Source organism: Schistocerca serialis, chromosome 4 (assembly GCF_023864345.2).
Source record: "Schistocerca serialis cubense isolate TAMUIC-IGC-003099 chromosome 4, iqSchSeri2.2, whole genome shotgun sequence".
In the NCBI taxonomy this organism is placed as follows: Eukaryota; Metazoa; Arthropoda; class Insecta; order Orthoptera; family Acrididae; genus Schistocerca; species Schistocerca serialis.
Genome location: NC_064641.1, coordinates 405417792 through 405561970, shown reverse-complemented (window position 1 = coordinate 405561970; position 144179 = coordinate 405417792).

Below are 144179 nucleotides of genomic sequence, written 5' to 3'. Positions count from 1 at the left end.
TAGAAAAGATGAGTTGTTTTGTTTATTTATTTGTAAAGTGCTCCATTACAGTATTTGCAGTGATGCACATATATACTGGATGTGTGTGTGTGTGTGTGTGTGTGTGTGTGTGTGTGTGTGTGTGTGTGTGTGTGTGTGTGTGTGTATGTGTGTGTGTGTGTGTGTGTGTGGATGGATGGGTGGGTGGGTGGGTGGTGTGGAGTACAATGTTTCTGTTATATGATGATGATGAGACAAGGGAGAGGAGGAAACCCAATGTCAGCACATAGCCTACCCTATAGCTTACTCCTCACAGATAGCACTAAAGGGGCTGCCAAACTTAACGTACCCATCCAACGGACTGATCATCATCAACAGTGTCACATGTCCACACTTCATGAGACACTGCAGAGAGGTTTGGTACTTAAACCAGGACAAAGGCGCAAAACCTGATGATCAAGAACTTTACAGCACCACATCTCCTCCCCTTGCCAGCCAAATGCTGGCAGGGGAATCTTTTTCCACTACCAGGATTTGGACCAGATTACCTCCAGATTGATTGCCACCACACAAGTGTGCATTATCGACCTCAACCACGGAGACGGGTAGAAAAAAATGAGTAAATATTTGTTTAATTTAAATTAAAAGATCAAACAACAGGAAAAGAACGTGTAATGAAAAGGACATTAGTAGTTTAAAGTAAAAAATAGGCAAATATAGTCAGAACTTATAGTCGAAATTGGTGACTAAGAAACTAATTTGATTGGCAATACTAAGAACTTTAATGATGAAATGGTCTCTGTGAAAACTTGTTTAAAAAATAAATTGGAGAAAGTGAGTAAAGAGTTGACTGTAAAAATAAATAATGTAAGGAAAGGTTGTGAATCTCAGAAGGGCAAAATTGCAGAACATTGTGAAAAAGAGGGTGGAAGCTGTTGCTAGTCCCAGGCAGAAAATCACGGCAGTGTTAAAGAAAATGTGTACCAAAAATATGTATGAGATAGAATCACATTTTGAAAAAACAAAGCTGGTTTTAAATAAAAAACAGTAACATTAGGAAAGGAAGTAGAGAATAAATGTTTATTTACAAATGACAAGAGAATTGAAGAGCTTAATGAGAATGCAGAATCTTAATTGAAATTGAAGACAAGGTTAGTAGAGTAAGAAACAAAAATCATATTCTGTACCAAATGAAGTTAACTGTGTCATGTAAGCAATTTGACAGTTTTAAACCACATGGTAATGATTATCAAAGTGACTGTAGTAGAAAACTTATTGTTTGCATGACTGACAAGAAAAGCATGTACTTTGTTGGGGATTATTTAAAAGAAGATACTAGTGGATAGGTGGTTGAAGTTGCAGGTTCTTGTAATTCTTGGGAAGAATTAAAAAATTATTTTTTGGAAAAAAATTGGTGTAACCATGAAAAGTAAAAAAGCCATAAGTGAATTTTGTGGTGGAGAGAGTGAGTCTAGAAGAAGGTCTCTGAAATAATTCTGTCAGTATTGGATAAATAAACTTATGTAGATAAAGAATTAATGGTTGGAGCCATGATAATGGGATTGGGAAACAAATTACCTCAAAGAAACAGGAAATTACTCTTGCCAGTCCCGTGAAATAATATCAATCACATTTTGAATTATCTGGGAAAGTGGAAATGGTTAATGGTGATAAAGCCGGGTGTAAGGTATCCACCCAGAAGGGATTACCAAGTTAATAGGATGAGTAGGATAGGTTGTGGAAGGAATAATTGAAATTCTAGGACAAGATGGGTGACCAATGATACTGATGAAAATATAAACAATCTGAGGGACACTAGTGACAGAGATAATGGGAGAAATACTTACAGGGAGCTATATAACTCTCTTAGAAAATAACTTTCAATGACTGTTATATGAAGTACTCCTACATGATACTGACAATGAGGAGATTGAGGTAATAACTAAATCACTAAATGCTAAGGACTCTCATGGATATGACGGAATGCCTAGCAGAATACTAAAGTAATAATATTATTGAAAGGATAGTTGCTACTGACCATACAGTGGAGAAGCTGAGTTGCAGATAGGCACAACAAAAATAGAAAATACACTCACCCAAACACAACTCACTTACACATGACCACAGTCTCTGAATGCTGAAACCAGATGGCAAGCAGCAGCACTTGATGGGAGAAGAAACAGTGTGGTGGGGATAAGGAGGAGGCTGTGGCAGCAAGGCGTTGGGATAGCAGGATAGGGATGGGCAAAGTGGAGTACTGCTTGTGGGAGCATACATGGGTGTGATGGAGAGAGTGTAGGGCAGCTAGGTACAATCAGGAGGTTAGATGGAGGGCAGGGGAGTGGGGGTAGAGGAAAGGGAAAGAAGTAAAATGTCTGTGGGTGCCTTAGAGGAGCAGAGGGCTGTGTAGTGTTGGAATGAGAACAGGGAAGAGGCTGTATGTTAAGGATAATGACTAATGGAGGTTGAGGCCAGGAGGGTTATGGGAACATAAATATATTGCATTTCAGAAAAGCTGGTGCTCATGGGAAGGATCCAGACAGCAAAGGCTGTGAAGCAGTCATTGAAATTAAGAATGTTGTGTTGGGTGGAGTGCACAGCTGTTTCTTGACCATTCATGCAGACAGATAGCTTGTTGGTTGTTATGCCCATGTAGAATGCAGCACAGTGCTTGCAGCTTAGCTTGTAGATCACATGATTGGTTTCACAGATAGCCCTGCCTTTGATGGGATAGGTGATGCTTGTGACCAGACTGGAGTAGGTGGTGGTGGGAGGATGTATAAGACAGATATTGCATCTATGTCTACTACAGGAATATGAGGCAAGGGGTTGGGAGCAGGAATTGTTTAGGGATGGATGAGGATATTGTGTATGTTCAGTGGGTGGTGGAATACCACTGTGGGAGAGGTGGGAGGCATGGTAAGAGGTAGTTGAATTTTTCCAAAGCACTCTTTTGCATATGTTAGCCCAGTACTTAGTCATATTGGTAACTTTTCGTCTTGGAATGGTCAATTTCCAACTGATTAAAGTACTCAGTAGTGGAAAGGGGGAGAATGGGATAATGTAGGCAATTTTTTACCCATTTCTACACCATTGGTGTCTGTTAAAGTTATTGAAAAGGCTGTATGTACAAGGGTAACATCATTTCAGCTCACACAATTTGCTGTCAAATGTACAGTTTGGTTTTATAAGTGGTTTAGCAACTGCAAATGCTACACTCCCTTTTCTCTGTGGGGTTCTAGCTGGATTAAATAAAAGGTTGTGAGTGCTAGGTGCCTTCTTTGATTTAACTCAGGTGTTTGACTGGGTTGTCACAAAATATAACTGCAAAAGTTGGACCATTGTGGAATAAGGGGATTAACTCACAACTTACTGTAAGAAGAAATGGTAGAAGGTCATTTGCGCGGTGCTGAAAATGGCTATGACATGCAGTCCCAGTGGTGCATAGTTAAGTAGGAGGTGCCACAGGGGGTTGGTGCTGGGGCCACTATTGTTTTTTATTTATATAAATTATATGCCTTTTAGTATTACAGGTGATTTTAAAATATTTCTATTTGCTGATGATGCCAGCTTGGTAGTGAAGGATATTATGAGCAATATTGACACAGTATCAAATAATGCAGTTCAAGACATAAGTTCATGGTCTGCAGAAAATACATTGATGCTAAATCACAGTAACAGTAAGTTTTTGCAGTTTCTAACACACAATTTAATAAAAACTGACATTCTGGCAGCCATTGGGTTGGGGTTGTTTGGGTGAAGAGACCAAACAGCTAGGTCATCGGTCTCATTGAATTGGGGAAGGATGGGGAAGGAAGTCGGCCGTGCCCTTTCAAAGGAACCATCCTGGCATTTGCCTGGAGTGATTTAGGGAAATCACAGAAAACCTAAATCAGCATGGCCAGACGCGGGATTGAACCGTCATCCTCCCAAATGCGAGTCCAGTATGCTAACCACTGCGCCACCTCACTTGGTCTTGACATTCTGACTGCACAGAATTGGCATACGGTTAGTGAGATGGAACAGTTCAAAATCCTGGTTGTTCTGATAATTAGTAAGCTGTCATGGAAAGCCCATGTTCATGATATTGTTAAAAAACTAAATACTTCTCTGCTTAGCATTAGAACAGTATCAGAAACAAGTGATAGTTCAACACAGAGTAGTCTACTTTGCTTATTTCTTGGGGTAACTCTTTTGATTCAAAAAGTATATTTTTGGTTCAGAAGTGGGTGGTTCAAGCAATATGTGGTGTAGTTTCATGAACCTTCCGTCAAACTCTTTTCGATATTCTGGGAATTCTGATACTGGCTTCTCAATAAATATTTTTTTATAATATCATTAGTTGTTAATTGGCTTCTCAATAAAATTTTACTTAACGCCATTCGTTGTCAGCAGTATCATTATCTTCCCATAATACCAGGCAGAAATCCAGTCTACATTTGCAACAGATCTCATTAACTCCTGTGCAGAAAGGCATGCAGTATTCTGCCACATTTATTTTCAGTACACTGCCACATGAATACAAAAATCTTAGTGGGAATCCACACACTTTCCAGTCCAAACTGAAGAGATTCCTCATTGCTCTCTCCTGTCGAGGCATTCCTGGAAAAACTTAAACTAATTCCTGTGTTACATTGTTGATTATGTTTATTTAAACTTATGAATTTCATCTGCATAGGAATCATACATGTTTCTTTTTATCTATTATTACTCTTCTATTATAATTTCATATACAGACTCATTCCTTGACCATGGAGATTTGCTTCTCAAATTGGTCCTATGTAACATGACAGATAATATGAAAAAAAAAGTCAAAATAAAAATATAAGCAACCAAGAACACTAGTTTTTGCTCCAGTTGGGGCTCACGCTTGGAAAAGGTCTAAAAAAAAGATCCACTAGTAAACAAAGCAAATCCAGTGTTGTCAGATGCAATTATACACACAGATTGTAAAGAATATGAATAACCTAAACCATGTCTAGTACTAAAGAAATCTGTTTCCAGTGCAGATTGAATTAGGCCATTTAGCCTTCACTGGTGAAGCACCAGGACACAAGCAAGTCACATAGCTTTTCAGTGTGTATTCCTAGTATAATTCCTCAATTCTTTGCATGTTCTTGTGTGTTTGCAAAATTTAATTTTTACATTCATTTCATATTCGTACATTGGAGAGGTGTAGTACTCATACCAAGTAATGGTAATGTGTTCACTCATGCAATCTGTTGCTCATTAGTCATTTGTTTGTTTTGGATGGCCAGAACCTAACTGTTGATCATAGCCAGTCAGTCATCAGACTAGCAAGTTACATATTTAGCTTTCTCCCTAGTGTTCATAATTTACTTCTTAAATTCTTTGTGAGTTTTTGTGTGTTTGCAAAGTTTAATTTTAAATTCATTGCATATATTTTTTTTTATTTGAGAGACACAGTATTGCATTTTACTAACAGTAACATGTACATTTGTACAGTCTGTAGTGCAGTAGTCATTTGTTTGATTGTTATCGATGACCAGTGACTGCGGGTCACAACCAGTCTGTCTTCAGCCTTTGTTGACGAAGAACCACAAGACTAGCAAGAGACATATCTAGCTTTTTCTGTTTATTTTCACAGTTCAATTAAGTTAGTAGGATTAGGATGGATAGGGTGTGTGTATGCAGTGTGTGAATGAAAGAAGAGTTGGCCACAGTCTGCAAATAGCTGAAGATACCTATGGTCATCTGCAGGTTGCTGCCTCATGGTGTGGCGGCAGCAGAGAAACTGTCATGTCACTTGGGAGACCTGAGACATCATTTGTTTCATCCATAGGTTCTGCTGTTGAGGCATCTTCCGGTCCACCCAATACAGCGGATCTGCGTTTGCTGCAGGGTGTGCAGCAGGTTTAAAATTCCTGGCTGATTGAAACTTTGTGCCGGACTGAGACTGAAAATTGGGACATTTGCTTTTGCTGGCAAGTTCTTTACCAGCTCAGCTACCCAAGTGAGATGCACAACCCATCCTCACAGCTTTATTTCTACCAGTACCTCTTCTCCTACCTTACAAACTTCACAGTTCTCCTGTGAAACTTGCAAGACTAGCTCTCCTGGAAGAAAGAATATTGTGGAGACATGGCTTAGGCACAGCTAGGGGGATGTTTCCAGAATGAAATTTCCACACTGCAGTGGATTGCACACTGATATAAAACTTCTTGATGGATTAAAAGTGTGTGCTGAATTGAGACTCGTACTTGGCACCTTTACCTTTCATGGGCAAGTGCTTAACCGATTGAGGTACCCAAGCATGACTCACAGCCCATTGTCACAGCTTCACTTCCATCAGCATTGGCACCTTTTCCTTTCATGGGCAAGTGCTTAACCGATTGAGGTACCCAAGCATGACTCACAGCCCATTGTCACAGCTTCACTTCCATCAGCATCTCATCTCCTACCTTCCAAACTACCCAGAAGTTCTCTTACAAGACTACCACACCAGGAAGAAAGGACACTGAAGAGATAGAGCGTAGTCACAGCATGGGGAATGTATCCAGAATGAAATTTTCTTTCTGCAGCAAAGTGTATGTTGGTATGAAACTTCCTGGCAGATTAAGTCTTGCAAGCTTTGCTGGAGAATTTCTTTGAAGTGTGGAAGGTAGAAGACAAGGTACTGGTGGACGAAAAGCTGTGAGGACGGGTGTAAACCAGTGAGAACAAGTAATGAGTCGTGCTTGGGTAGCTTAGTCGGCAGAGTGTTTGCCTGTCAAAAGCAAAGGTCCCAAGTTTGAGTCTCAGCCTGGCACAAAGTTTTAGGCTTCCAGAAAGTTTCATATTATTAAATACCCAGCTGCAGAAAGAAAGTTTCGTTCTGGAAACATACCCCTGGCTGTGACAAGCCATGTCTACATAATATCCTTTCTTCCATGAGTTCTAGCCTTGCAAGTTTCACTAGAGAACTTCTGTGAAGTTTAGAAGGTAGGAGAAGAGGTACTGGTGGAAGTAATGCTGTGAGGAAGGCTCATGAGTCATGCTTGGGTAACTCAGTTGGTAGAGCACTTGCCCACAAAAGGAAAGGTCCTAATTTTGAGTATCAGTCCTGCACATAGTTTAAATCCACCAGGAAGTTTCTTGTCAGTTCACACTGTTCATTCCGAGCAGCAGGTTTCCACACGGTTGAGTTCCTCAAGGTGGAGATTCAATGTGGAGGCTGACCATTAGGCCTTGCCTGTTCACTCTGCGAGTGGATAGCCGGCTGCTCCTTCAACAGGGCCCGTGCAGACACACATGGGAGGGGTTTACAAATTATTGGGATCTCCAATGTGAAGCATGTTATGGAGCCCCTTAGGGAAATAGCATCCAGGACCAGAGAGGATTTCAATGTGCACTCTGGTCTGGTAGGGGCCTTTTCCAAGATGTGGATGAGGCTCTGCCTGTGGACATTGAGGGTGCAGGGTGCAGTAGTCTTCAAGCAGTTGCTCATGTCAGCACCAATGACACTTGTTGCATGGGTTCTGGGCTGTCTTCAGTTCCTAGAGTAGTGTAGAAATACCCTGAACATGCAATATTAGTTCAAGGCAACTTTAATCTGCCAAGTATAGTGTGGAATGTCTATGGATTCAGTGCAGGTGATATAAACAGGCAGTATTGTGAAGTAATGTTGAGCAAATTTTCTGAATACTGATTTGAACAACTAGCTAGACAACCCTCATACAATGGAAACATTTTAGACTTTGTAACTACAAATGGGTTAGACCTTATTGACAGCTTCACCATATGGACAGGAATTCATGATCATGATGTCATCATAACAATGATGGTTACTAAAGTTAATAAATCTGTAAAGAAGGTTAGGAGAGTATTTATCCTAGAAAATGCAGATAAGCAGCTGTTAGCATTCCACTTAGATAGCAAATGGAGCTAATTTAGCCCTAGTATGATGGATGTAAGGAAATTATGGGCAAAGTTTAAACGGATTGTAAATTGTGCTCTGGAGACTTATATGCCAAATAGAACACTGGTAAGAAGATCAGTGAGTGAAGCATAAACAACTTCTATGATCATATCTTAGTGAAAGATATTACCAAGAGCCTGAGAAAATTCTGGTCATACATAAAATCACTAATCAGGACAAAGACTTCTATCCAGCCACTCGTCATCCAATCTGTGGTGGTAGTAGAAGGCAGCAAATGGAAAGCAGAAGTTCTAAATTTCACATTTAAGAAATTATTCATGCAAGAGGATTGCACACACTTACCATCATTTGACTGCCACAGAGACACATGTATGGAGGACATAGAAATAGGCACCTGTGGCATAGAGAAGCAACTAAAAGAGTTGAAAACAAGTAATTCACCAGAGCCAGATAGAATCCCAATTTGATTTTACCCAGAGAGTACTCTGTGGTGTTGGCCCCTTGCTTACCATGCATCTAATGAATTCCTCAGCCAGTGCAAAGTCCCAAGCCATTGGAAAAAGTACAGGTAACTCCCACATATAAGAATGGTAAAAGACCAGCCCCTCATAATTACAGACCAATATCCTTAACATTGGTTTTGCTGCAGAATTCTTGAACACATTCTGTGTTTGAATATAATAAATTTTCATGAGACAGAAAGACTTCTGTACACAAATCAGCACAGATTTAGAAAGCATCACTCGTGCGAAACTTGGCTTGCCCTTTTCTCACATGATATCCTACAAAACATTGATGGAGAGTAACAGACAGGTACCAAATTCCTTGATTGGGAAAAGCATTTGACGCAGTATCCCATTGCAGACTGATGGAAAAGTCCAAACATATGCCAGGTATGTGAGTGGCTGGAAAATTTCTTAAGAAATAGAATCCAAACTGTTGTCCTTCATGATGAGTGATCATCTGACACAAGAGTATTGTTCTCCTTCTCTAAAAGCATAAATGATTTTATGGACATGATGAGCATCAATTTACAGCTGTCTCTGCTGATATGCTGTGGTGTACAGGAAGGTGTCATTATTGAGTGACTGTGGGAGGATAGAAGGTGACAGACACGATTTCTAATTGGTGTTATGAATGACAGCTTGCTTTAACTGTAGAAAAATATAAGTTAATACAGATGAGCAGGAAAAACAACTCCGTGTCATTCAAGTAGAGCACTAGTAGGGTGCTGCTTGACATAGTCACATTGATTAAATATCTAGGTGTAACATTGCGAAGTGATACGAAATGGAATGAGCACGTCTGGTTGGTAGTAGTGAAGGAAAATGCTCCACTTTATTTTATGGGAGAATTTTGGGAGAGTGTAGCTCATCTATAAATGAGATGGCATATAGAATGCTAGTGTGAACCATTCTTGAGTGCTGCTCAAATGTTTGGGAGTCCCACCAGGTCACATTAAAGTAAGACATTGAAGCAATTCAGACGTGTGCCACTAGATTTGTTACCAGTAGGTTTGATCAGAATGCAAGTATTATGGAGGAGCTTCATGAACTCGAGTGAGAATTCCAGCATTTGAGGCCAGCTGTATAAATATTCCGTTGTACCACTTTAAACTTCGTGTAAGGACCACAAAGATGAGATGTGAGAAATTAGGGCTCATATGACTTTTAATCAGTCATTCTTCCCTCCTTCTATTTGCTAGTGGATAGGAAAAAAATTACTAGTAGGGTACCTGGTACCTTTTGCTGTGCACTGTATGGTAGTTTGCAGAGAATGTATGACTCTATGGAAGTAATACACTGGCAAACAGATGAAGTAGAGATATTAACTGCTTTTCAGTGTTAAAAGTCACACAAAAAGGGTTCTCAGGAAGCCATGAAAAAGTGTAAACAGTTGACAAAAACAAAACATTTAAAATATCTTGCCTTGTCTAGTGAAGAAAACTAAGAACAGCTGATAAGCTAGGAATTAGTTGACAGTGGAAATGTTATGAGTAGTAAACATTGTAGTGATGAGGTGTTTGAAAATGTAAGTAATAGTGAAGATGATGAGGAAGAAATGTTTGAATTTATTTATGATGATAAAAAAAGGATATAGAAGGTAAAAAAGCAGGATCATAATTACAGGGAATTAGAGAAGAGTGAAGAACTGAATAGGGAAGGAGATTGTGGTCTTTCTAACTTAACTGTGAAAGAATAAAGTAAATTTGACAATATAGATTATCATTTTTTCAGGGTAAATATTAATGACAGGGTTGTCACAAGTTCTGGAAATCTGGGAATTTGAAATATGTCATGGAAATATCAGGGAAATTCGGAAAAAAAACGCTGGAAAAATCTCCTTTTTGTCTCAGTAGATGAAATGGTTTTCTCATTGAGGTGTCATGCATCGTCACTGGCTGGGCACAGCTTTCCCTACTCCCTCGTTCCTACTGATTCTCCCTTTCTTACCACACCCTTCAGCTTGCAGTCAGTGCTGCCACCGGTTCTTGCCACTAGTCTAGCAGCTGCCAATGAGCGGCAGGGAGGCATGAGGAGTGGTTTGTATGGATCTGATTCTCAGAGACTATAGATGCAATAGCAGAGATTGCAATCATGTGTCCATGAGGTTTGTCTGAGTGATTGTGTGAATGTCTGAGTGATCTCATTTTCTGACAAAGGTCATGGCTGAAAACTTTGTTGTGAGATTGTGATTGTTTTTTCTATGAGCCTGTCTGCAGCTCAGCAATCATCTTTATGGTGAGTTGCTACCTATCCTCATTATTATTGATTCTCTGAAGTATTTGCACAAGTTATCTGTTGCTTGGATTGATCGCTGCAGTCTCATTTCATCAAGATGCTGTCTATGACTCATGAACAGCTGACCACGTGAATGGATTCCTGCAACGTGCCAAACCGCAGGCCATTTCCATGGGTACCTCTAATGGATAGGGCCTGCCAATCTGAAGCCCATCATTTTCCATTAACATGCCGGCCCTGCCCCTTGGATCTATTGTCACTGATCTGCCTGCATGCTGAGTCTGTTTGTGTGTAGTGTAATGCGACATATTTTCATGGTTTAGCCATGAACCCAGGATTGCAGTGCACCTTGACAGGCCAGAGACTAAGGGCAATTTCAGGAATTGCAACTGTCTGACTGCAAGTGAGGCATTTTGTAGAACTTTTATTAATTCTAGCACATTTGGGCACTTTGATAGTAGTTTATATATAAGAAATTATGCACAGTAGGAAGAAGAAAATTGTGGCAGTCTCTGGCAATTTGTATGCTATGTACTCATATATTTCTCGAAAGAAAAATCATATAACACCTGTAGAATAATTGACATAACACAGTGGGTAATAACCGACAATAAGGAACATACTAGAACCAACACCCTCATCCCCCACCCCTGGGTTTGTACACTTCTTTGAAGAGGCCTACCTTTTTCTGAGGTTATTTCTGAAATTAGTGAAGGTATTTTCAGTCTATCTTGTGACTCCAAGGAAATGCATAATTTTGTCACCAAATGTGTTTTGTTTTTGGGAATAAAATAACATCAGTGGTGTTAATGAAACACATACACCATTTGGCTTGGTTTCTCCATCTAAAAACAGTCCATTACAAAAGGTGTGGTTGTTAGTATTTAAGATTTTTGCTCACATCACGAAACGACATTTGCTTTCTAGTTCTTTTAGATATTTCCTCCGTTGGCACTGTTGTTTCTTGTAACTCTCCTGAAAAGACAGATTTAAAATACCTTCAGTTATTATAATGCAGCTACAGACAAAATGGTCATAAAAATGTAGAATTTTTTTCTGAAACTACTTTTCAAATTTTGTAGCTTAGTTTTGATATCAACACTGTGATCCAAGGTTGGAGTACTGCCTAAAAAGGTTTCAACCGTCTCTTTGTATGATGTATTTTTTATGTTCATTTTATTTCATAAACAAGGTGTTTCCTGGTACAATTGTATTGTTTTTCAATATAGTCATTGGTCCAGCTCCTCCACAATATTTGTAGCAACTAATACTCACTGTCTCTTGAAAACCACTTACTCAGAAATGGCGAATTTCAAGTAAAAACTACATTTCTCTTCTTTTCTTGTTAAAATTTACTTTCTCTACTAAAACAAAGGGAAGTTTATGCAATGTAACCTCACTAACTTCCTACTGCACTTTCAGTTGTGACAGAATCGTGAAACAGTGGTTTATTAAATGAGGAAATGTTGTCAGTTCAGGTCAAAAGTTTATGAAGAATCAGATTTTTTATACAAAAACAAGCATGTAATTTTTTAACTTATGTCAGGCCACACTTATTCCAATTTCAGCTGCTACTGAAGACTTAAAAAATTACATCATTCCATTATGTAAGTTTACATTTACTTGTATAATGTGGTAGATAAGAAAATTCTGCATTCTTATCACGTAGAAAAATACACAAATATTTCCATGCAATCATTAGCCAAAATCTCATTTCAATAACATGGACCATTTGTGGGGTATAAAGTGTGAAAACTTCATTCTCACTTTCTGCAGGTACAGTCTCAAGATCAGGCCTCCACAAACATGGAGGCAGGAGCTGCAGGTATTAAAGAATCTGCTGGAAATATCTGTGTCTCGTCAGGAAAATCCGTTATTTGTATGGCATTTCACCTTCAGTGGTGCACTAGCTTTTGTTTGTTACAAGAGTGATGTCAATAAACAACTTTCCATCTTCAGTCATGTGGCAATTCTCTCTTTGTTTAAGTAGTATATCATGGTGAAACCAAGCAAAGTGAAATTCAGCACTGAATGGCTGAATGATTGGAGATTTGAGGGCATCAAGATCAACAAGACGTCAAAATTTAAGGTTTATTGCACAGTATGCATCAAGTCTTTCACTCTCAACAACATGGGGAAGATGGTCCTAATCTGTCATGTGGAAAGGAGCTAAGCACTACAAGGCAGTCAAGAAGATTGTGGACATTTGTCTTTTTCATTAGTCCTTTGTAAGTGAAGTGCTATGACTGTTAAGTGGTGCACAGACTCTTAATGTCTGCATGATATCTCACTGACCTTAATCGGACATTATTTTCAATGACTGCATTGTTTTTTTAACCTGACATTTTGATTATATGTTAGGCCTTTAAAATGGTATTCCAGTAATGCTTTAAAATGCAAGTGAGAAGAACAGGAACTTTAGGTGAGCTGGGAAATCTTGCCAACAGAGTGGCACTCAAAAGTGGGTAAGAAACTTTGGTGTAAAACCTATCCTTTTCTAATGTCAAGTTTTCGCATTCATTATGGAAACTTACCACTGGTATTTTAGTGAAGAGCGAGGATTAGCAAGGTATGCCTTGCTGACCTGCTTTCCTGATATTTCTCTTCTTACTTCCTTATTTAAGGTGGAGGAGGGGTTCATTTCATTAATCCCTTCTTGATCCCTCTTGTGTTCTGAAACAAGACATACCAATCCACTGACAACCACAGTTTGCCCCAGATAGTACATACCTGCCAACTCTCCTGATGTAGGTGGGAGACTCCCGATTTTCAGCTTTTTCTCCCGGCTTTTGATGATTCTATTATTTCTCCTGATTTTAGCTAGTGATCATCAAACCTAAAATTGTTGTTTTGAAAACCTTTCATTTCAACTTTTGGCCAATTGTGGAAAGTCCTATTCTTTGTTTTTTTAATCGATGTACTCTTCAGAATAGAATATTTAGAAATAAGGAAGTCATATGTAACATGTTACAGATTGTACTTTTTCCTCTTTCCTGTGCATTTTGTAGAATGCATACTAGTATTGCTCAGTTTTTGCTCTGTTTGGACTTGCATTTGTGTGTTGTCACTGTGCCAGTGTTGCCTAGTTAGTAATTCTCCCACTAAATTCAGACAAAAATGATGTCAGAAAACTTCAAATACACAGAACAATGCATAGAGCAGCTATTAAACATGTACTAAGGCTCTATTTTGTGCAAAACTTTGGCAAGATATCAGTGACAGCATGCATAACATTATAACTGATGAATCAACAGACATTAGTGTGACAAAATTTTTAGGAATAACAACAATATATTACAGTGCTGCAACAAATGCAATGATTTCAGCATTCTTGAAATAAGCAGACCTCAAACATTTCCATTCTGCTTTCATGGGACAATACTGCAACAATTTTGATGTATCATTATGTCAAGGAAAGATCCACTGTTGGCATTTTATGATCTTCATCTACCTGACGAGCCTGCAATTCACGCTTAAGTTCATGGCAGAGGGCTCATCGTGCCATTTTCAGATTATTTCTGTACCATTCCTCCTTGAATAGTGCAGAGGAGAAATGGAAACCTAGATCTTCCTGTTCATGCTATGATTTATTTTATTTTGATGATACTTTCTCCCTGAGTAGATGGGAGTCAACAAAATATTTCTGCATTTGGAGGAGAAAGTTGATGACTGAAACTTCATAAATATCTCTCGTCTGGGCAAAAAACGCCTTTGTTTTAATGATTGCCACCCCACCTTGTCTATCATTTCCATGACACTCCCTTCCCTTTATCACAGTAATACAAAATGAGCTGCCCTTCTTTGGACTTCTTCAGTGATCTCCATCAATTCTATCTAGTATGCATCCCATATCGTGTGGCAGTACCCTAACAGAGGGTGGACAAGAGTAGTATAGGTAGTCTCCTTAATGGATTTGCTGCATTTTCTAAGTGTTCTGCCAACAAAGCACAGTCATTGTGTCACGTTTCCTACACATTGTTGTATGGCCCTCCCAATTAAAGTTGTTCGTAACTGTAATGCCTAGGTATTTAGTTGAATTGACAGTCTTGAGATCTGTGCAATTCATCTTCTAACTGGAATGAAAGGAATATCTTTTAGCACATATGTGGAGGTCCTGACACTTTTCTTTATTTAGGGTCAATTGCCACTTTTCCTACCTTACAGATATCATGTCTTAGCTGACATGACATTTATGTATCACATGGTGGAAAAAATATGTTTCAAACTACTGAGAAAGTGTTAAGTTTGTGACTAATTAAAAATATAATAATTCAATGTTAGAATTAATTACACCATTTACAATTTGCCAATTAATTGCATGACCTAGCAAGTGACCTGGCAGTAAAATGTTACCAGATAGCAATATAGCGAAAAAATACAGCCCAAACAAGAACAAAAATTGTCACAATCATTGAAGAAATGTTCAAAAACATCCCAAGAAAATACTTGAGATGAACTATGATACAGATAACAAGTATAGAGTCGACACTTTGTCTAGTTCTAGTGTTTTTATTTGTATTTAGCCATTATATATCTTTCTGGCAAACAGGAAAAGACTCAAATCAGTTGTCTCAGGACTATACCGAAAATGACCGCAATTTTTGATGATTTGTACCTCCTGATTTTTTAATTTTAAAGGTTGGCAGGTATGTTGTATCCCTAGGGTCATGCCATCATCTTCTTTGGATATTTGATTGTTTTCAGGGCGCTTGTACTTCCTGTCTTCTGGCGAGATAATTGGGGGTTATGAAGATGCTCCCTTGATGCTTCATAAGATCACAGAAACTAGTAATTTGAGAAGCTCACAGTTGACAATCAGGTCGTCAACCTCATTAGGCTATTGCAGCCTGGCATCACCTCCCCCACTGCCACTAACACTGCATCGACTAAGAGTCAAATTTCAAAGTGCCTGATACAGGATGACGTTACAATTGCGGAAATATTATGGACTTGGACGCTGTCAAAAATTGTGTGTCTTTTTCTATGACCGGTAATCAGACTGCTTTGTTTTCAGTCATGTTCACTAACAAAAATGTAAATAGTAAGATACAGCTTGGGCGGACCAAGATATCATATAGTATTGTTCATGGGTTAGCTCCACACTTTAGGAAAAATATTCTCGAAGATCTTGAAGGGGTTGTTCCTTTTGTAATCTTATTTGATGAGAGCCTTAACATGATGGCAGCAAAGGTATGTTACTCTCAGATATTAGCACAAAGTAAACAAACAATTTGAAGTTTTTAGGCCACATCACTGCTGCCGATATGTTGGATGAGTTTAAGATAGAAACTTTTTATCTGAATCTTACCGACATGTTTCAGGTATAAATAGATGGACCCAGTGTCAACTGGGCATTCTTGAAGGATCTGCGTCTTGCTCTGAAGAGTATTCATGGATACAGTGCATCAACATTTACTGATGCGTGATTTTGTGGTCTTCATACAATTCATGACAGTTTCACGAATGCAGTCTTAAAGACTAACTAGGGCATTGACCTTTTCTGAGATTGATTTATAATGTGTTAAAGAATGTACCTGCAAGAAGAGCTGATTATAAAAGATTTAATAAACCCAAAGTCCACCCTTCCCTAAAAAATTTTCCTCTGTGTGCTGGCTGGAAAATGAGGATGCGTCCAACCAGGATGTAAAAGTCATCCCCATTCTAAAGACTTGTGTTGACAGAGTAAAGTAGTACAAGATTAAAATAGATACTTTCAGCTGGAAAACAATGTTAAAGTACCTCGAAGATCCTTTGCCCCTTTCTTAAATATATTTTTTTAGCTTTGTTTCGGTGCAGGGGCATTCCAATGTGTGGCCTCCATGACACCTTTCCTGTACAATGCCTTATTATCGCTACTTCCTGATGTGATATCCTTTGTTATTGTGGCTGAAGTATTATCTGTCACATAATCAGTGTGTGATAAAAACTTGAGAATAAGGCTGGTCTTATTCCTGCAGTAGAAATGAACGTAGTTAATACTGTATGGTCCGAGGACAGAAAAGTAAAAGGGCCTGCCGAAGATACTTTAACTTTCAGGACTGAGTGCAAGGAGTTGCTACTTTAAATGTGCTCAAACCTCCTTCTAAAGTCATAGCAGACAGCCCATAACAAGCCGTGCTAATTTAGGGAAATAATGACCAGGCAGCTTATGTGGCAGTTGCAGACCGCACACAAAGAGAAGAAAATTCATAAAGGAATTAGTTACAAAATGTGTGACACAAACTGATGCCAAAAAGTATTTCAAGCCATGTATCTTAAAAATTTATCGTCCATCAGTTGTGCAGGAGCCTCACAACCATTTTGTGGATGAACCTCTTTCTTCACAGTCTTTCAAGGTATGTGCCGTTACCCACATCACTGCTTCAGTGTGTCAGGACCTATCTCAGGTTTCGAAATTCTATTGCAGTTCTATACGAGAATGTAGGTTTGTGTCCTGGCCCCACACACACTTCTAATCTGTCAGGAGGGTATGTGATAACTGACAATCATCTGTGGAAAGAAAGATGTATTCTGAAGAATAGGTTTTGATGTCATCTCTGCTGCAATATTTGTCCTCAGCCCATCATTTGACAAATGAGTTACATGGCTTGAGACCCAACGTAAAAATGAAGTTGTAGTAAATCAATATGATAAATACACAGATGAACTGCCATTTCCAGTAATGCGTTAGAAAGATGTATACTCTAGTCATGATATGAGTTATTGTTAAGAATTCTTAATTTCTTCCTTAACAACTTTCCTGATGCATTGTGTATGACAGGCACATAAACAATCAGTATTTACTGAAAGTTAACTTAAAGCACAAATATTAAACTTTTTATGCCTGCACATAATACAATATGTGATAAACCTTGTATACAAAGGATGAAGAAATGTACTGCTATTATTTTTATATGTACGTGTTGTTATATTACATGAGCAGTTGTATATAGTTGTTCTATTTGCTTAGTCCTCCAGTCCCAGATAGTAGTTATTGGGACTGCTGGTAATTATAGGGACTCCAGCTATATAAAAATACACACTCTACCATTTAAGACCGAATATAATGCCTGAACCCTTTGACTGCTCGTTTTATACATGCCTTGTGCTTTCTCATAGATTGAGATTTTTTTTTAAATGAAGAGATGAAAGTGTCACCTAATTTGCTGAAAGTTACTGAATTTTCACATATTATAATACCTAATGAAAAGACAAAACTTCTGTTTATGTTTCATTTAATCATAAGATTGGCAGTGCTTTAGATATAAAATCAGTTTTGACAAACTTCAAATTTGTTATTGATTTTAACCTGGTGAACAGTTTTCTGTTCATATTAAATTCTTGCACTGTGATTCAAAACATTTTTGTGAAGATCTGATGCTGTCACTTACGTTTGAAAGATTTGTTTCCATGGAAAATATGTTTTGACGTTAAAAGCATTGATGGTATCTGTCACATGGTCTTAATGTAAACACCCTAAAGTCAAAGTAATCAACATGGTGCAAGAGATTTTGGAGTGGTAAATTGTACACTACTGGCCATTAAAATTGCTACACCAAAAAGAAATGCAGGTGATAAATGGGTATTCATTGGACAAATATATTATACTAGAACTGACATGTGATTACATTTTCACGCAATTTGGGTGCATAGATCCTGAGAAATCAGTGCCCAGAATAACCACCTCTGGCCGTAATAATGGCCTTGATATGCCTGGGCATTGAGTCAAATAGAGCTTGGATGGCGTGTACAGGTACAGCTGCCCATGCAACTTCAACACGATACCACAGTTCATCAAGAGTAGTCACTGGCGTATTGTGACGAGCCAGTTGCTTGGCCACCGTTTACCAGATGTTTTCAATTGGTGAGATCTGGAGAATGTGCTGGCCAGGGCAGCAGTCGAACATTTTCTGTATCCAGAAAGGCCCATACAGGACCTGCAACATGATGTTGTGCATTAACCTGCTGAAATGTAGGGTTTCGCAGGGATCGAATGTAGGTTAGAGCCACGGGTCATAACACATCTGAAATGTAACGTCCACTGTTCAAAGTGCTGTCAATGCAAACAAGAAGTGACCGAGACACCATCACGCCAGGCAATCCGCAAGTATGGCGATGATGAATACTCACTTCCAATGTGCGTTCACTTCGTTGTCGTCAAACACGGATGCGACCATCATGATGCTGTAAACAGAACCTGTATTCATCCAAAAAAATGACATTTTGCCATTCGTGCACCCAGGTTCATCGGTGAGTACACCATCGCAGGCGCTCCTGTCTGTGATGGAGGGTCAAGGGTAACCGCAGCCATGGTCTCCGAGCTAATGGTCCATGCTGCTGCAAACGTCGTCGAACTGTTCGTGCAGATGGTTGTTGTCTTGCAAACGTCCCCATTGGTTGACTCAGGGATCGAGATGTGGCTGCACAATCCGTTACAGCCATGCGGATAAGATGCCCGTCATCTCGACTGCTAGTGATACGAGGCCATTGGGATCCAGCACAGTGTTCCATATTACCCTCCTGAACCCACCGATTCCATATTCTGCTAACAGTCATTGGATCTTGACCAACATGAGCAGCAATGTCGCGATACGATAAACCAATCCGACCTTTGTCAAAGTTGGAAACATGATGGTACGCATTTCTCCTCCTTACACGAGGCATCACAACAACGTTTCACCAGGCAATGCCGGTCAACTGCTGTTTGTGTATGAGAAATCAGTTGGAAACTTTTCTCATGTGAGCACGTTGTAGGTGTCGCCACCAGTGCCAGCCTTGTGTGAATGCTCTGAAAAGCTAATCACTTGCATATTACAGCATCTTCTTCCTGTCGGTTAAATTTCGCATCTGTAGCATGTCATCTTCATGGTGTAGCAATTTTAATTGGCCAGTAATGTAATTAAATATTGGGTTGTGCCATAAAATTTTCTCTTAAATTATGATTTCATAATATGTCATGGTCACAACTATTAGATGACAAATAATTTTAGTCAAGTAAAATTTTCTGTACACACTTTCTTTGCTTTGACAAATTTTTTTTATGGATACATCGTAGGCATGCAGATGTGTGTCAGTATTTGTTCTGCATTTGAAGATGATTGATATTTTTGTAGCATTTTTACCTGTGTGTTTTACAACAATATGTTCACCATCTGTGTATTTAAAAATGAATAAAACAACTAAAAAGTAAACTAACAGTAGCAGAAGAAAAGTTCTTGAATGAAACATTTTTGTTTCAATTTTTTTGATATGGTGTGAGCTGTTATGGGATTGCTGTTAACTCAAATTTGTGTTAACTCATTAATGAAAACAGAAATTCTTTATCTAAAAAGGACTTTCATTTACACAATTTACCTGTTTGCTTATTCTTCAGGAAAGGAAGCAACTTTTTGTTCATTCAAAACCAGAGTGTTTAATAACACATTTAGAAGTACAGAAGCCCTTACCTTTTTCTTTTTTTATGAGGTTACTTCTTTACTTACCCTTGAGATCTCAAAATACATCAGGGGAACTTGTCTGGAAATTAGGGAAATATCAATGAATTTCACTAGGAGAAACTTGTGGCAACCCTGAATGAGGATTTATTGCAAGGGGGAAGAGCCAATAATAAGGAAGTATAACACCCTGTGCCATCGTAACTGCTGTCTGCTTCACACCTGCTGTGCAGCGAGCTACGTTAATTTAAGTATTAACTGTATTTTTCTTACTTGTCACTTCTTCTTCCGTGTGTTTTTGCTTTTAGGAAGCTTTAATTGTCGAGTGCTAGTAATAGTGTTCCATAGATTTCATGTTTGTTTTGAATACAGTCAGAGAGAGTCCCTTTAGTCAACCATAGTGCCAGTAGTGCCAGTGTTTGTTTTCAATATAGTCCAGAGACAGGTAGTGCTATTTTCATTGTTTTCTACAAGAAGTGTCTAGCAACCACAGTTTAGTCAACAATCATCCACCTTTAGTGAATTAGCAGTCTAGTTAAAAGTTGATTAACTCTCTACAGTAAATTGATTTCTTAGGATGGAGAGGATGTGTGACTGCTGTGTATGGACGCAGGAGGAGCTGGCCACTGTTTGTGAACAGCTGAACATGTTGATGACCGCAGTCAGCCATCTTCAGGCTGCTGCCTCGGAGTGTAGCGGCAGTGGGGGGTCCAGTGCATCGCATGGTACACCCCAGGTGTTACATGCTTCACCCACTGTCCCTGCTGTCGAGACATCTTCGCGGGTACTGGGCGCGGTTGGGCCACCCTCTCCCCAAGGGGAGTGGTGGGTTCAGCAGCATTCGCGGCGCACGAGGCAGTGGGTCAATGAGGAGGCTGGCCGTGTGGCCTCGCCCGCTCTGCCTGTGAGAGGACATGTGGCCGCTCCTTCAGCAAGGTCAGAGCAGGCACACGGGGGGAGGGGTTTATTAGTTATTGGGAGCTCCAATGTTAGGCGGGTGATGGAGCCCCTTAGCGAAATAGCGGAAAGGTCGTGGAAGAAAGCCAGTGTTCACTGTGTCTGCTTGCCAGGGGGTCTCATCTGAGATGTGGAGGAGGCCCTGCTGGCGGCGATAGGGAGCACTGGTTGCAGCCGACAGCAAATTGTTGCTCATGTCGGCACCAATGATTCCTGCCATCTGGGTTCAGAGGTCCTCCTCAGTTCGTACAGTCGGTTGACGGAATTGGTGAAGGCAGAAAGCCTCGCTCGCGTGGTGGAATCTGAGCTAACTATTTGTAGTATCGTTCCCAGAACCGATCGTGGTCCTCTGGTTTGGAGCCGAGTAGAAGGCTTAAACCAGAGGCTCAGACGATTCTGCAGAGATCTGGGGTGCAAATTTCTCGACCTCCGCTATTGGATGGAGAAATGTGGGGTCCCCCTGAATAGGTCAGGCGTGCACTACACACAGGAAGCGGCTACAAGGGTAGTGGAGTACGTATGGAGTGCACATGGGGGTTTTTTAGGTTAGAGAATTCCCTCCCTAGGTCGTGGAAGATGCCTCTTGAGACGCAGCAAGGTAGGAGTACGCAAAATGCAACAGGGAATAACAATATTAATGTGCTAATAGTAAACTGCAGGAGTGTCTATAGAAAGGTCCCAGAACTGCTCTCATTAATAAACAATCACAATGCCTATATAGTACTAGGGACAAAATGTTGGCTGAAACCAGATGTAAACAGTAATGAAATCCTAAACTCAGATTGGAATGTATACCACAGAGACAGGCTGGACAGTGATGGGGGAGGCATGTTTATAGCGATAAGAAGTGCAATAGTATCCAAGGAAATTGACGGAGATCCAAAATGTGAAATAATTTGGGTGAAGGTCACTATTAAAGCAGGCTCAGACATGGTAATTGGATGTCTCTATAGGCCCCCTGGCTCAGCAGCTGTTGTGGTTGAGCACCTGAAGGGTAATTTGGAAAATGTTTCGAGTAGATTTCCCCACCATGTTATAGTTCTGGGCGGAGATTTTAATTTGTCGGATATAGACTGGGAGACTCAAACGTTCATAACAGGTGTCAGGGACAAAGAATCCAGTGAAATTTTTTTAAGTGCTTTATCTGAAAACTATCTTGAGCAGTTAAACAGAGAACTGACTCATGGCAATCACATATTAGACCTTCTGGTGACAAACAGACCCAAACTATTTGAAACAGTGAACGCAGAACAGGGAATCAGCGATCATAAAGCGGTTACTGCATCGATGATTTCAGCTGTAAATAGAAATATTAAAAAAGGTAGGAAGATTTTTCTGTTTAGCAAAAGTGACAAAAAGCAGATTTCAGAGTACCTGATGGCTCAACACAAAAGTTTTGTCTCAATTACAGATAGTGTTGAGGATCAGTGGACAAAGCTCAAAACCATCGTACAATATGTGTTAGATGAGTACGTGCCAAGCAAGATCGTAAGAGATGGAAAAGAGCCACCGCGGTACAACAACCGAGTTAGAAAACTGCTGCGGAAGCAAAGGGAACTTCACAGCAAACATAAACATAGCCAAAGCCTTGCAGACAAACAAAAATTACGTGAAGCAAAATGTAGTGTGAGGAGGGCTATGCGAGAGGCGTTCAATGAATTCGAAAGTAAAGTTCTATGTACTGACTTGGCAGAAAATCCTAAGAAATTTTGGTCTTATGTCAAAGCAGTAGGTGGATCAATACAAAATGTCCAGACACTCTGTGATCAAAATGGTACTGAAACAGAGGATGACAGACTAAAGGCCGAAATACTAAATGTCTTTTTCCAAAGCTGTTTCACAGAGGAAGAGGGCACTGCAGTTCCTTCTCTAGATTATCGCACAGATGACCAAATGGTAGATATCGAAATAGACAACAGAGGGGTAGAGAAACAATTAAAATTGCTCAAAAGAGGAAAGGCCACTGGACCTTATGGGATACCAGTTCGATTTTACACGGAGTACGGAAAGGAACTTGCCCCCTTCTTGCAGCGGTGTACCATAGGTCCCTAGAAGAGCGTAGCATTCCAAAGGATTGGAAAAGGGCACAGGTAATCCCTGTTTTCAAGAAGGGGCATCGAACAGATGTGCAGAACTATAGACCTATATCTCTAACGTCAATCAGTTGTAGAATTTTGGAACACGTATTATGTTCGAGTATGACTTTTCTGGAGACTAGAAATCTACTCTGTAGGAATCAGCATGGGTTTCAAAAAAGAGGGTCGTGTGAAACCCAGTTCATGCTATTCGTCCACGAGACTCAGAGGGCCATAGACACGGGTTCACAGGTAGATGCTGAATTTCTTGACTTCCGCAAATTGTTCGATACAGTTCCCCATTCCCCACAGCCGTTTAATGAACAAAGTAAGAGCATATGGACTATCAGACCAATTGTGTGATTGGATTGAAGAGTTCCTAGATAACAGAACGCAGCATGTCATTCTCAATGGAGAGAAGTCTTCCGAAGTAAGAGTGATTTCAGGTGTGCCGCAGGGGAGTGTCATAGGACCGTTGCTATTCACAATATACATAAATGACCTTGTGGATGACATCGGAAGTTCACTTAGGCTTTTTGCAGATGATGCTGTGGTATATCGAGAGGTTGTAACAATGGAAAATTGTACTGAAATGCAGGAGGATCTGCAGTGAATTGACGCTTGGTGCAGGGAATGGCAATTGAATCTCAATGTAGACAAGTGTAATGTGCTTCGAATACATAGAAAGATAGATCTCTTATCATTTAGCTACAAAATAGCAGGTCAGCAAATAGAAGCAGTTAATTCCATAAATTATCTGGGAGTACGCATTAGGAGTGATTTAAAATGGTATAATGGAATGATCATATAAAGTTGATCGTCGGTAAAGCAGATGCCAGACTGAGATTCATTGGAAGAATCCTCCAGAAATGCAATCTGAAAACAAAGGAAGTAGGTTACAGTACGCTTGTTCACCCACTGCTTGAATACTGCTCAGCAGTGTGGGATCCGTACCAGATAGGGTTGATAGAAGAGATAGAGAAGATCCAACGGAGAGCAGCACGCTTCGTTACAGGATCATTTAGTAATCGCGAAAGCGTTACGGAGATGATAGATAAACTCCAGTGGAAGATTCTGCAGGTGAGACGCTCCGTAGCTCGGTACTGGCTTTTGTTGAAGTTTCGAGAACATACCTTCACCGAAGAGTCAAGCAGTGTATTGCTCCCTCCTACGTACATCTTCCGAAGAGACCATGAGGATAAAATCAGAGAGATTAGAGCCCACACAGAAGCATACTGACAATCCTTCTTTCCACGAACAATACAAGACTGGAATAGAAGGGAGAACCAATAGAGGTTCTCAAGGTACCCTACGCCACACACCGTCAGGTGGCTTGCAGAGTATGCATGTGGATGTAGATTTTGGTAAAAGTACAAGGAATCCCTGTTAAATGTTTACTGAACAATAGAAGTGATTTAAATGTATGTCAAAAATATTCCCTTAATCATTTCAGCACAGAGATAGTGTTGTAGTAATGCATGTATCAAAAATCAGAATGGTAGGGGTCACTGAAATGGTATCCAAGACCATTAAGCAAGAGGTTTTGTTGACTGCTGAAAAAGTGTGTCAACAACTACAATGTAAATTTTTAATAATTCCTCACTTGAGTGTAGAAGTGATTTTAGGAACAGAATTGTTATGTCAGTGGAGTGTCAAGATAGACTTTGCTGCAGGAAATTTTAATTTTGTGTGTAATGAAAATTTAATGGAGTGACCTTTCTGGAAAAATGAGAACAGAGGAGCATGATGGATTTTTTTTACTATTGAGGCACTTAGCCATAGACAGTGAAGTAAACTAGCATGAGCAATACAAAATATAGGTAGAAATAAAAGAGAATATTAATAATATTGAAGGCATCTCATCCATGCAAAGGGAGGAACTGAAGGAAGCAGTGTTACAAAACAGTATCGTATTTTTGGATAAAAGACAATTAGTGAAGGTTTTTGAGTATAAACTACAGTTAGAAGAACACAGACCTTTTTTTCTGTTAGACTCTAAGCTATTAATTTACAAAGAAAAATGCTGTGTGAAAAGAGATAGATAAAATGCTTGAATGAGGAATGATTGAGAGGACTAACAACAGATGAAACAATCTGTTAATAGTAGTTGGAAAATAGAATGGTAGTGCCATAGTCATTTTAGATACTAGAAAATTAAATGAAGTAATTCTAAGGAAAAGTTGACAGAGCAATCAACATTAATGAAATCCTCCAAAAATTCCATAGTTCTGGATTTATTACTTCCTACGATATAACCTGCAGTTATTAGAATATTAACTTAACTAAAGAATCCAGAAGCTGTACCAGCCTTTTTGGCAGGAACATGTTATCAGTATTGTATTGCATCATTTAGATTAAATTTGTATGTTCATGTGTTTATTAGACTATTGACAAAATCTTGGACAAGGAATTGCTTAATAAAGTAACAGTGCCTGTAGATAGTATCTCAATTGCATCTCTAATTGGCATGAACATCTTCATATACAGCTACACTCTGCAAACCACCATGAGATGCGTTGTGGAGGGTACATCCCACTGTACCAGTTATTAGGGTTTCTCCCCATTCCATTCACACATGGATATGGGAAGAATGGTTTTTTCAATGCCTCTGTGCATGCAGTAATTATTCTAATCTTATCCTTGTGATTCCTATATGTGTTTTATGTGGGGGATTGTAGTATATCCTAGAATCATCATTAAATGTCAGTTCTTGAAACTTTGTTAGTAATCTTTCTGGGAATATTTTACGTCTGTCTTCAACAGTCTTCCAGTTCAATTCCTTCATTATCTCTGTGACACTCTTACCACAGATCAAACAAACCTGTGACCATTTGTACTGCTCTTTTCTGTATATGTTCAATATCCTCTGTTTGTCCATTTGGTAAGGGCACCACACACTTGAGCAATATTCTAGAACCAGTTGCATGAGTTATTTGGAAGCAGTCTCCTAAGACTGATTAAACTTCCCCAATATTCTACCAATAAATCAAAGACTGCCACCTGCTGTACCCATGATGGAACTTATGTGATGATTCAATTTCATATCCCTACAAACTGTTCCACCCAGGTATTTGTATGAGTTGGCTGATTTGAACAGTGATTCATTGACATTTTAGTCATAAGATACTACGTATTTTTGTCTAATGAAGTGCACAGTTTTACATTTCTGAACATTTAAAGCAAGTTACCAATCTTTGCACCTCTTTGAAATCTTATCAAGATTTGACTGAATACTTTTGCAGCTTCTTTCAGACAGTACTTCATTTTCTGCAAATAGTCTTGAGGTTACTATTTACATTGTTTCCAAGGTCATTAATATATAACATTATCAGCAATGGTCTGAACGCACATCCATGGGACACACCTGAAGTTGATTCTCCCTCTGACCAAGAGTCTCCATCCAGACAATTTGTTATGACCTCCCTACCAAAAAGTCCTCAAACTGGTCACAAATTACACTTGCCATGTAATCATACTTTTGACAATAAGCATAGGTATGGTTGGTACTGAGCCAAATGCTTTTCAGAAATCAAGATATTCAACATCTACCTAACTGCCTTGATCCAAAGCTTCCAGTATGTCATGTGAGAAAAGTGTAGATTGGGTCCACACGATCAGTGTTGGCACTGATGAGGTCATTTTGTTCAAGATACCTCATTGTGTTGGGGCTCAGAATATGTTCTAATATTCTACAACAAATCAGTGTCAAGGCTATTGAACACTTGTCTTGTGGATCACTTCCACATCCCTTCTTGTAACAGATGTGACCTTTGCTTTTTTTAAAGAACAGGGCATGGTTTCTGTTCAAGGTATCTACTGTATATTATAGTTAGAAGAGGGGCTAACTGAGCAGCAAATTCGTTATGGAATCTGATTAGGATTCCATCGAGGCCTTGAGCTTTGTTGAGTTTTAACTATGCCAGCTGTTTCTCAACACCACTGAGACTGAAACTTCCTGGCAGATTAAAACTGTGTGCTGGACCAAGACTTGAACTCGGGACCTTTGCCTTTCACGGGCAAGTGCTCTACCACCTGAGCTACCCAAAATGGGGAACTTAAAAAACTAACTTGTTATAATTACTCTTTCCTAACAACCTAACCTTAAGTCCTGTCACAGGAAAAGCTACACATAGAGCTAACCTGTCGTGGCACAAGCAAATGTTACCCTCTGAGAGGATTTGGAAAATTTTTCCTAGTGAATGAAGGTATTGGGCAGTAATTTTGAATATAGTACAATTAATTGAAAAACTGAACAGGCTTTAACTTTGGGGTTAATGAAAGTAGTAAAATTCATATATGAACGAAAAATTGAAAGGTCACCAGCCCAATTAGGCTTGTTAATTTGAAAATATATGTTTAAGAAAATTGAATATTACTTGTTAAAGTGACTTTCATTAAGATTCTCTTTGAATAGCACACAGGAATGGACACAGGACAATCTAAGGTGTGGGTGGTAGTAGTTACCAATAATGCATAAACCAGTAATCATAGAAAGCAAAATTGTACCCAACTCATAGTAATAACAGCTTCAATCATGATCATTACATCACTCAGTACTGCCGGAAGCACCGAACTAAAGTTGGACATGGAGGGGCTTCTATCTTAACTGACATGTAACAACCAGTAGTAAAAAGAAATAATATTACAATTACACTGTTTATACTTCCATTTAAAGAAATATATCAGATTTCCATAGTAGCAATAATATTCCAGCTATCTTTCTAATATGAGAAGAATATAGTGGGGACCCATAAACTGGTATAGTATCACTATCCAAGCTCTATGATTATTTCAGTAGCAAAATTTAATTCAACTAAAGTTAATTCTTAACTTCACTTGGAATAGTTTGTTTTTACTTTTCAAGGCAAATTGTTCAACACTGAACTCAATTAACTTCAAATAAATCATTCATGATAGTAATCAAGGCTAAATGATGTTTCAAATAAGTTTAACTTATGTGCCTTTTTCATCACCTGTGAAGGAGGTATTTTTCAGACAGTAACATTTACACAGTCTGACACTGAATTTTTGCAAAATAATACTTTTGCAATAAACTGATAGTACTTAAGCAAAATTCTAACTCACTTCAATTTTGCTGAACCTTGCACATTTGACAAACATGAATAAACCACTACTTATTTACTCGAATCTAAGCCGCACTCGAATCAAAGCCGCACCTGAAAAATGAGACTTGAAATCAAGGAAAAAAAAAAAATTCCCGAATCTAGGTCGCACCTTAAATTTGAGACTCGAAATTCAAGGGAGAGAAAAGTTTTAGGCCGCACCTCCAAATCGAAACAAAGTTGGTCCATTGTAATATGAGACACAATTTAGTCGAATGAATGATGATACAGCTACAGTAGTTTGGTTCGAGTCGTAAGCTTAGCAGTTAAGCTTTAGCAGGTAGCCATTGCTATGCGTCAGGCGTTCTGTCCGTATTTATATGGGTACCCTTCCTTTTTCACGTGCTTCGTCTGGTTTGAATCGATTGCTTATTTTTCTTTAATCTGATAAGTGCTGTTCTCTTTGTTATAGGTGTTGACGTCACTCTAAGCTGAAAATGCGTTATTGTACTGTGTCATGCATTGTTGTCGCATTCTGATAATGTGTGTTTCCGACCTGTCGCCGCTCGCGGCATGGCTTGCTTTTGTGCGCGCTACCGTCGCTTACGATAAAAAAAAAAAAAAAAAAAAAAAAAAAAAAAAAAAAAAAAAAAAGATAGGAATTGTCTCATTAGTGAACCATGGAAAGGGACTGCTATTTGTTGTTACTTACACTGCTGCTTTCTTTGATAATGATCAACAAGAACCAAATAATAGACTGCGTATAATAGAAGATGTTATGCACGAGAGTTCAGCTAAAGTTTTTCGCTGTTTGAAAATCTTTGCAGACGCCTCTTTTGTACATTTCATTCTGCACAGAAATTAGAGTCATCTTAGATTTCAAAATCTAGTCAATCGCCGTGCTTCATTTCTGACTGTATCACTATTAGGCATAAGAATAATACGAATATAAACATGGCATGATATGTATATTCTTCCATGTTTGCAGTTGTCTCACACTAGTTTCGTAGTTTATTAGGCAGACAGGATTTAAATTCATTCATTCATTCATTCATTTATTTATTGGTCCACTTGATAGTAGGAAACACGAAAGAATACATGGCAAAATGTTTATATTTGTATTATTCTTATGGTGAAGAGAATACTGCATGTGATTCACAATTCATAAAAGTTCCTATTAGCAACCATCTCTTCTCACAGGTAGGAAAAAAAATGTAGAGTTGACCGTATTGACAAACATCCCAGTCTTGCAGTCGGATTTTCATAGTACATAGAAATGCTGCTACATTCAAAGATGAACAATACGGAATTTTTATTTACTTCGTTGGATAATGTATGAAAATGCAGTGGTCGAAACTCGCAGCAGAGAAAAAAGCTTGTCTTCCACCATTTTTTTAAATTTATTTACTGACTCAGAGGTTTTGGTGCCAGTATTTACCTTTGTGCCTGCAAAGCATGCCTGTGTAGCGCTACATATATTCGACGGCAGAAGTTGGTTGTGGCGGCACCTACCGCCATTTTTCAGAACTTCCGCTTACTTTGCACTTGATTCTAAGCCGCAGGCAGTGTTTTGGATTACAAAAACTGGAAAAAAAGTGCGGCTTAGATTCGAGTAAATACGGTAGTTAATTTGAAACATGATACTTGGTTTTATAAGCACTTAGGAGAGGACCCTGTATAGGTTCAGGATCATGATGGAAGATATGGTTTTAAACACAGGTTTATAGCACTTGGATTTTTATTAAAATCACTCCCACAAATTAACTTGTCCATGCTCCATATGTATGCATGAAGTTGGTGGAGCAGTGACGAAGTTGTGGTGGCAAGCGACATGGCGGTTAACTGTACTCATGGCTCTTGATGTTTGAATGCTTTATAAAATTTCTTCTTGGCAATGGATTTTTAACGTGTTAGAGCCATTCCTTATTGCCGAGAGTACCATGCAACAGCCAAATCCACGTCTGAGGCAAAATTCCTTGCAAAGTGGTTTCCAATTGCCTCTCATGGCACTGTTGATGTGTACCATGCAGTGGCTAGCCACTGACTGCGTATCATTCCCACCAAGTAGTCATCCAGTTTGACCACCAAAACCACCTTTTACATTGTGCCGAGCCACTCCCGTTGTGGAGGACTTCCCTATGTCTTTTACATATTACAAATGCCCTAAGCGTGAACCAGCTTCGAATATACAAAGTTTTTCTTCTAAATATACACATATTATAAAATTTCATTATTTTAAACATAATTTAGCTTTTTCCATATATACATTACAATACTATAAATTTCCTGTCACAAATCAGTGTCCTTAATCAACAAAGAATACACACTTCATAATTACAGATACACAGTTACATAATATAAACCTACTTCTAATTGATATAATTGTTACACATGCCCCATATTTCATTGAGGTTTCCTGACAGGGATACTTCAATGAATTATCAATAACACTTCAAAACAGTGTTGGGCAATAAAAAATTTTCTGCAAATACATTACACAAAAACACTTCACATAACTGATCATATAAAACACTGTTTCATCAAGTATTAAAACAAAAACATGAAATTCAGTGGCATTCAGAAAAAATACACTATTCGAGATATGAGTCCATCTTTTGTATATATATGAATTTACATATTGCTTACATACACAGTTTTCATTGCACATGGTAAATCCAAATCTATTTGTCATTGTATGATCATTAGGAAACTACATTTTGTCTGCTGCAATTATACATTTATCCAGTTCATTAAGAAAATGCAGTATTCAATACACTATATAAACTTTCACCCTTTTTCTGCCTATTAGCAGTCTTTCATTATTTTCAACATCAACACTTCATGTGCCATTTGACACTTTTGGCAGTCCTTTGTTATTTTTAACATCAACACTTTATACCTGCACCAGGCGAATGGTCTACCCGACGGGAGGCCCTAGCCACACGACATTTCCATTTTTTTATCTATCTATGTAAGCATTTGACTGTCCCATCTGATCATACTGCCATATTCCATTATTGCAGTCCTTCTATAATTCGTATCATGGAGTTTACATTTAATTTGTATATCCCATTATGTTATCCCAAATCTGAAACTTCATCAGTAGTCTGATAACAGAAAAGTTTTTTCCAACATAACAGCACTTGACAATGCAACATCATAAACAAGGACATACAATCTTTGAAGTTAAGACCTGAGCATCTGCTAACAAAGAAAGGTACATCCGGTGTTACAGCAACTATGCTGACAGATTATTTTAAGCTTGAAATTCACATTGATTGGACATTATTTCATTATAGAGAGGTTTTGCACATGAAGCAGAAAACAAATTTGTGAGGAAAGCGTTGTTGTGAGTTCGCAAGAAAAGACTTGGAGGTTTCATATCTGATGGGACAATGTTGTTCACATCAAGCAGATTATCTCCAGATTCAAATGCAGTTGTGGAGTTGACTTTGGAGAGGAAATCGGATGGAGCCAGAATACAAATTCATATCAAGTTTGTGGGGGAACTTCGTTTTAGGACATTATCATTACCTCCAGCCAACATTTTGATGCGTAAATATTTGGGATTTCTCAAACTGCAATTAGTGGAATGGAACTATTTTGATGCAGCTACCAGAATAAGTGTCAAGGAGTGTAAATTGGAACTTTGGCTGGTTATATTACATCCATTCGACAGCATAATAATACAATTCTCGTTAATTCAGAATTTAATTTCAAAGTTGTGTGCTAGGATATGGTTTTCCATATTTACACAGAATTATGTGACAAAGAAAAGAATTACCAGGTAGCTTATAAAAATAGTTGTTGGAGTCATCGTCATGGCACCTTAAAGCAATTTAACATACAGAGTAAAGTATTATTTGATTAAATACATGTACAATTTTCCAATTTGCCCCTTATTACTCATTTCTGTGGGTGTAAGGTTTTAAATCTACAATATTACGAACACCCAATGGTTTCTTTGACTTAGGATAAACAAGATAATAGGCGTTAGTGTGTAGGATAAACAAGATAATAGGTGTTAGTCTCTAGAGTTCCTTGCACTTCAAAGGGACCATTATAAATATATTTGAACTTAAGAAAATTCCTGGTTTATTTCACTAGATTTTTCATGAGTTTTTACGAGAACAAAATCACCAATTTTGAATTTGGTCACTTTAATTCCTGGTTTATTTCACTAGATTTTTTCATGAGTTTTTACGAGAACAAAATCACCAATTTTGAATTTGGTCACTTTAAGGCCTTTTAGATCTGCCTTCTGCTTTTTCTTTCATTCTTTTTCTTACTAAATCTTTTTTCTCATTCAGATCTAGTTCTACATAGGGTGGAAATTGTAAGGTTGCTTCAATTATACATTTGCTATTACAATGTAGAATTTCCTCGGGTGTAAATCCTGTAGTTTCATGGTGTAGGGCACTCATTACACTTTCAAAGTCTACCATAAACCTGCCCCAGGCCTTATGATTGTGGTGGCTGTAAGTTGTTATTTACTGACCAATCACCTATGTCTGATGGCTCTTTCGGTTTTCTGATTGCGAAGTCTTTCATGACTCTAATCCAATCTTCCCCCGCTATCATATTGTCAGATGGCTCTTTCTTTCGCGGTTCGGTATTTACTGCCACATTTTGTTTGGAAAAGACTTCATTTTTGTTTTCAGATACATCTTTCATTATACTTGGTTCTCCTTCCTCTATTTCTACATTTTCTTTGTCTGAACTATCACTCATTTCACATTAACTGTCTGATTCTAGCATGAACGCTACTCTGAGATAATGATCCAGCCCTTCTTTTGAACTTTTGTTAGTTTCATTATTTTCAATTTTCTGGTTCTTTCCTAAAATTTCTGTTTCATTTTCAGTCACAGGCGTTTCTTCACTTTGGATGACATCAACTTTAACTTCATATTTCGTATAATCATCTTGGGTTTCAGTGGTTCACATATATTCATCTGAACCTATAATCTCATGATTATCAACAATATTTACGTGTACGAGTTTGTCAGCCAGGATCGCCTCATCCACACTTTTGAGGATTTCATCCTCCTCCAAATTCCTATTTACACTAACCATTTTTCTGTTTTTATCACTAATTTCCCTAACATCGGCAGCTCGCATGCTTTGCATGGTGCCTTCCTTTCTCTTACCATCCCCTTCCTCTAAAATCTAAAATTGCTACTCGTGCACCTTGCACGTCGCTAACTATATCCTCCTCCTTTTCATTTTTGGACAACGTCCTCTTTCGAATGTTTCCACTTTCGTTTCTCTCTTTTATTAAATCTCTGTCATATAACCCTTTTCAAAGCTTTCCCACTCATATTGCTTTATACTGTAAAACAAATTGTCACGCCCTTCTGTGATTCCTGAAGACTCCCTTCCACATAAATTGTTTGTCTTTTTACTTTTTCTTAATAGTAAGTCTGATTCTCTTTTCATTTCGGTGATATTCCCACCAAAACAGGTCCGCTGAATTCCCTTGCGACATCATCTCTTCCTACTGATGCTACTACAGCCGCACGATGGACAGCTGATAGCTCTGCCTAGTTCAATGCACACGGTGGCTTAGTTCACATACTACTGCCTGCCGCATGTTCTCCTGAGCATGACTCATACGTGGCAGCACCTATCGTTCTGTGCACACCGCCTAGTGAAGCAGCTCTACCATTTGTTCATGTCTTAAATTCGTTTTGCTTTATCCTGTATGGTTTCCTTAGTTTGGGCCCATAAGACTTGTTTGCACGAATCTGGCCCGTGAAACACGTTGGCCTTAGTTTTCTGTGTCATTTCAGTTTCGATAATTTCATGGTACAAACCCTCTTCCTTAAAATGACATGTTACTGTGACCTTGGCCTCTACCTCTTTGCGTCATATTTACATGGTAACGTTTGGTCTCAGTTTGTTCATTATGCTCGTGATTTTCCTTCATGCGGTTGTTAATGTTTTGACAATAATCATGATTCCCTCTCCAGTGATCCTCATCTTCTACTTGTTCCAAAAACGACGAGAAGCTTTTGTGATTTCTTCCCACGCAATGTTTCGAATTCTCTGGCAGCTTTTTCCATAGTTCCCACACTATTTTGGATTCGGTTCATCTGTTTCTCAAATGTGACAATTTTCAATACCACATTTTGCAAAACTCTTTCATTGTTAGTCAAAATATCCACGGGTGTGCTGCCGGTCTATAGTGTCCAACGGGCACTATAGACCGGTTGTAGCCGGTCTATAGTGTCCAACGGGCACTATAGACCGGCAGCACACCCGTGGATATTTTGACTATCAAATACGCCAGGAGAAACTCAAGAATCACACCTCTTTCATTGTGTTTCTGCCTCTGTTATACAACCTTGCCATGATAAACTCTCACCATAGGCAGTCCTTTTTTTGTTCTGATCAGTATTCCTCCATAAATTTTTGTTTAAATTCTCCAAATGACATTTGTTCCATATCCAAATTCAGTCCCCATCTTATTGCATCGCCAGCTAAGGTGCTAATGACCACATTGATCTTTTCTTGATCCGTTACGTAATCAGGAAAATTCTTTTCACAGTTTTTCAAAAAATCCAGTGGGTGCCATCCATCATGCTTTGTAGCTGGATCGAATCGCCCTCCAGCAATTTGGTACAAATTATTCTGTCGGTGGCATAACCAGTTATTTTGCGTTCAAGATCGCTCACTTTACTTTGAATCTGTGAAGTGCTCTGTTCACACTTCTTCACTTGTTTACTCAGTTTTTTTTTGGAATCATTAACCGTTTGTCTCAATTGATAAATTTTGGTGTTTATTAATTCAGTTTTGAAGCTGAAAATTTTTACATCAACTTTTGTTATCACCAAAGGTCCTACAGTATCTTGAATTTTCATTATTTCTGCATCAAACCTGCATATTGTCGACATTGTTATTGCTTTAATTTGGTGGTTAATATTGCTACTGTGTGCTGCGATTTGTGTTTTAATTTGGTTGTTAATATTGCTACTTTGTGGTGCAATTTTTGCAGACAACATTTTTAACAAATCATTCATGCTCAGTGGTTTTTCGCTTTCTTTTTCTAATGTTTCCTCATATTCACATTCTGCTTCTCGTGTTTCACTTGTTCACTTTCGACTTTTGATGAATTGAACATATCGATTGAGTCAATAACATAACCACTGTCTTCGGTCGTGTCATTTTTTCTGCCTTATTTTATGTGTGACGAGCTCATCATTTGAATTTGATCACTGACATGCGTATGGTACTCCACATACGCCTGTTGCCGTTCCGTGGTGTCATCTGTGTTTTTGACTACTGAACTACTGCCACCTAGAACACTAGGTACTTTTTTGTCTTGCTTGTTCTGACCTACTGTCTTCTTCGTATCCATTTTAATTTTGTTAATACTTTATATTTTAACTTTAAAGACCTGTGAAGCTTTCTATTAATTATTTCTCCTGATCTATTGCAAGTTCGCGTTGCTGGAAATTCAATACTCTTCTTATAATTGTTTTATGCTCAATATTTACATTATAAACTGTATTTTAGTGAGTAAAACTGACGAATGTCCCTTCACGTGGCGTTACGTATAACACTAGCTTCGCTAATAACCTAACTTTAAGTCGCATCACGTGAAAAGCCACGCATAACCCTAACCTGCCATTATGCAAGCTAATGTTACTCTCTGAGAGGAATTGGGAAATTTTGACCGCATGTTTGCCTACTGAATGAAGGTATCAGACTGTAATTTTGAATGTAGTGCAATTAATAGAAAAACTATACAGGCTTTAACTTTGGGGTTAATGAAAGTGGTAAAATTCATATACAAATGAAAAACCGAATGGTTGCCAGCCCAATTAGGCATATTAATTTGAAAATATGTGTTTAAGAAAATTGAATATTAGTTGTTGAAGTGACTTTTGGTAAGATTCCATTTGAATAGCACACAGGATACATACAGACACAAGGCAGTCTAAGCTGCGGGTAGCAGTAGTTACCAATAATGCACAAACCAGTAATCAATGACCTTAATCAACAAAGAATACACACTTCAAAATTACAGATACACAGTTACATAATATAAACCTACCTCTAATCGATATAAGTGTTACAAACCGAGATTTTCTCTACAGTTTTTGGTTACAGCAGGAGATCAGTGTGGTGAGCAATATAAAGATCCAATTATCATTTTATGCCCACTGTTGATACTGAGTCTTGCCCAAACTCTCTCACATGAAGCTTCAATTTCTATCTCAGTGCATTTGAGTTTCTTGTCTACTGTGACAGATACACCACATCCACTTCCCATACGTATATTCTGTCAATATACACAAAAATTTTCTCCAAAAATCTCACTGCTATCAATTTAAGGTTTCAACCTTCTTTCTGTGCTTAGTATTATGTGAGCTTCACTGCTTTTCATGAGTGTATGGCGCCAATGACGTCGACACCAGCATCGATTTGTGTTCGTCTTTGGACTCTGAGCATCGTCTTTGGACTCTGAGCATTTTCTTTGGGCTGTTCTGCCATGTTCAGTTCTCTGTGAGCCTTGCATGTGTTTAGGTGAATAAATGAACTACTGCTAAATGGGTGTTGTGTGGTGTAACCAACCTGAACGAACCACCTCACTGGTGACCCCGAGTTGTAACGTCTTCCGTTTTTGCCATTTTACTGTGTCCGCGACCTCTGCGTCGGATATTTTTGCATGTATTACATCGATACAGCATTTGAATAATGATTTCAGCTCAGCCTCTAGTGCCGGATTTTGTGATCGACATGCATCGTGTTGAGGGCGATGTACCCCCATCAGGACTGCAACACGATGCCTCTCACTCGATGATTTCGCCGGACGTTTTCGAGCCTGCAACAATAAGTGAGGTTAGGAGTGTGCACGACTCTATCAAATGCCTTTGTTCCCACCACATGTGTTCTCCCTCATTGACTGTGCAAGTTCCTCTTACGGATCTTCGTGCAGTGCGGGACCAATGCCGATTTCTGCAACTGTTTTGTCGGACAACCTACTACCACCAGGACAACAATCTGCCACCTGAAATCCGTGCAGTACCACGTGGATACCTGCCACGTTGCCGGAACTGCTTTGCTCACAGGTCAACCTCCTCAGTATCTGACCACGCCTGTGCCTGCCTCGGTTCAGCATCAACACATGCCTTCCTACTTTGATACCTCGGCCTGAAACAGGAACAATAACTTGTTATCTGTGCCTGACCTCCACCTCCGTCCCACTGCTACACCTCAGTGTTTTGTGCCATGACATTCACCTTATCCGCACACCGTTTTGAGTGGAGTGACTATGAACAGTGAACATTCACACATTCCGTCCCACATTTCCCACACTGTGCTTCTGGACAGCCTGTCCCTCTGCTGCCTCCCTGCAACACAGGTGGCCCCAGCTCTGATTATATGTCAAGCTTTCTGCGGATTAACACGCTTTCTCAAACTTTGAACTTTTTCTCACCTGGTGCCCCCGTGCCAGCTCCAGTCGAGCTTCCACTACCGTTCTCGGCACATCTCGTTGTCTCACCCACGTCGGCCTTCTGCGTCACAACGGATCATGCTCAACGACAACGTGTCACCTTCATGCTGCCACCCGAACAGCCGTTGTTGCCACATCCCCTGTAGGCACACTCCCCTGGAATATTACAACAACAGCAGCTTGGTTCAGGCAGTGCCCCAACGAAATCAACTCAACCTGTTCTTCTGAACATTCTACAACGCTTACCGACACTGCCGCCATTTAATCCCGACAAAGCAACAACCTGGTTCAAAATTGTGGACGAAGTGTTCGACCATTACAAACTCGATGACTCAACCAGGTTTCTGTGCCTCATCACCCACCTGCACGTCCAGGAGGACTTGATTGCTGACCTGGTCGACACCCTGGACTCATCTACCTGATACACTCTAGCCAAAAAGACAGTTCTATGTCGGCTTGAGCGCTCAACTGAGGCAGCAATAAGGCAAGTGCTCCACGTCGAGCAACTAGGCAACGACAAACCTTCCTAGCTCTGGAGACGGCTACGTGCCCTGGTCAGCGCCGATCTATTCTCTGACACAGCTCTCCTCGCTACCTGATCAGAAAACTATCTCCTCACATCCGCTTTGCTCTGGCTCAAAGGCCTCCTGAACCTGTCGAGCAAGGAATGACAATTGCTGACAAGCTACACGATGCATCACTGCTCTATTTCGCCAGCCACTGCCTACCTGACAAGTCTCAGGTTCAGGCTCATCGCCCTGCAGTTGGACGTGGCTGGGGCCGTACTGTGCTGATCGTTCAGCTCGCTTTGGGAAGTAGTAAACAAGCAACTGGGACGTCACCGGCTCTGCCCAAGGTCACGTCCCCTCCTGCAACCGAACCTCGGCCACCACCACTGGCAACGAACTTTCTGCAGGAAATGCAACTGCACTACCCATACTGTTACTTCCACAGACGGTTTGGTGAGGCGGCACAGAACTGCAGACCACCTTGCTACTTCCCAAATGCCAATCGCAGGTAGGTCCAGGTGCCGCTTCCTGTGCACAACATGACAGGCACCCCCCCCCCCCCCCCCCAGTGCTCCATTCTGTCCGGGAAAGACCAGATAATTGCGGATGACTTTACGTTAAAGACATTTCATCGGGGTACTTTTCCTAGTGGACACAGGCGCCGATGTTTCACTGCTGCCTACGTCCTTAGTGTCATCAAACATCCGCCCTCATCATACTTCACTGCAAGCCATGAATTCAACTAAACTACAATGCTCACTTTCAATTTCCCACGTCGTCTCACTCCCTGCAAACTGCAAATTCGAGTGGACTTTTTTAGTGTGCAAAATTGACAAACCTATACTAGGCATTGACTTATTGCGACACCACAAACTTTCACCGGACCTAGTGTGAAACACTGTGTTTCATCATCTGTCTAAGACTCACTTCCCCTTTGCTCTGTCGAGCAACCTCCCCCCCCCCCCCCCCCCCCTCCCTTGTGACACATCGGTCTCCAGGCTCATCTCATCCGTACATGCTCGTCTCTGTTGGCGACGTTACAAGAAACCATGCACAAGTGCCTTGTCGAGCTTGAACACGTCGCTCGCCTACCATGGAAAACTTCGAGCTCTCTCTCCGGCTCCACAAAACACAGCTCCAGCTCTCTGATGCATCAAAGGAATTACAGACACTACAGCAAGGTCAGTAAGTGCGCCGAATCTGCTTGCAATCCCAGTAATCGAGCCTCAGTGTGTTTACCTCCTACTACCCCTCGCAACTGTGCTATCAAGACTGCCATAACGTGTACTGACATTTCCATAACACGGCAGCATTTGACACTCGGCCGGACACAAGTCCCCATGTGCGACGAACGTCACATGTTCCCGAACTGACGGCTCGTATCCCGCCCCTTGCGGACAGCACCTCAAACTATGCAACTTTGGCTCCTGCACGCTGCCATGCGCCAAGCATTTCACCCACGATTATTCTGCCACGGGCCGCGCCCTAGGAAAATGGACTCACTTAACGGCTCACGAGCTCTACCAAGCTCACCTGACCACGATGCCACTGCTTCGGGCCGGCGGCCATCTTCTCACGTTGACTCCTGGGACACTTCTCCGCTTCGGCTCCCGTCGGATCCGCCGAGTGGCTCCAAACACGACGACTATGCCTTGCCTGCCCCGCCCGCCACACATTGTAAACAAACCGCCTTCCGTGCTGCCGGCAACATTTCCGTCATCACCAATGGCACGGTTCACAAGCTTCGCCTCACGCCAGGTCCCCCGATCTCCAGCAAACCATATCAACTTTGTCCCGAGCGCGTCTCCAACCTTAAAAATCAGATTTCTGAACTACTAAGCTCTGGCGTCATTCAACCCTCTGCCAATAGCTGGTCTACGCCCATACATATGACACCCAAGAAAGACAGGTCCTGGCGCATGTGCGGAGACTACTGTTGGCTAAATGCACGAAGAATTATAGACACCTACCCCATACCCAACATTGCCGACTTTACCAGTTCCCTCGCAGGTGCGACCACGTTCTCTGTCATTTATTGCAAACGAGCCTACCACCAGATCCCCACAGCACATGAAGACATCGAGAAGACAGCAATCACCACACTGATCGGGTTAATTCAGTTTCGATTCATGCCATTTGGTCTGAAAAACGCAACCCAAACCTGGCATCGCTTCATCAACGAAATGCTATTTGACCTAAAATTCTGCGTTGCATATCTTGATGACATTCTTGTGTTCAGCTCCTCTGTCGAGGACAACATTTGACATGTGTAAACTGTTATGTACACTCTCGCGGCAGCAGGCATCGAGACCAACCAGGATAAATTGCAGCTACATCAACCCACTGTCACTTTCTTGGTTTTCGGATCTCTGCCGACGGAATTTCACCGCCCCCTGGGAAAGTACAAACAATACTAAACCTACCCAGTCCTATATCATTCAAAGAGCTCTGGCGCTTTCTGGGGATGGTTAATTATTATCGTCGACATCTACCTCAGGCTGCAGAGTTCAGGCTCCACTGACAGATGCCTTGGCAGGCACCAACACTTCTGGATTTCGGCCCGTTCCATGGACCCCTGCTATGACTGACTCTTTCACTACCCTCAAAAATCTTCTTGCTGAGGCCTGCACCCTCACGCATCCCCATCCCAATGCGCAGCTTTTCATCACCACAGACGCGAGCAATACTGCCATTGGCGCTGTTCTTAGCCAGACAATCGGCAGCCAAACTTCGTCTCTGCGGTTCTCTTCACACAAGCTCTCCTATGCACAACAGAAATATTCCACGTTTGACAGAGAGTTGCTCACGGTCTATGAAGCGATTAAGCATTTTAAGACTGACGTTGAGGGACGCCCTTTCTATGTTTTAACGGACCAAAAACCCCTGGCTGCGGCCATTACAAACCCACCAGCCGACCCGCCTCCTCACCCCTTCAGATACGTGGACTTCATATCTCAGTTCACCACTGATGTCAGACACATAAAGGGTGCTGACAATATAGTTGCTGATTTCCTTTTACGAGTCGATGCTGTCCATTCGCTGTTAGATCTCTCTAAACTACCTAACCTCCGACCCACTGACGAGGAAACACAAAACCTGATTTCAGAATCTACTTCTTCACCACACTTCGTCCACACCACCTTCCCTGGCATTTCTGGTGTGATCTGGTGTGACGAAGTACGGGGACGTTATGCCCCCTCATCCCAACTACGCTCCATCGAGCTGTCTTCAACGCATTACATAATTTAGCCCACCCTGGTGTTCGTACATCTGCCCGCCTTGTAGCATAACACTTTGTGTGGTGAAACGTCAATAAGAACTGCCAGCAATGGGCACGCTCCTGCGTCGCATGCCAACACTACAAAGTACACAAGCACACTTCACTTCACCCCCCCCCCCCCCCCCCCCCCATTGGCGCCTTTTCGATCCCTCCTGGGTGTCAGCCCTCTCTCCCCCTCTAATGGCTTTCATTATGCTCTCTCGTCTATCGACTGAACAACTCGCTGGGTCGAGGCTGTCTCCCTCCCCAATATTATGGCAGAAACTGTTGCTGGAGCTTTCGTCGAGTCATGGGTATCGCATTTCGGATGTCCAGCTATCATAACGACTGACCACGGCAGACAATTTGAGTTGGCCCTGTTCAACGAGATTTGTAACATTTGCGGCATCTGGCACATCCATACCACAGCACATCACCCACAAAGTAACGGGCTAGTCGAGTGCTGGCACCACACTTTCAAGGCAGCTCTTCGACGCCGTGACTCTCTATGGACAGAGGCCCTTCCCTTCATGCGATCTATAAAGAAGACCTCAAAGGCACAATAGCCAAGCTCCTATACGGCCAGAACATTGTTCTCCCTGCCGAACTTGTGAGCCCTTCCGCTTCTCTCCCTCAGTCTAACTTACCTTCCTTCGTGGACCGTGTCAGACACCATTTTTATCAACCTCCGTATCCCTCCACTCGCCAGCCTTTCCCACCCTAATGTTCACGTCCCGAAATCTCTGGACAATTGCGAGTATGTCATGCTTCGAGATGACATTGTCTGTGCTCCCCTCCAACCTCCATATACCGGCCTGTACCGAGTTCTCCAGCACTCAGCCAACACCTATGATATCCAGATGAAAGAGTCAGCTGTTACAGTCTCTCTCAACAGACTGAAGCCTGCTCATGTCGAGCCTTCTTCTATCCCCCTTCGGGCCACGAACACGCCACTCACTGCCGTGCCTCACAATGCTCTGACCACTCCCTCCACGTCGGACTTACACACTCGATCGAGTGACTTCCAGCTCCAATCGTTGAGCTCTCCTCCGACCTTGCCCTCTACTCTGGTCTCACGCAGTCCGTTGAGTGACCCCATGCTCCCCACGTCGAGCTTATCTACGATCACACCCTCACCGCTGGGCCCTTCGTTGGTCCCTTCAACCTCTCCCCCATCCCCTGTCGAGGTTTCTCACACCCCGCTATCTTAAATGTGCCCTCGCTCGAGGTGTTTGTGCCTGTCCCCTGGACATAATCCACGATATCTCAATAATACTGCATGATTATACACTGTTCGTCGTGTGTTTCTCTTCATCCAGTGCTCATGACACAACCTCCACCATTCCCTGCCACATGGTGAAATGTGTTCCCCTACCGCCCGATGTCGACCTGGACATGCTTCGTTTGTTCGCCACGCCCCCCGGAGACATCACGACTTCCAGGTTCGGTGGCCGAACCTTCCTTCACGACATCTACCCACACAGCTCCCCGAAAACGCTGTCGAGCTGACCGTAGTCTGGCTCCCATGGACCACCACTTGTCACTCCCCCCACCCCCCAGCCTCTCAAGAGTACTCTGTACTGCGGTGTGCTATGTGGCGCCGATGACGTTGACACCAGTATCGATATGTGTTCGTCTTTGGACATTGAGCATTGTCTTTGGACTCTGACCATTGTCTTTGGGCTGTTCCGCCATGTTCAGTTCTTTGTGAGCCTTGCATGTGTTTAGGTGAATCGATGAACTACTGCTAAATGGGTGTTGTTTGGTGTAACGAACCCGAACAAATCACCTCAAGTGCTTCAAACTCGGGCACTTCATTGTAAATGCTTTAGCAGTTTATCATTCAAATTTGAATACTGTCACCTGTGAGAGGCATTGCTTTTGGTCTTATACTGATACTTCTGGGTTTCCTACAACTATCGTTATCTGGATCAGTTAGAGAGTCGCCTAATCTAAAAAACTCCTGTGTGTGACCTACACACAGTCAGTTACCCGTGTAGCAGCCTCTGATGTGTAATACACCCCTGAACCATTGTAGGATTTAGATGAAGTACTGGAAGTTATGTAGAGAGGTGGTATGAAACTGAAGCTAAGTGGATCTGAATTTCTAAAGAAAGAAAAAACTCACATGTTCACCTCCTGTCATTTTCTTCTATCAGCCCTCTATACACAATTCCATTCCTGCTGTTCTGTTGTTTATCATGCAATAAAATCTGCCAAAATTTAAATCTGCAAAATTTAATTTCCCCGTGCTCTATCAACTTTGCTATATCAGCTTTGGTAGTTTCTTAAAAATTATTCACAGTACACACACCTCTCTCCACACATACGTAGATCTACATATACTACCTCCATAAAAAATAAATGAGGCTAATCATGCTACTGAGACACTAACCATCATAGTATAATGTTTTTATCAAAACCATTATTTTTATTTGAGAAAGGAGCAATAAGAAATTTAAGTGTTATGAAGTGGAATCATGCATAATTTTTTCCTGACCACACATATACAGAATATTCAGCAATAAACAGGCTAGCTCATAGGTACACTACAGTTTATGAAATCAGCAGCATGGAAAAGGGAATATGTGATATTCTGAGTATGTGGGAGCAGACAGATCACTGCAATAGCACTGTGGATGGAGCTATGGCTCTGTATGCACAGGCAGTGCCCAGTTGGCAGGCAGCAAGCTCTCACTTGTCAGTTGTTGGAGCGAGCCAACCCACTGTAGTGGACCTGGTCTACCCACGGACAAAGAGATGGACTATGAGAAAGTGCAAAACCAGCATAATGTAGGAGCCATCTACATCAAGAGTAGTGAACAGACTACTGGCAAATGCCATTGCTTCAAGCCAACAGACTACTAGCAATGTCATTGCTTCAGCAGCTGCAGTAACACCTGCTTTAGAAAAAACAGTAATGTCAGTCTTAAATGTCATGGGAACAGAAGCTGTCAGTTGCAAGAGATGCACGGCATTAGCTGAAAAAGGAGACTAATGAGAAGGAAGAAGAAGCCACTCGTAAAAGACCAAAATGGTTATGAAGTAGTTTGGCATGGTAGACAGGCATCAAAATATGTTCCAAGTGCAGAGGTACCCACAAGAAACTTCTTAGATGGCATCTAAGACACCGACTCAGCAGGTGAAAATGTGATCTAACAAGGGGAGGCCGCCAATTGTGAAATTCAGATTCGATTCATACTGCGCATAGTAAAAGCTGATGGCCAGAGGTGTAATATGGCAAAGCACTAAGATGCACTTCTCAGCCGTTGTCGAGAAAATCGACAGTTAAAAGTAACCGTTGCGGTGAAATACTCTCTACGATTAATAGTTTTCTACAGCGTCGTGGCGCAAGGGTAAGCGCTTGGGTTCGTAATCCGAAGGTCCCCGGATCGAATCTCGCGTCATGCAATTTTTTTATTATTAGTTTTTTGTAATTCAAATATATGTACCGCCTCCATTTTTCCATTTTTTTTAACAGGGTGTACCAAAGCTCTCCCGTCCGCACTGATTTTAGACGATGTTATAAGTTGCGCTAGGGACCGCATCTACCTTCTTTCGAAGTTAGCAGGCAACTACGCTGTTATGCGGCGGCTCGTTTTGGCCCATTCAACATCTGTCCTTCAAGTGTAACAAGCGAGTAACGGAGTTTATATTTCATACCTGCCACAGCGAATTTGTGTTCGTGGGGTCTCTATTCTAATTCGAACGTTTGACTTACGCTATAAGTATTCATTTCGGAATATCGTTTCTACGTCTTCCGTTAACTATACGTGATTAACATTATGAAGACAATTAATAACATTTGTGAAATACAACTTTGTTTGCGGAAAAGATAATGATGTTCGAAGTCACCAGTTTTTCCACGACAAACGACTTTCAACAACTTATTATATGCATAATTGTTGCAATTGATTGCCGGGAATAATATATATATATATATGTGTGTGTGTGTGTGTGTGTGTGTGTGTGTGTGTGTGTGTGTATATATATATATATATACACTCCTGGAAATTGAAATAAGAACACCGTGAATTCATTGTCCCAGGAAGGGGAAACTTTATTGACACGTTGCTGGGGTCAGATACATCACATGATCACACTGACAGAACCACAGGCACATAGACACAGGCAACAGAGCATGCACAATGTCGGCACTAGTACAGTGTATATCCACCTTTCGCAGCAATGCGGGCTGCTATTCTCCCATGGAGACGATCGTAGAGATGCTGGATGTAGTCCTGTGGAACGGCTTGCCATGCCATTTCCACCTGGCGCCTCAGTTGGACCAGCGTTCGTGCTGGACGTGCAGACCGCGTGAGACGACGCTTCATCCAGTCCCAAACATGCTCAATGGGGGACAGATCCGGAGATCTTGCTGGCCAGGGTAGTTGACTTACACCTTCTAGAGCACGTTGGGTGGCACGGGATACATGCGGACGTGCATTGTCCTGTTGGAACAGCAAGTTCCCTTGCCGGTCTAGGAATGGTAGAACGATGGGTTCGATGACGGTTTGGATGTACCGTGCACTATTCAGTGTCCCCTCGACGATCACCAGTGGTGTACGGCCAGTGTAGGAGATCGCTCGCCACACCATGATGCCGGGTGTTGGCCCTGTGTGCCTCGGTCGTATGCAGTCCTGATTGTGGCGCTCACCTGCACGGCGCCAAACACGCATACGACCATCATTGGCACCAAGGCAGAAGCGACTCTCATCGCTGAAGACGACACGTCTCCATTCGTCCCTCCATTCACGCCTGTCGCGACACCACTGGAGGCGGGCTGCACGATGTTGGGGCGTGAGCGGAAGACGGCCTAACGGTGTGCGGGACCGTAGCCCAGCTTCATGGAGACGGTTGCGAATGGTCCTCGCCGATACCCCAGGAGCAACAGTGTCCCTAATTTGCTGGGAAGTGGCGGTGCGGTCCCCTACGGCACTGCGTAGGATCCTACGGTCTTGGCGTGCATCCGTGCGTCGCTGCGGTCCGGTCCCAGGTCGACGGGCACGTGCACCTTCCGCCGACCACTGGCGACAACATCGAGGTACTGTGGAGACCTCACGCCCCACGTGTGGAGCAATTCGGCGGTACGTCCACCCGGCTTCCCGCATGCCCACTATACGCCCTCGCTCAAAGTCCGTCAACTGCACATACGGTTCACGTCCACGCTGTCGCGGCATGCTACCAGTGTTAAAGACTGCGATGGAGCTCCGTATGCCATGGCAAACTGGCTGACACTGACGGCGGCGGTGCACAAATGCTGCGCAGCTAGCGCCATTCGACGGCCAACACCGCGGTTCCTGGTGTGTCCGCTGTGCCGTGCGTGTGATCATTGCTTGTACAGCCCTCTCGCAGTGTCCGGAGCAAGTATGGTGGGTCTGACACACCGGTGTCAATGTGTTCTTTTTTCCATTTCCAGGAGTGTATATATATATACACACACACACACACACACACACACACACACACACACACACACACACAGATATATATATATATATATATATATATATATATATATATATATATATATATATATATATATATATATATATATATATATAGACACACACATTTGAATTACAAAAAACAAATACTAAAAAAAAAAAAAATTTGCATGGTGCGAGATTCGATCCGGCGACCTTCGGATTTCAAACCCGAGCGCTTACCACTGCGCCACGACGCTGTGGAAAATTATTAATCGTAGAAAGTATTTCACCGCAAAGGTTTCTTTTAACTGTCGATTTTCTCGACAACGGTTGAGAAGTGCATCTTGCTACTTTGCCACATTACACCTCTGGCCATGAGCTTTTATTATGCGCAGTATGAATCGAATCTGAATTTTACAATTGGCGGCCTCCCCTTGTAAGATAAAAATGCTGGCTGTGGACGATTGGCGAAAAACCATTGAAGCAGTACTACAGTTACATTCTCATCACAACAGTGTAAAGAAGGACATCTTTCAGAAACATATATTCTGCCTCTGTGGGAGCCTAAACCTCCACAGACTGGTTTTCACTATTCAAGAATACGCACTGGACCTATTTGAACACCTGGCTGCCATCCTTGATGAGGAATCACACCTGGAAGTTAGCCTTGCTGAAAATTATGTCTACAAGAACATGGAACAGACTGTCAAAGACTATGATGGCACATTAAACCCATTTAAAAAACTGCATCTTCAAGGTATTATACCTATGCTCATCGTAACAAGCATGCCAAGAAGATGGTGATCAATAAGGTCCCAACAGACATTGATAGTAACTATCTGAAAGTGACTCTGGAGAGACATAGTCTCGCCATTTACGCCATTCTGGAAAGGAAAATCATGCCACTGTATCTCATTATTGTCCTGGACACTGTTGAGAACAGGAGACACCCTGACATCAAGAGGATATGGGCCATAGTCATCATTGAGAAACTTAAATTCAGAGAAGGACCTGCAGTGTTATAAATGTCTGGAACACAGACCTGTGTAATTACACTGCAGAATGCTCACAAATTGCGTGAAATATGCTGGCAACCACAACAGCAGTGCAGCAGCAAAATGTTTCAACTGTGGTAACGACCATGTTGCTGGTTTGAACGACTGAGTTGTGCAAGTGAGCACTCTCCACCCATCGAAATCAACACAAGAAATCAGTGTTGTGAAAAACAGGAGTCAGCTACAGAATGGCTGTTTCAGATGAACAGCACTCCATGAAGAATGGGCAGCTATTGCTCAAGAAACTTTCCAGCACCTGATTGATGAACTTATGCCTGTGAGAGTGGAAGCTGTCATCAAGGCTAAGGGTGGGCAAACAACATATTGAATTCCAGTGTTACCGATGGAGGGTGCCACGAACTTGTAAGTAATTTTCAGCCAGGTGTTTGGTTACTTTCGATCACATAGTATAGATGTAAACTATCCCCATCAATGAAGCTTCAAGAACTGGCTTTTAACGATGATTCTAGGAAATACTGCAGTCCCGCACAGAACACTCATATAGAGGTCTTGAAGATAAGATTAGAATAATTACTACATGCACGGAGGCCTTCAAACAATCATTCTTCCTGTGCTCCATACGTGAATGAAATGGAAAGAAATCTTAATGACTGGTACAGTGGGGCATACCCTCTACCATGCATCTCATGGTTCTTTCCAGATTGTAGATGCAGATGAAGGTGTTCATGCCAGTCAGAGCTAGCAATTGAGATATTACCTACAGGCTTGGTCTTGAATACATTTCCAGGGACTCCTACCATTCTGAGTCTCAGTACATGCATTACTACAACACTGGTGTCTGCAATGAAACGATTAATAAATGTTTTAAGATACATGGCTTGAAATACTTTTTGGCATCAGTTTGTGTCACACATTTTGTAACTAATTCCTTTATGAATTTTCTTCTCTTTGTGTGCAGTCTGCATCTGCCACATAAGCTGCCTGGTCATTATTTCCCTCAATTAGCATGGCTTGTTATGGGCTTTCTGCTATGCCCAAGATTCTGGCACTAAATACTACAAGGTGGTTTGGAGAAAATGGACACAAACTAGACTGTACCAAACACTTATTCATTTCCTGACAAGCCTGACAATCTGAACATCAAAATGTAGAAAGAGGTCTATTCAGTCACCTTTTTCATTTGGTTTCATACTTTGGTAACGCCTTCATCCTACCATACAGGATTTATGAGCTTAAACGGGTGATCTGATCAGACAAACATAAAAGAAATATTTTGTTTAATATAACATAAAAGTTTAAAAAAGAAGAACAGCACAGGTGTATGATTAGTGACTTTTCCTTGTCAAATAATAATACTCCATATTTTGTCAAACAAACAATTCAAATCAATCACTGCAAACCAGTCAAAACTCCTTAGTGGGAGAAATGATATCTTCATCAATTTCACTCAGTACAGCGGACATTTCAGCAAGTATCCATGACATTCTGTACTACAGTTCTTTTACTTGCTGGATGATGGACCTCTTGCACCTAGCTCTCTAGGCTTCTTCATTTTCTTCCAGTTATTTCTGCTTTAATGCCTCAGTGTACCAACCTGAAGCAGTGTGAGAGTCCAGATCATTCTCTTGTAAATGTCAGTCTTGTAGACACCATCAGTTGATTTCAGGCCATCATATGCTTGTCATATAGCTAGCAATGACGGTTTCTTGGTTGACTATCGTACACTATTAATTAAAGGAAAAACTTTTCTCTACGTAGGCTTGACCCTGGCTCAGAATGAGAACCTTTCGAAGAAAGCTATACAAATGCTGACAGGTGGTATCACCATCCAATACGTCTGTACAAAAGTGATCGATTCTTTTGCAGAGAGATCCAAAAATACCTCCTTACCAAGAAGTTACATGAATTATTTCTCACCTTTAGCACAGTCTTTAGCACATATCTAATTCTGTGAAGAGAGTTTCTGCTTGGCATTCAAGATTCTAGTCTTTCTAGTTCTAGGGGCCACTATTTATCGCAAGACGATCACAAAAGCTAATGTATCTACAAGTGCTGTACTTCAAAGGTGACTTTAGAAGGAGGTTTGAGCACATTTAAATTAGAAAGTCCTTGCACACAGTCCTGAAAGTTAAAAGTATCTTCGGCAGGCCCTTTTACTTTTCTGTCCTCAGACCATACAGTATTAACTACGTTCATTTCTACTGCAGGAATAAGACCAGCCTTATTCTCAAGTTTTTATCACACTGATTACATGACAGATAATACTTCAGCCTCATTAACAAAGGATATCACATCAGCAGGTAGCGATAATAAGGTATTGTACAGGAAAGGTGTCATGGAGGCCACACATAGGAAAGCCCCTGCACCAAAACAAAGCTAAAAAAATATATTTTAGAAAGGAGCAAAGGATCTTCGAGGTACTTTAACATTGTTTTCCAGCTGCAGTATCTATTTCAATCGTGTGCTACTTTTCTCTGTCCACATAAGTCTTTAGAAAGAGTATGACTTTTACATTCTGGTTGGACGCATCCTCATTTTCCAGCCAGCACACAGAGGAAAATTTTTTAGGGAAGGGTGGACTTTGGGTTTATTAAATCTTTTATAATCAGCTCTTCTTGCAGGTACATTCTTTAACACATTATAAATCAATCTCAGAAAAGGTCAATGCCCTAGTTAGTCTTTAAGACTGCATTCGTGAAACTGTCATGAATTGTATGAAGACCACAAAATCACACATCAGTAAATGTTGATGCACTGTCTCCATAAATAGTCTTCAGAACAAGACGCAAATCCTTCAAGATTGCCCAATTGACACTGGGTCCATCTATTTATACCTGAAACATGTCGATAAGGTTCAGATCAAAAGTTTCTATCTTAAACTCATCCAGCATATCGGCAGCAGTGGTGTGGCTTAAAAATGCTAATGGAAAATAGTGCATTTCAAGTTTTTAACTTTGTGTTATTATCTGAGAGTAACATACCTTTGCTGTTACTCAGCCATCTTGTTAAGGTTCTCAATTCTCATCAAATAAAATTACAAAAGGAACACACCCTTCTAGATCTTCGAGTATATTTTTCCGAAAGTGTGGAGCTAACCCATGAATAATACTGTATGATGTCTTGGTCCGACCAAGCTGGATCTTACTAGTTACATTTTCATTAGTGAACATGACTGAAAACAAAGCAGTCTGCTTACCTGTCATAGAAAAAGATACACAATTTTTGACAGCGTCCAAGTCCCTAATATTTCCGCCCTTGTAACGTCATCCTGAATCAGAAATTTTGAAATATGACTGCTAGCTGATGCAGTGTCAGTGGCAGTGGTGGAGGTGATGCCACGCTGCAATAGCCTAGCGAGGTTGACGACCTGATCGTCAACTGTGAGCGTCTCTAATTACTAGTCTCTGCGATCTTATGAAGCATCAAGGGAGCATCTTCATTACCCCCAATTATCTCACCAGAAGACAGTGAGCATGCTGGAAGTACAAGCGCCCTGAAAACAATCAAATATCCACATCGGATGATTACATGACCTTAGGCATACAACATACCTGCCAACCTTTAAAATTAAAAAATCAGGAGGTACGAATCATCAAAAAATGCGGTCGTTTTCGGTATAGTCCTGTGACAACTGATTTGAGTCTTTTCCTGTTCACCAGAAAGATACACAATGTCTATAAAAATACAAATAAAAATACTGAAATAGCCAAAGTGTCAATTCTCCACCTGTTATCTGTAGCATAGTATTTCGTTGTAATGTTTTTGACGATTTCTCCTATGATTGTGGCAATTTTTAGTTCTTGTGGAGTTGTATTTTTTCGCTACATTGCTATTTGGTAACATTTTTTGCCAGGTCACTCGTATGGTCAGTATAATTAATTGGCAAACTGTAAATGGTGTAAATAATTCTCACACCATATTACATTTTCAGTGTAATTAATTGGCAAACTATAAATGATGTAAATAATTCTCACACCATATTACTTTTTTTTTAAAAAATTAGTTACAATATTAACACTGGTTCAAAACATAGCTTTTTACACCATGTTATATACAAATGTCATGTCAGCTAAGACATGATATCTGTAATGTGGGAAAAGTGGCAATTGACCCTAAATAAAGAAAAGTGCCAGGTCATCCACATGAGTACTAAAAGATATCCAAGAAATTCCAGTTGGAAGATGAATTGCACAAATCTCAAGACTGTCACTTCAACTAAATACCTTGGCATTACCGTTACAAACAACTTCAATGGGAGGACCTCACAGATAATGTGTGGGAAACGTGACACAATATGCTTTGTTGGCAGAGCACTTAGAATATGCGGCAAAGACTACCTACACTACACTCGTCCACCCTCTGCTAGGGTACTGCTGCACGGTATGGGATCCTTACTGGATAGGATTGATGGCGAACACTGAAAAAGTCCAAAGAAGGGCAGCTCATTTTGTATTACTGTGATGTAGGGGAGGGAGTGTCATGGAAACGTTACAAAAATTGGGTGGCATTCGTTAAAACAAAGGCGTTTTTTGTTGAGACGAGAGCTATTTATGAAATTTTAGTCACCGACTTTCTCCTCCAAATGCAGAAATATTTTGTTGACCCCCATCTACACAGGGAGAAAGTATCATCACAATTAAAAAATCGGTTTTCGTTTTTCCTGCTCACGAACGGTAAAGAAATAATCTGAAAATGGCACGATGAACCCTCTACCATGAATTTAAGTGTGAATTGCAGGCTAGTCAGAGAGATAAAGATCATAAAATGGCAACATCGGATTTTGACATAATAATGCATCAAAATTGTTGCAATATTGTCCCATGGAAGCGGAATGGAAATGTTTGAGGTCAGCTTATTTCCAGAATGTTAAAGTGATCGCATTTGTTGCAGCCTTGTAATATATTGTTGTTATTCCTAAAAATTTGGTCCTACTAATGTCTGTCGATTCATCAGTTATGATGGTATACATGCTGTCACCGACATCTTGCCAAAAATTTTACACATAATAGAGCCTTAGTACATCTTTATTATTGCATTACGCTTTGTTCTATGTATATGAAGTTTTCTGGCAACAGCATTGTCTGAATTTACTCATATACAACTCACTTAAGTGATCACCTGATATGATTGCACAATGGCAAAAAATGCAAGGGAACCCTCAGCTTAATTCACATCTGAAGATTCTTTCATGATTTGCAAAGGTATTTTTATTTTAGATACTGCAGCTGTCTTGTGTGTTTTTGCGCTATTATGGTTTGTATGTCAGCCTAAGATGCTGACAAAGTAGTACTACAAAATATGTAAGATGCTCTTGTGTCATTGCTAAAAATTCTTTGTAACTAACCAATCTGCATATTTCCTATTGCATAACCATTCAGATCGACACTACTGGGCATACTGTGTATTTACTTTAGCCATGTTTAGTGCTAAAACAATATCCAGTGGTGTAAAAAACACCACATTAACAGCAGCACTTTAGGTATGCACAGTGTATGCAGATGCAGTATGTTAATGCTAGAATGCATAACAATACATGAATGAAGACAGAATAACGTATTTAGATGATATAAATTCAAAAGCTAGTAGATGGTAATAAATTAAATAGTGCTATTTTCTGTATGTTGAATGGCTCAAGTGATTTTTAAAAGTAATTTCACCATAAATCCACCGTAATATGTTCAAAAACTGTCATAATTCCCAATAACCACTAGACAGGTACTCCAAACTACCAGATTTAATCTATTGGGAAAATTACTAACTTGACAGCACCGGGCCAGTGAAAACACACAAACGGAAGTCCAAACAGACCACAAAACTGAGCAATACTAGTATACATTCTGCAAAATGCACAGAAAAGAGGGTAAAGTACAACCTGTAACATGTCAAGTACGACTTCCTGATTTCTACATATCCTGAGGAGTACATAGATTAAAAAAACAAATAATAGGACTTACCGCAATTGGCCAAAAACTGAAATGAAAGGTTTCCAAAACAACCATTTTAGGTTTGATGGTCATCAGCTAAAATCGGGAGAAATAATGGAATAATCGAAGGCGGGAGTAAAGGCTGAAAATCGGGAGTCCTCCACCTAAATCAGGAGAGTTGGCGAGTTTGTACTGTCACGGAAGAACTGTACCGTCAATGGAATGGTATGTTTCACAACGCAAGAGGGATGAAGAAGCTATTAATGAAATCAACCACCTTGGACCACAGTGCTGATATAAAAACTACGCTAAAAAATTTTAAATGTACTCGTAGTTTCAGAAAAAATTCTTCATTTTTGTGACCCTATTGTCTGCAGCTGCATTGTAATTATTGAAGCTATTTTAAATCTGTCTTTGCAGAAATGTTACAAGAAACAATAGTACCAACAGAGGAAATACCTAAAAGAACCAGGAAGCAGACGTCGTTTCCTGACGTGATTAAAAATTAAAAAAGTGCAAACATCGACACCTTTTGCAACGAGCTGTTTTTAGATGGAGAAAGTAAGCCAAATGGTGTATGTGTTTCATTAAGACCACTGATGTTATTTTATTCCCATAAAACAAAACACATTTGGTGACAAAATTATGCATTTCCTTGGAGTCACAAGATAGGTTGAAAATACCTTCACTGATTTCAGAAATAACCTCAGAAAAAGGTAGGTCTCTTGAAAGGAGGCCAATAAAATGTTGGTTCTAGTATGTTTCTTATTGTCGTTTATTACCCACTGTGTTAAGTCAATTATTCTACAGGTGTTATACGATTTTTCTTTCGAGAAATATATGAGTACATAGCGTACAAATCGCCAGGGGGTGCCACAATTTTCTTCTTCACAATTTTCTTCTTCCTACTGTGCATACTTTCTAATACATAAACTGCATATAAAGTGCCAAAATGTACTAGAACTAATAAAAAGTCTGTAAAATGCCGCACTGTCCAATGTAATTGCTGTGAGACAGTTGGAATTACAGAAATTGCTCGTGGTCTCTGTCCTATCAAGGTGCACTGCAGTCTTCGGTTCATGGATAAACCACGAAAATCTGTCACATTACACTACACACAAACAGACCCAGCATGCACGCATATTAGTGAGAATAGATCGGACGGGCAAGGCCTGCACATAAGTGGGAAACGACGGGCTTAAGATCGGCGGGCCCGATCCGTTAGAGATTTCCGTGGAAATGGCCTGTGGTTGGGATGGTTGCAGAAATCCTCTCATGTGTCCAGCTGTTCACGAGTCACAGACAACATCTTGATGAAATGAGACTGCGGTAATCAATTCAAGCAACAGATAACTTGTGCAAATACCTCAGAGAATCAATAATAATAAGGATAGGTAGCAACTCACCGTAAAGATGATCGCTGAGCCACAGACAGTCTCATAGAAAAGACAATCACAATCTCTCAACTAAATTTTCGGATAGTCTGTCAGAAAATGAGATCACGCACACAGTAACTCGGACACAACTCATGCACACATAATCGCCATCTCTGGCCACTGCATCTACAGCCTCTGAGAATCAGATCCAAACAAACCCACCTCACGCCTCCCTGCCTCTCATTCATAGCTGTTAGGCCCGTAGTACCACACCTGACTGTGGACCAACAGGAAAACTCACGTTTCCACACTGACGTGGAACGGAGACAAACCTTGAACAGTTTCCTCGTCACAATAGAAAGAAACGCTGCAGGTACGCATTGTGACCCAATCTTGTAGTGAACCATGTACCATGTGCTTCATGGGTGCCCACATAACTTTTAATGAACACCAATCCAAAATTCCAAGTCTGGGCTCGCCTGTCACACTGTTTCAGTCAACAATGTCCTTGACACTGAGGCAGACAGTCATCATGCCCTCATTCTAACCATAATGAAGCCCAGCGTTTTATTATTCCATCATGTGAACTGGGGAAAGCGACAGCTACATGCTGGCTGGCCAGAGTTAAACAGAGATGTGGAATCCATGGTGCACAGCTGTTATCCTTGCACCCAGCACTAGGCTGCTGCACTTTTATCTTTTAATCCCTGGTCCACTCCCCATTGTCCCTGGGATTGCATTCATTTGGACGTTGCCTGCCCCTCCATGTGGCTCATAGCAGTGGACAATTACTCTAACTGTAGTCAGTATGGCATCCATCACAACACAGTACAATTAACATACTCATCCAGATTCTCGCCATTGAAGGACTTCCCCAAACCACTATGTTGGACAAATGGCCCCAATCATGGCGACAGCTTTCAAACAACTCTGTATATTAAACAGCATAAGTTACCTTTTTAGTCAGGGGAAACAACTGAAGACGTGACATCATCCATCGTCACAATGCCAGTTGTTACATAATACGTCAAATAAGTGATTATTTGATGAGCAAAACATCGAAAGAATGTCTCATTTCCCGTATTCACCGGAACTGTCGCGCGAATGATATTCTTTTCTGCCTTTGTATAGAACAAAAAATGCATAGACACGATTTTCAATCACCTCTAGAAGCTGTTGCATCCTGTCAACATCAAAGTGCAGAAAGTTTTTCCATAATTATTTCAAACACATGCAAACGTGTGTAAATTTTAAAGGAGGCAAGTATTTTGATAAAAAATAAAACTGTGCCAAAAATTTTTTCTGTCGTGGTTTTTGTGTAAAGTTTAAAGGTAGCTCACGTATACATTCACAATATCCCTCTTAGTCCTTTCCGACGTGGGTGCCACACGTGTGGCCAATATTACAGGCTGGGATGCACGAGCGTTTTGTAAGCAGTCTCATTTGTAATTTGACTAGCTCTTTTCCATTGTGCTACAAATATGCTGATGCCACCTGTCTGCTTCACCTTCGACTGAGGCTATGTGATCATTACATTTCACATACATGTAAATTGATTCAGACCAATGAGCTGACTGTTTGTCACTTCCTGGTATTAAAATCACTGGTGTTTATGTTTAAAGTTTTGAGAACCGAACTTTTTTTTATTTCCGAAATTTAAAGCAAGTTACGAATGTTCTCAACACTTTGATACCTTATCAACTTCTGGTTTGGTATTTGTTCAACTTTTTGGAATACTATTTCATTACAGATAGCCAAATGGTCTGCAAAATTTCTGAAATTACTGTTAACATTGTCTGTCAAATCGTTAATATGCAACTTGAACAAGAAGTGTTTTACCGCACCATCCTGGGCACACTTGAAGCTACTACGACACTTGTCAATGACACTACATTTAAGATAACATGTGACGTCCTTCCTACAAAGAAACCTTCAACCTGTTCATCAATTTCTCTTGGTTCCCCCTGTAATCGTACATCCGTTAAGAAGCGTTGATATGATACAGTCAAAAGGAATACTGCATCCATCAATTTGTCTTAATCCACAGCTTTCAGAATGTCGTGTAACAAGAGCGCATTTTGGGGCACGCGTGACTCGTGTTTTCGGAATTCATGCTGACTGGCATGGAAGAGATCCCTCTGTTCTAGGCATCTCATTATGTTTGAGGCCAGAATATGTCTTGTTATTCTCAAAATAGATGGCTGCCAGTGACATTGGATGGTAATTTTGTGAGTCACGTCTGCTGTCCTTCTTTTAGAAGGCTGTGTAACCTGCTTTCTTCTAGCCACTGGGCACGCATTTAATCTGAGGTATATTTTAGTTAAGAGAGGGGCTAACTCAGTTGAAAATTCTGTGTAGAATTTACAAGGATTCCATCGGGTCCTTGGTCTCAGTCCATGTTTAGCTGTTTCTCAATGCTGCTGACTCTAACACACGGCCCAGTTACATAAATGTGACCAACTATAAAAATCCTGAATAACCACCTTCTGCAGTGCAGACGTAGAGGAAGAGAGTCAGTGAGATGCTGGAGGGTACTGACAGGGATATGGAGCCATGTTGACTCCAGTGCAGCGGCCAGCTGCACTAGGCTTCTCGGCTGAGGATTCAGGACGCGTACAGCCTGATCGAGGTGGCCGCATGGATTATCGAATGGGTTTGATTAAAAGGAGTTTGGAGGGCAGGGGAGTACGGAAACTTATAGTGGTACTCTTAGAACCAAGCACATACACAGCGAGCTGTGTTACATATTGCGGTGTCCTGCTGGTAGAAGCCATCGTCCTGCAGATTTCGACAAAGGATAGATGCATCCTTGCGTCCATCCACTGTGCATTCCAGAATGATGAGATCACCCAGGGAATGCCACGAAAACATTCCCCATACTATAACGCTCCCTCTTCCAGCCTGCAACCTTCCGACGATTGTTGCAGGACCATACAAGCCAACGACCATCCGTCCGATAGAGCATAAAACGTGATTCATTTGAAAGGCCACTCGTCACCACTCAGTGGATGTTGAGATATTGCAGTGCAATTCCAGCTTTCGTCGTCGGTGGACAGCATTCAGCATATGTGCATGACCAGGCCCTGCTGTAAAGACACATACGCAGCAACGTTTGCTGAAGAGTCATTGAGGAGACACTGTTGGAAGGCTCTTGTTTCATCTGTTCAGTTGAATGTCTGTACGCCCATACACTCTCTGGAGCTGTCGTTCACCCCTACCATCTATGGCGTGTGGCGCACCACAGTTGCCTTGGAGCTGGTTTTGAGTAGTTCCGTATTTCCATCTACGGGCGAATGGTTTACTAACTTAGTCATTTCGGAAATGCTTCCGCCCTTGGCTCGAAAGCCAATGATCAGGCTCCTTTGGACGTCAGATAAATCACTCCGTCACGCGTTACGACAACGATAGCCCTTCTTTCCGGTCTTCTCCTCACCCCCCCCCCTTTTCCCTTCCATCCGACACGTTTTATATACCCTCTGCTACTAGTGCTGCCATCTGATGTCTTTGAGTGGCTATTGCACTTTGACGTCGAACGTAAGAGTTTTTCACATTAATGCGACTGTACCGTATATTTGTGTCACTCTTCTTCATAGTGGAACGACAGTACTTCTGAATATTTCTTTGTAAAGGAACATTCGGAACATTCGAAAACAGAGTTCAGTATTTCTCATTTTGGTCTTGTCCTCCCAGTTTCGACTCCTGTCTCATCCGTGGTTGTTTCAACACTTGCATTAGTGCTATAAGTAGTTATAACATACGACTGGGCGCGGCTCCAAGGGGGTGAGGTTCATGCGGGTAGAAGCGTTTATACATTGATCAGCCAGAACCTTATGACCACCTATCCAATAGCGGGTATGTCCATCTTTGACACGGATAACAGCGGCGATGCATCGTGGCATGGAAGCAATGAGGCCTTGATAGGTTGCTGGAGAGAGTGGGCACCACATCTGCACACACAGGTCACCTAATTCCCGTAAATTCCGGTAGGGCGGGGGGGGGGGGGGGGGGGGGGCATGAGCTCTGGCGCCAAGTTCAATCACATCCAAGATATGTTCGATTGGATTCGTATCTGACGAGTTTTGGGGCCAGCTCACCAACTGGAACTCGCTCTTGTGTTCCTCAAACCACTCCATCACACTCCTGGCCTTGTGACATGGCGCATTATCTTGATGAGAAGGGCCACTGCTGCCAGGAAACATGATTGTCATGAAGGGGTGTACGTGGTCTGTAACCAGTGTACGATGCTCTAATCCAGCGCCGATGATCACTTGCCGATTCAGTCGTAGTTGCCGATGTCGTGGTGTTAACATTGAACGTGCACGGGTTCGGCTGCAGGGACTCGGCGTTAGGAGTGCTCCGTGCACTGTATGTTGAGACACACTTGCACTCTGCCCAGCGGTTAAGTCTGATGTTAGTTCTGTGGTGTCACCGCCCGATACCACACTTGCTAGGTGGTAGCCTTTAAATCGGCCGCGGTCCGTTAGTACACGTCGGACTCGCGTGTCGCCACTATCAGTGATTGCAGACCGAGCGTCGCCACGGCAGGTCTAGAGAGACTTCCTAGCACTCGCCCCAGTTGTACAACCGACTTTGCTAGCGATGGTTCACTGATAAAATACGCTCTCATTTGCCGAGACGATAGTTAACATAGCCTTCAGCTACGTCATTTGCTGCGCCCTAGCAAGGCGTCATTATCAGTTACTATTGATATTGTAAATAATGTACGGACCAGAGCTACGTTCACCATTAATGGATTAAAGTTAAGTATTCCACCATCTACGTCCGTTTTTTCTAAATTCTAATTTCCTTGTCCTGTTCCAGACCTCACGCCAGCCTGCGTGAGCTAAAACGCGTGCCTTTCGGCTTCCTCTAGTAACCCGGTGTTGGCTCTCCTGCCAACCACAACAAGTTCCGCCACCGCTCGCCGCCTGTCCGTTTTTACCAAAATGCCCAGCCTACGACGTTTGATATCTGTAATGAGGGGTGGCCGCTCAACCCCACGGCGTCTGGACACTCACCATAGCACTCCTCGAACACCCAACAAGTCGTGCAGTTTCCGAAATGCTCGTGCGGAGCCTCCGGACCATCACGATCTGCCCACGGTCAAATTCAGATTGCGCGCCTTCCCCATTCTACGCACGGTCATCACGCTCACTGATACTACATGCACCTTGCGTGTGGTTCAAATGGTTCAAATGACTCTGAGCACTATGGGACTTAACATCTGAGGTCATCAGTCCCCTAGAACTTAGAACTACTTAAACCTAACTAACCGAAGGACATCACATACATCCATGCCCGAGGCAGGATTCGAACCTGCGACCGTAGCAGTCGCGCGGTTCCGGACTGCGCGCCTACAACCGCGAGACCACCGCGGCCGGCCTTGCGTGTGTCTGACTAGCAGTCATTCCCCGCCAGGTGACGGTGCTATCGCCGGGACGGGTTTATAGTAGGTCGGTGGTCATAACGTTCTGGCTGATCAGCGTATATTTTACGTACATCAGTTTCCAAATGTTACAGCTAAGTTTTGGAGAATAAAGTAGAATTAACAACTAAGGGTCTCGAAGATGCAAGAAATTCTAGAACTCTCAACCTATTCTTAGCATAAGATTTTTTCAATTGTTTCTGAGTGGCCTGCTCACGTGAATGGGCTTTGCTGCCTGGTCGCTAACAATCCAGCGCACGTTCGCAGGCTGGCCGTTCCTGCTGTCAATAACAAACCCGACACTGTTCTTCCACAGGTAAATCCGGCAAACTGCTGGAAGATGTGTAGGGCAAGGCAGAAGGGGAGACTACTGAAAGAAACAACACTCCCCCCCCCCCCCCCCCCCCCCCATTTACACACTCGCTTAGCCATAGATTGCAGACCAGTGTTCAGAATTGTAGCGCTTAGCGAAATAGTGCAGGTGATTGAAGTGCAGGCTGCGATTTTGAATTGTGTAAATCAAGACCTTATCGAAATGATGAAAGCATTAAAGCTCTTAGATTAATTGCATTACTTAAGTGTATAAAAATATGAGTGAGGTTTCTACGGTGCCGCCGCCTCTCGCATCCCAATCTCCATCGTTCACGGTCATTCCAGTCTCCTTCATTAAGACCTCTCGCCGCCATTGCTTCGTTGACGTCGTCTTTCCAGCATCTCGCAGGTCTACCGCACTTTCTTCTTTGATGTGGAGTTAATTGCCATAAACGTTTTGGCCATTTTATGTCTGGCATACACTGTAAATGACCATACCAGAGTGGACGCTTCCTTTCTATGTAGCCTAGGATTGTGCTCTCGACATTCATAACCTCTCTGATCCTATCATTTCTAATATGATCAAGCCTGGAATATCCACAATTTCACAAGTAATTCTCAAATTTTTGGACGTGTTCTTTCGAAGGCTATATTTTTTTTAACTGCAGTTTCTTAGAAGTTAAGCCACGCAATGTACTATTCAACCACGTAACAAATTATTGTTATCATTATTAATATTGAAATAAAAGAGCAGTTGTTGCCGTTGTGCTCTTCAGTCCGAAGACTGATGCGATGCAGCTGTCCATGCTACTCTATCCTGTGCGAGCCTCTTTATCTCCGAATAACTACTGCAGCCTACATCCTTCTGACCGAGCGAGGTAGCACAGTGGTTAGCACACGGGACTCACATGTTTCACTTCCATACATGGCTACACTCCAAACAAATACTTTCAGAAACGACTTCCTGACACTTAAATCTATACCCGATGTTAACAAATTTCTCTTCTTCAGAAACGCTTTCCTTGCCATTGCCAGTCTACATTTTATATCCTCTCTGCTTCGACCATCATCAGTTATTTTGCTCCCCATATAGCAATACTCCTTTACTACTCTAATCTAATTCCCTCAGCATCACCCGACTTAATTCCACTACATTCCATTATCCTCGTTTTGCTTTTGTAGATGTTCATCGTATATCCTCCTTTCAAGACACTGTCCATTCCGTTCAGCTGCTCTTCCAGGTCCTTTGCTTTCTCTGACAGAATTACAATGTCATCGGCGAACCTCAAAGTTTTTATTTCTTCTCCATGGATTTTAATACCTCCTCCGAACTTTTATTTTGTTTCCTTTATTGTTTTCTCAATATACTGACTGAATAGCATCGGTGATAGGCTACAACCCTGTCTCACTCCCTTCCCAACCACTGCTTCCCTTTCATACCGCTCGACTCTTATAACTGCCATCTTGTTTCTGCCTTTCGCTCCTTGTATTTTACCCCTGCCACCTTCAGAATTTGAAAGACAGTATTCCAGTCAACATTGTCAGAAGCTTTCTCTAAGTCTACAAATGCTAGAAACGTAGGTTTGCATTTCCTTAATGTATTATCTAAGATAAGTCGTAGGGTCAGTATTGCCTCACGTGTTCCAACGTTTCTACGGAATCCAAAGTGATCTTCCCCGAGGTCGGCTTCTACCAGTTTTTCCATTCGTCTGTAAAGAATTCGTGTTAGTATTTTGCAGTTGTGGCTTATTAAACTGATAGTTCGGTAATTTTCACGTCTGTCAACACCTGCTTTCTTTGGGATTGGAATTATTATATTCTTCTTGAATGTTGAGATGTCGCCTGTGTCATACATCTTACGCACCAGATGAAAGAGTTTCGTCACAGCTGGCTATTTCAAGGCTATCAGTAGTTCCGAAGGAATGTCGTCTACTCCTGGGCCTTGTTTCGACTTAGGTCTTTCAGTGCTCTGTCAAACTCTTCTCGCAGTATCACGTCTTCCATCTTATCTTCATCTACGTCCTCTTTCATTTCTATAACGTTGTCTTCTAGTTGGTATCCCTTTGACAGACCCCCCTATACACTCCTTCCACCTTCCAGCTTTCTCTGCTTTGCTTAGGACTGGTTTTCCGTCTGAGGTCTTGATATTCATACAGCTGCTTCTCTTTTTTCCAAAAGCCTCTTTAATTTTCCTGTAGGCGGTATCGATGCTTTGCCTCGTGGTACATGCTTCTAAAGCCTTACATTTGTCCTCTAGCCATTCCTGCTTAGACGTTTTGCACTTATAGTCAAGCTCACGTTTTAGACGATTTTATTTCCTTTCGCCTGCTTCATTTACTGCATTTTTATATTTCCTCCTTTCATCAGTTATATTCAGTACTTTCTGTGGTATCCATGGATTTCTACTAGGCCTTGTCTTTTTACCTATTTGATTCTCTGCTGCCTTCACTGTTTAATCTCTTAAAGCTACCCATTCGTCTTCTATTGTGTTCCTTTTCCCTCTTCTAGTCAGCTGTTGTAACTAATCCAGGTGCCAGCTCTTTAATTTCCTACCATTTTTCAATTTCTCCTGTTTTAATCTACAATTCATAACCAATAAATTGTGGTAAGAATCCTCATCCGCCCCTGAGAAGTCTTACAATTTAAAATCTCATTTTGAAACCTCTATCTTATCATTTCATAATCAAGCTGCAAACTCCCGGTGTCCCGAGGCCTCTTTCAGTTATTCAGCCTTCTTTCACGATTCTTAAACCAAATGTTAGCGATGATAAAATTATGGTCTCCTCTTTCATTCCTTTACCCCAGTCTATATTCACCTACTATTTTTCCTTCTTTCCATTTCCTACTATCGAATTTCAGTCCCTCACCACAATTAGGTTTTCGCCTCCACTGACTATCTGAGTAATTTCTTTTATCTTGTCATCCATTTCTTCAGTCTCTTCGTTATCTTCGGAGCAGCTGGCATATAAACTTGTACTATGGTGATAGGTGTGTGCTTTGCGGCTATCTTGGCTACGATAATGCGTTCGCTATGCTGTTCACAGTCGCTAACCCACATTCATATCTTCTTATTCATTATAAAACGCGCTTCTATTTGACTTTGTATTTATAACTCTGTATTCACCTGACCAGATGTCTTGCTCCCTCCGCCCCTAACTTCACTGATTCCCACTGCATTTAACTTCAAACAACCCACTTTCCTTTTTAAATTTTCTAACCTACCTGCCAGGTTAAGGGATGTAACATTCTACGTTCCGATACGTAGAACGTTATTTGTGTTTCTTCTGATGACGACATCGTCCTAAGCAGTCCCCGCCCCGAGATCCAAATGGAAGGCTAATTTACTTTCGGAATATTTTACCCCAAAGAGTGCCGTCACATGTAACCATACGATAGAGATACATGCCGTCGGGAAAAATTACGACTGTAGTTCCTCCTTGCTTTCAGTCATTCGCAGTATCAGCTCAGCAAGGCCGTTTTGGTTGATGTACAAGACCAGATCATTTAAACATCCAGAGTGCGGCCCCTGCAACTACTGAAAAGGTTGCAGCCCTCTTCAGGAACCACACATTTATCTGGTCTTTCAACCGATATCCCTCCGTTGTGGTTGCACCTACGACACAACTGTCATTTTGTGGTAATTAAGCAATTTATTAGTCCTATATTTAAACATTTTATATATTTTATTGTTTTTATTAAATTAGTACATATCTATGGCACTTTAAAAGTGGACTGTGATTTCCCCCCAGTAGGACCTAATCCAGGATCCGTGACTGCATCATATGACCGTAGTTTCTTTGTGTTTTGTGAGAGATCTTTCGATAAGATGCCGCCACGGTACGAAGGCGTCACGCAGGGCTCTTTTGACAATCAAACGCGTTTCATTTAGCATCTCGATCTATAGCCACACTCTTTGTGTTTTAAGTGCTGTTTCCTTAGAGTTTTCTTTAGAGAGACTGTAGACTTTATGGTACCTCCTGTTATGCTTCTGTTCACTGTATATTTGAGATGCTCTTTGTTTGTTATCGTGCTGATTACTGAAAATAGTTTTGCTATCATGTGCGCTCTGAGTTATGGATTGATTCTGTTTGGTGGTTCTTTGTATGTGAGTGTGCGTGTGTTACTGTGTGAAACCAATGGCGAGTTGATATTGTACTTGGAACAACGATTCATATTTTCTTTTCACAGATCCAGGTTGTACGATTACACTACTGAAGAAAGTGCCTGCTTCTAACGCCTCTGGCTTGCCCTGCATCTCTGTATGGATGTAGAGAGGTTTACGACTTACATCTTCAAATAATGTGATCAGAATAACGTATCACCAAGTCGTTCGAGAGTACTTTAACGAACGAATGGATCACCTAAAATCGATGACGCTGCATGAATCTTACATAGCAAAGTTACCCCGAAAAACACCGATTTTTTTAAAGCTGTTCTCTGCTGTGTCACACTGATAACAGGGAGTGAAAGAAAACCAACGGAAAGATTACAGATACTAAAGTTATGCAATTTTTCTTGATTCTAGATTTCGTGAAAATGTTTTTGGAGAACATTTGTGTCAGTGTGAGAACTGATATCTACCTTTCGGCGATTCGTTAAAATTTAGAACTCCCACAAGAAGTGTGCAAACTACGAGCTATCGCTGCAGCCAAAAAAAGCGAATCCATTATGGCTTCTTGGCCATGTCTTATAAATGATAGTGACATTGAAATGCCTCTGCTACTCCATGAAGCAGATGATTTAAGAGGCGTGAAAAAGGAGGCGATAACGATACTTTATTCAGGAGTCGAAGAGGTAAGGAACATCGAAAATATAATAAAGAATGGCTGTAAAATTATCGTATTAATGCGTGGTCTCCCAGGGAGCGGTAAGTCAACACTTGCACGCTATCTAATGGAAATATCGGCAGACACGAGGACAGTCAAAGAAAAGCACGTATTCTCTGCTGACGACTACTTCATAGATTCTAAAAGCAAAGCATATATATTTAATCGTAAGTTTCTTCGACAAGCACATTCTTGGAATGTCGAGGGAGTCTTGGGAGCAGCACAGACAAATGTAACTCCAATAATAGTTGACAACACCAACTTAACAGTGTGTGAAATGTGGCCTTACGCGTGCATAGCTGCAAAATATGATTACATAATTAGGTATTTGGAACCTAGCACACACTGGCGTTATAATATACACGAGTGTGCCAAACGTAATTTGCATGGTGTTTCAGAAAAACATGTAGCAACGATGATGGGACGCTTTGATAGATCAGTTTCTGAATCTGAACTACTCAGTTTAGTGTCATCCCAAACCAACTTTCAAAATTATTGTGATAGACACAGTAATTGTAGGAGAGCCGTCACCAGACACAGTCAACAGGAACATTATCGTTGTATGACGCAGTTACGTTCTGTCAGCATATACAACGAGAAAATCTCCAAACGATACTGCATACTTTCGGATAGTGGTTCGTTTAATCTACCGAAGTTGTTATTAGACCCGAAGAATATATTAAGAGCACAGACAACACCAAGGCACCCAGTAACTCAACAATTTACTCTCACTACCTTGCCTAGTAGCTCTGCGTCCATTAAGTTTCTATTTTCTGGAGGAATTTTAGCAATTCATACTATCTGTGATATTCGTGAGGAGCATCAGACCTGTAAATCTATATCATTTCGAAATAATGTTCTTCATTTTTACGACCAGATTTTTAAATTAATGCCCTTCTTACATTTGTTTGTTTCTGTACGGAATGTCGGGGTATGTGCTGCTCAGTTCATGCCCATGAATGAAATGCGTTACAGCAGACTGAATGTAGAGAAATGCATTCCTCTCGCGACGGATGGTAGCCTTGGTAGATACGGGTGCATTTCAAGGGCTAATAAGCCGAAAATGATACTGACTGTAGAACACGGCGTACAGCCATCCGTAAATATCAACAACGTCAAAACAGTGGTTTTCCCTACTAACATAAGGCCTTTGTTCCTTCCTGCTCCAAGAAGCATCTGCGGAGACAACCGAAGTATGAGAAACAAAGGCAGTAACATTTGTTTCACAGAAACCTCTGCAAAATTTCCATCGATTGCAAAAATGTATAATGTCGAAGGACGGTCGACAGGTCAAACTAATTCAGAGCATTTTAAAGACGCAAAAAGAATTCGCCATTCATGGGATGTATGTGACAGCGGTAAGTGTGATTCATCGAGTGTGTGCAACAACTATAACTATGATCCCTGTGATGTGAGCGACAGGTGCGGCTGTAATTCATGGCATACCTGCGACAGCGTAAGCTGGGAAATGCAACATATAACAACAAATGTGTCAGACTGCGTACATACGAAGCCACCGCGTACCGGTAGAAAAACAAGCACTGCGCGATATTCCAGGAGACAGAACCCCGTTAAGATCGAGCAGAAAAGTAGGTCTGTAATACCGATAGCGGAAGAGGCGACGAACTGTTCACTTCCAAAACCGCAGCGCACAAATACAAGACCACGAGTTATGCAGTATTCTTGGGAGGAGTACGTATCTAAGCTCGATCCGAAAATGACGTTGCCACCAGAACTGGAGGCATGGAACACTGTGGAAGATCCTCATTCTTCATGGGAAAGAAAACAAAACATAGAACTTGGGAACGAGACTACTGCACGAAAACCACAAAAGTCGCAAAATGCTTCTCATGTATCAGGGAACATAAACACGAAATATCATACAGTCCCTCCAGCATCTACCCAGGAGGAGGAGCAGCTGACTTCAAAACCGCAGAGAGAAAAACGTATTAGGAACCGTCAGTAATTTGCGTACTTTTATTTCATTTCTTGTCTTATCTTTCATTAATGCTTTCGATTATCCTATGCTTGACCGAATTAAATTAGATTTGTACTGTGTGAAAATATGCTGACTTTCACAGCTGAGACTAAAGTTTAAAATAAAAAGCATAATATAACGACATGGAACATTTTTCTTGATAAATACCATAGGTTAAGAAATCAACAAAATAGCCAGGTTACATATCTCGTAACACAACTTTAAATACACCTGTATTAGAACAGAAACCCGGTATTGCAGCAGAGAAATAGCCATGATAAATTGCTTTTCATTTGATACTCTCTCGAATCATGAGATAATCTGAAATTGACATTTGCGGTATCACTACAAAAAAGACTGCATTTATAAATATAGCTCAGGTAGAATTCATGGAAAGAAAGACAAATCAAGTAAATACAGATAACTCAAATTTTTCCTCCATTATGACAGAAACGAGCCGAAGTAAGGGTAACGAAATAAGGTACAAACAAAATAGTAAGAGACAGTTCTTAATAAAGACTTTGCGTTTTAGCTTAACAAAGGTTTTAAATACACGGAATCTTTGTGTCAGTACGGAATTGCCCTGAAGAGCCACAGTGTACAGCAAGCCTTCGGAAAAAAAGAAAGCTACGGAGAACAATTCAAAACAAACAACGTGGCATATTCTGTTCTGATACGTGTCAACCTTCACCCACACACTGCTACATACATTCCAGAACTCCTTTACAATTTTCAAGTGGTACCTGTTCAACTATCTTCCGCGTCGCCCTAATTTGGTTTTCAGTGCCTGTCCCCTCTTCTCCAACACGAAAAAAAAGGCAACGTAACAGCCTTCCGATAACGGCGAGAAGCTGCAAGATGCTTTCTATCAATTGTTCAGTTGCTGGTGGTGGAGTTGTGCCACAAGTGTATATGGGTACTTGTTGACTGATACTTCAGGTACGTTAATGCCACAGCAAATTATGTTACGAAATAGCTTATAAATTTAATGGTCATATAATTGCCCTCGTGCATCTGTCCTTTTCAAAGTTATGAGATAACATTAAGACATTCCTCTGAAACGTTACTAAATGTCTTCTCTGAGAACTACCTAGAACAGGTAGTTCGGAACCCGACTCATTATGCAAATATATTGGATCCAATGGCAACAAACAGGCCCGACTTCCTAGATGATGTCCATATCGAAAATGCTATCAGTGAACATGAGAGATTGTGGCAACAATGTTTATCAAGGCACAAACAAGTAAAACAACGAGAAAGATATACATGTTTAGTAAAGTAGATAAAAAATCAGTAGTGTCATATCCCAATATCTCATTGAGGAACCTAAACAGGGCAGGAGCACGTAGAGGAACAATGGCTCAAGTTTAAAAGAATAACTGACAATGCACTTGATAGATATATTTTCAGCAGAGCAGTTCATAATGGGAGTGACCCTCCATGCTATGCAGTCACTGTTAAGAAATTTCTAAAGAAACAGAGATTGCATAGTAGGTGTAAAACAAAGCGTAGGGGTTATAAATAGAGAGGTGCTGAATGATTTTCAAGAGAGTAATGCGTGAAGCCTTTAATGACTACCGTAGCAGAATACTGTTAAATGATCTTTCACAAGACCCAAGGAAATTCTGATCGTATATAAAAGCTGGTAGTGGCACCAAAATTAGTGTCCCATCCCTAGCGAATGAGACAGGAGCTGAAATTGAGGGTAGTAAAGCAAAAGCTGAAATGTTTAACTGTGTTTTCAAATCTTCTTTACAAAGGATAACCCAGGAGAACTGCTCCAGTTTAATTCTCATACCACTGATAAGATTAGCGAAATAAGTATTAGTGTCAGTGGTGTTGAGAAACAGCCGAAATCGTTAAAATTGAGAAAAGCTCCAGTGCACGGTGGATTTCCTGTCAGATTCTATACTGAATTTGCAGCTGAGTTAGACTTTCCCCTAACTGTAATCAGCCATAGATGGCTCGAACAAAAAAACAGTGCCATGGGTTTCGAAAAAAGCACAGGTCACATTCGTCTATAAGATGAGTAGTAGAAGTGATCAGCAAAACTACCGTCCAATATCTTTGACATCGATTGTTAGTAGAATCTTAGAACATATTCTGAGCTAAAATATAAAGAGGTATTGTGAGTTAACGAGCATTTCGCCCTCAGTTAAGTATATGACCGAAAGAGTCAACCTTCAGGAATTGCGAAACGAGCCATGTTGTCCAGGACCGTGTGCCGCAAAGAGCGCAGATTAGTCACGAGATGGAGAAATTCACAGGCGTCTATTGTGAATGAGGCCTAAGGGCTGTAGTGTCCGAGTGAGGCAGACGAGAACCTACGTCATAGGGAAACCCTGTAAAAGCTGTTTGTGGTTAGGTAGACGTAGCAGTGTTAAATATGGTGGACCTAAGATCAGCCATAAAGGGAATCATCTATGAAAACTATTTAATTCTGTGTAATCAGGGAATGAAGTCCCAGTAATTTTAATCTACCATCCTTCATAAATTTTCATGGTGATCCCAATAAAACTTTATTTATTTATCAGAAAGCACATTGGTGCTAGGCTACTGGCCGTGACATTCAAAGTTAAGAAGGAAATTGTATTGGTTTTATGTAAAAGAATTCGTTTATTATGTAATGGATATTATTGTTACTTTATTTAGAACGTGAAAGTGGTCAAGCTTTGATTATTTAAATATGTTAAAATGTAAAATGTTGGTTTTCAGTGCCTGTTGCCAATCAGATGGACGGCTTCAGGGAAGGGAACTGCACTAATCAGTTGAGTGAGGATGTTCGGCGCGCGGGAAACGCGGCCGGGGACGGGCAGAGGGCAAGGGGACAGTGCAGGTGAGACGCGAAACCGGACGGTCGTCGGTCATTAGGTAGCTAGGGAGTGAAACGATTTAGAAAATTTCGCGTTGTGTGGTATCGCGGGACTTAGTCTGTGAGAGGCGAGCAGCCCCGCGCCTGGGGTGAACTCTAACTTTTCGCGTAGTTAACGAGGTGGGGTATTGGACTTGTAATTCGCTATGAGATTGTGAATGATCGAACTGTGTCAAATGGGTATGCGCTCGAGTGTAATCGTAATTCTAAACACGACCACTTCCGCTTTTAGTTTGCTTTCTGAATAAACATTATTCTAACCAAATCGCAACTGGGTGGCCTACATCATTTATTGGTCGTTAATTTAGCTCCTGATATTATTATTACTGTTGTTATATGTTATATTAACGCTGTATGTTTCATACAGTTTCGCAAACTAGCCATCATCCAGACAATTTAACGAAAGGGTCATACGTGTCTAATTTAGGGCGTCTAATGCGAGACGTGCGGTTCAACCCCTAGACGAGTTTGAGCCGAGACATTTCGACGAAGAGGAACCGCATGTGAGTCCGAACATCTTTGGGATGTTAGCTCGAAATTGGGGATTCGCCTAGGATAGGAATTTGGAAAGTGTTATTTGAGGGATAAGAATCTTGCAAGGTGTTGGAACAGGATTGGATTCTGGAAAGTGTTTCTTGGGGAATATAAACACTGGAAAGTCTTAGAATTGGGTTTGGATTCTGCAAAGTGTTTCCAAAAGTGTTATCTGAACTTCGATAGGCCGGATCTCTCACAAAAGTTAAATATGAGATCGGTTCAGGACTGAATATTAGGTTTCTTTAACTGTTGTGAATTGCAATTGTAATTCTCACAGTTAACAACATTATGCGATAGGTCCCAAGTCTGTGGTAGTTTAGGCAGTTTGCATGGGCGCTCTGAGCTACGAATTTTGCAAAAGTTGCGTGCACTGAGTTTTAACAGTGGTTAGGAGTGATAAAAAGGTAATGCGGAAGAAGAGGCGACATCGAAAGCACGTGGTTCCAGCCAGCAGCAGCATATTCAACGTCGATTCACGGGCAGCGGTGGTTGCAGTACCACAGCAGAGGCTACGAGATCTTCAGTGTCGGCTTCAACTGCAACATCGGCAGCAATACCATGGCAGAAGAAAACAGCAAGACAAAGCTAAGTACCTGCGCTGATAGCGAGGTTGTGTATGATTCTGGAGTTCAATCGCCAATAACAGACGTCGCTAATATTAAGTTGTCGGTCAGTTTTAGTGGGTCCAAAATACTAGCGAGCAGCTTAGCCCGATGTCGGAGCTGGAGAGCGTGATCGGTGGTTAATTTAATAAGGCAAATAGTCCGAAATCAGGCAAGGGAGATGGATTTGGGGGAGACATGATGTTGCAATTAATGCAGATGGTAAGGTGATTGGGATCCTAAATTGATTCTGTTAAGACCGATATGGGTGACGTAAATTTAAAAACTGATTCGGTTCAATCCGAAATAACTTCTGTTGTGAAAGACGAAGTAGGTAAAATTGCTAGTGGAATCGAGGAATTGATAGACGGAAAATTAATAACCATTCGGGATGAAATGGGCAAAATTTCTGATGAAGCTGGGATACTTGACTCTAAGGCAGATCAAGCGGAGAAAAATTTCAGTTGTAAGATGAAGAAGTTGCAGGCAGATCTGGGAGGCAACGTAAGAAATTGTATGAGAAGGCAACATGCTCTAATGGCTGAGATGACAGAGGCTATTCGCAACTTATCCGTTCGAATAGGTTCAAAATGGTTTAAATGGCTCTGAGCACTATGGGACTTAACATCTGAGGTCATCAGTCCCCTAAAACTTAGAACTACTTAAACGTAACTAACCTAAGGACATCACACACAGCCACGCCCGAGGCAAGATTCGAACCTGCGACCGTAGCGGTCGCTCAGTTCCAGATTGAAGTGCCCAGAACCGCTCGGCCACACCGGCCGGCTCGAATAGGTAAAGGGTAGAAAGAAGTAGATAAAATTAAGGAACAAGTAGAATTTTGCATTAAAACTGAAAATGCTGAAGTTAAAAAGCATATCAATGAAATAAAAAGCGAATTGCATTCTTTAGCTGCACATCAAACTCCCTACAGTGATCAGTGCTCCGCGGATGAACTCAAGAACGGAATTGTTTTGGAGACGACGGGAAATACCAACCAGTAAATTTTCTAGTAGCATGCAGGGATGGTTTTATAAGGGAATGTCCGACGAGGCGAAGATAGAATGCATGAAAAGACATTTGGAAGGTGAGCGGCAATCGGGGCAAATATACAAAGTGATACGTTCACTACTTACGAAATATTTGAAATCAGTTTCCTGAAAAAGTTATGGAGTGAAGTGAAGCAAACGCGACTCTAAAATGAGTTTCTGAACGGGCCAGCATTTAAATACCGGAACGGGTCGTTGTGAGCATTTTGTAAACCTGAACTTGCGAGATTAATGCATGTGAAACATCCATTGGGAGTGCTTACTGGAATTACGACGCTGAAGAGGCGGTTACCGGAAAATTTGCAGTGGGATCTAGTGCGCAGTCCTAGCAACTCAGTAGACGAATTTTTGGACTTTGTAGAAAAATTAGAACGGGCATTGAAATTTAAAGTGCAAAGTAAGTAGATAAATAGTTTTCAGAGAGTAAATCATAACTACAGTCCGAGTAACTACTATGAAAGACATCTGTAGCGCAAACAGCTGTTTTGATAAGGGAAACGGTAACAGGAACACATCCAATGATAAATTTCAAAGGGGCAATGGGAACGGATACTTTCGTGACAGGGACCGACACCAAGAACGTAGATTTGAGGGACTGGCACCTGGCGAAATGAACCAGCGTGATGGAAGATCGGGAAACTAAGTTTCGCCGCATCTCAGGTCCGGAGATGGCGAAATAAACCGGCGATGAATAGGACGTGAGCAAACGGAAATGTGATAGGTGTCAATAAGTCGGCAGAAAGGCGTAAGAATATTGAAATGAAGTTAGCAAGAGATGAGAAGGCGTAAAAGGCGTAATCCTAAGATAATGAAAGATAACGATAAAGGCGATGACGACTATTTAAGGCTAAATGATTTGTTTTAATGTGAGACGTAAGATTGTGTGAATTTTAATACAATGAAAGATTCTATGTGCCAAAAGGAGGCTGAGATGGAGCTGAATTTGATGGAGTTAGATGGTATAGAAAATTCTAAAGAGGTACTAACCAGCGGTAACGATTATAGTGATGATGTTCCAGGTGGTATTGTGACGACGAAAGTTGTTAAGGAGGTTAATAAGGGCGGCGTAGCATTAGTCTCGTCAGTTGATGAATTTGTGTGTGTATTGGCGGATATCGGTGAATTATTTTTGAAGGAATGTAGTAATTATGTTTTATGTGCTGAAGTTACGAAAGTTGAAGCTGCTGGTATTCATCCTTCAGAGGAAGCTATCTGTGAATTTCTTTATACTAATGGAGGTGAACCCGAAAGTCTGGATGGATCTGTGGATCTTGAATGTTTGATTGAGAATGTATGTGGATCTGAATATCATGTTCGATCTGAAATTAATGTGATGGAGGAGCGTGTAGGAGAGGAAAAGGTATTATGCTCAGGTTTAAATCAAAACGCAGCGGAATTTAATGGTACTGATGATTCTGAAATTGCACGACGCTGTAGCTACAATTTAGGTGATGTAACGGCAGAGGATGGTGAAACTATGAACGGTTCTTATATTGGTGATTTGTCGATGGAGGTTGTTGTGACTGACAATTTGCAATTTTTCACAAACACAACTTTTATTGATGTAAGTTCACAAGGTTGATGACTGCACAACAAGCGAAAGGTAACAAAAACGTTGCCAGTGAAAGTATCCTAATTGAGACAGACGAAAGTTCACTTCTAATTTTCCACAAAGGTTCGTGATAACACACACACACACACACACACACACACACACACACACACACACACACACACACACAGGCTAGTAACAGTCCAATTCAGAGACAAAGACGTAATCTTCAGCGGTCACAGTACACGAGGTCGGCATCCGGCGTGAACTGAACTTTGGGGCTGGTTCTAGCTCCATAAACAGCTGTCTCCGCCGGCCGAAGTGGCCGTGCGGTTAAAGGCGCTGCAGTCTGGAACCGCAAGACCGCAACGGTCGCAGGTTCGAATCCTGCCTCGGGCATGGATGTTTGTGATGTCCTTAGGTTAGTTAGGTTTAACTAGTTCTAAGCTCTAGGGGACTAATGACCTCAGCAGTTGAGTCCCATAGTGCTCAGAGCCAAACAGCTGTCTCCAGCCGATCAGGTTTCGGCGCAGTGATACTTCCTTCAGGCTGTGGCTCGAGCTCCCCCTGCAGGAAGTAGTGGTCGGAATGTCTGTTTCCATTATCTTGTATGTAAATAGCCGGTGTTTACCATGGTGCTTTTGGTACGCTTTGGGCATAGACAACCTCATCTTCTGTGGTGTAATATGGGTTGCCGGCCCTCAGGGGCTATCCTGGCTTCGGCGTAACAGAGGTAAATGAGGTTTTATGTTGCGAGTTGTATGATGTGTCAGTGGCTGTTGAAAGTGCTCTTTGTGAACGTGTTTGTAATGACGAGGAATTAAAAAGTTATCCTTTATTTCATGGTAATGATGTTATAGCTACTAATGCCGAAAATTTTAAGGGAGAATACAGTGAATTTGATTTTAATATAGAAAGCGATATTTGGACAGTTTTATTTGGTATTTAGTTAATATGCCGCAATTCATAATTTACGTTAGATAGAAGTTTCTTTAAATTTAAAGCATGCTGCATCAACAATCTTAAGGAGGAATGTGATCTTACTGTAACTGATTGGCGATGGTACAGTAGAACATTAAGGTCGTTATTGCCTCATTTTTGGACTCGAGAGAAGTTTAAGATAGCGTGAGGTCTAGAAGGGAGGAAAAATGAAATTGGGACGAAAGAAGCATTTAATGAATTATTTTGGGACGAGTACGAAATTGAAGGATGGATCGAACAGGATATGTGCACTCTAGAGATGGAAGAGAAGGAACGAGACATAGAGAATGATTTATTGAGGAAACAGTGCTTAGAGCGAAAAGAAATGATTAGATTAATGTTCAGCCTCTCATTGAAATTAAAGTAAATAACGAGAAAGTAGACGCATTGCTCGATTCAGGCAGTAATGTGTCGGCAGTGTCGGATAAGAAATTAGTATTACTACCTGTAAATAGTGTAAAAATTATAACGGCATGATGGGCGGTCCAACCAATTAAATACAAAATAGGAGCCAAAGCCCTAGTATGTACAAAATAAAAGTCCAGCGAAGTGCATGGAGAAATAAAAAAGTAGTCTGAGCTGTACTATGGGCAATTTGTAGTGGCAGGATATCCACACCCTAATGCATACCGACTCAAATACCCTGTTTCAGGAAAACTTCTAGGATTAAGAAATGTAACAGAATGAACACTGTACACTGAGAAGGGGAAATTAGGTTAAAAGTAAGTGTATCTGTGTTTAGATTACAAGATTATTTGGAGGGGTAATTTTCATTGTTTTATTTCAGGATTTATTGTTGCTTGTTTGTTATTTTGTCGCATTTTGGCACAAGGTCTGTGCAGTTATAAAGAGATAGTTCAGACGCACATTTGGGTGCGAGGATGTCGGGGAACTCAGTTATTTGGTGAACGGTATCAAGTCAAAAATCAGTGCACAGTATGCATATAAATTAGGTTTTTGGGGGTATATAAGGGATTTATTTATTTCTATGTGTGTGTTAAGACTTAAGGTTTTGGATGGTTTTATGTCAGTTGTAATTCCCAAATTATAAGTTATGGTCACGCCCGTTTGGGTGCAGGGTCAGAGAAATTTGGAAAATGAAAATTAAGAATGCTTAACTAGGAAGACAGATGTATGTTTATCTACGTACCTGAGACTATTTTGGGGGAATAATTTATTGTTGTATGGAGTATCGATTTGTGTATGCAGCTTCACTGCACGGAATTAAATGAGGACTGAGATTTGTTCATATTTGTTGTTAGTTTTGAGTCTCAAGAAGTTATTAAAATTAAAAGAAAATATTAATTTTCCGATGAAGTCGATTGGGAATCTGTCACAAGATGCATATCTCTAGTGGGACTTGAGTAACGTGTTAGAATCATTGAAGATTTTACGAGCCTCTTGTAAACGCTTTAAATCTATTGTTTACTGTGTAGTTTAGATCTGTGTGTATTGATTCCACTGGGGGAAGTGTTCAGTGCACATCCTGGGTGTTTTCTGAAAGTGATTGTTTCCTGGTGTCTACACCCGATTCGAATTTCAACAGATTTCTTCCCGCAAAACGATGGTGATGGAATGTAGAGCCATACAGAATTTCGGTGGGGTACTCGGGTCCGAATCTGTGGAGCGCCACTGGAGACTTCATTGTGACGGAAAAGTTCTGTGAAAGTGAGCGCTGTGGCAGTGATATTTCTGCAGCATTTCAACAGTCGATTTTGATAAACGTATAGTTTTATTTGATATTTAGTTAATATGCCGCAATTCATAATTTATGTTAGATATAAGTTTCTTTAAATTTAAAGCATGCTGCATCAACAATGCTATAAATAATAACACTACTGATCTGGCGTTTAGGACATTTATGTTATTGTATTATGGATTTGTGTATTGTAAATTTGGGTGCTACTTCATAACGTATATGACACGCCAACATGTTATGAAGTGGAGGTGTGTGAGTCAACGAGCTCTTCGCTCTCATTTAAGTATATGTCTGAAAGAGTTAGTCTTCAGGAATTGTGAAACGAACCATGTTGTCCAGGACCTTGTGCCACAAAGAGAGCAGATTCGCCACAAGATGGGGAAATTCACAGGTAACTATTGTGCTGAATGTGACCTAAGCGCTGTAGTGTCCGAGTGAGACAGACGAGAACCTACATCACAGGGAAACCCTGTAGAAGCTGTTTGTCGCCAGGGAGATGTTGTAGTGTTAAATATGGCACACCTAAGATCAGCCACAAAGGGAAACATTTATGAAAACTATATACTTCTGTAGTAATTCAGGGAATGAAGCCACAATAATTTTAATCTACCATCCTTCATAAATTTTCATGATGATCCCAGTAACACCTGAATATTGATCATATCTATAATAGTTTAGAATTTACTGTTAAAGTGAAATTAACAAGTTTGGTAACAATGACATGAATGCTAAAATCTGAACGCTTTGGTCGATCTTAACGATCGACATTTCATATAGAAGCACAGCATTAAAATGACAAATGTTGTAAATATCAACTCTGTAATTTTATTTGTTTAAAGGAAATAGTAAATTTAAATAATCAGTATTTTCCTTGAAGCATCAGATCATCATTTCCTCCACACAAATCACATTGAACGATGACAGCATGCCACCTTATTGAATCATTAGGTAATAGAATATTTGTTGTAAAGTTTAGTGCATTATAGTTATTTTTGTTCTTTATTCATCAGAAAGCAGGTGACGCAGTTATCTGTAATCATGTACTGTCTGAAAGGGGCTTCATAAATATTCAGTCAGATCATTATAAGTTTTCAAAGTGGTCCAGAGATTGGAAACTTGCTTTAAACGTTCAAAAATGCAAAATTCTGCACTTCACAAAACGTAAAAACGTAGTCTTCTATGACTGTAATATCAGTCAGTAAGTGCTGGAACTGGCCAACTCATACAAATACCTGGGTTTAACACTTCGTAAGAATATGAAATGGAATGACCACATAGGCTCAGTCGTGGGTAAAGCAAGTGACAGAGTTCCGTTTATTGGTAGGATACTGGGGAAGTGCAATCAGTCTACAAAGGAGATAACTTAAACTAGCTCTACAATATTGCTCAAGTGTGTGGGACCCGTACCAAATAGAACTAACAGGGGATATTGACATATCCAGAAAAAGGCATCACGTATGGTCACAGATTTGTCTCTGAGGTGTTGAAAGAACTGAAATGGGAGGCTCTTGAAGATAGACGTAATCTGTCTCGGTAAAGTCTACCAACAAAGTTATAAGATAGCGGCTATAAATGACGACTCTAGGAATATGCTACATTTTTCTACATATTGCTCACATAGTGATCATGAGGATAAAATTAGAAAAATTACTGCACTCACGGAGGCATTTTAACAATAATTTTTACCGTACGCAGTACGTGAATAGAACGAGAAGAAACCCTAACAACTGGTACAATGGGACATATTCTCTGCCATGCACTTCACGATGGTTTGCGAAGTGTGTATGTTGTAACGGTATAATGTGATTTACGTCGTACCATATACTGAAACCATTCTAGAATAAATGAATACTACTATTGCTCCATCCACCACTACTACTAGACAGACGAATAGCTCGTTACGACTTCCAAAGTGGAAGCGTAGCAGCGCAGATCTATTGAGATATGTTTGTTGCTACTATATGAAGCATGGAGCTACGATTTCTTACTTCAGGACGACATTAATTGTATCGTGGCTATATATCAGTGGTCATCAAATTTTTTTGCTCAAGAACCAACACTGACATTGTGAGGCGGTACTTCGAGCGACCTACCAGGTTTGTTAAAAAAATTCCGGAACTTTGTCCACAAAATTTTTTGTGCTTACCATTTACTTATTGTGCATGGTCTCCTTCGAAATACTCCCCTCCACAATTGGTACAATGCTCCCAACGCCGTTTCCACATCCGGAAGCAGTGTTGGTACGCTTCTTGACGGATAGAGCGAAGCGCCATGTGCGAATTTTCTTTTATCTCGTCCATCGTTGCAAATTTTCGTCATTTCAATGAGGTTTTCAATTTTGGAAATAAAAAAAGGCCGCAGGGGCCAGGTCTGGAGAGTACGGTGGATAAATCAACACGTTGATTTCTTTTCTTATGCAGTAGTCGGTATAACAAAATGGTTCAAATGGCTCTGAGCACTATGGGACTTAATTTCTGAGGTCATCAGTCCCCTAGAACTTAGAACTACTTAAACCCAACCAACCTAAGGACATCACACACATCCATGCCCGACGCAGGATTCGAACCTGCGAACGTAGCGGTCGGGCGGTTCCAGACTGTAGCGCCTAGAACCACACGGCCACCCAGGCCGGCAGTCAGGCAACAATAGGGATGAATATACGCTTACATTATCGTGACGCAAGAGCCATTAATTGTCTCGCCACATTTCAGGCCGTTTCATTCCCACCTTTCATGACATGATCCAACAGAAATGTTACGTTCTTCTGCAATTTCTCGGACAATCAGTTTTCGACTGGCATGTTCAATTTCGTTGACGCTCCTGACATAAGTGTCGTTGGTAGACGTCGAAGGCCGTCCAGTACGGGGGTCATCTTTAACTGCCGGCCGGTGTAGCCGAGCGGTTCTAGGCGCTTCAGTCTGGAACCGCGCGACCACTACGGTCGCAGGTTCGAATCCTGCCTCGGGCATGGATGTGTGTGATGTCCTTAGGTTAGTTAGGTTTAAGTAGTTCTAAATTCTAGGGGACTGATGACCTCAGATGTTACGTCCCATAGTGCACAGAGCCATTTGAAACATTTTCATCTTTAACGTCCGGTAATTTTTAAACTGTATGACCCATTCATAACACCGAGTACGGTTTAAGCGCTCATCACTCTAGGCTTCCTGCGTCATTTTGTGTGACTCTGTAAATGTTTTCCGGAGTTTCACGAAAAATTTAATTCAGACGCGCTGCTCCGCTAACTTTGCCATCTCGAAATTTTGCGAACGTTCTACTCATTACAGCACTGATAGACATACAACAATGAAACATTAAACAGGAGTGTGCACGGATGCCAACCGCATTTCGCTCCACCACACCATTGGTGTGAAATTACGAATGTTCAGGAATTTCCTGAGCAGGCCTCTTATGTACTAGTCTTATTATTGGTTGGTAACTTAGATAGATTAGTATGTTATAAGCTATAGTAAGGGCGCGATAAATTGGTCGCCGCTCCCTGTGCTGATCGTTAAAACCCGGCACCATTCGGCACGTTTGGTGCGATTGTTCTGTTTCAGACTGTTGCCAACCTCAGCGATCTCAAAGTTGTGACACTGTAATTGTCTGAGGAAGTGTAAGTGTGTTGCCTGTGTGAGCGGATGATTAATTGATTTAACACTTCGACTGTTGGCCATGTAAATATCGCTGTTTCATAGTTGGCGGGCTACTGTTATGGTTTTTGAATAATGTTTATTAAGGACACTAGCCAAAATTTGACTTTGACACTGCGGTTTTATGAAAGCGTGAAACTACTACTTCCGGACTGGATATATAAATTGCTACACATTTCTTTCACATACTATAATTTTTTGTGTGATTCATTTTGAAGCCAGGCTTCTTACATGCGACTATTTTTCACTCGTTACACTGGTGTGTAGTGTCCTTTCTTGCAGTCTTTACTGTTTGCCTGTCTTTGTCTAAAAATTCAGCCTGCGTATATTTGTGCTCGAAAAATCGAAAAGTGGTCGGTCGATTGACTTGAAATTTTGACAGAACGTTGCATTAGAATACGTGTGCGTTTTTATACCTGGGAAGTGATTTGATTATCTGTTTTTGAAAATCAAAATATGAGTTACCTTGATTTCCATTGTTGCATTCAGTTCTGATACCGTTTGGGGAGCATTGGTGTTAATATCCGGTGACTTAGGCAAGCGCTTCCATTTATACCTCACTCTACACCAGCTGATGAATTGCATGCCTGCTTGAAATAATAAGCTTTTTCAAGTTAGTAAAAAAGCGCATTGAACAACAAAAATGAGAGTCCAGCTTACAACAGATCGGCCATCTCACATATTTTCAAGACGATTACTCGAGGTAAGTAAGGACACTGTACCTACCAGTACACAAACAAGAAAAATCACCTTTCCATTCAATTTATACAAAATCGTGAATTCAAAAGAAGAAATAGTAGGCTTTTCCAACGCATCGGAACATATCATCCAAATCAAGCATGATTGAGCGGATGAGCTATTCTAGCAGCTAAAAATGTCGCCGTGCTCTATATGAACATCTTCCTAAACAAAATCGCAGGCGAAACAGTGACAGACAAATCCATTGACTTCGTGATGAACCAAAGCGAAGTAGTGAATTTTCGAAAGAAATTTCTTAATTCTCTCGAACGGCGACACATTCGGAATTTGAAAATTGGAGAGCCATCTGTATTACTTCAAACATCAATCATCCAAAGATATACAACGGCACGGACCAGTAATTCAGAAACTATTGAAAAGTATCTGAAGCAACAATTCTGATTGCATCTCATAAAGGTGAAGACGTGCTGCTTCCACGAATACACTCATTCCGGCTGACATGACGTTCGAATCCAAACGACTTCAATTTCCAAAAAGCTTTGCGTTTACTATGACTTATTAATAAATCGCAAGGGCAGTCTTTATAAGAATGCGGGTTGAATTTAAACAAAAAAAGTGAAATTTGTGCGTCACTTGCTACAGTGTCTGCACTCAGTTATTTACGTTTATGCAGCAAATGGAGAAACAAAAAAACTGTCAATCCACTAACTAAATTATATAAATGATACTTTGTGAAAAGATCTTTTTTCTTCCTTTGCTTTTATACTGCATAGTCACAACAAAGCAAGACATGGTATTCAACTGAAATATGTGTTTTCTCAGTGAAATTATGTTCGCTAGAATACTTTTATTTATTTTCTCAGCGAAGCATGGCCTGGTTTAGCTAGCAACAAATAAAGTGTTTCATGGTTCCGAAAACGAGAAAAAAAGAAAACGCTGATTTTCAACGATCTTTTCACAGAATGTAGACAGGAAGTACTAAGTAGAATTATGACACAGTTCTTCTTGTACAAAGTCAGGGTCATCATCTGAATCGTCGATGTTGTCATCCTCTCTGTCGTTGTCAACAAACTCTTGCTAAAATTCATGCGACATTTAGTCGTCTGTAAGACAGCGTGATACCACGTCTTCCGTATCTTTACCTACTGAACTGCTGCCGCCCTTCAGCAGCTTTACTTCATACAACAAACGGCTGTTTCAGGACCTACACGAACCTCGCAACACGGTGAAGACCAGTCGAGACCGTCAATATATGTAGTTTCGTATTTATAAACGGGAGAAGTTGTACCCCATTGCACGTCGGGATCGACATTCTAGCGAAATTTTCGCGTCCCGACGACTGACGGGACAGGCAGTCAAAGTGCTAATAACAGTACATGCACTTATATTAATACGAGACACGTTCACAAATCTTTACTAAATGTAATCAATATCATTTTTCTTCTACTTGTTGCATTGTAATAGAACAGCTTTAATTTGGTTTCACATTTCCTGCCACAAATGTGTACCGTATTTGAAGAGACCGTCTATCACGTACATCCACGAATCCATGTTACTTCCGTTTAAAATATATGCCATAACGAGTCACATACGCCAATGAGTTTTCGACACTGGAAGACGAACAAAAAACATTTTCCCTCTCACGTCCTCTAATCCTGCAGTGGCCACACTACTTCGTTTTCTGCCCCTTGAGTTATACTAAGCGGCCAACTCTAGCTATGTCACGACCGAATTCATCAACGGCAATTAAAATTAAGCATATCTTAAAATATTACTGTCTCAGTAAGTATTTTTATTTCTTAATAAATAGGAAAACGACGCTCTTAAAAAGATCTTAATGTTAGATACTATGCCTGAGGAGCGTGGGCCACACGAATATTTGATGGGGACCACAAGCGACCCGCGGGCCGCAGTTTGACGAGCACTACTGTATATTTTCAATAACAACACAAAAACATCGTAGTGATCACCATTCAGAGGCTCTCAGACACTCATTGAATTAGGGTCTCTCGGTGCATCCTGACGAATCTATTTTGCTAAATGCCCTATTTATATTCCATTTCACACATCAATCACTCTAAATATTCCTTTACAAGGCTTGCATCAACAATGTACTTGAAGTTAACTGAAACAAGGAGACGAGATCAACTAATCTAAATTATTTCCAGATGTTTGCGTCTCCTGTCTGATTTTCATCGTATGGTGTCTTTCGCTGCACGGAATGTGATCAGCATTCATGAGATCCTTTAAATTTAAGCCGCTTCATTTAAAGCTGATAACCATTGCTGCTTTGAATTTGTATGTATGCATGTCAATGTTTAACAAGGCATATCAATTTTTCATGAAATACACATTTGTGAAATAGTCTTATAGGGAGTCAGAAATCACTATATTTCTCTACATTTACTTCTGTTGGAATGTTGTATACCTATGTTTATGTGATACCGACTTATACGGATTCGGTAACTTTTTTGTTTGTGTTTGAAGCGCTCGGCTAAGTGGAAGTTAGATATGATGGAAATTAGTAAAGTGGTATGAAGAATATAATTTTTGTCGTGGTAAGTACAGGGTTACCAACATAAAATCAAATGTTGATAATGCGGGAGTAGGTCTAAGAATGAGTAAGAAAATAAGGATATGGGTAAGGTGATATCAACAGTATAATGAATGCATCATCGTCGCGATGCTAGACACAAAGACAAGATCCAGCACAGTACTAAAAGTATAAGTGATTACTAACTCCGTAAATAATGAAGAGGTTAAAAGAATGTGTGATGAGATAAAAAATTGTTCATGTAGTTGAGAGAGAGGAAAATTTAGTTGTAATGAAGGACTGACATTCGACTGTAGGAAAAGTAAGAGAAGAAGAAATGACTTTGAAGAACCGGTCGACAATGTAAAATGGTGCAAGATTTTCGAAATTCTGAGAAAAACTGGGGTAAGCACTAGCGAAAGATGACTAATATGCAACATACACAAGGACTTAGAGGGAACGATGAGAATGGAAGTCCATAAACAACGTGGTCGGTTTACAAAGTGTGTAAAACGGGAATGTAGTCATTCACCCCTACTGTTCTATTTGTACACATATGAAGCTATGATGAAAAAAAGAAAGGTTCAAAAAATAGTATTAGATTTCAGGATGAAAAATGATTCCACTGATAAGTTTCGCTAATGACATCTGTATCTTCACAGAAAGTGATAAAGGATTACGGAAACTTTGAATGCAATGAACAGTCTAATGAATGCAGGATATAGATTGAAAATAAACCTAAGAAAGATGAAAATAATGAGAAGTACCACAAATGAGATAAGCAAAAAGCACAACACCCAAATTGGCGACCACGAAGTGGTGAAGTTTAGGAATTCAGCTTCGCTGGAAGCAAAATGACACGTGAAGCATGAAGCAAGAATGACGTACAAAGCAGCCTAGCACAAGCAAAGGGGGCGTTACTGATCAAAGGAAGTCTGCTTGTATCAAACGTCGAAATTAATTCGAGGAAGAAATTTCCGAAAATGTATGTTTGGAGCACAGCAGTGTGTGATAGTGAATTATGGACTGGGGAAACCAAAAAGGAAGAGATCAAATTATTTGAGATGTGGTGCAATAGAAGTATTAGATGGACTGATGAGTAAAGAGGAGTTCTCCGCAGAACACGCGAAGATAGGAATATATTGAAAACTTTGATGAGGAGAATGGACAGGATGGTAGGAAACTTATTAAGACTTCCGCGAATAATTTTCATGGTGCTAGGGGATCTGTATAAGGTGAAAACTGTAGGCAAAGGCAGGGGTTAGAATACATCCAACAAAAAATTCGATACGTAGGGTGCAAGTGCTGTTCTGGGATGAAGAGGCTTACGCAGAATAGGAATTTATGGCGGGCCTCATCGAATCAGTCAGAAAGCCTAAGCCTCAGAACCAAAAATTGTGTTTTTCTTGTCAGCTACTTGGTTTTGTGAGCCGTTAAATTGATTGTGCGATGTTATAACAATTATCTGCCTTAGCTGTCTTCCGAACTGCGTAGATATTTTCCCAGAAGTCTGATGGTATGCCTGGTGTCATTGATTCTGTACATTTACTTGAGTAGTTGTCGTTTGGTTACCATTTTCTCCCGAAGATTTTAGAAATTCCGAAGAAATGTTAACTTCCCTCTTGCTTTATTTGATCACAAGTCTTCCGAAGCACCGCTGAGCTCTAATACTGGATCCCCTATGTCTTCCATATGGACTCCCACTTCTTTTTGTATAACATTATTAGACAAGTCCTCCGTCTCGCAAGGTCCTTCCGCCTCGTAGGGTCTTCATTGTGCTCTTTTACCTATCCGCACTCCCCTCTGAGTTTATGAGTGAAATTCTTGTTGCAATGTTAAAGATGAGACATTTGCTTTTAACTTCACCGAAGATTGTTTTGACGTATATGCTGAATCAGCCCTCCCAACATTCGTTTCATTCCGATTTCTTCACGTTTTTCCAGCAGCTTCCTGGTTTCTCTAAACTTCAAATTTATTTCGTTTCTAAGTGACTTACAATGCTTTTTCTTGTATTTTATTGAAAATTTTTGTATGTCTTTTGTTTCAATCAATTGAAGTGTTTTTTCTGTTACCCAAGGTTTCTTCGAAGTTATCATTCTTGTACCTACGTTTGTCTTTCCAACTTTTGTGATTCCCCTCTTCAGAGATGTCCATCCCCTGTCAACCGATCTCCCTACTGTGGTATTCCTTATCTACATCTACAGACATACCCTGCAAGCTACCGAACGTTGATCCCTCCCGGGATTCCCATTTGAGTCCCTGAAGCATCTCCTAATTCATGTGTGGTGTTCGAACCAACCAGTAACAATTTTAGCCTCTAGCCTCTGAATTACTTCGGTATCTTCCTTTAAACTGAACTGGTGCGGATTCCAAACACTGGAACAGTACTCTTTTATAGGTGAACCACTCTTTCCCAAAATTCTCCTAATAAACCGAAGTCGACCATTTTCATTCCCTAACGCATTATCGAAATTATACAGCCTCAGGAAACTTCAAACGCATCTCATCATTTCTTAGTTCTTCAGTATCCCGCTTCTTTACACAATAATTCTTCAAATTCGTAAACTGTGATCCGAGATTATATCTGCTGCTTTGGTTACGTCTTACAGTCCGATATTTGGTTCCGGGATCTCTGTGTAACCATGGCGTAATCCAGCTGGAATGTCCCCGTATATCTGAGTCTTTTCCACCCCTCCTCTTCTGTTTTTTTGCTTTTTTTACAGTATGTTCGCTGTTAGCTGAAGTTTACTGCAGAATTCTATTCGTCTTTCTCCTCTCTCATTCCCACTGGAAAAAATATATTGTTCTTTAACTTTGTCTTCTAAACCTTTCTGTTCCATTGCGTTCCAAATCCTTGTGATTATCAACTTATCACCTTCATTTACATACAGAATTATCCTTTCAATATTTTCGTATTTCTCTATCTCTTCATCTTTTGGTTGTGATATCAGTTTGTAAACCTGAATTATTATTGTTTATTGTCGATTTTAATGAGAACAACCCTCATGATTTTGTACATAGGACATCTGCAACAGAGAGGCATGATAATGAATTTAGAGTTATCTGCTTATTTTGTACTGCCCACCGCGCGGCTGCCCGGCGGCGGACAGTTTACGCCAACATGCAGTGATTGGAGCTCTTGCTCTGATTGCTCGACCGTGTGTCATGTATTACGAAATACAATAATTACGTACACCTGAAGATGAGATTTTAAAATCGTGAAACCGGTCGTGGTTTGAATAAATAATTACAGATGAAGAGGATTTCTCTAAATTTGTTATCATGAGAATAACTCCGTTGCTGAACCGCTAACAGTAACTCCGCCTCAGCCCTACCTTGCTGTTCACGATGAATCCTACCTTGTTATATTATTTTCTGTTGCTGCTGCTATTACCCTATCCCTAGTTCTATAATATCCGACTTTTTACCAAATATTCTTCAGGGCAATTCTCTAAAGCTTCAGTCTACTGTGCATCATTACTAAATTTGTGACCAGAAATCTTTATCTTGATTCCATTTTACTTCACTGACCCATCTAGATTGAGGCTTTGGATTTCTTTTCACATTTTCTATCTTCTCAGCCACATTCCAATTTCTGCCTTTCGACGCCCAATCTCCTGCAGAATGTTACCCTTTTAGTTGGCATTTCCTAGTTTTTCTCGTAGTTGCGTCTCTTCCCCTCCCACATGTCCTCCTGGTGGACTTACCCCGAATTTTTGCCAGAGAGAGAGTTCGTCACGATACTTTTCCCAGTACCAGCCACATGATCTGTGCATGCGCACTACGTGTCTTTAATGCACTGGCTTTCATTGCCTTCTGCATCCTCATGCTGCTGATTGTTGTCAGTTCTTCCGCCTTTTTGGGGCAGTTTCCAACACTCCGCTCCTCCGTCGTTTCGACAACGCTGTTGGCAGAACATGGGTGACTACTTATAACGGCTGTCTTCGTCCGCCATTACTGATAGTTTTTATTCGAACTTTAAACACTGGATGAGATAGAACCCGTGGCCCAAGACGTTTTGATTTATTGGTAATTGAAGGGGTACGGAATCAGTGGGTAAAAGAGCTTTATGGCACGACGGCTGCAAAAAGACTGGTCGGCAGGACAAATTCTGAGGCATCAAGCAGTAGTTCTTTTGGTAATGGTGGCAGGTACGTGCGTGGGATGGGAGGGAGCAGGGTCCAAGCATTGACTGCATTAAGTTTCAAGTTTTTACAGTATTCATGAAGAGACGATATAATCTTATGTGCAGAGATGAATCAGACCAATCTTCAGAATGAAGACCACAATAGCTTGGGCTGAGTGTGGATGAAGTACATGGTATATGTGCATTTACTGTCCCAGACGTTTTCGTAATTTGTGGCATGGTGGCAGTGGCGGATACAGAAAAATCAGAGGGAGGGGACACTAAGAATATTTTGAGGACCTTTACTTTTACAGTAATAAAAATAATCAACTCACATACAAAGTTTAAGAAAGTTTTATTTAAACTGATTATACACATATACAAGACAGTGCCATCTTATGATATAAAAAATTTACAGCTGTGGTTCTCTTCCTTAAACGATGAATTCTGTGCGCCTATTCTTCCTGGCAAATTGGATCATTAAATCGTCAATAGGATAATCAATTTCAGGGTTAGTGTTCAAAAGAGCTAAGCCATTAAATCGATCCACCTTCATTGTCGACCTCGGCCATGTTGAAAAACTACTTTCTACTGTAGCAATAGATACAGGTAGCCAAGCAAATATTTTGTACAGCGTGTGCAAATTAGGATAGTCACATCTGGGACATACAGACAACGCTTGCATAACAGAATCACCATCATTAAGGACGTTTATGCTCGTTTGCTTGTACTGAAGAATCTCTCCCATTAGTCTCTTTCTAATCACAAAGAGTGATTCTTCTTCAAAGAACTGTAGTTCAGTTAAGCACTCATTCAATTTATGTGCCAGATCATTACCGTCATATTTTATTAGTTGTGAAGGCAAAAGTATGTTAAATTTTAAATGATAAATATTTTCTTCAGCAAAACGTTATCTCCTGTCAGTCGTAACACGATCCAGTGTTGGAATAAAAACAGTTATTTTCCAATATGTCATAGCATCGCCGTTATGAACGCAGTTTTCACCAGACAGTTGTAGTTTTTTTGGTAAGGACGAAGGAAAGGTATAATTTATTTAATTTCTATAATAATGAGTGAGATCACACACAAGTTTAATTTTTTTACAGTTCTCAACACCTTTCACCCAGACTGACACAGATTCAGATTCATTAATTTTACTCTGATTCCTAGTCCTGAGAACCAAGGGCATCGACGACATGCAATATGATTTACCTACATCTCTATTGTAGATCTCTACGCTCTGAAATGTCCGATAAGCAATGACGTCGCGGCTATTAAAACTTTCTAGCCCTGCAACTTTATCGACTTTCGGTCCACGTACTAGAGCTATAATGACCCAGCCATTGTATTGCTTAAATTACAATAATACAAAATATGCAAATTTTGTTTTATAAAAAGTAAGGTATTTACATTCTTGTCCTTTAGTCTGTTGTGTTTTTAAGTAATTATTTATACTGCTATGCAGAAAATCCTCTCTGCAGGAACTGAAGTCGCTGGACACCACGAAAATTTAATGGCCATTACACGCAACATACTATTAGATTTTGCACAATTTTCTAATACACAAGCATCCTTGTCTATTACAGGTTTCTCAAAATATTGATGTAGGTCAATTATGGAATCACTGACTGGTGTAACGACATCGACATTACGCTGTTGCTAATTGGGCAAAAGAAGTAGTTCATTCGATTTCAAACTGGCAGATATATTAGCATTGCTCATGGATGCTTCTGTTTCAGGTATTATTTACGTAGTTGATGCGATGATAGCAGCATACTCTTTCTGAAGTACTTGTGTAGCGTTCTCTGCCTCCTGAAATGTCCTGAAATAAGTTTTTTAAAACTAGGATCTAATAATGTCAGAAGAATATTAACAGTCAATGTATTAAATAGTTTCACTCTTTCACTGACTGGTTTAATAAAGGAATCCAGAACACTTCATCCATCATTAGTCGTTAAGGTGCTTCATGAGTCTGAAAACTTTGCTGCAATACCATGTATAAGAGGTATAACTAAGGAAGCAGTGATGTATGACTCCCCTGTGATGGTTGTTGTTGCTGCTTCAAAAGGTTCAAGAAGATCTATTATCTCTTCTATAGCTAAGTAATTTTCTGCTGTGAGAGTAGGCAGTGCTTTTGAACTTTATTGGTCGCAATCTCAAGCTCACTTCGTACTTCTAAAATTCTTTTGAGCGTGTGGAATGAACTGTTCCATCGAGTCTGCACCTCTTGTATCAGTCTCCGTCCTTTTTTGTTTGCTCTTTTTTTGAACATTGCGCAGTTTGTCACTGGTTATAGTAGAGTTCTGAAAGAAAGTCCCAATATCCTTTGTTTTCAATAAAACTTTGGGAAATGTTTCTGCTTTGAAACAATCTTGTACTGTTAACTTGATGCAGTGGGCAAAACAGGATGAATGTCGATTCCTTAAGATTTAGGCAGGTTTTTCGTAACTGCAGCGTTGTCTGTAGCCACTAGTACTGTCTTATCACGGATATTGTATTCTAGTAAGATTTTATTGATGACCTGAAAAAAATGTAATGTTAAAGTAACCAGCCAGTATGTCAGAAATATTCAAAATTTCTTTTTTCAACGTCTTGTTATCCGAAAAATTACTTTCACATATAAAAAGATAGTTCTCATAAAAATTGGGCCAATATATTAGTTGTCGATGTTGCATTGAGCTTCAGCGTCTTAGAAGCACGGGAAAAGCAGGAAGAGGAAGCGGAGGAATAAGAAGAAGAAGAAGAGGAAGGTCACGATAAGGAAGAAGGATGCCACGCAGTGCTGCTATCTTAGGTGTCCATGTTTGCTGATGAACTGCAGCGAATACGGTGTGAACTGCACATGGGAATAATAAGATTGAAACTGCATTGAAGAGATCAAGGGTGGTTTTTTCAATCATTGTTTTCTCTCAGATGAGTTGACACCCAGTACAAAACAAAAGGGTCATAACTCTACTGCATTGTTACAGCTGCGACGTCCTTTCGTCGGGGACGCACACGGAGCAGTATGAAGAGCACAGTACGGTACTGATGAAGGATAAGGAGACGTGCGGTGAGAGACAGCAGTGCTGGCACCTTCACGCATCATACGGACGTATTCCTATATTATACCCGCGCCACTCAAAGTTTGCGCTTGACAGAACCTGATAGATAGCGTTACGTCGGCTTCGCTATAGTGGTGATACAACAGCTTTAATTACACAATAGCTGAGAGTTATCCATTACCACTGGAAAGTTCGGATTCGGTTAGTAAGGCGTGTATTTACAACTTGCTATGGTTTGCCTTTTTTTGCAAATATATGCATTAAGATTGACACTGTTCTGTAAGCACCGAAAGTTTTAGTCCTGTTCCGATTCGCTAACACAATGGAAGCACTTCCGCATAAATCGCCACAAAAGCAAGTTGTTCACACACTCGGAAGGCAGCCACACAGTAATTGTAACACCATTGCCAGCTGATTTTGCTATGCTGTATAAATTTTGGTTCAGACGGTGTTGGGGTTTGCGTTCGTTTCTCACTTGCTAGTCTGCTGTCGCACAAACTCTCAGGTGAAAACTCTGGACGCAGAAATAACAATGTTTTGAGAAATACGTTATTATTATAATTTGGTAATATTTGGTAATCCACACACACCTTCACCTGCCCATGTTAGGCAAAATTTTTCTGCCTCACTCATGTAGTACTATCACCGTCAGAGGGTGGTACGGGACCACAAGCCCCACCGCCACACCTCCAAAGTGAATTGCAGTGACGCAGTCACCGCCCTGTGGAAATTTACTGCCTCACCAACACAGTTAGACCGCAATAGACCGGTGATGCTGTATTGTAACATATCACCCCGGACTACAAGTCCATTAAAAAAAAAAAAAAAAAAACGTTACACTTTACGCCGACCACAAAAATGAAACGAAACCCAGCATGGCATTGGCGAGCTAAAGGAACAAACGTTAGTTACGTGTGCATAGATTCTGCGCTGTGATGACCTGCATCTCTTGTCACTTTTATTATATGTGAAACTAATTTTTCGTCTATAATAAAGTGGCAAGTCAATGGCAGTATGCCTCCATTCGCATTGCATTTCCACATGTCCGTTGTAACAAAATTTTCTAAGAGCTTTCTCTAGTTTATTTTTCTCTCTTCCTATAGTTTTGAGATCAGTAAACATTTAAGTGTGGTTTTATCTGGCAAGTCATATCTGCTCTCTAAGGCATAAACAAATTTTTTCAGACTTTCATGGTCGGAAGTTTTGTACAGCAGCATATCGATAGCAATCATTTGTGCATAAAGAGAATCAAGGTCGCTTTTTACTTTTGAACTGGCATCGTACAACTGACTTCTGTTAAAATAATTTTTATAGACCTTCTCGATTCTTTTGGTTGTAGCTATTGCATTTGTTCTAGCTCACAGGTTGATCCCTCACCTTTCAAGTCTATTACTAATTCGTGGTTCCTATTTCATCATGCTTTCTTTTTGGTGGTCTGTAAAATTAGTCCTATTCCATGATCATGTTTATAATCTTTAATGAAGATGGTACACTTCACAAACTGACTTCTATCGCCCACATTCTTGAAAAAGTTCCACACAGATGACTGGTTTTTACGGTTCGTTTTCAAAACAATAACAAAAAACTCTAAGCACCTCTTACGTAAACAAAATAATCTTGGAAGTGTGGAATTTCCTCAGCCAACGGACTGTCGGTGGCGTGCGAAAAGTACTGATCGTTTCATGTCGGCACCATTCGGAACACTTCTTCGCTACTGTGCTCTTTGTCTCACCGCTGCCAACGACAGCGATTCAACAGTTGCGGCACTAAAGTTGCGTGATGAAGAATAATCCTGTTGTTGTACGGCGTTTAAATAACGATGTGAGTGACGAAGAAGCCATTGTTGGCATATTGAGGTCACCTCCTACGATACCCCGTAGAGCTAGAAGCTTCGGAGGCAGAATTCTTCCTCGTGACGCTCGAAAAATTATTAATCAGGTTGCAGAATGATGTAAATTTGAAAAAATGAAAAAAAAGTAATAATAATGGTGAGCTTTTTCACCCGCTGGACAAGGTTCAAACAAGGGGTTTCAGCATTAACGGGCAAGAGCTGAAGAAGTATCTACGGGATTTGGTGTTTTGCAAAAACATTCCTGGACATTCACAGTCAACTCTTGGCAAGAAGAGATTAGTTTTATCTCACATCCACTGAAACATTCACATTTCGCCCGAGTTAGTTATAAATATGCACTGCAATGCTGTGAAAGCAGATAGCTGTAAATACAGCTGTGTATTTTAATGATCATGTCCAGCCACCATACAAATAAAAAAGCTTGACACTCGACGGGTTGTGTTTTTACCATATTCAGTTTTGCGGGAGGTGGTGATTCCTTGAAGGAACAAGCTCCGCTAATCGACCACAACATGAGCAAAAAAACAAATTAATGATGTTTGTGCTTCTGAAAAAGCAGGAGTGATTGCGTCAGTGTTTGTGTTTCCGAATCGCTTCACACATTAACATGTACGGCTAAAAACACTTGTAAGTACAATGAGGACTCAGTAACAGAAGAGGACAGTAGCAGGTACATTGTATTAATAACGACCATAATTGTATTTATTTTAAAATGCATTATACAGTACAATCAGAAACACTTAACAAATCTTTAAAATGTCATTTTTTCCTCTACTAACCGCCTTATTTATATTTGTATTCCTTGATACAAATAAGCAAGCTCTCAATTTGAAGATGAAAATCGGTATAATGCACATTCATGAAGCCATGTTATTTACGTGTGTAGTTTTTACCATAAGCATCTGATCGGTATGAGATGCGCACGACCGTGAGTTGTTATCACTGGAAGACAAACAAGGAAATTCCCACTTTCATGACCCCTCCCTCACAGTGACCAATGTATTAAAAACCCAGTTTATAAACAACATAGACTGGCTAAGGCGCCACCATATTTTTTGTTGATTTAATACTCCCATACAATCTACTTTCCCCCTTCACTCCAAACGCCATGGAACCGACAATTTTTCAGGTGCCAGTTCAAAAAGAATTACATTATAAACGATAGAACTCTAGACAAGTTAAACCAACTATCGATAGTGACGATAGTGCAGATACTCTAGATTATCGATAGTTTATCGATGTTTATGTAACACTATCCGTTGGCTATTTCGCATAGCAATTCTACGACTGTTGTAATGGCAGTTCGCCGCTATCCTGAGTATGAGCCTCCCTGTTCGTAGTGTTCGGCTTAACGAATATTTTATTTGTATGGACTAGAGTTTCTCTGGCTGTTATTCTATATTTGAGCAGCCGTATTAATCCTACTCTATTCTTCTCTTTGTTAACATTTTTGAGATGTGGTGTGTATGGTAGAACCGATCCCACCGAAAACTCTAGTTATTCCATCCCCAAAGGTTTTCTTGTTGCTTTAAAGCGCATTTGGAATACTGTGACCAAGGCTAAACCCCTGTGCTCTGGATTCTGGAGCAACTCATTATTAATATGATCCAGCTCAGACAATATAGCAATGAGACGTACTTCATAAATAGGTGTTAACAGCTGGTCTTGTCTACTAATCATCGAGTATAGATTTAATATGCTAACGCGTATGTGCTGGGATGACGAGCTTTATTAGTTTGTAACATAGGTCTGAATGCCATACCCTGCTGATAGCACATTCAGTGTCTAGATTCAAGACTGAGCCGCGAAAGATTAGTTTAACTGCTCTTGATATATGAGTGGTGGTGTCAGTTACGAGGAGAAACGTGGCAGGTCTTTTCTCAACCCCGTTCGAAATTTTTACATTAACGTTTCCTGGTCAGCATATTTTTGAAGCCATTAGTTACTGAGACATTTGAAATATTTGACTATTGCTGGTGTAATATAAGCACAAGGCACTAGCCTCCTGCTGAAGACCAACATTAATTTGCAAGTGTCGCCAGGGCCCTTGCTGGCCAGAGCATTAGTCGAGGAAGGTGACCAGACTCAATTCTTTATGCTGCTGGCGGCTCACACTCACGGAATGTCATTTTCGGAACAGACAATCAGTTCCCCTCGGTCGTGCCTTAATGTATTCACTTGGAGTTAGAAGTAAACATTACTGTGCGACTTGTAGACTTCGATGAAATAGCGCCTGCAGAAGTCATTACACCGCTGCTGGGGACCCAGGGAAGGACTGCTGATTTTGAAGTACATGGAACTGAGACGCTCCGACGGCATGTTTGAGACGAAAATCGGGTATCACGTGTCTTTACCATGCCATGGCGCACCAGGGTCGATAAAGCAGCAAGTTTCCGTCTGATGCCTATAAGGGTCGCGAGGGATTTGTCGGAGCCGATGGTGTGCGTCGGCTGAGCCACACTTCCAGCAGCTTTGTCCTACTAGCATCTCTGCCGCCGCAATATAGGACGGCCGGTGGCAGCCACTCAGCCATTTGCACTTGGAGCCCCATCGCGGTGTCACCATCATTCTTGCTAGTACAACGGGTCTCTCCCCTGTTCATGCTGTGATAGGTGAACTCAATTTCTTGCTGCTTATTTGTAATGAGTCTTCATATGCTTGGAGAAATACGACAGCAACATTATGACAAACATGCATATGCTCTTATAGTAAAACACAAAACATGAAAGGGAAAACATCGTACATCATACAAGAAGTGCAACAACAGTTGAAGAATAAAATTGCAAATAACATGTAACAATGTGAGAAGTGTAGTATACAGACAGACAAATCTAAAATAAAAGATTCAAAATGACAGACACAATACAACCAACGGTATGTACAACAGTGCCAGTACAACAGTGACATAAAATGCACGAGAGAACAATAATATAAAATTTAATGTACAAATAGAGGTCTTCACGCAAATTAAAACAAAATTACGCATCCAGTTACGAACTGGGCTGATGCCATGTGAAAATGAAGACCTCTGAAAACCATAAATTTGGATGCCAATGACTTTCAACCAGTACATGAGCAAGTCATATCTATCAAGACGGTCGAGTAAAATTCGAACAATGGTGGGTAGGTGTAACCTCTCTCAATCAATTTCTTGTACAAGTGTGATTGATGCAGTCGTGTAGTTGGAACATGCCAATATGATGAGGTAAGGTCCACTACTGGCTTTGTGTCCTTATCACAGTGTCCAGACATCATAACCTTCAACCGATATAGGGGTAACACCAATGTCGCAGCTTCATGCGAATGGTGGAACTCACAGACATGTCATTCACAGTTCCAAGCGTGATAAGCAGCCTTCCGTATTGTCGACGTGAGATCCGTATAAGGAATCAGCGTTGGGCATAACTGGCCTTATGTAATATTCCTCTTGGCAAGGTGGTCAACAGTTTCATTATGAAGAATGCCGTGAGTCGTTTAACGCAGAGTAATTGAATGGCAATGCCCAACGTCTGCGTGTCTCTTATGGCCCCCAAGATGGCTTTTGGTCTGTTTATCAAATGCGGGATGTTGCAATTTCTGGAGCATACTTTGAGAGTCCGTAAGTATCAGGACAAACTTGAATGTCTGGGTGCCTTAATGAATAGCTTCCCCGATGGTCAGTAGCTCCACCGTGTAGATAGAAGATACAGGTGGAAGAGCAAACATTTGGGAGACGCCAAGGTAAAAGAAGGCATATCCCAGACCTGTGTCTGATTTATAATCGTCCGTGTAGATGTGACCATACTGCAGCCATTGTAAGCTGAGAAAAAGCTCCTGGTTGCGAGTGATGTTGGTCTCCACTCCGAAATCGGACGGCAGGTATGCCACTGGGGCTGGAGCGAAGAACAGACTAACCGAAAACGAAAACAGAACGAGAGAAAAGAGGTAGTGCCATTTCTCATAGCTGCGAACTAGTAAAGGAGTTCTGGTCATTCTTCGTCAATGGGGTGTCTCTGTGAACCTCCATAAATATTTTGTTTACCATGTTAACCTCCTTGCTAATAATTTCTGCTCCTATCCTATGACGACAGATGCCGCACCACTTTCTAGCCCACCTCTCCTTACCGTTTTGTACGCAGTCGAACACAACAAAAACTAAGAAAAAATTAATAAAAAAGGAGGGGGAGAGACGCTGTTGGTACAACGGCAAGGATTGGCGGGAAGAAATCAATCTTGGTGGTGCTAGCCAAGCCCTGGTCTTATGTGAAGAAAGGATGGAGAAACGAAGTTTTTCTATAGGCATGGAAATTAAGACTAAAGGACATTCTATGGTAAGTACTGGACTGGAGGAGTCTTTTACCTGAGGCCAAGTTAAGCGCCTCGGAGCAGAGACCCATGAGTCATCTGACAGCCACCTCCTGTACATAGTTGCCTCACGGCAGAGGCCGGCAACCCAGCTCGGCCTAGTGCAGGTATAATGTTTGCATACTGGACTAGAATTGAAAAATCGCAGTAGGTATATTCGCAGCAGTAACATTCCTCAAGCATGCTATCCAACGTAATGCACTCCCCTTCTTCCGCTCTAGTTCAAGTAACTCTGAGAACAATGACCTCTTTTATACATTTGTGTAATTAACTGTTTATAAATTTATGCAGAATATATGTTATCTCTTTTATGTTTCGGATAACATTTTATGCATAGTTCTATCCAAACCCCTAACGAAAACATCAGTGTAGCGTTAAATGTAGTTTTGGCAACCATGGCAGTAGGTGAAACTATATGACAGAGAGTTTATCGTAAGCTTAAGGCAATCTCAAGTTCAAAATTATTATTTCCAGGTAACAGCTATCATTACTCTGATAACTGTCTGATCGCTGTATGATCGGTCTATACGATGATTTGTTCGCCGGCTGTTCATGTTTCAGTAGGACAGTTGCTCGACCTGACTTCTGTTGTGTTAACATTTGATTGAGTCGAAGCGCTCCATTGAGAAGTGTCATCGGTACGCCGACTGTTTCCCTTTTTGGAACGTTTCTTAGATGTAATTCGAAAATTGCGTCAAATCCAGAAGCAGTGTTTTAGCTGCTGTCAAATCTTTTATAGCGGTCATAGTTTTGATACTCGTTGTATTCTCAAGTATTGTTGCTTATTGAAGTCGTCTGGTGACTGTATTATCGCATTAATGGATTCTCAAAATATGTGGTTTTTATGATATTCTAAATATATCCCTCTAAATAACTAAAGACTTGTGACCTTATTTGGTTATGCTTTATAGTGGTGGTCAGTCACTGCGCTCATGTCTGCCATATTGCTGCACTTTTTCCAAAATTTCGTTGATTGCTAGTGGTCCATAGTTGTTCAAAGTCATTCTGATTTCTTGATTCGGTATTTTACTGATTCTCTGTGAAGGTATTTTTGCATTTCCATTTAGTTTTTGTTTGTTGGCCTTGTGTTTTTTTGGGATGTCTGTATGTTTTACATTTTTCTTGATGTTCAATAGTAGGTAACGTGGGATTCTTTTGAGTCCTGTTGGATAACTGAGGAGCACTTACTACGGTGACTACTTTTTCACACCTTTCATTCCATACCTATGACAGCAGAAAGGAATGTTGTGGAGCTTAGATCTCTGAACCGAATTTCATTAAACTGGTAGGAGAACCAAGGTGTGCCCAATTGAGATTATTTGAGAAAGGATTTCCAATACTCCTATTTGCCCAAAATCCAAGTGAAATCCTAATGGGGACCAGAGGGGACTGACACTTAATTTAATTTGTTTCTCGGACAATATTTTTCATGTACATACGTTTGTGTTAATGAGTACGAGTGTACGTCTTTTTTTAGTTTTGCTTGAACTTGGCGGCGTTCGTATTCGCGTAGTTTTCGTGCGATTTCTTCCCTGGCTAGCTGGACGTCGGGACCTTCCTTCCTCCTACCAGACCGGTATTCTTCCTTCACCCATAGATCTATGATGTCAACTAGGTCGTCCCATTGAGAGGGCGTGGAAACGGGTCAGGCTATTATGACATTCGCCTACTGGATCAGCAACAACAATCATTATAGATAAATTATTATTTATTTGTTTTACTACACCAAAGATCTTCGTATCGTATCAGGTTCTTGTATTGCCACTTTTTTTTTTACTTTAGAACACACAAATTATTTGTTGCAGTTGCTGTCACATCAATCCCTTTCTGTAAATGCGAAGGCCTATCATCTAGTACCTTAGAATTCTGTGATCTACGGACGCCTATGTATATTCGATAAGCATATGCAGTTTGTTTGGTTAAGTTGTTGACACATTAGAGTCTCTCATTAGACAAAACTAATGTGTTACGTCTGCTGTTACAACAAACGCTTTTGGTATGGACTTCACATGCAACTCGTTACAGTTTTGTCGTTTAGCTAAAGCTAAATTTGCTTACTTCGACACATCCATAATGTCAGATCAGTTTTCGATTTGTTTGGTACTGACTGGCACATCACTTTCTTTTGTCATGTAGAAATTATTTTGTTCACAGGTAAATAATTTTTTACGGTTGGAGAGCTTTCATTTGGCATTCGGAGATTTTCTGCGTCAACGATTAATATATTTTGTTATTATTCACTTCTCCAACGAACTGAGTAACTATAAAAGTATGGGCACTCTTCTGAACTAAATTTTGCCCTTCGGATATAACAGTTGCACTTCGTTAATTCGGCTCTCATTTGTCCTTCTGTCATAGGCGTCTGTCGATTGTACTAATCACGTATCTCTCGTTAGAAGTTTATAAATTCTTCCGAACGTCATATAAATACTTGTTTAGTGCTTCTGAATTTTTCCATAACGTATATCACTTTGTCAAATACCGGGTCTATCTCGGTTTATGTATTTGTGTATTTTTTATACACAAAGAACGTAGCAACGAACTAGCAGTAGTCATCTTCTATGTGCAATGAGTAGCCTGACAAATGTGTTTTCTTTATTTTTTTTATTTTTATTTTTTTAAGACATGGTTTTGAAGAATGTTGGGTCGAGGAGAAATATCCGAGTTTCGGTGGATCATTACCCATTAGTTTGGCTATTCACAAGGTGGTGCAACCAGCTACTGTCATACAGTAAATGGTTCAAATGGCTCTGAGCACTATGGGACTCAACTTCTGAGGTCATTAGTCCTCTAGAACTTAGAACTAGTTAAACCTAACTAACCTAAGGACATCACACACATCCATGCCCGAGGCAGGATTCGAACCTGCGACCGTAGCGGTCACGCGGTTCCAGACTGCAGTGCCTAGAACCGCACGGCCACAGTCATACAGTAGAGTGCCCGTCAAGGTAGACGACAATAGTTCTTTGAAGCAACCACTCGCATTCGTAACAGTTAATCCTCTTTTCTTAAACAGGTGGAAGAAATGCCACTACGCATGGAACGAGGTAAGATGTGATATTTACGGATTTGATCAGAATGACCAGATGTACCTTTAACGTCTGTCTCTTGGGAAAACCGACTGATAGATTTTTTTCGGGTTGACAGAAATTTTCAGGAAAATATTAGCAATCTCTTCTGGAGTTCGAGCTAAAGGCTTACGGTTACACTTGGAATCAAAGACATAGTCACTGGATCGGCATTTTGTTATCAACTTCTGAACATTATTTTTTGCAGGAATACTGTAGTTTGGGAATTGCCCATTAAAATTCACCAGTCTTCCTAAATGAACCAGGATGGATGTAAGCTTCAAGTATACATACACTTTCATTCACAGAGTACGACATACCTTTATTTGAACATATTAGAGAACGACTTAAAGAACCTCACAGCTTTTTCAAGCAACAACTGAAAGTTTGGAAAAAACCATTGCTATCACGTCATCGAAAGACCAAAAGAACAGGATCAGTAAAATCACAATATATGCTTATGGAGCGGCGCCGCTTTCATCTTTGATAGGAAGATAAATGATTATGAAATGCTGGATAGATGCATTATCGAACGGATGTAAAATATTTAGTTCCACAAAAAAAAAATAATTATAAAATAAAAACATTTCACACCACAGATGATTGCAGATATCGTCTTATATTGCAAGAGATATTTTAGGTGGTGTGGTAGTGATGCATTATTGAACGGAGGTATGACTATTTTTCTAGATGTAAAACATTTAGTTCCAGAAAATATATTTATAAAATAAAAACATTTCACACCACAGATGATTGCAGATATCGTCTTATATTGCAAGAGATATTTTAGGTAGTGTGGTAGTCTGTGGCAGACCTTTATTACCCCATTTTTCATTAACTGTGATGAAGACGTACTTCATGATTTGAAGTATTCTTTGTACATTCGTGATGAATAACCAAAATTAAATGGAAGTGATGTCGATATAGTTAACACCCATCGTCAGAGTCGAGGCAGGAAGAAGGTGATGAAACATATCAATGTAACGATATATAAGCATGCGAAATGGCGCAATAATTTCGAGAAGAAACGAGAACTCACTAGGCAAAATCTATTAATCACTGGAAGGAAAGGCTGCACGAACCAAAAGCTTCAAAGAATCTTCTAATTGCAGGCAGATGTTGCTCACCATTTGCTAAAGAGCAGGAGGAACCTATTTTTTATAGTTATATAAATGGAAAATGAGGCTAGGAATCGGATTATCCCTACACACCATCGACGAAAGTGACCAAAAAACGTTATCAACATGATATAATAAAAGACCAAGTCGAAGAAAAGTTTGGAAGGTATATTTCTGTTTAACTGGTTCCTCTAGGATCACAGCATATAAAAATATATATCGGAGTAAACTATCCTTGTGGTTGCAGTAAGGTAGAATTATTGCCGAAAATACTTGTCTGGTACTGGCGTTCGCGTATCACATGCTAGGATCAGAGGAAACTTAAACACAGTGAGAAAGAACATCACTGTGTTGCTTGCAGGTATCATCCGCTACTCTAGGACACCTTCACATAATATGCAGTTAATCCGACTTGTCTGCATCCAAGATGTTGCCTTCCTCCTGTATTGCTTGACTGCTTCCCAGAAAACAGAAGATCAAGAAATTGAGCCAAAGTAAAGATTTTTCTTCACAGAGTCATGGAAGAAATATTAATTCCCCACAGCTTAGCTCGTGTGTGCACTCAACAGATGTATTGTAGACATCTCCTCCTCCTCCCTCTCCATCCCATCTATCTGCCACCTCATCTGTGCTAGTCTATATGTCCATCTCCTCCTTCCCAATTTCTCTCCATTTCCTCCTCTCCCTCTCTTAGTCCATCTCCTCTGCCTCTCTCTCTGACCACATCTTCCCCCCTCCATCTGTCCCCTCGCTTCTCTCCACCTCCCTCTGTCCATCCTCACTACGCTCATCTCTCTGTACATCTCCTCCTCCTCTCTCTTTCTGTACATACGCTCCTCTCCCATTTCTCTGTCCAGTTTATTCTCTCCTTTGTTCACTATCCATCCCCTCATTCCCCTATCTCTACACTCAGTCATGCCACCCTCAGGTGTAGCCCTGGAAAAGCATGCTGATGCTACCTGCACAACACACCACATGGGTCCCCTCTGTCAGTCTCCTCCTCCCTACAATTTCCATCCATCTCATCCTTCCCATTCTGTCCATCCTCTTTACCCCCTCTTTGTCCCGTCCACCCCCTCTCTGTCTATCTCCTCCTCCCCCTTTTCTCTGACCATCTCATCCTCCCCCTCTTTCACTATCTATTTCTTCCCCCTCATTTCTCTGCTGTCCGTCCTCGGTAGCCGAGTGGTCAGTGCGACAGACTGTCAATCCGAAGGGCCGGGTTCAATTCCTGGTTGGGTCAGAGATTTTCTCCACTCAGGGACTGGGTGTTGTGTTGTCCTAATCATCATCAGCATTTCATCCCCATCGACGAGCAAGTCGCCGAAGTGGCGTCAAATCGAAAGACTTGCGCCCGGCAAATGGTCTACCCGATAGGGACTCTGGTCACACGACAACATTTCTCTGCTCAGATGTGCCTATCTGCACTTTTAGGTCCTGCACAGGAGCACCCCAATACTACTCCCACACAACACACATGTTGCACTGAGCAGTTTACATGTTGGGAGTTGTGGAACTATTATTTGTCCCTGCACTGTGAAGCAGGGCAGTAAGGCAGGCTAATACTATTCCCATACACTCCACCTGTTGTGCAAGGCAGCCCACTATGCCTATACACAAGCAGCGAAGAAAAACACGTTTTTGCCTGTATCTCTGCTTGTATTGGAGCTAGGAGTATGTAAACCGAACAGTGATGATACTTTTGAGGCTTGTTGTTTCTGTGCCAAATTTGGATGAAATCGATTCAGGGATTTTGAAGGAAATTCCAGACATACACACAAACATGTACATACTTTCATACATACATACATACATACATACATACACTCTGCTTTAAATATATGACTGCCAGATTTTTAAATTTAGTGACTTAATATTACGCACATACATATGTGCACACTGCTTTAAATATATGACTGCTGAGTTTCTAAATTTAGTGACTTAATATCACGCACATCATTATAGATTTTTAACCCTTGCTATCAATCTATACGTCAAGAGCTGAAAATATGGAAATTTCATTCTACACATTGTTCTTATTCGTTTTACAGCGTTAGGTCAATGTGAAAAACTTTAGGAAAAATGTACATAAAAAGAAACATTGTCCTTGAGAGGTATCGCAGTTACTCTACAACAATGATCATTTATCCCATTCGACACAAGAAAGAAAACGATTCTAATAGAACTTTTCGTCTTTTTTAGTAATGTAATACTACATTGCCCGATGCTTTTGACAAAAAGTTTCCAATTACGCCACACGTTGTTATCGTGATTGAGAGTCCCAAGGAGCCGCAGAAGACAGACAGAAGTGATGTACAAGTGGTATGCTTCGCTCTGGAGATGGCGTCCCACCTGAAGACTGATTGACAGCTGAGGAACACTGCCATGTTCCTGAGGACCGGGAAAATTCGAACAAGGAGCTTAAAGACCTTCATATTACAAACAAACGGACATGCTGTTTTGATACAGTCTACATGGATACTCAGGAATGCAGAGAACCGATACCCTGACGCATTCACAGACTTTTCTTAAGAAAATCTGGCGTGTAAACTGTAAAGAAACTCGCTGCGAGCTGAAAGACTGCTGGAGCTGTTTGATGCAACTTGAGGCCAACTATGAGAAACGTTTATGCTTCCATACAACACGCCAGACACTGATTATGGGAAGCATGACCACCTCGAAGGGAAATCAAGGGATATTTTGAAGTGGGATTGAAAAAGAAGGTGCCCAGTAAACAGTACTGGCAGGTTGGAGGTATCCATTGTGGACTGTTCTTTGAGGAGCCAGGAAATTCGAACCCATAAACGACAAGACGAAGTGACTGGATAATCAGCACTTTCTTTGGGGGGGTGGGGGGGCTATGAAGGCGAGCCCGTAGATGAGAAGACGATATTATGGGATAATCAATGCCATGTAGCATCACAGTAGTGGAACGAGATCAAAACTCCTGAGCAGGAGTATTGGGGAGTCATTCTGATTCCGACGCTGATTCTCATTAGGACAGTGATACTTCACGTTATTCCTTACGATGCACTCTGCATGAGTATCCTCATTCTGACTTAGCATTCTGGAGACGCATCAGTATATTTCCTATTCGGTTTCCAGAACTGGAGTCTCATATATATATTCTAGCTGATTTATGTTGTCGTATCATAACGGCGTCAGTTTCCATTCCATTTCGGATAGTTTTCTTTTCGCTCCAATCTTTGGGTCCATGATCATTCGACTGTGTTACCACTATTTCATTTCAACCTCAATGCAGTTTGGATGCCGCCTCTTCAGTTCAATTACTGCAGGTATAATAAGCCGCATGAACATAAGGAGACCACACCCCCGCACCCCAGAGCCCCTCCGTAAATGCTAAATTACTTATTTGTGTCGGAGCCCAATCAGATTGCACCTACACCTTTGTATTCATAACTTGTCAAGACCCAAATGAATAAGCATAATTATTATTACTCACCATTTCTGTTTTAATCGAATTCCATTTGCAGACTCCGTAAGTACATTGTGGCGGCCAACATGGGGTCATGTGATTTAATTTGAATTCCATTACTACAATGCATCTCACAAAATAAAGTATTAAGGTTTGAATACTTAGGAAAAGGAGGCAGTGATTTTTCACATTTATTCGTACTCTTTACAGTGAAGCCACAAAAATATATCACGCGCGTCAGAGGCCATCAGAGGTTCCCATTTGTAGACCATCGACAGAGTTTTTGGTCTATAAATTTAAGATATGTTAGATACTACCACACAACGTTATCTGGGATTCTGCTGTATAAGTATGCACGTGTCAACCTAAGTCTCAGGAGAATTTGTTGGAGATGCGCGTTAAATTGCCCTTTGTGAGAATATTGCTGCCATTATGATTATAGTAGGCGTCGTTTTTGGGTGGTATGTCCCTCATTTTGGTGAGATGTATAGGTAGATTAGAGAGTTCTTTACGCCGTGATTCTAGTCGAGTCTCCCATCCCCAGCACGTCTGTTGTGGTTCGTTTTAACCCTAGCTGATTTTACGACGCAAGTCAGTGGGTTTCTTTTAATCTTGGGTGGTATTATTTCTTGAATGTTGACAAAGTCACATTCTGAAACTAAGATATATTCTACAAAACGGCAAATAAAAAAACTCTCAGCCTTCTATATTTCAAATTTGATTTGACTTGTGGGACTAGTTCCCCCCATGAACCATGGACCTTGCCGTTGCTGGGAAGGCTTGCGTGCCTCAGCAATGCAGATAGCCGTACCGTAGGTGCAACTGCAACGGAGGGTTATCTGATGAGAGGCGATACAAACGCTTGGTTCCTGAAGAGGGGCAGCAGGGACGACAGTCTGAATGATTGACTGATCTGGCCTTTTAACATCAACCAAAGCGGCCTTGGAGTGCTGGTACTGCGAATGGCTGAAAGCATGGGGAAGCTACAGCAGTAATTTCTCCCTAGGGCATGCAGATTTACTGTATGGTTTAATCATGATGGCGTCTTCTTCGGTAAAATAATCCGGAGGAGAAATAGTCCCTCATTCAGATCTCCGGGCGGGGACTATTCAGGAGGACGTGGTTATCAGGAGAAACAAAACTGGCATTCTACGGATTGGAGTGTGGAATGTCAGAATGTTTCAGAGAGAGCATTGGGGAACGGTTGACAAAAACAGGGGAACAAATACAGTAGAAGAAGAATTGGTAGCTTTGAGAGATGAAATAGTGAAGGCAGCAGAGGATTAAGTAGGTAAAAAGACGAGGGCTAGTAGAAATCCTTGGATAACAGAAGAGATATTGAATTTAATTAATGGAAGAAGAAAATATAAAAATGCAATAAATGAAGCGGGCGAAAAGAATACAAACGTCTCAAAAATGAGATCGACAGGAAGTACAAAATGGCTAAGTAGCGATGGATAGAGGACAAATAAAAGGATGTGGAAGCATACGTCGCTAGGGGTAAGATAGACACTGCCTACAGAAAAATTGAAGAGGCCTTTGGAGAAAAGAGAACCACATGTATGAATATCAAGAGCTGAGATGGAAAACCAGTCCTAAGCAAAGAAGGGAAAGCAGAAAGGTGGAAGGAGTATATAGAGGGCCTATACAACGGCGATGTACTGGAAGGCAGTATTATGGAAATGGAAGAGGACGTAGATGAAGATGAGAAGGGAGATATGATACTGTTTGAAGAATTCGACAAAGTTGAGAAAGACTTAAGTCAAAATAAGGCCCCGTGAGTAGACAACGTTCTGTTAGAGCTACTGATAGCCTTGGGAGAGCCAGTGAATGCAAAACTTTTCCATCTGGTGAGCAAGATGTATGAGACAGGCGAAATACCTTCAGACTTCAAAAAGAATACAAGAATTTCAATTCCGAAGAAAGCAGGTGCTGACAGACGTGAAAATTACCGAACTGTCAGTCTAATAACTCACAGTTTCAAAGTACTAATACGAAACCTTCACAGAAAAATGGAAAAACAGGAAGGAGCTGACCTCGGGGAAGTTCAGCTCGGATTCTGGAGAAACGTAGGAACATGTGAGACAATACTGACCCTACGAATTCTTACAGGAGCTAGGTTCAGGAAAGGCAGCCTACATAGCATTTGTAGACTTAGAGGAAGCTTTTGACAATGTTGACTGGAATGCTCTCTTTCAAATTCTAAAGGTCGCAGGGAGCGAAAGTGTATTTACAATTTGTACAGAAATCACATGGCAGTTATGAGAGTTGAGGGGTACGAAAAGGAAGCAGTCGTTGAGAGAGGAGTGAGACAGTGTTGTAGGATATCCCCGATGTTACTCAATCTGTATATTGAGCTTGTAGTAAAGGAAACGAAGGAAAAATAGGAGTAGGAATTAAAGTCCAGGGAGAAAAATAAAAACTTGGGGTTTGCTGATGACACTGTAATTCTGTCAGAGGCAGCAAATGACTTGAAAGAGCAGTTGAACGGAATGGACAGTGCCTTGTGAAAAAGGTAAGTAGAACATCAACAAAAGCAGAACGAGGATAATGGAATGTAGTCGAATTAAATCAGGTGATGTTGAGGGAATTAGATTAGGAAATGAGACACTTAAAGTAGTAATTGAGTTTTGCTGTTTGGGAAGCAAAATAACTGATGGTGGTGAAAATGAAGAGGATATAAAATGTAGACTGGCTATGGAAAAGAAAGAATTTCCGAATAAATTTGTTAACATCGAGTATAGATTTAAGGGTCAGGAAGTCTTTTCTGAAAGTATTTGTATGGAGTGTAGCCATGTATGGAAGAGAAAAATGGAGGTACACAATGTAGACAAGAAGAGAACAGAAGCTTTCGAAATGTGGTGCTACAGAAGAATGCTGGAGATTCTATGGGTAGATGTAACAAATGAGGAGGTACTGAATAGAATTGGAGAAAAGAGGAATTTGTGGCACAAATTGACCAAAAGAAGGGATCCGTTGGTAGGACACGTTCTGTGGCATCAAGGGATCACTTTAATATTGTAGGGAAGCATGGAGGATAAAAATCGCGGAGGGAGACTAAGAGATGAATACACTAAGCAGATTCAGAAGGGTGTAGGTTGCAGTAGTTATTCGGGGATGAAGAGGCTTGTACAGGATAAAGTAGTATGGAGAGTTGCATCAAACCACTCTCTGGACTGAAGACCACAAGAACAACAACATTCGACCAGTTTCGGCGTTTCACTACGCCATTGTCAGGCTCTAACCGAAGTGTAGGAGAACTCAATATCATGTGCCAGTTGGATTCTTCCTACACGTCGGTCAGGGGGCATAAGAACGCGTAGTGGAACGACGAAACTGGTCACGTAAGTAAAATAAAAATTTAAATATAGACAGCTGAAGGTGTTTTTGATTTAACGTTTTCTATTGAACATCTGAAGTCCTTCAGCCATCTTGCATAAAGATGGACTTACAGAAAGATATCTTCCGAATGTGAATGGGAACTGGGTACATTTCTAGCCTGACTAGCAGCGACTCTTATGGAACTCTGACGACAATGAGGAGTAAACATATGCGAACAATATAAAATTCTCTGTAATTCGCTAACACTAGCGATTGCACTTACGTTTGAGGTGGTAGATTAACACTGAAAAATGATGGAGGAGGGGTAGTAATAGGTAATGGAAGAGTTGAACATTTCTTAGTACCTGTAACTAATACAAGGTGAAGGTTCCTTAAATCATGAAGTGCTAAGATTGTCCCTATGATGCAGAGGGTAACGATTATACAAGTTATGGCAATACGATTGATGTAGGCATTATGATGTTAGCGGAATGTCTTTTGCCCAGCGGGAATGTGGACAGAGAGTTTGCCTCTGGCGGACGGTGTGTGTATGGTCATTGGGATTGTTGGTTAGTTGATTGGGGAGGTAAGGGACCAAATAGCGGTGTCATCAGTCCCAACTGCCTGGGAAAGTAGGTTGCTTCTGGATGGTCAGTCAGGGTAGACGGCGGATGGTGATGATTATGGAGTGGGATTTTGAATCTTTAACATTTCCAGTAAAGTGAGACCTGAACGCTCGCTCAGTGCAGTATTTGTTTACGGCTTCTGAAGGTTTTTGAAAGGCGCATGAGAGTCCGCACTGCTCTGTGTGGAATCCAGGGCGTTTATTACCACAGTTGCCATCCAGGAATGATCGGAACAGTCCACGGTACTATTTGAATGTATAGTCAAGGAAGGTGAACTGTCGAACTGAAATACAAACAGCAATTGGGAGAAAGCTGCCCGGCTACCAGACGTGGCAAAAGAAAAAGAGGCTGCAGGATGCCGGTTAAGTTGCCAAGATATTAGTAATCGTCCTAGATTAATGTTATTTGTAACTGTTAATGCATTCTCAGTGGCAGGGAGTTGTGTTGTGTGTTTTCTTACCTGAGCCAGGAAGTGCTACTTGTTAACGGACAGAAGCAAAACTCGTTAAACTGTGTACACCGAAGGAAAACATCGTAACACTAAAAATAGTTAATGTAGGGTAGTAAAATTTCGGAAATGCATTTGTCTGGGTAACGTATTTAAGTGATTAACATTGCAAGATCACCGGTTAATGTAAGCGCGAGATAAACCATTGCAAATGTTAAATGCTCTTACATTAATAACCGGTGTAACCCGGCAGATTGTTGACTGCAAGCATGCGAACGTGCATGCATTGCGTTGTATGGGTTCCGGATGTCAGGTTGTGGGACGGAGTTCAATACCTGTTCCACTTGGTCCGTCAATATAGGGACGGTTAATGCTATTTGTGGATGACGCTGGAGTTGTCGTCCGATGATGTCCATACGTGTTCGACTGGAGACAGATATGGTGATTGAACAGGCCAAGGCAAAAGGTGGGCTACAACACCGTTGTGTGGGCGAGCGTTATGCAGTTGGGGAACACTCCCTGTCATGCTGTTCATGAATGGCAAACTGACGTACAGATTTGCTGTCACAGTGCGTGGGATACCCACTAGAGTGCTCCTGCTATCATATTAAATCGCACTACAGACCATAGCTCCCGGTGTAGATCCAATGTGTCTAGCACCCAGACAGGTTTGTTGCAGGCCTTCATGTGGCCTCCCCCTAATTTAGTATATTTTACTGCTCAAAGGAAGACTTTCATGTTTTTCAAGCTGTTAATACTAAATTCGTTGTTATTGAACTAGTGTGTGTACCGTCTCTGTATTTCTGTGAAGCACAATATTCCGTGCGACGTCGACGACCCCCACAACGTACGTAATTTCGTACACGTAGACAAGTTACTCTCGTGGTGGAGAAGCAGCGCCGACCCCAACGGTTGCCTGTAAAATTCTTAAAATGTAACAGAAAGAAAACTTTCTATAGGATCTTCTCGAATTGGAACATTTGGTCATTCAATCATTGTCTGCGAGTGAAATGAGTTTCTTTTAGCAGAGAATACTTTCCCTATGCTTTTGACCGTGTTACTGAAGCAGGTTCTACAGCAAACATCGACCACCGAAGTCCTATGGAAGCTTGTAATACATAATAGTTCATCACAGGACCTTTTGATCAAAATTAAATAAACACAATTACCGTTGAGAAGCAACAGACTGTATCATGGCCGTTACTAAACTCCACATTAACTTAACATATCGCTTTTGAATCTCAAAAAACAAAAATTATACAACATGGTGGCTAACGACGACTGTTTCATTGCACACACTTCCTACACGTCCTCTCGCTATCCTGTCTCGTAACAAAGTCTCGTCATATTCCGATTTTCTTACTTTTCTTCGCTCGCCATGGAGCAACGCGAAGTCAAAGAATAACTGTCTCTCGCGCAGGCCAAACGCACCACCTCGCGATATGTATTGAATTTAGACCAAAAGCAGTATGATGGTCGTTGAACCGAGCAAACGATCGATCCACGACTTCCATTGGCTAACACAGGCCAAGGGAAATTACACCAACCAACACGCGGCCATCATTGGCACCGAGGTGGAACCAGCCTTCGTCAGAAAACCCAGCCGACCCAAATGAGCCACCCGCTGACCTGAAGCCGCAAGTGACGGTGGTTTGGGGTCAGTGGGATACACGCTACAGGTCTCCCGATTCGGAGCTGGCCTTGAAGCAACCGACCTGTCTCTGTGATGTCAACTGCTGCTCAAATTACTGCTGCAGATGGAGTACGATTCGCCATAGCCATGCCCCAAACACGTTAGTGTTCCCTTTCGGCGCCGTGTCACAGAAGGATCATCCAGCTTCTCGTGGACCTATTACACGACCTCGTTCATACCCAGTCAAATATTGATACTGGCTTCCCTGTCATCTTAAAGGCATTCTTGACTAACATCATTTCACCACGTCCAGTCTCAAAGGTAACTAATGCTCACGACTGTTACAGCACCTATCTAAGGCAAACTCGATTTGCATTGTCACAGTGGCGCCACTAGTGCTACTCTTATGCGACTGACGCGAAATTTGAATAGAAATAATATTTCAGGTGTAGAAACACGCCTACCAACTTTCGTTCATGTTTCACAATTCCTTCTTGGTGTTGAGATTTTTTTTCTGTCTGTGAGTTATTTCGAATTTTAAGATTTTTTTCAGGTTAAAGAACTGGTTCTTGGTTTTGCTGAGCCGGATAGTGTCCGATCTCAGTTAAAAAAGTAATTGTCAAATATATTATTGTCTTTTTTATGAAGGCTATTACAGTAGTTTCGTTTCAGTATTGAGTTTTAAGAAGCGTAAATATTCTCTTAATGTAGGTGTTTGTTAGTTTAAGTTATAAGGCTCAAAATAAATTGTGAAATAGTCTGGTTATACGTTTTCTGCCCCATTTAACCCGCAACAATAGGGAAAAGGTACAGCAGCGCATACGATGAGCTTCGGTCTTCTGCCACATACCGTGTTTCAGTAAGAAATGCTGTCTGATATAATCACATGCAATACATAGTATTTTCATATTTGATGTTTCAGTGCCACTTTTCAATTCCCATTACCATTGGCAGATGAGGATATCAACTGTACTGCAACGTCAAATGTGACAGACCGTTTGTCAGGAAGCTGTCACGTGAAAGCATCTGTGTATGACAGTCATACGAAAATCGAGGGCTCCAGGGGCGATTAAATACGTTGGCTACTGTCGAACTGTGCCCGTGTATTCATTTCATCTCCGCTGTTAGAGTGGAGAATTCAGCTGTGCGCCGCTGGCCAGCAAGCGAACCGAGCCGGGGGTGGGGCAGGCAAGTTATTGTCGTTGTGAGCGGGTGGGGGTGACGGTCGCCGAGCACCGGCAATTACATCCTATTTGTCGGCATCCGGCGCCGGCGCGCGCCGATGCCGACTAATTACTGGCGGGGAATGCCGGATATCACATCTGCCGGCCTGCCCTCTGCAGACTTTCCACTGACAGCTAGACCGGTCCCAGTTGATGCAGGGCTGTGGTTCCAAAACGAAGTTCCGTGGTGTGTAAGGCAGTTTTTGTACAGCAGGAGAGAACTAGGCGACTTGTATGCCGATTTCCTACTAAATGGTTCAAATGGCTCTGAGCACTATGGGACTTAATATCTGAGGTCATCAGTCCCCTAGAACTTAGAACTACTTAAACCTAACTTACCTAAGGACATCAAACACACCCATGCCCGAGGCAGGATTCGAACCTGCGACCGTATCGGTCGCGCGGTTCCAGACTGAAGCGCCTAGAACCGCTCGGCCACATTAGCCGGCGATTACCTACTAACAAGGAGAGGTTGCCAGCGGTGGGACCGACTTTTGAAACCATCTATACGGCGATGTAGCTTAAGATCCCAGTCATGACATCCTACAGCCATTCACCCTGGTGGGCCTTCGTTTGCGAGTAATCGACGAAAAAAAATTTCGGAAGTTCACGTGACGATCAGTTTTAAAAAGTAACATTGCACCAAGTTGTTGCGTAGCTTAATTAAAAAAAAAAGAAGAGTGTAGTGGTTAGCTTACAATACAAAATTTAAAAAAATAACAAAACAGCTTAGTGGTAAAGGTAAAGTTCTCCCATGTTAAAGGTTGTGAGTTCGAATTTCCTCAGGTCTTCCAAAATTTTTATTTTTAAGTCCTTATTGAAATAACATTGATCATTATTTTTTCAATTAATTAGTTTAAACGTAAAATTTATTTCTATTCGTTTGTCACATACGTTTTGACGTCATTTTATCTTTTTCATTTGCTTAGTTTTTCTTCCTATCATTTTTTTCCACTTGGAATCTTTGTTCATGTGAATTTATTTATCTTTGTGTATTGACTTCTACTTTCTTTCTTCCGTTTTATTCTCCTATATTTTTGTCCATGTTATTGCAGTCATTATTTCTATTGCCCGTTCTTCTTGAATTTAATTTTTTTGTTTAACACTCGTCTTTCGTTTAAATCTTCACCTGCGTTATTTTGTTAATAGTGCAATAAGAATTTATGTTTTAAATTTTTGTATCACGATTACCATCCAAAATATATGTGTATCTTATAAAGAAAAGCATGTTTATAAGAACATTGAGCAATCAATGTATAAAGAGGTTTTTCGTGTTTGGTTTTTTTTAACTGATAGAGCGGCATATCAAGTGTTTCAGTATTATGACAGATGTACAAAAATAATTAAATTCACATACACAAAGATTCCAAGTGTAAAAAACAATGATAGCGAGAGAAATGAGATCAATTAAAAAATAATGCAGTCACTAAACGATAATGTTACAAAGGAATACAAATAAAAAATTAATCAACTCAGTTTGATAAAGCTTTAAAAATGAAAATTTTGATAGTATCTGAGAAGATTCGAATCCACAACTTTTGGTATGGGAGGAATATATCTTAATCGTTACGCTACGTAACTACTCCGCACTTCATTACCTTTTTAAAGCTGTAGAGCATCGCACAAATTACCGAAATCTTTTTTTCGTCAATTACTTGCAAACGAGGGCCCACAAGGGTGAATGGTAGCAGAGTGGGATATCTGGGCTCCTAACCGAAACAATCGTAAAGATGGTCTCAAAAAATCGACCCCACCTCTGGGGACCTCTTCTAGAAAGTTTCTGTTTCCACAAGCAAATAACTGCATACAAAATGAAAAAGTTTCTCCTTGGAAACTTTTGCCAATCTGTAGAGGAATTTATATACTGTGATGTGTAAAAGTTAGTGGGCAGAAGTTAAGAACTCAGATCTGTATTTTTTTCCTTCTTTCTTTTTCTTTCTTTCTTTCTTCTTCTCTTTTTCTAAAAAAAAAATAGAAAAACTTGTAAGTCGTCAGCATGTAGCCACATGTACACATTAATGTGTAATGCGAATATAAAATGAACCGTTCCACATCTCATCATTACGACTTATTGTACAAATGATCAATGACGCATGAAACTAACTAAGAAACTAGTTAACTGACTGAATGAAAGAACATTATTGTTAAGATTCGGGTGTTGCAGTCAATAGAAGTTGGATTTAAACTGTTTCCACGACTTCCTAAGGCACTCGTTGAACCTGATTTTGGCAAATAGAAGCATAGTTTTTCGATAGGGTCTCGACGACTTTTCTTTCTCAGTCGGTCTTCAATAAGTTCTACATCGAGGAGGTGTTAAAGTTTCTTTATCATCTAATTCGAATGCAGCCCGACTAGTCAAGAGAACGATGCTTAACTTGGTGCCCACTCGTCACCGGCATCTGTAGGTCAACAACCTCTGTTCAAATAAAGAACCACTATGTCCAGCAAATGCTCCAGTTGGATACGTAGTGTGCGAAGATCGGGTGCAAAGACTGCCTGAAATTTTCAGAACACTTGTGATGCTAAAAAGTTGGTCATGTTTTGATCTTTGCGAGCCTCCATTATCTTGATACAATTTTTAGAAGACAGTCGATCCGCATGACGAGACAGGAATGACAGTAAATGGCATCTGTGTGGATAATTTCAGGTTTCCCTTGAATCCTGTCCTATTCAAGAAATGAAGAAACACTTAATGAACATTATTATACAATAATTAGCACCTGTGATAAACTTTAGCAAACTTTATTGTTAATAACAAAGGTACAGAGACTGTTACGTCAATGTTTTCTTTCACCTTTGGATCCGCTCAGGGTCAACACTCGCAAAGCAATGTTTCCATGTGTCGGTCACATTTATGAGAAACGAGACATAGATAAACCTGAATAACAGTTTATATTCCTAATAATGTTGCATAGTGTGATCTAAGTATTTAGAGCGCAGGTCTTAAAGAACATGACATAACAACATGACATGACCAAAAAATCACAATGAACTGAAGTCTCCAACTACACAGAAGAACCAAAGAAACTGGTATACCTGCCTAATATCGTACCCACCAGCCGCCGTGTCATCCTCAGCCCACAGGCGGCACTCAATGCGGATATGGAGGGACATGTGGTCAGCACACCGCTCTCCCGGTCGTATGTCAGTTTACAAGCTCTTCAGTTTGCCCCACAAGGGCTGAGTGCACTTTGCTTGCCAAAAGCGCTCGGCAGACCGGATGGTCACCCACCCAAGTGGTAGCCCAGCACGAAAGCGCTTAACTGCGGTGATATGACGGGAAACTGTGTTACCACTGCGGCAAGGCCGTTGGCATGTATACATATATATGGATCAAGCTGCCGTCCACCATTTGCAGAACTGAATGCCCTGTTACATTTAAGAAAAATTAAAGTTATTTTTTTGTCCTCCTCACATTTTTCCTCTAAAGAGTTAACACGTATGTCTACTTATCCTTATCAAACACTGAAATAAACACTTCACAGTGAGCTTTTTTCCTCGTTTGTTTTTTGCATCACTTCTTCATTACTTATTTTCTATCAGGTTCCAAGATTTTTGTTTCCCTCCCTCCTTCGTCACTATTTTTTCGTTTGTTACTGCCAAGACCCACAGATTGAATCTGCCAACCTGTATATTATCTTTATTACTGTACTCTTAACAAACAAAAATAAATTTTGTATTGTCTGCTGTAGCCTCAAATGTTTTTGTTATTACCATCATTATAATTTCTGCGTGCTAGGTTCCATACAAAATACTTCATCCATTGTAAGACAAGTAAAATAACGGATGTAATGGTAAAACATGAAGAATCCCATTGTATTTGTGTGAGAGAGAGTTAGTCCTAGTCTTGCCAGGATACATAAATCAGCATAAGAAAGCAGACCACATTTAGGAGAAGACAGGATGGAGAGTGTACGAAAGTGTCTACGCCTACATCTACATGGATGTCTGCAAGTCATCGTACGGTGTGGCGCGGAGGGAATCCTGTGCCACTACTTGAAATTTCCTTTCCTGTTCCACTCGTAAATAGAGCGAGGGAAAAACGACTGTCTCTATGCCTTGGTATGAGCCCGAATTTCTCGTATATTATCTTTGTGGTCCTTACGCGCAGTGTATGTTGGCAGCAGTAGAATCGTTTGGCGGTTAGCTTCAAACGCCGGGTCCTTACATTTTCTCAATAGTGTTTGTCGAAAATAACATCGCTTTCTCTCCAATTTGAGTTCCCGAAGCATCTCCGTAACACTTACGTGTTGTTCAAACCTACCGGTAACAAATGTAGCAGCCCGCCTCTGAACTGCTTCAATGTCTTTCTTCAGTCCGACCGGGTACGGATCTCAAACACTCGGGCAGTACTCAACAACAGGTCGCACCAGCGTCTTGTACGCAGTTTCCTTTACGGGTGAACCACTCTTCCGGAAAATTCTCCCAATAAAGGGAATTAGACCATTCGCCTTCCTTACCACACTTCGCACATGTTCGTTCCATCTCATATCGCTTTGTAACGCTACGCCCAGGTATTTAAACGACTTGACTGCGTCAATCAGGACACTACCAATACTGTAACCGAACATTACAAGTTTGATCTTCCTACTCATCCTCATTAAATTACACTTTTCCACATTTAGGGCTAAGCTGCCATTCATCACACCAACTGGAAATTTTGTCTATGTCGCCTTGTATCTCCCCACAGTCACTCAACTTCGGCACCTTACCATACACGACGGCATCATCAGCAAACAACCGCAGATTGCTACTAACCCTGCCCGCCAAATCATTTATTTATATAGAGAACAACAACGGTCCTATCACACTTCCCTGGGGCACTCCTGACGATACCCGTGTGTCTGATGAAAACTCGCCGTCGAGGACAACATACTGGGCTCTATTATTTAAGAAGTCGTCTCTCCACTGACATATCTGTGAACGTATTCCAAATATTCGTAGCTTCGTTAACAACCTGCAGTGGGGCACCGTGTCAAGTATTTTTCGGAAATCTAGATATATGGAAGCTGCCTTTTGCTGTTCATCCATAGTTCGCTATATATCATGTGGGAAAAGGGTAAGCGAGTTTCACACTATTGATATTTTCTAAAACCAAGCTGATTCGTGCACATAAGCTTCTCAGTCTCAAGAAAGTTTATTATATTCGAAGTGAGAATATGTTGAAGGATCTGCAGCAAATAGAGGTTAGGGATATTGGTCTGTAATTTTGCAGCTCCGTTCTTTTACCCTTCTTATATACCAGTCGCTTGGAACTTTGTGCTGGGCGAGAAATTCACTATAAATGCAAGCTAGGTAAGAGGCCAGTGCCGTAGAGCCCTCTTTGTAAAATCTAACTGGGATTCCATCCGGACCTGGTGATTTATTTACTTTCAAACTTTCAGTAGTTTCTCTACGCCAGGGATGCTTATTACTATGCCGTCCATACGGGAGTCTGTCCGATGGTCAAATGACGGTATGTTTGTATGATTCTCCTGTGTGAAAGATTTCTTGAACGTGAAATTTAAAACTTCGGCTTTCGCTTTGCTTTCTTCAACTGCCACACCAGACTGGTCAACAAGTGACTGAATGGAAGCCTTAGACCGCTATAGCGATTTTACTTAAGAGCAGAATTTACTCTGGTTCTCTGTCAGGTCTTATGCTAAGCTGTGACGGTGGTAGTTGTGGTATGCTTCGTGCATAGCTCTTTTCACAGATCTCTATTAACCTTCGCTTATCGTCATTTGTGGGTTCCCTTTTGAACCGACAGTGCAACAGCCTCTGCTTCCTCGGTATCCACCGAATTTTGTTATTAAACCAACTAGGCACATAACTCTCCAGACCATGATTTACAATCTGCTTAAACTTTGTCCATAATTATTCTACATCCATCTTAGTGGAACAAAGTGATGCAAATTCACTGTCTAAGTGAGATGCTGATAACAGCTTATCTGCTATTAGTAGCAGAAACACTCTCTTGGTCCCTCGACAGATTTATTAATTTTCGTAGTCATAGTTACTATAAGGACATCCTGATTGCTAATCCCCATTTCTATTCTGGCATTGTCGATAAGGTCAGGCCTAGTTGTAGCTACAAGGCTTAAGATATTTCCACTGCATATGCGCTGCCAAGCTAACTGCTCAAAACAGTTTTCAGAAAACGTGTTTAAAAGTATTTCGTTTGACTGTCTGTCTCTACCTCCCGCAATGAATCTGTAGACATCTCAGTCTATACTCGGTAAGATAAAGTCGCCTCCAATTTGTATTGGATGATCTGAGGTTTCGCGCACTGTGTGACTGTACTTTAGATTTACCAACATTGTATCAGAAAACAAGAAGGTGAATGACGATAAAGTGAAGGACCAGAACATTAAAATATTAAAAATAGTAATAATATAAAAAAACAGTGGCAATCGGAGTAAATCTAATTCATTTGTATACGCCCATTTATTAGAATGTGCTAAGTTTGTTATTTGTTTGAGGAGTGTAATCAGTGTAATCAGTGTCAATGATTTCTGTATGTCATTATGTCTACCAGACCTCATAACTGAAAATTCAATGTCATTTACTTCAATGGTTTCGTTTGTCATTTAGCAATGCCAGTTATTATTGTTAGATGATTCTTGTAAGGTTTTTGTATGTGGGTTATAAGTGTTCTGAATTTTTCATTACACTAAGGTGGATTTTATAACACTTGTGGTAATGCAGGTTGAAACCTTAGTTAATGTTTATCATTTCAATTAGATTTGTATTTCTCTTCTTGTCACAGATTCCCTTTTGTTATTTATCGCTTGTCTTTAATTCTGTTTAATTTTATCCTCATTTGCTTTAAGGAAAAAGATGACCGAATTTCAGAAGCAGTAATGTATTCTAGAACGTGCAAAATTTTCGACAGAGCCTACGTCGCATGATTGGGTAAATGTGTTGCTAGAAAATATATAGTTTTAGAGAATTAATTGCACATTTCTTTCATAAGGATCTTTACTGCTTAACAAAAAACTGGAGCCCACCAGTACCATTGGCGTTTTTGGGATTAGCTCATTCTAACTACTGCACACAGTTCTTTCACATTGGACGTCAGTTTGATACAGACGTTCCACAATTCGTAACCTTCACGGATTTAGTGAACTTTTGAGTATAATCAGTGCTGATCACTCAGTTAAGGCGTAATGACAAGTACATTCTGAGGCAAAAAAATTACATAGCACGAAGGAATTACTTGAATGCGACGGAAACTGGTAGATGTGAAGCACACGTACAGACAAACGAATTACAATTTCAGAAAAGCTGGATGATTCATTCAAGAGAAAGATCTTCACAAATTGACCAAGTCAATAACGCATTGGTCCCTCTGTGGTGCTTATGGAGGCAGTTATTCAGCTCAGCATTCACTGATAGAGCTGTTGGATGTCCTCCTGAGTGATATCGTTCCAAGTTATGTCCAACTGTCGCGTTATGTCGTCAAAATACCGAGATGGGTGGAGGGCCTTCCTAATAATGTTCCTAACGTTCTCAGTTGGGGAGAGACCCTTGATGGCCAGGGTAGGATTTGACAAGCACGAAGAAAAGCGGTAGAAACTCTCGCCGTGCGGAGGCTGGAATTATCTTGCTTAAATGTAAACTCCACATGGCTTGCCATGAAGGGCAACAAAATGGAGCTTAGAATGTCGTCGATGTAGCGCTGCGCTGTAAGAGTACCATTGATGACAACCGAAGCGGTCCTGCTATGAAAGGAAATGGCAACCCAGACCATGACTTCTGGTTGTCATTCCATATGGTGTTTGGCGGTCAGGTTCGTGTCCCACCACTGTATGAGACTTCTCCAAATACATCTCCACTGGTCATCGGGGCTCAGTTCGAAGTGGGACTCATCATTGAAGAAAATGCTACTACATTCAATCAAATTCTGAGCCCAATACTTGTCTGGAGACGCCCTCGACAGCGGTGGCATACCAACCGGACAATCACCCGCCATACGGCATGATGGTGTGGGGTGCCAATTCTTTTCATAGCAGTACGTGTCTTTTTGTCATCAGCGGCTCCCTTACACAACAGCGGTAAGTTGACAATATTCTGCGCCCCATTTTGTTGCCCTTCATGGCAGGCCATCCTCAGCTTACATTTCAGGAAGAAAATGCCCGCCCACACACGGTGAAAGTTTCTGCTTCTTGTTTTCGTGCTTACCACATCCTACCTTGGTCAGCAAGGATCTCTCCCCAATTGAGGACGTATGGAGGATTATGGGCAGGGCCCTCCGACCATCCTGGGATTTTGACAATCCGACACAATATCTGAACAGATTTTGGCACGATACCCCTTAGGAGAACATCCAACAACTTTGTCAATCAGTACCCTGCCGAATAACTGCTTGCATAAGGGCCAGATGTGGGTCAACGCATATTGACTTGCATAATTTGTGGAACTCTTTCTCTTGAACAGATCAAACAATTTTTCTGGAATTGTAATCATTTGTCTGCCCCTTTCTGATATTCCTTCCTGATGCGTCCTTTTTTATATTTTGTTTTTGTCTTCAAATATATTCTCGCGTATATTTCACTGAAGTGATGGAATATGTTACTGCAGGAAAAATATTTGAATTTGAAATAAAACTATTAGTCAGTGTCGCATGAAATCAATTTGTTAAAAAGACATGTCGTATTTATTGTCTGCTTACTTCAAATGAACTGTGTTTGTCGCTCTTATCCCTTTACGTGTCTGAAAATCCGAAACGAAACAGTGCGAACAGGAAATTAAGCTGCTTGCGTCATCAGAGGTTCTTTTATTTTTACAGCGTGCTTTGTAATTGCCGCCAGGAAATAATTTCGCACATACAGGACATTCTGGTATCAGACAGAAAAGCAATTAGAAGATTAGTAATTAAGTATAGCGAATAATGCAAACATGTTGCCAGGTAAATTGAATCTGATATTTTGATGCTGACAGGGGTTTGAAAAGCAGCTGAGAAATGTAGATCTGTATCACGTATTGCGAAAAATTCCATTCAGTATCATAGCATCGGATACGCCGTCCAAAGTGTTGTGACGGTTGGCTACACTGGAGGATACAGTCCAAGTCATGGGGTTCGTATCCTTCCCTTTTACCAATATTTGTAATGTAATATTCATTACTGGCTTCTCTTAAAAATTACCAGAGCACATCGTACGTCTGTATGAACCTGGGATCTCCTGCTTACATGGCAGACGCTTTATCCATTTTTTTTCTTTCTCTCACAGGAGAGCTTCTGTAAAGTTTGGAAGGTAGGAGACGAGATACTGGCAGAAGTAAAGCTGTGAGTACCGGGCGTGAGTCGTGCTTCGGTAGCTCAGATGGTAGAGCACTTGCCCGCGAAAGGCAAAGGTCCCGAGTTCGAGTCTCGGTAGGGCACACAGTTTTAATCTGCCAGGAAGTTTCAATGAACTTACACATGAAAAGGGGAGAACCGTCAAGCATTGTAGGGGGAAAGGAATGTGTACCCTGGGAATTGTGAAGATTCTGCATTGCACGTACACACATTGTTGTTTATTGTGAGGGCTCTACTTTGTACGTATATAGGGGAATATATATATATAAGAACTATGAAGATTCAATATCGTACATATATAAGAACTGTAACGATTTCCTCGTATATATAAGAAGGAGTCATGAGTAAAAAAAAAGAACATAAGCCAGAGAGAAATCAGTTGGGGTAATTATTAAGGAATGTCAGTCTAACAAATATTCTGACGATTTGTAGGATAGTGGGACTCATAACCTAAGTAAAAACATTATATATTAAGCGGTGTATAGAGTCATAGCATATACCAAGTATTGTAAGTTGAAAAGTAGGGAAGGACTCCAGGGACTAAATGAAGTATAAAGAAGTGGAGTTGAGGTATAAAATAGATTTTTAACTTTACCCGAAAAAAATTTAATTATAGTGTACATAAAGATGTATACTAGGGAAATGAACCATGAGGCCTACTCATAAAGGATAATGGGGACACACCCAGCAGTTATTGAATATAAAAGGCAGATAGGCAGACCTAAGAAAGGCTGACCTGTACTGTGCGGACAGGGGCACCAAGAAGGGGATTGACCTGTACCATAGAAAAATAGGAATCAAGTTGGGCGTACCTACCGAAGCGGAAGGAGGGAGTGCACTTATGGGGTCAACCCATATGTAAGGTATAGGTACTGTTCCAAAAGGGGAAATGGACAGCATCGTGACAGAAGTCACACATATTATAGGGACTATTCTGATAAGTTGGAATTCTATATACCACTAGCATTATTATGTTTTATAAATGTCGTAAAGAACAAGTTTATTTTTCCCTAAGTCCTTTCAGATTGCAGATGGCGATATATAATGATATTAGTCGGTCCTGAGGAAAAAATAGCACAAAAAATTAGAATAAAGGATGAAATATTTAAGTGTCCATGACACCTGGAATTTACGATTGGAGCTGAAGAATCCTCGCCATTCATAAGTAACAGTAATGTGGAATGAAATCATAAACATAGGCTTATGTTCTGAAAACAAAGTAGACTAAAAAGTTAGTGTAAAGGCAACAATCGGAAGCCTGCTCTATAGAGTACAAGGATTTATGAAAAAAAGGAAATTTTGTATATAAATTTATGCAGTAAATGATTACTTTTGTAATGTGGATACTAGGTACGATATTAATGTACATAATGGTTATGTATAAAATAACGCTTGTTCGATCTGAGGAGGGGCATATGTAGTGCTTCTAAAATTTACACGGAAATTCTCGAACCACTCGACCTTCTACCGCCTCGAACACGTGATATTTTAAAGATAAGTGTGTGAGAGAACCTATTTACTGCGCAACACATGTCTGTGTTTGTAGGATGGACGTTGGTCCTAGGAGGACAGGAGCCGCGTCAGACGAGCGACTCCGACGAGTGTTTGCCACTCGCGCCATAGAAGCTGTATGCGACCTACAAGAAGCAAGCACGCGTTATTCTTTGATAGTGTAATGATTGTAATTGTTATGAACAACTGAAACAAGTTTTGACTAAAGACTCTTTCTTAATCTTGGTGTTAGACTTGCGAGAAGCGAGAACTGTTTTTGATTTTCTGGTGGTTATGAAAATCACCACAATATAATTATATTTAATAGTATCTAACGGGTATCGTCGTAGTTGACTTGCAAGAATTTGTATGTTTATGTGAAACTTGTGGAGGCAAAAATATACCTGAACTTCACTGAAAGTATGAGGGTCCCGAGTTATTTCTCGTGTGAGAGAGAGTATTTGTTATATCCTCTAACCAACGTTATTTCTTTGTACATAAAGTTGTGGAGATCGAAGAAACCGCATATTCAGAGAAGAAGGTCGGCTGAACGTTTCAAGTAAGTCAACTGTAGTAAGAGAGGCGTGAAGTTCACAATCGAGTTTTGCACCACTTCTCTTGTCGCCGAAATCGTTAGTAGTTGCCTCTCCTTATTTAAGTTTGGTTGCTGAATTCTGATTATTAAATAGAGTTATGTATTTATCTTCTTTCAGGTTTTTAGTCTTAAGTTTTTTAAGAGTCCTAATTTTTTGTACAGCCATTTATTCTTTACAAAGCGTGTTTCCATAGGAGTGTGGAAAAATCTAACAGGACATAGAGAAAGCTCCACTGAACGATATGAGCTATTGAATCTAGGGTCAGAGAAGACAGATTAAGGTGATATGCAAATAAACTGGTCTATCGCTTTGTCTAGCATTACTGTTTTCCAGCTTATTTACAACTACTATATGTACAAATTTACACGTATAGTGCTGTTTATTTATGTGTACGTCTTTTGTTTCCTGCAGGGAAACAAGGAAGAGGTTGATTATTAGCAAGTCATGATGCAGGTTTTGTTTACTTTACTTGTTCATAACGTGGCTCTGTTACATCGTATTTACATTGTGTTATGGCAGAACGCGCTGTGAATCAATGACGGACCCATTCATTACTCAGTGCTATTAGAGATGTACAGTACAATATGATGGAGCAGTACTGGTGCAGTTTCACAGAAGTCATAGACCTGCTCTTTGTGTATGAGGAAGTATACTGCACTGCTGTCGCTGCTGAAAGGCAGTACAGGGAACGATTTCCTAACAACCCTCTTCCATCAGGATGAGTGTTTATTTCTCCCGATCGATGAATGCTGAGGCTGATTCATTGGAAAGAAAAAACGAGAGAATTGACAACACAAAGATCACTCGCACAACTGACTTTGAAGAGGAGGTGCTGAAACATGTTGCAGCAGACCCCACAACGAGTGCATGCAATACTTGTGACTGATTTTACACAGAGGGTCACATTGTGTCAGTGGTTGCTCCAACATTGGTTTGAATGACCAGATTTCCTCCAAATCGTGCTGTTTACTGAAGACGCCTCATTTGATGATGATGTTATTTTGAACAGCAGAGACAACCATGAGGGAAACCATCAGCTATAGCAGCCACATCAGCAGCTACTTATTTCTGTGAATATATGGGCTGGCGTTATAGGCGACGATCTCAGTGGGTCATATCTTCCATCTGGCTGCCTGAATGTCTGAATGGCAAAGGGCTCTACCTGAGTTGTTGGAGAACGTACCCTCGACTGTTTACGGGAGAGTGTGAGTGCACCGCCTCACGTCAGTGTGAATGTCCACAATCGTCTTAGTGCTGTATTTCCGGGTCACTCTATTGCAGGGCCGGCCAAAAATTCTGCACGCGTGCGGTGCTCCTGCACATGTGCAACTTCCGGGTCACAGCGTGCACGCCGCAGCCGTCAGCGTTCATGTAGTGCATGTTTGTACGCACAGATGTCGCTTTATCCACTTGCTGGGATAATCTGTACCGGCGCATTCTAGTGCTCTTTCTACAGCTTGGAAGCCAACCATGGGAAGGTACTTCGCATATTAAACATTTAAAATACTGTCACAGTCTACTCATTGAGACGTCTACCTTTAATATTAAAAGTTTAAACCAGTAAGACAAGTAATACAGTTAAAAACCGTGGGTTTTTCTTAGGGCAGTTTCACTGACAGCACGTAAATACGCATAATGTTTTTGATCTAGTATTTAAGAAAGAGAGCACTTTGCGACTTCCAACGAACCTTATTCATTATTTCTAAAAATATTAAACTAATGCAAGGTTTCCTATAACTAATTCTCGGTGCCCTCAGTTACACCCACATAATTTCTGTCTCACTGACCTCTGAACAGAATGATAACCGCACACCACTCGATGATCACCTGTTATTTCAAACCATTGCTATATCTTTCCCCAGTTCCGTCTGAAATATGCGTAATAACCTACAATTAGATGAATGTTAATCGACTTCAGCTGAGCTAGCCCTTCACACATTAAAAAAAACCTAAATGTAAGTATACATTGGAACAATCAGTTTAATGACCAATTTTCCTGATAATAATGTAACATGGAGCAGAATGAGACAATAATGCCCAGTTAGTAAACAATAATTTTTAATTATGAAAGGAATAAATCCAAACAGGTTTATCACTGGTCATGAGAAATGATACAGTTAATATCGGGCATAAAAACACGGCTCATTGACAAACGCAAGCAGTTGCGAAGATTTTCATCACTTATGCTTGATCGAAACCTTGATTTATTCATTTTCATCTCCGAGAAAAATCTTTCACTAACATATGTCGACCCGAACATAGACATAACTCTCGCGGCTTCTCGGTGTAGGCGTGTAAATTCTTGTTGTGAAAAATTTTCGTAGAATTCTATTGTACTTCTAACTGCAAAGAACTCGTCCTTCAGTCTTGTATTGCACTGTAGGTCGATTAGTTCCAACTGTAGATCATTCGGAGCATCTTCAACTGACGAAGAGAACGGTCGAGCGAAGAGGGGAATGACAGGAGACAAACTCGTAACATCTGCAAATTGTGCTTGAAATTGTTCCTTAATTTTTACAGTTATTGACACGTATTCTTGAAATCTAGCACTTTCATGGACCAGTCCAAGAGTCGGCAAATGTGCAGTGTTTTCTGTCAATAGCTGTCTCTCCCAAAGCTCAAGCTTCCTTTCAAAGGCATTTACTTTTTCCAACATGTCAGAAGTTAAATTATTTTCACCTTGCAAACTGACGTTCAGGCTGTTCATGTGAGACGTAATGTCCACGAGAAATGCAAGGTCTGATATCCAGCAAGGGTCTCCCAACATAGGTTCACTTCTTCCCTTCTCAAGTAAGAATGTTACTACGACCAAACGTAAACCAAAAAATATTTTCAGCATTTTACCTCGACTGAGCCAGCGTACTTCGGTATAGTAAGGTATGTCGCTGTTCCTCCAAGAACCGCCGAAACTGGCGATGCGTAAGCCCATGTGTCTTCAGACAGTTTACAGTACGCACAACAATGTGCATAACGTTTGTTAACGTTACTGATTTTGCACAAAGCGCCTCTCGATGCAGAATGCAGTGAATTCCATACAACGTCTCGTCTGTGCGCCCTAGCTTTTTGCGCATCCGCGCTATGAGTCCTCTCTGATGGCCTTGCATTGATGGTGTTCCATCTGTGGTCACTGAGACTAACCGATTCCGGTCCATACCGACACCATCAATCGCTTGCTCGACAGCTTGGAGTAAGTCCGCACCTGTAGTAGTCCCTTTCAAATGCACTAAGTCCAAAACGTCCTCTGTTGCACAAAGTGCGTTATCGACACCTCGTAAGTATATCACAACCTGGGCTGTATCTGTAAGATCTGTTGCTTAGTCAGCGCAAAACAGAAAGCCACGAAGTCTTTAGCCTTATTTATTAGCTCGCTGTGCACATCGCCGGCCATAGCGCTGATAAACCGTGTCACTGTTTGTTTGGATGGACTGATTTCTTGAAACCGGCTAACGTTCGTGGGACACACAAGTTCTGCAGTATCAGTCAGACACCCTTTCATAAACTCCCCTTCGGGAAAGGGTTTCCCAGATTGTGCAATTCTTAATGCGATTTTAAAACTTGCTCGCAGTGAAGATTTAGTGTGGTTGTCATTCTGGATAATTGAAAACAGTACATTGTACAGCGTACAGTAAAATAGATATAAATGTAAGACAAGAAACTAAGAGTTCAAGAAGTATCAGTTACTCTGATGTACTGTAAAATCGAGCTGATGTGTCTCATCCATTTTCTTAAGGACATTTAATTTTGCTTGCTGTTCTTCACTGTTGAGTACACTACACTCGTCTTGGTGGGATGTATTGTAGTGTCTTTCAATTGAAAACTTACGCTGGCCGCCTATTATTCGGCGGCACAGCAAACACTGTGAGTTTTCGCCAACGGATACAAAAAAGAATTGCAGTTCCCAGTCATTTTTAAACGACTGAGAACATAGATCCCCCGTCCTTTGCTTTTTCATAGTGCCCGCCATTTCTCAGTACTACTGTGTTAACGTTACGGTCACCAGGTGTAAACGAGACTGGGTATGTTGCGCTCTTGCTTGTACCACATAAACAGGGAAGTGGAGCCGCCGCCGTTCATTTAGGACACATATCTAATAACAGATGTCGCTGTCGCTCGCTGTCATACACGTGCGCACATGTGCAGCACTTCCGCACGTCTGCACACTTTGCAGCGTTTGGCCGGCCCTGCTCTATTGGAACGATAGGTCCTATTCCATGGTCTGCGATGCCACCTGACCTGCATCCCCTTGATTATTTCCTAAGGGGATATCTAAAGTCACTTGAGTGTGAAACTTCAGTGGGTACATAGATGAATTAGTTGCCAGTATTGATTCAAAACGCACCAGGGATATATGTCAGGGTGAGTTAAAATATTGTTCACTGATATTATGCTTGCACTGCTGTTGATGGCCATCAGTTTCAGCACTTTTGTAAGATACAATACAAATGGTATGTTCATTGTGTTAATAATGGTATCTGCAATTAACTGTAACTAATGTAAGAAAAACGTACACAGTAATGTGATTTTATTCTCCTTATCTACTTAAGCTGCCTTCTCCAACCCCAGGTTCCCTGCATCAAATTCTGCATTGGAGCATCCTCTATGTCACGTTAAATTTTTGCAAGCTGTTACAGATGCACTCTGTGTATACATTTTTATTCTCAGCGTGGGTCTTATTATTTTGGCGTCTATGCTTGTTCTCTCTGCTATCCTTGTATCACATTTTATTTTAGTTTTACACTGATTGCCTTTACATGTTCTTTGTTTAAAGAGTGAGTATTTCATTATTCAAATTTGCTTAAGTATTTCAATTAATAATGTTATTTTCTGGGATCAATGTTGTGAAATTTTTCATCTTTGGCCATGTTTTTATTTTCCATTTCTTCATTAAGCTATCATTTTATATTAGTCTAGATGTACAATGAGAGATTTTTTTTAATGGAAAGTTTTTAATTCAAATGGTTATATGGTTGTAATAACTTTGATTTCAGATTGAATATCTGTTATATCTCTATGTCCCTTATTGTGTATATTTCTTCATTGGTGATTAAATATCTGGTGACAAAAATATGAATCTTTCATTATTATTACATATTTTGATGTTTACTCTTTCTATGGCGTTTTTAATGTATAGTCCAAATTCTGATTATAATTTTATTAGACTGGGATGATTAGGGTCTTCTTTCCTATGGTTTAGCTATTTCTCATCAAAATGTAAAGTCTTATAGTGCGAGTATGTAGACTGCCTTGCCTAATTGGACTGGTGATGTTGCGTTTTGCTATCAGTTGCTTGAATGCCAAGTTTTGTTGGATGAACTTATATTTATTATTATGAAATTGTCTAGAATCCTTTTAGGATAAAGCTTATTACTGCATGAATTGTTTTAGTAGCTGTTACTAAAAAGCTCAGGTTCCTTTTACTTCTTGACTCCCTACAGCTATGGGTACTCTGCTATGTTTCTACATTCATTCATTCCTCTACTCTTTTTACTGATAGAGTATATTTATTAATTTGTTTTACTCCAATAATAGATACTTAGAATTGTGAAATTACAATGAAATCAAGACCTTAAGCTGCTTACAAGCATTGATAAATAGCCACGGGGACAGTTGAAAATGCGTGCCCTGAATGGGACTTGGACTCACGATCTCCAGCTTACATGGCAAAAACTCTATCTGACTGAGCCATCAACGACACAGAAGATAATGCGACTGCAGGGACATATCTGTGGCATACTCCCCATGAGATACATTTCCAACTTACTGTCTACACACTACATTTGTAGTGCCCCTGCCCACTATACTCATGGCAGTCAATCTACCAATCTCCATAAGAGTTTGAGCAATGTGAATGCATCCATGGTGAATAAGATCATTGGATGGCGAGCCTTATCTATATGAATATAGTATCCGTTTTTTCAGACACATCTTATGGGAATCAGTAGACTGACCATCGTGAGTAATGATTATAGTGGGCAGGGGCACTACAAATGTAGTGTGTCGACAGTAAGTTGAAAAGGTGGGTCTCACGGGTGTGTGCCAGAGATAAGTCCCTGAAGTCGCACTATCCTCTGTGTCCTTGATGGTTCAGTAAAACAGAGCATCTGCCATACAGGCAGGAGACCCTGAGTTCGAGTCCTGGTCGGGACACACATTTTAAACAGTCCCTGTTGAAAATTTATTTATTTATGTAAGCAGATAAAAGCCTGGATTTCATTGTAATTTCATCCTTCAAGAGCTGCAAGCTCACCAATGGCGTGTGTTCTATCAGACATGTTTGAAGGAACAGATACCATATTCATATACTGATAATTGTGATTGATTTTTGTTAAATTACTCTGATAATGGCTGGTCTGGGGGATGAATTTGAGTCTGATTTGAAGAAGATTACTGCTCTTTCTACTTTAATGCAACTAAGTTTAATAATGATAATTTTGACACTTGTATTAAATAAGGGATTGTTATTTATAAGTGCAGGTTCAATAATTCATAATTTAAAGGATTTGTTTCATGGGTTCTGTTGTATATTTGATGCCTTTAACTTCTGTTTGTTTTAATGTTTCTGGTTTGTTTTTAAGTGCTTAGCCTTTTTGGCTGGAATTTATTCAAAGGATTTAATTGCTGAGATGATTTGTTTAAGATGGATTAATTGTTTAATTTTCTCCTTAACTTGTTCTTACTGGTTTAACAACTTATTATCTTGATAAATTTCTTATTTGATATCTAATGATAATAATTTTTATTCAAGATGTTCTTTTGGTGATAAGGATTATTGTACCTCTTTTGGGATAATTGTTTGTTGTTCATAGCTGTTTGTGATGGAAGACTTTTATCTTAACTGATTTTTCCTAATCCTAATATAACTGTCTTACCTTATTATTTGAAGTTTTTAACAATTACACTTGTTGGTTTAGGTTCTTATTTAGCTTATATTACATCTAATTTTGATTTTTCTCATAATTTACTTCGTTTAAATATCTTGTCTTTTGTTAGATTTCCTGGTTCTATGTGATTTATACATTTTCATTCAACAAAGTTTGTTAGATCTTTACATTTGAAGTTGGGTTGTTATTGATCCAAGTGTTTTGATTATGGCTCAGCTCAGACATTACGTGGTCAGCGTTTATACACATTTTTTTTTGTTTATTTCAGTGGTTATATTCAGGAGTCATACGATTCTAACTTACATATATCTTTTAATGTTTAGTTTTTGATTGTTTATTTTAATAGCATTATATTTATTATACCTATGTAGTTATAATTAGAGTGTGACACTGAAGATTTATGGAAATATTTTTGTTTTCAGCTAATATTTACAGATACATTATTTTTACAGTGAAGATGTAATATTTTATTTAAACTACACAAATGTTCGAAATTACAACACAATTTTTCCACTAACATAAAAAGATTACCAACTTTCATATTGGCTTTACAGTTCCGTAAGTGTAATTTATAAGTTAAATAATATGACTAACAGTGATATGCCTCTTCTAGGCTTCATTTAATGCAGAATAAGGGAAAGTATTTACCAACCATCCATGAATCAACTGTCCTCAAAAATTCACTTCCTATTGACTGTAAGATTAATTGATTATGTAAATAATATTTGAATGCAACCCAAATGTTATTTTTAACTACAACCCTTCATTGTAGCTTATTTATTATTGTAAATAAGTATTATAACACAAAGATAAGAAAAAAATTAAAGAAATCATTACCATCACAAAATATTATTGAAACTAAAATAGAATGACCCAAGGGCCCCCACAAACAGAAAAAACTAAAGAAATAAAAGGAAAAAATAAACATAATGAAACTGTACAAGGAAAAAATTATCAATATATGTGAAAATAGAATATATTCAAATAACATTAAAACTATTAATAAATGTTTATATTTTGAAGGGAAAACCTAAATGCCCACAAAATAAAGAAGTATAAATAGGGAATATAAATATAAATTTTAATAGTTTAAATAAAACAACAGTCTTGTAAATCGGAAATAAGTCTAGCCCCAGTTTTAAAACTCTCAGGGGAAGGAGACGTTTCTTATCCTCTGTCTCCAATACCAATATTTTAGCAAACTAACCACTGAAATGAGTAAAATAATAATTATATCACCATCAAATGTAATGAATATTAATTTTATTACATTAAGACCGCCAATATCAATAATACTTCTTATTATTTTACAAACTTTCCCTAATGGATTCATAACAGGAACAATAATACAAAGTTATTTACTACCATATAGATTATTATTAAGAATTATTGGTGCTATAATAGATTTCTTTATTTAATTTGCAAGAATTACATCAAATTAAGCTTTTCAACTGAAATAAATTACTATAATCTTTACTTTAACAGTATGAACTATCACTACATTTACATCAATCATCCAAACAGAAAAACATTCATATATATGTTTAAAATACTATAAACATTAATAATTCAATTAGTTATCAAAATATTAAAATACCTTTATAAAAATTATATAACAGCCCAACATTCATTTTTTTACAACAATAATATTTTACTTGTTTCTAGAATTATTAGCAATAGTAAAAATTACCAATACTGATCAAGGACCTATTCATAAAATACTATCAGTAGACTAATGAATAAACCCCTATGATTAAGAAATCTTAATTAGAATGATTATTACCTCCTTAATTACCTTACCATCACCACAAATATTTCATTTTTATGTAACTTTGGATACTGTTAAGCTTATGCTTTGTAATCCAAGTTGTCACCTGATTATTTATAGCTTCATACTATATCTCAAAAGAGCATTCAGAAGTGATGTACATATCTGTCAAGACGTAAATAATGGTGACTTCTTCAAACATTATTCACAAATGGAGCCTCGAGGAATTTATGGATGAGGAATTTATTACGGATCTTATATGTATATGCATATATGAATAACTGCAAGAGTATTTTATTTTTGGTTACAGCAATTGCATTTACAGGATGTATTCTATATTGAGATCAAATGTTATTTTGAGGTGCTACAGTTACTACAAACATATTATCAGCAGTTCCATATTTAGAGACAGACTTGGTTCAATGAGTATGAGGGGAAGAGTGGATTCGCTGTAGATAATGCAACTTTAAATCGATTCTCCACACCCCATTTTGTACTACCATTATTGATAAACAGGTGGAAAACAGTTTTGCCTGTCTCCTTCCAATGAGTTAACAAAAGCAAATATTAAGTACAAAGAATTTCATAATTATTACAAAGTTTATTAAATTAATTTCAGAGTTTTAATAAATAACCAAAATAATTATAAAATGAAATTTTAAAACAATGTACTAAATGTAATCTTAAAGATAGCTGGTTTAAAGCTTACTATTACATTTCGAAATAAATAAATTTCAGATTAATAAATTCAGAGCTTATTGGTTAAAGAAAAAATAAGTTAAAATTTATATTTCAAAAACTAACTATAAATACATAAACTTTAAAAATGAAATCTTTCCTCAAGAAACAAATTACCTTAGGAAAAGATTAACATTTAATTTCAACAAATAACTCAGCATTAATTACTACACATTAAATGTAAATTATTTGTAAATCAACCTAAATCGAGATAAGTGAAATAAATTATAAAATTTTGATAAAGACTAATATAAAAAGTACAAGAAATTAAATCTACTTTAACGAACTTAGTTTAATATTTTATAAAGAACTTACATCACCAGTAAACTATTATACAAAAAATCAAATTTTCTTTTGCATCAGAAAGTGTTCTCTTTATCTAGTTTGTTGGAAGTTGTTGAACTGTTCTACTTCTACATTTAATTTATTTTCAAAATCAATTGCAAGTCGCTGTGGTTTATTTTGTTCTATAGTTGTATACTTTAGATAATAAAACAATATTTTTCCAAAGAGTCATACCGAATTTCCTAATCAATTTACTGTTCTGGTTGTTGATAATCATTATCAATTCTTTGAAGTTGTAAACTGATAGTTTGAGCAAAGTTTTTGAACAAGATTATTTTGGCTATAGAAAGGTCATTCATCTTGGAGAAAAGGAAAATCATCCAATATAGTATTTTAATACGTTACTGCTTCAAGTCAGTTTCATTCTTTCGTAGGAAAGTTATATAATATCTCTTACGGCTATGAATATCTATATCACTGTAGGAAGGCAAATTTTTGACATGCTGGAAATCTTCGTAAGTAAAGCATAAAATATTATTTGTATTCAACACATTTTTTTCTTCAAATAACTGAATCCAAATATCTTCAAACAAGTGACAGCCTGAGCATTTTGCTAACAGTTGTCCTTCTGAACCACCTTAAATACATTCAGAGTATCTGAAATACTTAGAATTCGGTCCATTTAAGTAACTAATTTGTAGCAGGAAAACATATTTTTTAATATATTCATTGTCTAAAACTAATGGATTATTGTATTTTATCTCAATATGATCTAGATTATAACTATTTAAAGTTATAATAAAATTTGCCTTGATTTTACTAATTGTTTTCATACTGTATGATGCCATGACCTTGCATTATTGGTTAAACCATAATGAAAAAAAGATAAAATATCATTCGAAATCAAAACATTTCTCTCTTTAAATAATGGAAACCAAATGTCTCTAAACCAGTGACAGCTAAATGAATCTTTAGATTGCATTAAAGTACTTAAATTTAGGTGATTGTTGTTGTTCTGAATAACATTATAGATGATTCCATATTAGATACGCTTGTATACTGTCTGAAGTAGTTCTGGAGGGAATAGACACCTGAATCTTCCAGGGCTGTCCATAAATCTATAAGAGTACGACAGGGTGGAGATCTCTTCTTAACAGCATGTTGCAAGAAGTCCACAATAATGTTCATGCCTGGGGAGTCTACTGGCCAGCAGAAGTGTTTAAATTCAGAAGAGTGTTCCTGGAGCCACTTTGTAGCAATTCTTGATGTGCAGGGTGTCGCATTGTCCTGCTGTAATTGCCCACATTCATCAGAATGTGTAATGGACATGAATGGATGCAGGTGATCAGGTAGGACGCTTATGTACATGTCATCTGTCAACGTCGTATCTAAATGTATCAGGGGTCCCATATCACTCCAACTACACACTTCCCACACCATTACAGAGCCGCCAACTGCTTAAACAGTCCCCAATTGATATGCAGGGTCCACGATTTGGAGAGGTTGTCTCCATACCCATACACTTCCATCTGCTCAATACAATTTGAAATGAGACTCATCCAACCAGGCAACATGTTTCCAGTCATCAGTAGTCTAATGTCGGTATTGATGGTCCTAGGCGAGGTGTAAAGTATTATTTTGTGCAATCATGAAGGGTAAATGAGTGGGCCTTCAGCTCAAAAAGCCCCTATTGATGATGTTTCGTCGAATGGTTCACACGCTGACACTTGCTGATGGCCTAGCATTGAAATCTGAAGCAATTTACGGAACAATTGTACTTCTGTCATTCTGAACGATTCTCTTCAGTCATCATTGGTCCCATTCTTGAAGAATGTATCTCCAGCCACAGCCATATGTTAGATTTGATGTGTTACTGGATTCCTGATATCCACAATACACTCTTGAAATAGTCATCCCCACTTCATCACAACATTGAAGATGCCGTGTCCCATCGCTTGCGTGCCGACTGTAACACCATTTTCAAACTCACCTAAATCTTGATAACCTGCTATTGTGGCAGCAGTAACTGATTTAACAATTGCGCCAGACACACTTATATAGACATATCTGACTGGAGCGCTGTGTCAGCCTGTTTACATATCTGGTATTTAAATATGCATGCCTGTACCAGTCTTTTAGCGCTTCAGTGTATGTCAAAGAAATAAAAATTATTTGAAAATCTTATGAGCGAATCTTAGGATAAAGTAAATATGGATACATGTATCACTGTATCAGAGATTATCTGACATTGTTATGAGTGAGTTTAAAGATAAAGTTAGTTGGGGTAGTATATATTATACACAAGAACTGTACGAAAAAGTCGTAAGAAACAAATTAAACTGCCTATGTACATCATGTCATCAAAAATTATCTGAAGATATTATCAGCGAATTTTCCGACAAAACAGATTGGAGTCAGATATGAGGTGGACAGAAATTGTCTGAAGATAATATTAGAGAATTTGTAAAATTAAATTGGGAGGATGTATCAATCGATCAGAGTTTATCTGATGTCTTTAAGAGAGAATTACAAGACAAATTAAAGTGATGTGATATGTCAGCTGAACGAAAAGTGACTGAAGATTTTAAATTTAAAGGTAATGTTAACTAGGAAAATATTTTAAACTGTCAAAATATATCTGAATCACTCACACAAAAAATAAGAGAGCCTCATGAAATTTTAGTTACTACAGAAAAAAAGTTCTTTAAGTTTAATTGATCAAAATCATCAATTTGTAAAAACAAAATGTAATAATGTACATCATAAAGAATTTGTTGAAGTCGTTAGTATATAATTCTCGTTGTGCACTGTCCAGAAGTGTTGAAAAAAATGCAGGACGAGAAATTGTTATACCTGATGTAGCTACAGCTAAAGCTGTTCAAGACTGTGTCAAAGATTTATTATATCATTCAAGTGTGCCTGCTTAGCTGGGTGGCAACGTGCTCACCTCCTGTGCATCTAGGCTCGGCTTCGATTCCCTGTCAAGCTGGAGTTTTCCTCTGCTCATGGACTGGGTGTTGTTTTGTCCTCATCATTTCATCATCATCATTGGCGCACAAGTCTCCCAATGTGGAGTCGAATGAAGGAAGACTATCTCTTGGCGGCCGATTTCCCCAGTTGATGCCTCCCAGCCAACAATAACATACACTCATTTCCATTTTTATATCATTCATCAATTGTTCTTGTGTTGTCATCCAAAACTATTGAAATAGTCGTGTCATGCAACTGATCTCATAATATTTCTTCACAATTTCGATGTCTACCTTCTATTCTGTGTAAATGCCTTTGTAAATCTTTCATTGTGCTCTAATGACATAATAATTATTTTCACATTCATTATCAAATAATTTTTTAAATAATGAATGTTGCTCTTAAATTATGGTTTTCAGTTTGTAGTACATGTGGTAAAATTCTTTCTATTTCTCTATTCTTTCGTTGTATTATTCCCACAGCTTTATCAACTATTCCTTGCAAGTTTTGTGTGTGAACTCAAATTTTGTCTAAATTTTTTAAGTCATTTATTTGACCTTAATACATCGCTTTCAAATCTTTCACTATTTTCTTTTTAATCTTATATTCTCTGTCTTCTCTAATCGATGATTAAACTTGTTCATGAAACTAATCTTGGAAATCACCTGCAAAAGGTACCCTGGATCTCATAACTGAAGAATATAGAAGAGGCTCACAGATAAATTTGGTTGCTTTTTGTATATATTTAGGCAGTGTCATTTTACCTTCACTGAAATTTTCAAATGTTCTACAACACTTTTCTTTAACACTGAGTTTTATAGCATCTCAAGAACAAGCATATCCTCAAAGATCAGCAACTTCATCCACATACAACCATGGTTCATTCTTTTATTCAATACTCATTATCACTTGCTTATTATTATAGGTATTCTTGCTGTTGACAAATCTATGACTTACTCCAATTAGTAGAATTAATTTCATGGGAAATATTTTTTAGCTTATTTGTAAATATAACCGATTTTTCATGTCCTTTCAGTACCTTCAGTCTTGATACTCATCTTCTTACATATTTCATTAAGGGCTTAATAAGTATTTAAATCTTTTGTATCTGGATTAAATCTAATGAATTCAAATGATAATTTATCCTTAACGAATATTTTACTTTCTCGTTCTTTGAAAGGTTCCCTATCACTATGATTTTCTTCATCACATCGTATTGCTAGTTATGTTCAAGAGAATATACACCTATCCTACATTTACAATATTAAACTGTGTCTTTATGGTTTCATCTTTAGAGTAATTCTTGATAATGCTAGTGTATTCTTGTTCTTTAATCCTAATCACCACTTTTAAATTAAGATTAAAATCTTTGATTAATCTATCTATAGTATCCTCTCTTGTTATTTTTTAAGTTTCTGTATAAGAGAAATATTCATTTATATTAAAAGCATTATAACTTCTTATTATTATCATCAAAATGTTTGAAGGCATAGGTTATTTCTTACATTCTGTAAGTTTAGGCAAATATTTAACTTTTGTAACAAGGATTATTCCATTTCTCAGTTATCACAAATGTTTCCTAATTGTTGCATGCAAACATGTTGCTGCTGATGTCTAGAAAGACTCCATTTAATAGAAAACTTTCTTGTGGATTCACCCCATCTTACAATAGTTAAGTATTTGTGAATATGGTAGTTGGAGGCAATAGGATTAACACAGGAAATTATGTAAATAATTATATGTTATTTGAATATTCCGGTAACAGGGGAAAACTCAATTGAATGACTTGTATGAAAAATTCAATGAAAAAACTAGAAAATATAAATTTTTAATTTCCAAAAAAAATTTTTCTGTATAAATGGATGCCATAAATTCTAAAATGTGTAAATACTTTGGAATTCAAAAATCAACTGATAATTTTACTTCACAGAAACATCCAAAATAAGGTGATGGAGGAATGTGTAGGCAGTTTATAAATTAGTATCATACAAGAGTGTACAATAGTAATTGTATTCCATGTGTGTGTTCCTATATATTATTATAAAAATCATTTACATTGGATTCTGACTGAAGAACATATAAAAATATTATTATACATCAAAAATAATGAAAATATAAAAAATGGTAATGGAGACATCATTTCAAAAAATATGCAAATTGACAAGATATAAAATATTTTGATAGCTTTTAAACAAACTCATCATGTAAAGGCAGGTGTACAAGTAAATATAAAAAATGGACTCAAGAATACATAAGAAATAAGCAATCTAGCTCAGCCTTTTCTAAAATAGCTTAATAAATTGTTATATTAAGCATGGGACTGAAATTATTGTAAAACATGAAATAGACATAGTAAATTAAAAAATCTTATCTAATTGCTTTTATTAATAGACATTGAAGTGGAAACATTTGTAAACAATTACCTTAATCTAAAACTGGAACTGATAATTTTTTCAAAACAATGAAAGTAAACCACTGAGAGAAATATGTTCTTTTTGTGCTGATGTATTTCGGAATTTAAGAAACAGAAGACATATTAGATAATATGTAATTGATAAACCATTTGCAAACAGACTAAAAACTTGCTTGACAGAAATTTCTTCTTGAATGAAGCTATACCAAAAATTATGAAAATTGTGAAATATCTAAAAATACATCACAGGTTGAAATCAAATTTTAAGCTTTTTTTTGAGTGAAGAATGTAGACAAATGGAAATACTGTGGAATTTAGATTTCAAATGTAAAACTATAGAATAAACAAAGAGAAAGGTAGAGAGTTAATTAAAAATTTAAAATTGTTAAACAAAATATTTTATCACAAATGTCTTATTTTCAAGCATAAGGATCTTATTTGTTATTACACAAAATTGCCGGCTTGCAGTTAAGAATTAATAATTATATTCCTTTACGATGTTCATCTTATACTGAAGTGCCAGAAACAATAAAAATGGGATAAGCTTATGTTCATGTAAAAATAATTATAAAAAACATTTTCTGTGTTCTATAAAATCACTATTATATGCTGCAAATAAAAATGTGGATAGAATCTACAAAATGTGAAAATGTTTCTCTTGATATAGATCAAAACTCTGAAATTTTGTATTTCGAGTTGCAGTTGATAAGATACAAAAATTGAGAAAAGAATTAGTGTTGCTATTAATGTTTACTCATTTGTTGAAATATATCATGTGCATCCATTGAAAATAACAAAATTGAAAGAGAAAAACATGTGAATTGGTTTATTTAAAAAATGGTGAAAATTCTAACTACTGTTACAAAAAGATTATGCAGGCTTGTTTTGGGTCAAATAACAAAACTTAAAGAAGTAAAATTTATTTGTGATATATGTTTAGTCCACTCCAACTGTAAGGAAAAGTTAGATAATTACAAAACAACTTGCTTAGTTAACAAACCATTGAAAGTAGAATTACCAGATAGATGTTGATATTTAAGTTTTATAAATTATCAATATACACAGAAAGTCCCATTTGTTATTTATGCTGATTTTGAAATCTTTTTGTTAATGATGGGTACATGTCAACCGAATTCAGAAAACTTGTAAGCAGTGAAATCTCAGAAACACGACCCAAAGTATTTCTGTTATTATATCAAGTCTATCAATGGACTCTATAAATATCCTGTTATACATAGAGGATCAAATTATTATAAAATTTATATAATGTATGAAAAAAGAGGTTGAAGAAACTTCTAGCGTTGCTCTTGGGGGACGAAAATAAAAAGAATTGTTACTTTTTTTTTAATGTCGAAAAGGTGAATATTTTTTGTGGCCACTTGGCAACAGAATCAGGGATTTATTACGCTATTATAGTAACATACGTTGACCATTAAATACCTGAATAAGAGCAGCCTATTGATATATATATTTGAGATCGCTCAGAAGAAACATTATCATTTCTGTGCATTTTTATAGTCGCGATGTAGTCATACCAGATCAACACTAAGGGACCAGAAGATTTATAGACTTTAAAAGAAATGCAACACTACACAAAAAAAATTGGTTCAGAAATAAAAGGAAAATGATAATGTTCCTTCTGCCCCATGCTGCGTTTGGCCCATCAGCGTGATCATAATTTCTGATGATGAAGTAACACAAACAATAATTATCATTCAGTTAAATAAGGAGATGTAATCATCAAGGTTAATTTACGAAAATAAGCACACTTATCTTTAACACACGTTTTTTTTAATGCTACATACCTTTTCATATTAAATTACAATAGATGACCATTGTGGTTAAATACTTTATACATAACAGTCAAAATGTCCTCTTGATGCTATCTGTTCGTAATCAGTTACCAGAAACTACATGCTTTCTGATTGAAAAAGAAATAACATTTAGCATTTTCACTTAATATTTACACATAGGATATAAAATACAGTTGCGGAACGCAGCAAGTCTGCGTCCGCCTCTCAGGGAATACAAACAGTAAAAGGTGAGGCGCCAAAAGCCGCATTTGTCTTGAAAACAACAGAATTCTTTTTTGTACCATTAATCGATACATGTACATAGAGAATTACTGGCACCGCGCAAGAACAGCAAAGATAAAGAATAATAGATTCTGTCACTGCTATGTGATGGTTCATTTCTTTTACTTTACAATTGTTCAATAACTTTAGGCCATCAGGCGTTTACTATTGAGCGTATATTAATGTTTGTGAGGCGAAAATTACTAATATTACACTGCCTCCCATGAGGAGGGAAGGAATACCGAAGGTATTACTTTCATCCTCACGCCCATTGGAATATTTGTAATTTTTGGGTGTAACACACAGGTTATTAAAAGTTTCATTTCATATTCATTCCATAATAAAAGAATTAACGTTTCAATTTGTAATTACTGATGGTGGATCATTGTGAATTTGTTCTGTTTTTCTGTCAGTGTTTGCATGGATTCAGTCTTTTTTGATGATTCTTAAAATTAAGGCTATAAGTACACATATTTACAAAATTTATAAGGAAATAGAGTCACACTGCATTTTTCATCGTTGCAAAAGTAATTTGACTATCACAACTGGGACACAACTTTCTGTTTTCACAGTATTCATTATATTGTCATCGTCTTGTCGATTATTGCGTTGTCTGTTGTCGCACTTAATTATACATTTATTTTCGTCGCACATACACTATTTATGATGGACTTGGATTGTAGAGCGGCCACTGGTGAAGGCTTCGACAAGGAAGTCCATATCTTTCACTTTCAGGGCTCGAGTGTGGATCTCCGAATTATTACACATATGAAACAGATAAAATATCTTATATTAGAATAGCTTACAAATCTAATTTTATATACATGTGGGATGGGATATAGGAAGGATCGGATCCTTTGACGTATTTTCGTGTGCTTATTTTCATTCGTATCGTGACCTCTCATTAAAGTTTACATTTCAACTGTGTTCAGAGGTGACCTTGTGACTTGTCTCTGTGTACAATCAGTCATTATAATAATTATGTTAACTTCTCTATCTTAGAGTCTCTTGGAAGGTTTATGATACATACAAAAATGTTTTCAGTACTGGGTGTGAATGTTTTTGCTACAGAATGTAGCGCACAGCAACTACTGTTGGCGGTTGAACGTTTACATTATTTCGTCACGTGGTGGCTGTCCGCCTCCACTGTTGCGAGCAATCTTGAAATTCAGTCTGTGCGCGCGCACGTGACCGGAGCTTTCTTGCAGAGCGTTGATTTCGCGCTTGAGGTGCCGTGCGTCGCTTTTGTTCGGCGGATCGTGGCTTTGTGCTTTCTAGATTGCTGGAGGGAGCTTCTGCCACCGAAACTGCCTCACATCACTTCCTGTCCACTATCCAATTACAGACTCACAGGTAAGTGGTAGCTACCGCTGCAACTGCATGTGTGGAATGACACTGATTATTACACACTGCACACATCAACGAATTTTTCACACATATGGTGCAGTAGAATACTGCCACTGAAAATCGTCGAACTTTAAAACTTCACTTGCACTGTGGTGAGCGTCTGCATGAATGGTGTATTAAAAGAAATTCTCGCTTCATAACATCACACGGTGTTTACAAGTTGATTTACATATTAATATTTACAAGAGTTCATTTAAATCGAGAGATAATCTAATTGACCACTTTGAATCAAAACAATTGTTTCTTAATTAGTCTTTTTTTTATTTATGCCTACAGTCACAAGTAGGCTATTATAAGTCCTTTTTCTTTGACCAAATCCATTCCAATCTCCTTTACAAATTAATTTCATTCATAGTAATCTTTATCACGCTTGCTTATTCATTTTGTAGGCCCAATACATTTTTTTTTTTTAGTGCTCGTCTTATTTAGTGACTTGTGAGGGGAGCTTCATTTATGTCAAAAGTTTTTCTCGTATGTGCTTGTCTTTAAAGAAAGTTCGAGGACAGATTTGAAAGTAGCAATTCCGCCTCTGAATTTGGTGTAGAAATACAAACAGTCGAAAAAGAAAAGGTGGGAAAAGCGGGCCTACTCGCGGATCGTCGACAGAATTTAAATTACTCCTCAACCAGGTCGAAAATTTAATTTACATTGCGCATTACAAAAGCAATATGCGCGTCACGAACCTACTCATTTTAATATGTAGTGCTTCACTTCCTAAGCACACGTGCATCTTTACAAGTTGATCCTGAGGAGTGGATAGGATCAAGGATCTTAAAGGATTTGAACTTAGGAAAGGGATTCAATAATCACAGAGAAAACAATAAATATTGCAGCGTGCACTTAAAATAAAATCTATCACTTCAAGCATTTATATCTAATATGTACCCTGCTGCAGCTTGCTTACTACTCTTTGCTCATTTCTTAGACTAAGTCAAGTTTATGCATTACGCATTTGGGTATTAATTGTCATTTGTATATATAAGCCTCTCACTAGAATGTTGTTGTTTGCTGCTGTCGCGACCTGTGAAGCTTGGGCGAGATTCTTATTCTATTTGCTGCTAGCTTGTGAATTTGCAATATCGCTAATGCTCAATAGTACCGTGAAGTTGCCATAATAAACCATGTTACTCATATCTTCTTTTACTCAGCTTGTTTATAGTCTGGACTCATCTTACTTTGCGTTATATAATAAACTTCCTTTTTATTCCATCACACTTTTACTTAAGGTTAACGTCAGGCCTTTTTAGAACAATTGCCCTGCGTTATCAATCTGTTCATGCTTAATCCTAGGTATCTGTTTACTTCAAAGAGATGTTATTTCATTGCTGACACAGCACTGTGCTGGAACTTACAAGTTAAATCTACCGACTGTTTTGCGCTAACAGGTGGTGCCTTATTTACGTCACATTTGAAAATAGGGAATAACCTCATGGAATCGAATCTTTTTACACAACTTTCCTCTTTTGTCTGAACGTTTAAGTATTTCCTTTTAAAACAGGTCATTAATTTGTCCTTGATTAAATTTCACTTACTAATACTAAGCACATATAATCATCATTTTCATATTACTATTTAGTGAGAGAAGTGCATTATTCGCTCCTTCCTGCTCATTCTCAAATTACTATTTAGCGAGAGAAGTGCATTATTCGCTCCTTCCTCTTTCCGCATTTTAGTACCGCAGGGCTAATTAATACCTCTCGAGTGCATCATTTTTCTTACATACTAACTTATAACTAAAATTGAAAATCGCCTCTAGGACATGTCCTCCTGTTTGCATAAAGATTATTCATGTAAATACTTGTCTACAACTTATTCTGTATTTTATTTTTCAGACGCATTGTTTTAATACATAAGGTTTCCTTTTAGCACCGGTTAACGTCCGTAGTCAGTTCAGTTCTGTTCTTGTTACTCATTGGTTAATCCTGATCTCCAATACCTTAGAATTTTCTTATAGCTTAAATTAACTTAATTCCTGGCGTTATAAAATTTTCTTAAATCATGATGGTGGAACAATCCTTTGTTTTTATTCGTGGCAGGGTCAGATAACAGCTACCAATGTGTGGTTTCCTCATTATCACAAAGGGACCTTCATAAATGTGTTGCCACTTACGATTCTTCTTTAACAACAGGGATGGTTTAAAGTGAGTCCTGACTAATACCTTTTCTCCTTCTTTGAAATGTTTAACTCTGTTTACCTTCTTATCAAATGCCTTTTTTCGGAGGTTAGCATACGTTGTCAAT